Raw genomic sequence first — 144,179 nt, forward strand, 5'->3', positions numbered from 1 at the left:
GGGAGTTTTTGCAAGAAAAGGTTGTTTGGGGGGAAAAGGTATGAGAAAAAATTGGGGTGGAAGTAAGTTGCATATATAGTTTATTTTAGGGTGCATTTTGTAATTTTCCATATTTTCTATAGGACCTGGTTTTGGTGGACGCCCGTGCATTTTGTAATTTTCCATATTTTCTATAGGACCTGGTTTTGGTGGACGCCCGCATAGTAACAAGTGCCGGCTTGGATATGCCAAACAAGTTTCATTTTATGAATTGTACAGATACAAAATAAACCTAAACAAGGTTGTTGATATCTAACACCTTATCCTCTAAAAGAATACCCACAAGCACAAAAAGGAAAAATAAATCCACATAAATGGTGGTCAGATTTTAAAATAGTATAGAAGCCCCATTAGATCCTTATATTTCTTCTATGTAGGGACTTGCCTCAAATAGATTCAAATGACTATGATAATTTTGTAATTGCTAGTTTCATCACTGTCCAATCCATAGATTAGAAGGTAATGGGGAGTCTATAAATTGGATAGCAATGGAGAACTTGGGATGTATAATGGAGAAGCACCTACCATGATAACCCGACTGACCACATGTAACATAAGGAGAAAGATCATGTAAGCCAACCAGCTTAAGCTCAATGCCCTAGATGAAGGATATGAAATTAACAGAGATATTGTATTTTAATTTAGTTATTTTTTGAAAAAATAGGGATATGATGGATCCCAAAATATTCATATATGTGCCTGCATTTAGGAACTCCAAATAAAAACAATTAAGTTAAGCACAAAAAATGCCTAAAAATGTATTTGACATCATCTCCTCTCCTTTAATTTAGGTCATTCAATCTATGCTACAGTATAAGCCTTTTGGCTTATATGATATTTATCCTACTTTAGATAAAGGACGGACATGTGCCATAGTTCTGCTTGACTAGACTATGCAGTTTGTTCTGCACCTTTAAAACCTGGAATCTTTTTTATGTGAAGATTTTCAAATTACTTTTCATTCATTTTGGGAACCATTTCATAAAAGGAAAAAACAAGTTTGAGTTCTTAATACACTAGATCCAATAATCAAACAAACTTAACATTCAAGTCAGTCTTGTTTAGATTTTTTTATAATTTTCAAATTGATTTTTTTTCAATTCATAAGAAGACTAGTGCAAAATAATAAAAGTTGAGAACACATAGCATAATGTTCTCTATGACCTTAAATGATAAAACTATATCTTGAAGAAGAAGGAATTCATATTTATGAACTTAGCCATGGAAAGATAGCTCAGAAAATAAATAGAGTAGGAATTATGTTATGCAACCAAATGAAATAAGAAAAATAAATAAAGAACGAACAAGCTTTCTATAAAAAAGAATTAAGAGATTTTTGTTATCAATTTGGAATAGACACTAATCTATTTTATGATAAAAGATATAAAAAACATAAACAAAAAGATCATAAATCTAAAGATAGAAATAAATGAAACTAAAAAAGAAATTAGAGAATTAAATGAAAGAATTAAAAAATTAGAAGAAAGGGAAAATTACTTTTCAAATGTTCAAGAGCATTCAGATCTCGAAGAAGACTTCTTGAATCAAATTCAAGAATTTAAGGCTCAAAGATAGCATTCTCTGATAATACTAAAAATTAAATATTTTACATTTTTAAGCTATTGTATTAATAGATTCAGGTGCATATTTAAATTGTATTAGGGAAGAAGTCATTCCCCAAGATTCTTTGAAAACAGTGATTAAAGATTATATACTGCAAATTTTAATAAAATAAATATTAAGTATAAATTAACTGATGTTCATTGATGCAATGATGTATTAAAACCAATTTGGTTTAGGATCTTCAACAAATAATTTCAAAAATACCTTTGGGCACAAATTGATTTTTTAAAATCCATTTTTTTCACTAATTTTCAACTTCATTTGGATTTGTTTTGTTTAATCATGCTTCAAATATACTTTTCATATTTTATTAGATTTTTTTTGTATTTTTTATTTTTTTTAACATTTTTTGTATCATTCGGGACATGCCCACTTAGGCTGGTTCAACTAGTTACACTGAATTAGCTAGTGGCCGGTTAATTTTTCGAACACTAGTTTACTTCTAATTTTTAGACAAACAATGTGCAAGAATTCTGAGATGACTGCCCAGCCTCTAGTAAGTTGCAATCAACCAAAATTTCAGCCACATGGGTGGCCCAAGGGGAAGGATCTTATTTGGATGTGTACTAGGGCAACCATCTAGGTGCCCTAATGCTACTACACAGCCCTTGGCCAAGGGGAAAAAAAACAACCTCGACCAAGGACAATAATAGTCATTTTACCCTAGGCATGGGGAAAGGTTTTGTGGGGCATTTCTTGTGAAATTGAAAAGTACTCAATCCAAAACTTTTTGAAAGTTGAAATGAGGGTAAAGGAGGCCTTTCATCAACCATATATCATCAATTCAAGACAAGTTCTATTGGGTTTTGAGAAGTTATTATATTTCAATGTTTGATCAGAGTATATGTCAGCATTATTCAATTGTTATTAGTGGTTTATGCACTTTTTAAGTTTGGGTGATAATTGGTTGAGTAGGTGACAATGCTTCTTCTAGTTCAAGTAGTTTAGTTGATATGGGTAGGAAACACAAATTTTGTCCTAATCCGAATGACAAGAATAGGTTGGTGTGCAAGTATTATAAAAAGAAGTATATGGCAACATTTTAAAGAAACATTTGAGGGGATATAGTGCACTCAAGCACCTCTTGATGTTATGAGAGAGATATTGGATCATTGAATACGCGCTGCAAAGCTATATGCTATGTTGGAAGAAGTGGAACAGTTTGGATAAGGGTATAAAGCCCCTATACCTTATAAGCTCAATGGGAACTTATGGAGGAAGAGGTGGAGCTTAGAAATAAGTATCTTATAATGAAGAGGGATACATGGGGCCAGAGTAGGATCACCAAATATTGAAATATACTAACTTCTCAAAACTTAATCGAACCTGTCTCGAATTGGTGACATATGGTTGGTGAAAAACCTCATTTGCAACCACTTCAACTTTCAAAAAGTTTGGCTTGAGTACTTTTTGAATTCACAAGAAATGCCCCACAAAAGCCCACAAATCCTTCCCTCATCCCCAGGGTAAAGTGACTAGTATTACCCTTAGCTGAGGCTTTTTTTGGTTTTAGCCTTGGCCTAGGGCCGCCTAGTGGCTTTAGGGCACCTTGACCGTTGCCCTAGTACACATCCGAATAGGATCCCGACCCTTTGGCCCATCTAGGCAACTGAAATTTTCGTTGACTACAACGTACTAGAGGTTCGACAGTTATCTCACAATTCTTGCACATTGTTTGTCTAGATAATATGAGAGGAATGTCTGATTGTTTGTCTAGATAATATAAGAGGAATGTCAAAAAATCAAACCGGCATTGGAAACCAGCCACTGACCAATTCCGTGTAACCAGTTGAACCGGCATAATCGGGCATGCCCCGGTCGATACAAAAAGTGTTCAAAAATAAAAAAACACAAAACAAATCTAAACAAAGTAGTTTTGAAAATTTCAAAAAATATGAAAAGTATATTTCAGTGCCCATCACTAGTGGTGTTCAGCCTTACGAGATCTACTGAAGGAAAGCGTGCTATCTATTGGATGTCTAGCACCGCGTTCAATCGCTCTTTGAAGGCCGTTCGGCTTGCCTTGAATCGTAGAAAGCGTAATTAACGAGTCAAGGAAAAAGAGAGAAACTCGTTGTGTGGGTGATAAAGTGTACTATATCAAGAGCTGTCATTCTTTATCGAGAAATGGGGCCAAAGATACCTTGGTTCTTAAAATTCTACATACAAAATTCTCTGAAATTCGCCTAGTTATTTGTTTATAAAGTACTAGGATAATCTTCTATCCTTCCATGAATTCCTCTTTCATCTACTGAGAAAGGTTTTATCTTGGTCAAGAACGAAGTTTCTAAAATAATTTATTTGTTGAAGATCCTTAATTAATACAACATTGGTTTTAATACATAAACCATCATTGCATAAATGAACATCAGTCAATTTATACTTAATAGTCATTTTATTAAAATTTGCAGCATATAATCTTTGATCACTTTTTTCAAAGAACCTTGGGGGAATGACTTCTTCCCTGATACAATTTAAGTTGTACCCGAATCTATTAATGCGATGGCTAATTTTTAGTGTTATCAGATAATGCAATCTTTGAATGTTAAAATTCTTGAATTTAATTCAAGAAGTCTTCTTCTAGATCTGAATTCTCTTGAACATATGAAGAATAGGGTTTCTCTCTTCTTCTAATTTTTTAATTCTTTCTTTTAGTTCTCTAATTTCTTTTTAGTTTCATTTATTTCTTGTTTTAAATCATTTGTAGAGAGCTTACTTATTTTCTTTATTTTTTTACTTGCTTCTTATAATATATCATGAAAATTATAGAGTTATTTATTTTATTTAAGTTATGTTAAGATTTGTGAGAGAAAACCTGAGAATGGAAAATGGAGAGAAGAGAGAAAAAACATAATATTTATGTGGTTCAGACCGAAGCCTTACATCCACGGATCCAAAGCCTAATTAGCTAATATTTATTATTTTGGATAATGATTACACGAATATGTGTCTCTATATATAGAGGATAATCACAATGAATCTTGGAGATAGAGGTAAATAATAGGAGGCTTATCACCAATAACCAACGTGATGACCAAGTAATTTGACTTGGTCTCTTTTTATCTTCAACACTCCCCCTCAAGTTAGTACCCAATTTGACAAACTGAAATGGGAATTGAAGTCTTAAGACCAAAAGTTGCTAAAAAAAAAAAAAGTTGGACTGTCCTCACTGGCGTGCTTGAATAGTCTGCAAGAGCAAATAAATGTGATCCGGAACACGTGATCACCAAACTTGATCTAAAGGCCACTAAACATACTACAAAGGTACAACGAAGACGGCTCTGCGACAAATAATGTAGCAACGAACACTGAAGATTGGTGAGAACACTTCTCCTTGAAAAATCCGCTAATCATGAATATATACTCCCCCTAACAATATCACTACAACAATGATGTGACGAAGTCCTCCGCTACATGGCGAAACGCTAAGTGCAAATAATGCGAGAGACAACTGAAAAATGTGCGAATCACGGCAATAACTGATGTTCTTGTGCGCATAGCGGTTACATTAGAGATATTGACTTCATCTGTACTCATCTCATCTCCATATCTCCAACAAAAATTTAATTTTTAGAAATAATATTTTAATAAGTTTAATTTTTTACTTTCTTCAAATTTTTGTTTGTTCGTTTTATTAACTTTGTCTGTTCATTAATTAAAACATTTATATTAGGCAAACTACAAGAGCATATATTAGATTTTTGTTCTTCTTTTTCTTCTTCTGATTCTGAAGAACTTGTTTCAGACTCATCTTCCTCATCAGAAGGTTCTTCATCTAATTCATTAATAATGTTATTTTGTTTTCTTCTTCTTTAATTACATTTATTGGCATAGTGACATTCTTTTTTACAATTCAAGCATATTTTTAGTTCATTCTTTTTATATTTAAATCTTTTGTATTTAACATCCTTATTTATCTTTTTTCTTATGGATTTTTCTATCCTTAGATTTATGACCTTTTTTATGATATTTTTGTTTTTTGTGTCTTTTATCATACATTAGATTAGTGTCTATTCCAAACTGATAACAAAAATCTTCTAATTCTTTGTTATAAAAAGCTTGTTCTTTCTTTATGTGTTTTCGTATTTCATTTGGTTGCATATCATAATTCCTACTCTATTTATTTCTGAGCTATCTCTCCTTAGCTAAGTTGAGAAATATGAATTCCTTCTTTTTAAATGTAAAGTTTTATCTTTTCATAAAAGGATCTTGGTAATCTAGAAATAAATTTCTCTTTTCAGTCTACCGTTGCACAATCTACTAGTTGTAAAACTCTAATAGTATATACATCTTTATACCATCCATATTCATCTAAAGTTCTACATCTAAGAGTATGTAATAAATCTTTAATTTTAGCTTGTATTTCTTGTAATCTACCAACATAATTGTGTATTATTGTTATGATTAAAGTTGTAATTGCATCCTGAGTAGTAAAACCTTGTTCATTTAATATAGGCTTTACCAATATCTTCTATGGCTACATGAGTAGTTATGAAGTTTTTGTTTGTATTTGTTAAGTACTTATCCCACAATCTTTTTAATTGTTCAATAAATTCTGCTATACTAATTTTTACCATAGAATGGTCGTTATTTCCTCTAATTAAGTATGCATTAGAAAACATAATCATGTTTTGACAAATATCTATTACTTGATATTATGATAGACTATCAATACTCCTAAATAAGAGATAGTTGACATGTCACCCTTTTCTTCAAATTGAAGATTTAAAGTTGTTAATCTTCTGTAATAATTTTGAGTCTACTATAGGACATTAATATATGTTTCATTATCTTAATCATTTTCGAATCACTCTTCTTTATAAGATAGATATGAATTGGATTTAGATTCAGAGAAAGTCTCTTCATTATTTTTTGTTAAAGCATTAATTTGTTTCTCTTCATTATTTTTTGTTAAAGCATTAATTTGTTTCTCTTCATTATTTTTTGTTAAAGCATTAATTTGTTTCTTACTCTTGTCTTTTATAGATAGCTTAGATAATTGATTAGTTAGTAAATCTATGTTTTCTTTGATTTTTTAAAGAGTTTTTTCTAATTTTATTGAATTAGGTATAGAAGGGGTTGTAATAAAAGAGGTAGAAATATTAGTTTAATAAAATTTGTATTAGTTAGAGTGTTTGTCAAAAGAATTGTTTGAGTCAGAGATGTAATCAGGGCAAGAGCACGACGTGTATGGAAGTCTATTTTCTATTTCGTTACTACGTAGTTCCAATAAAATCATTTGTATAAATTTATGTAATTCATGTTATTTACTCTCGTTTTTTTTTTTACTTTTGCTTTACTTTATACTATTCATTTACTTTATATTATTCATGTCAGTAATACGTTGCTTATTTTATACTATTCATATCAGTAAGCGTTTAATTTCAATTTCTTAAACTTCACGTAAAAAGTTATAGTCTTGTTAGACTATATTTGATTGTTACATTATTCATCATAGAGGGACCAAGACATTGTGGTCTAAAGTACCAATAGATTATGGTCCAAAGGGACTGAAATAGGCAAATGTTATTTGGCGATACTCTGACTTGACTTGACGCGCTAAGGCAATCAAGGGTGTTATAGGTTTGATGAGGCTGAAGTCGCTTGGGTGTGTGAGTCAGGGACTGTGTGACCCTTGTTGTGATGGTTGGCCTTTAGAGACGAGAGCCAAAGCTTCATCACTGAACCATTACACGGTATGTACATATGAACCATTACACGGTATGCACCATAGAGCTGTGATTTCATCATGTCTGTGTGACTTTAGACTCGACTTTAGGGAAGAACCTGTAATCCATAGACTATGATTGTTTCTCCTTGTATGTTGTCTTACTTTGGTAGCCTAATGGTTTGTCAGTCATGGGAAATGCTATATCAGTTTGAGAAAACAAGCGTGAATCATGGTCCCTAGTAGAAGATGGAGTGTTTCAACGACATTATAATTCCTAGACCCAGTTCGATCAGATTCCCATTAAAATTATTTGGAATTAATTATTTTGATGATTAATAATTTTTAGATTGATTATATAGATTTTTATGTCTCTATATATTTATTTTTATAAAATAGATTTATAAATTAAGAAATATTGATTTAATTATTCAAATAAAATAATGTTTATTTCCCATATTCTAATAATCAATTTTACTTTTATAAATCATATATGATATGATGCCCCATAGGGCCCACCATAGAACCTTATGGGATGTGCGTGTGGGGCCCACTTGGAGCCTCTAGATGATCGTGTCACCTCTATTGGATATATTCTTTTGATCATCGTATCTTGTTGACTAAAATAATTAAATAAGATATGCATTATGGAATCTATAGATATATAAGAAGATTGGATATCTAAAAAAGATATGTATAAATAAAGATATTTATATAAAGACATATATTATTTGATATTTTCTATATTTTGGTATTTGATGGGATAAGATTTAGGAAGCTGAAAGATAAGATTATAGAACTTATCTTTTGAATCATGATGGTTGATCTAATGAATGGATAACTCAGATCTCATAACTCACAAGTTTCATATGATCAATGGTCTAAATTTAATCTCCATAAGGATGATTATTCTTAAAGAAACTCTAATCCCTAGAAACTCTATAAATAGAGGCTCTCCCATCTCTAAATTTTTACACTCTCTCTCTTCTCTCTCTCTTAGGGTGGCATACCATCCCGTTAAGGTTAATTCTCTCTATCTCTCATCCCTCTCTAGTTAGAAAGAGAAAAGAGGGCACACCTCAGACACACAAGGTATTGTAGTCTTGTAGTTTATGTGATATACCACGTTGCTGCGTTATTGTAGGAGGAAACCAAGTTTGGGGTGTATTAAGTGTAATTGAGGTAATCTTTCGACATCTTACTTCATAGTTTACAGTATTTTATTTTTTATGATTTCTTATTCTTATAAACATAGTGTTGCCTTTATTTATTGAATAAAAGAAAAGAAGTTGTAATTAGTAACAACAAGTGTGAACTACTTTTGGTTATCTATTTATTTATTTCAATTAAGTTTTATTGTACTTAGATCTTTGTAAGTGTTCTAGTTGGTGAGAAAAATATAAAATAAAAACTACATACACCGTACTAGATCACCTTGTCCAACTTTTAATCATGTGAATCGCATTGCACCAATTGATCATATTGGAATATTCATCCTTTAAAATGACTCTAACAAGCAGGTTTTTTCCTTTCAATTTCATGACATAAAAGATGAACCTAAGCTTAATTGGGAAGTTTAAATATATAAGGTTCTCGCATTCCCTTTGCATGCGAGTTGTTATTGATTCTCATGTGCTGACACTTCACACTAGTAATATTCAAGTGATTTTCTAGAAATGAGATGATATAAAGCCTCATTGATGTTAAAAATTATATTTTTGTATAATTGAGCCTTAAGCCCCCATGGAAGATGTAATATTGCGCTTATCAAATATGTGAACAAGAGCCCCAATTTATAGGGCTACAAAGTTATGTACTACTAAAGAAACTAACATATGTAATGAATCACATTCCTAATATGGATACACATAAAAGGAAAAAAATATTGTTTCAAAAAATAATTGCAAATTTCTATATTTCTACACTCCCCCTCAAACTCAAGATTGGTTAAGAGAGAGCAACTTGAGTTTGGATAACTGCAGGTTGGCATTGGAAACAAAGAATAGAAGAAGCTTGAGAAGCTGCAAATTAGCGATCATCATAAACTGATGCCTCAAAAAATAGCAATCCTCATAAATCGATGCCTCGAACAAAGCAATTGCATAGAACATCAAATAATCACGTCTCTAGAACAGACATGATCGAGTTTTTTCCTCGATCGTCATACAAGATGGTGTAACGAAAAATTCTATCATCCAATGGGATTGAGTAATGGAAAACTCAATCATTAAATACAGGCATCTTGAATAGACAGGATCAAGTAAACTCAATTATCACACAGGATAGAGTAACAGAAATCTCCATCATCCAATAGGATTGGGTAACAGAAAACTCAATCATTAAATATGATTAAGTAACGTAAAACTTGATCATTAACCAGGATCAAGAAATTCGATAATCAAACAGTAGGCACTTGGAAGAGCCAACAGAAATCAGCAGTAGATTGACAAACACAATTGGACTTTAGATTTGGAGGTGAGAACAGTGAGATCCAATATATATCAGAGAGTCAAAACACGATTCAGTAGTTGTTTTGTGGATGGTGCAAATCGGTTGTTTTTAGATGCTTGATCAACAAGCATAGAAATCAACGACGGAGCAGCGGTGGATCAACAAGCCTAAAAAACAGAAGGCAAAAATAGAGCGGAAAATCAGAGTTCAGTGATAAACAAAAAAATTCATATGTTCACCAGAGACACAAATAAAGTCGTCGAGACATCTGAGAAAACATAATGACATATGGAAGAGCCAACAAAGCCAACAGAACTCGGAGTGGATCCGATACAGATTCAACAACGCGCAGACTAAAATAGACATAACCGAGTAACATAAAACTCGGTTAAGATTATTTTCGGTGATAAATAGAAGATTACTTTGGAGAGGTATGTTTAGGACAAGTTTCAGAGGGGCAATGACAATATCAGCTCAGACAAGTCAAGTTTCAGGTGGACATGATGCAAACAAAAAGAAAACTTTTGTCAGATGGTGCAAGGAAGAAATGACTTTGCAGTTGGTTTTATGGAGGAGAGAGAGAGAGGGGCAAAGAGATAAAAAGACACCAGCGACCCTCAATATAATTTGCAAATCACGAGACAATAACCACTGGCAATCCAATTTGGAATATTCAATTGTAAATAATCAAAATGTCAATGAAATAAGGTAACACTTGCAAACTACAGTGAGCAATGAGTCACGACTTGCTCTGATACCATGTTAGAAATTGTATATCTATATAATTAGGCCTTAAGTTCTTATGGAAGATGTATTATTGACCTTATCAAATATGTAAACAAGAGCCTCAATTATAAGGTTACAAAGTTGTGTGCTACTAAAAAAACTAACATATGTAATAAATCACCTTTCTAATATGGATACACATAAAAAGAAATAAAATATTGTTTCGAAAACATAAGTGCGGGCTTCTATATTTCCACAATTGATTCATAATTTTGATTATTTTGAGTACATGTTTAAATAGTTAAGATATTTTTTGGAATTTGGGAGGATATGAAGATTTCATAGATTCATAATTTTGATTATGTTTAAGTATATAATTCTCAAAAAAAAGAAAGAAAATTAGGTTTGATTATGGATTTGGGTGTTTAGTTATAAGCCATCTAATGCATTGGAATTTGAGCTCTTTGATTTGTGACTAAGTGACTTGATCTGAAGCCAAGTTCTTTCCATTAGCTCTACAACTGTATAAGGATAAAAGAAATTAGGCCACAAACTCATAGATCCCAACCTATCTCCCCAAATGGTATATGTGTGACCCCATAACACACATCCCTCTTGGGTCCTTGAAAGGATACTTTTGGTGGTAGGTTTAGCTTTCCGCCTTCTCCAAAATCATTAGTTTGCCCAAAAGTGTGCTTAAGGAAACTTTAGGAAGAAAAGACTCCAAAAAGGAAACAAATCAAATAAAACACAAATGTGAAACCAAATTTACTCTTGATAATTACGAATTTCAAGTTTTTCTTTATTAAGGTTTAAGTTTGGGGAGTAGTTCCAAGCACTTAAAAAGACATATCTTTTCATTTACATCCAGGTTTTTATGTTTCGTTTTAGTATGTTTTGGTTATTATGTTCTGCTTATTTATTTAAAATAAGGGTGTAGTTTTCAAGCAACGATTTTTTACCAACTCCATTAGGGAGTTGTCCTGCTCATATCTTTTGTTGAATGGAATGAATCAATAATTTTCGATATTTTGATTGGCTTATGGCATAAGAAAATGGTGAATTGTAACCAACCAATACATTATTTATGAAATTATAAAAAGCTGAAATGAAAAAAGTTGGAATGTCTCAGTACTAAGATTTTGAGATGATCAGAACTACCAATGTACCTTTCATCAATGAGAATATGGCTACCCCTCGTACTGATGCACCATCAGTTCTGTGAAATGGTGTAAAGACTAGACATGTTGCAAATCCATATCAATGGGATAATGAAAAGGAAAAATATAGAATGTGACCATTTATCTTTGGTACAAGGTGGTCACATTAATTTTGACTATTGGATGTGAAATTGGGTCGTTGCAATTATTCCATTGACCAAGCTCAAACTTCAAAAAATTCGAACTTAAGGGGGAAGCATCTTCACAAAACTCAAGATGCTAGGGTTCTTAGGACCATGAATGATTATAGAGGATGCAAATAGGACAAATCATCAGAGGGTTTCAATGCATTCTCATTGTTTTTTATCATCAAATTATTACGCATGGTAAAGTTGCATTATGTTTGTTCAATAGCTACTAAATTCGAACTCTTGAGCTTATTATTTATACACAAATCTAGCAAAAAAATTATGATTATTTCCCTCTCAAATTTGTGTGCAAAGAGAGGAGAACCTTAACATTAAAAATCTTAAATAACTCTCTTAAAAATTCGGTCCATTCAACTTTCAATTCAAAGGGAATGAATTCTATGATCTCTCATTTGTGAGTGTCAGCGTGTTGGCTAGAACTCGCATAAAACCTTACAAGCTAACATTAAAATATTTTTGTATTTCTTTAATAAGAAACAAACATATAAGAAAACTAAAATAAACTAAATCACAAAATTAAATTAAATAAAAAAAAATAGTCTTTATCCAGGTGTGATTTTGTGTTGTCCAAATCTTGCAATGCGCTTTTATTTTCTTCTGAGGTCATGATGGTACACTTTTAAGGTGTTCAATGGAGCAATACTTGAGTCATTCGAAAGCTTATAGGAGTTCTCACGATCCAAAAATAGTCTAATTTAGATGAGTTTTTTATGGGTTAATGTATTTGGGCTCTAAATGAGGTATTAGATCGGCATTCGGGCTTTTTTTAAGGGAACTGGGCACAAATGGGTTTAGGTCCTAGGATAACTAATACAAGATAGTTCTTAGGTTTTGTTTTAGGTCATGGGTTTTACAGTTGTTAGAAAAACTGGGCAATCTAGTTGGTAACTGCTTGGTTAGAGCGATTTTGCTAGCACTGGGTTTTACACATCTATAGCACTCCACTAGAGCTGTGGCAGAGGTTGATGAAAGTTATAATAAGGCTTTTTCATCCACTACAAAATAATGATCACTGATGTTGCTGTAGTTCCTTGCCACCTTCGTCCCTTCTCGTCCGTATGGCTACAATCCTTGGTGTTCTGCTTCTCTTCTCTTGAATCCAATGGCTACAATTGTTGAAAACAATTCATTAGAACTGTTCTGTAAGCAGGCGACCAAACACTCTTTTTGACGATATCACAGAGCTCACAAATGAATTAGACAATCAAATTGTTACTAACAATCAAATCTATCAAATCCAATCCCCTACGCACACCAAATTGTCAGCTAAGGCATTTGCTTCACGATATATATGATTGAAGAACACTGCAAAAGAATTGCAGAGATCCATAGCCTCCAAACATGCAAGATCACTTCTTTTATGATGGCAAGATCACAAGACTTTGAATCTCATCAATTAATAAATGGGATCAACTCCACGGGCAAACAAAAGAAAATTTCAGAATCAACACATATAAAGCAGAGTGGAAAAGGAATGAATTAATCATGCGCCAATTATTTTCAAATGAAATTGTAGTAGGCTATTCTTGCGTCAAAATTCCTTGACAGAATAAATATATTCTTAACAATTAGAAAAAAGATAATTTGAAATAGAAATATAAAATTATGATATGTAAATGGTAATGTATCAATATCACAGCTTTTATCTTAGACTTAACGTAGTTTAAAATGTTTTTGTTGTGACAATGGTTGCATGATGTGGTACCTCAAAACTCATCAAAAAAACTAATTAAGGTACCCGAAACTCTGCAAGTCCATTATCTAATAGGGCTGGCGACGGCTGGGCGGCTTGGCCAGCTTTGCTCGACCCAGCCCTAAGACATTAGGGCCTAGGCCACAAACTGTGAACTAAGGGCTGGGATAGGGCCACTACATGTCAGGCCATACCCTTTTTTTCCTATTTGTTTCTTTTATTTTTTAGGGCAAGCTTTCTATCTTCCCCTACAGCATAAAACTTATATATTTCCCCTTATCCAACCGTCCATTCTGAATGGTGGGCTAAGATTTCCCCAAGGATAATGTCTATTCTGAATTGAGGGCTAAGATTTTTCTAATCACTATGTCATGTGTCTACGCTATTTTATTTTTAATTTTTTTCTATAAACTATTTTGACACCAAATTTTGGATGTCCATTCCTCTATTAAACTCGCACTAGCAAAAAATATATTAAATTTCAATAAAATAAAATAACCAAAATACCCTTGAAAGTTTTAAGGGATATTTTGATCATTAATTTTTTATCGAAAAATTATTGTTAATATTTTTCATAAGTGTGCTTCAATGAGAATATGGAATGTATTGAATTTCATATTCTGACAATTTGTATTAAAAAAACTAAAAATAAAATACTTTGAGACGTCGAATCTAAGATCAAATGATGGGTGGCTCTCTTGATCAAAATTGGATGGCTGGGATAGTAAGGGGAGGATAGAACTTCTATGCAGTAGGGGAAGTATAGAAACCTTTCTCTATTTTTTATTCATTTGTTTATTTGGCTGCACCAACCTAGCCCTAATAGGGCAAGGCCGTGCCTACGCCTTAGCTGACCCCATGGGGACAAGGACTAGGCTAGGGCCAAGGCTTGCCTAAACTCATCCTTGTTATATATGTCAATGATAGTGGGCCTTAGGGAGGAAAAACACTTTGGATCCCTTAAAATACTCTATCTTATATTACTTTGTTTTGATTTTTTTTTTTTTTTTTTTTTTTTTGCATTATCAAAATTTTTATAGATCGAAGAAACGCTCTAAGAGCTCCAAATTTACAATTATTGTCAAGAAGTGGACATGATAGCAATCAAGGGGTATTTTTAAGTACTGCCTCATATAACCACGGCCCCACCTTTAAACTCAGAACAATTACAAAAGACTGCAGGTCTCATTTCAACATGTTTATGGGGAGGCGAATGATATTACTGATGGACTTGCAAAGCGAGGAGTTGAAATACAATCCATTACAGTTTTGATGTACTTCGTTCTTGAGCTTTTGTATCTATTAATTGAGTAATAAAAATGAGTAATATTGTAATAATAATAATAATAATAATAATAGTAATAATAATTTAATAAATAAATAAATAAGCCTGATAACTCCTTGGTCCAAGCTTGTTTAGGTAAAGGGTGGATGGTTGGACAATCCAAAGACTGTTCTTAGACAATCCAGTCAATAATGAAAATTGTTTTTGAGGAATCTAGTCTAAAAAAGTGTTAACCAAAGGAGGCTGTAATGGAAAGAATTACAGTATCCAAGTCTCTAACCTAGCCCACTAATTTAGAAGGGAAACAAGTGAATGGAATGATGTGGCAGTAAGATGCACAGTATCCAAGTTTCAGGTACCTTAATAGTTTTTTGATGAGTTTTGAGGTGCCACATCATGCAACCATTGTCACACCAAAACCTCACCATTTTAAACTACATTAATTCTATATTTATAGCATAACAAAGTCTAATAAGAGTTGTGATATTGATACATTACCATTTACATATCATAATTTTATATTTCTATTTCAAATTATCATTTGTCTAATTGTCACACCAAAACCTCACCATTTTAAACTACATTAATTCTATATTTATACATTAATTCAGTCTCAGAAGCATCCCAAAGGTCTTCTGCAAAATTAGAATACCAATCTATTATGACGAAAAAGGAAATCGACTAGTACCAGAGGTCAAGAAATAGGTGGTTGAAGTCTGGTGATCTGAATACAGGCTTCTTCCATAGGATCGCCAACTGTCGCAGGAGGGAGAACACTATTTCCATCCATAGAGATGGGGACAACTACCTCACTGAACTTGCTAGCATAGAAATATTCTTAGATTATTTCCAAGCCTTTTACTCGGACCCCCAAATCCGTAGACCCCGTATATCAGATTTGGACTATTCCTGATCGATGAGGCGCTTTGGACGAAATCTCCAAAGCTGTCAAGGACCTACCCAAAGACAAATCTCCTGGTCCAGATGGCTTCCCGGTAGCTCCCTTCCAAAGATTCTGGGAATTGTTCTGCCTAGATTTCCTCAGTTTTTTTGAGGAATTTTTCCATAGAGGCATCCTGCATAAAGCCCTTAATGCCACCTTTATTGCCCTAGTACCTAATAAAGAAGGGGCAGAGGACATCTCAGAATTCCGACCTATTAGCCTTTAGGACAAACAATGGTGGAGATTTTATGCTGGAGGAATTTGATGTTTTCTTGAAAAAGAACGCGATCAAAGAGGTAGCTTACATTTGTTGGGGCGCCTCAACAAAACATGATTGCTAAGCGGAAGAATCAATGCACTGTGGAAGCTGCTCGTACAATCATGAATGGAAATAACTTGCTCAAAGTTTATTGTTTTGAGACAATGCTCACTGTAGTGTACATCAATCGGATGCCATTGAGATGGAATGAAGGTGTTGTATTGATCAGGCCCATAAAAAAAAACCAAAGATTCCTTGTATTCTTTTAACAATCCATACAATTATTGACTTTATTTTTTTTTGAGTGAAGTTAACGAACAATTATTGACTTTATTGTAACATAATATATTTTATTATATGTATAACATATAGTTCACGTCGTTTATGCTTACATGTGGTTCACTCAGAGGTATACCACATGAACATGGCAGGGGAGGTCTTGGGTTCAAACTGCAGCCGTGTTCTTTTATACTTTTTTAGTGTCCCCTGTGTCTGGAAGTTTAAACTCGTCCTGTAGCATGTGTTGACCAGTGAAATGGCAACAAGAATGGAGTTTCTGGGTAATGTAGCATCTATAAATGGTATATTGATTGAATTGCAAAGTAATCTGCGTGCTTCTTTCTTTCACTGTATTGAATGATCATGGAATGGTTGTGTTCCACTAATATCATGGAAAATGTAACATTTTCATGTGACATTGTATGTCTTTGTGGAAGTTTAGTTTGTTTAAACTAATTAAGTTTATTTTTAATTTTTCTGATAAGATGCAAGATTTCTGGTGCTACGGTGTCTATTGAAACATGAAATTCACGAGATTCCTTGTACCGCATCGTAGTTGATTTTGTGTTAAACATGTGCAACAGGTGACTGTTATTGAATGACGTTGTAGTAATTACTATTATCTATATGTCTGCCTCCCTTTGCTATTAAATCCTGTTTTATTCCCTTGAGAATATGCTTTAGATGGCTATAATGGAAGATTTATTTGTTTGCTTTGCTTTACTCTTAGTACTCAATTTTTGCATGGGTTTGGGACTTTAGAAAGTGTATTCAGCTCGTTGCTTCACCCTACCATTGTTCAAATTGATGGTGAGGAGGGCCCGCAATTTCTTGCGGGATTTGCTAAAAACATAGGTCTTGAGAAAACTTGTGCTGCAAGAATGGTTTGCGCTGCTGTTGCGGCATTCACTCGGTCCAAAGTTTTGCAGGCTTGGGGTATTATTATGTCTATGTTGTGAAATTTAGTGTTATACAAGCCACGAAGTAGGCCAATTGCCGGCTTTTGAGGTTTTCTCTATGATATAATTTGATGTTTGGCACTAATCCAGTTTTCCTGTTATTGCTCATTATTGGAATCTGTTTGTTTTGATGCATTAGCAAGGATTTATTGTTATTTATATTCAAAAGGACTTCGCAGTATTGAGGCATTTCATTAACATCAATTTATACAACTATAATCACATCCTTGCTTCACTGTTACCAAATTTGAAGGGAGATTGACATTTGGTAAATGGTTTAGTTGCTGGCTTTGGTCAAGAATACCTGTACATCCTCGAATTTTAATACAACCATCAGCATTCTCAGGGGAAAAAAAATTATTATTGTAAAGACTGAACCGGACTTCAAATTGGCCAGGTCTTGGCCCAAACCTGTCTGACCGGTGTCCTACTGGTAAGGCCAGTTTTAAATTAAAAGTAAAAAAATAAGAAAATTTGTGAAAAATTTATGAATTCTTATGTTCCCTAGTTCATTTGGTACAATAGGTTTTCTCCCAGTTTTGGCCATCTTCCCCATCCTTTTGGTTTCAGGATGAAACCTGTTTTGGGCCTGGTTCCGAGTCCAATCCATTTGGTTTGCACTATTCTTTATAAGACTTCATTAATTATCTATATAATTGTTATTAGCTTGCTTAGCTGCAAGGACTTTGGCCTCGATTTGCTCATGTTTTTCTAATAACTTAAAGAAGACAAAAAGGTATCCAGCCATATAATTTCTTGCATTGAAATTTTCGTTGAATGCATAGACTTTCTTATGTAGGAGTTCCACATCAAGGTCTTCTGGGCCTTAGAATTTGTTTCTGTACTTCTATTGAAATAGCTAAAGATGACCTTCTTCTTTGGTCGTAGGCATTGGAAATTCAAGGAAAAAGATCTGAGGCTTTAGAGGAACTATACCAAAGATTTGTATTGTTCATCAAATTTTCCCTCCAGAAGATGATTTTGTATGTTAGTCAGTTGCTTCACTTTTGTTTGTTAAAAGATTGAAATATTCTCTTCTTATTAAGTGATGCTTCTCTTGCAAACTGCATTTAGATTATTCTTAATCCATTCAATTTCCATGCATGAATGTTTTATTATCTTAGGTCCCGTTTGGATGTCCTGATAGCAATACCTGAGGCTTGCCTTTACCTGGCTTTAGGAGGCGGGCATGAAATAAGCCCCCACTTACTTACCTTTTGGGCATTAGTGGTAAAATAGGTTATGCTTTTCCCTTTAGCGCTATTGGTAAAATTTATTGGTTAAATTTGGTCGATACATCAGCGAATAGTAGTGTACCAAGCTGGCATGCTGCCTATTCTGGCCCAATTCTAGGCAGTTTTATTGTTACCTGGGAAAACAAGGCCATGCAAATGGGAGCGTCAATCTCTTTCTTTTTTTGAATTTCAAAATTTATTCGACAGCATAAAATATAACATGATGTTTTATGAATTCTAAGTTGGAGTCAGAACTCTTATCTGAATGTAGATATCAAAATACATGTTTTAGAGGGTAAAGAAGGTCCATGATGCAACCTTGGATGTTTTGCATTGACATCATTGTGAATTTATTATGTTCAGTCAGAAATGGAGATGTTATCTCAAGGCCTTGAGAAACATTTGACAGTGGAGCAAAGAGAAAGATTATTTAAATTATTCGTTAAAGTGTGTGGTTCTCAGAGCCAAACAATTGCAGGAGTTCTCCGCCTGGTAATCAGCCGTGTCTCTGTCTGTGTCATTGCATATACTGGCATGCATGTCTTTGTGCAGATTACATGCACTGGGGGAACTATGAGAAATTTAATTTTTACACATACAATTAATACAACAACAAAAAAACGTTACTTCTTATATTCCTCTAAAATTCCCTTCAGAAAAATAAAAAAAATTGCATGACACTTGCACCATGGTCCTACCTGGATGCATCAACAGATAACCTGTTGACATGTATCCACTTTTGTGTTTAAGTACTTCTCTTCTTGTCGTCATTCAGTGTTTTAAGGATGCGTTTTATAGTCATCATTGTCGAAAATAATCTAATTTCTTGATGAGAATATTTCTGAGGAGTTTCACATCTCAAAAGACATGCCATTTTTCTTTTGTTTTTGAGATTTGAAGTCACACAAGCCATTGGTTCACTTGTAAATAAAACCAGCCAAATTTTTGAGTTACTGCACATTTGGATGTGGCATCATGGGACTGGATCTTGTTTCCTATGCAGAAACCAAGTGGGCTCTCCTGTTGTGAGGATTCATAAAGGCTTTCCATGTGAGGATGTCTATTCTCAACAAGGTTCTTTGACAAACATGGGTTTTTGAGCAAGAGTACAAAATCAAAGATGGGAATCTGCCTTCAAGTTTAGAGCTCTACTTTTGGTGGTTCTCTCGCTCAGTTTTTGAGCAAGAGCACAAATCAAAGATGGGAATCCGCCTTCAAGTTTAGAGCTCTCCTTTTAGTGCTTCTCTCCGTCTCTCTCTCTCTCCAATCTGTTTGCAGATCCATCCTCACCATTGATAATTGAGGATCAGAATGAGGCTTTCGAATTGTTATTAGTTCTTTTATGGTATTCTTCTCCAATAAATTGTTCCTTGGAAAGTTTGTGATTGCACGAAATTCGGGGATATAACCTCATCAACCAAGTAAACGACTTCCAAACAAAGGATTTGAAGCACACCTGTGAGTGCCTTAAAAAAAACATCCTCATGAAATAGAGTCTGAAATTTGAACTGTTAATCGAAGTTTTTAAGAAATCAAAATGTAATTTTTATTTTCGGGAATTCTCATTTCAGAATCCTAATGTGGATCTTAGAATTCCACAAATGTTAAAAAAAATCCTCCTAAGTTATACCCAGGTGAGTAAATGTACAATATGCTCAAACGGGAGAAAACCGCCATATGAACTCATAAGTCCCATAATGCCCCACAAACCAAGAGAGGGCGGACCACTGTAGTGGCCTGCCCATTTAATTTTTCTCCGTCGTAGTTCTCTCTCTTTTGAATGGTAATAGAAAGGAAATGAGAGATCATTTACTTTTGGGTGTGGTTTCTATTAAGGTTGCAAACTTAAACAATCCAATTAAGGCGTAACTCCAAATTTTATCATAACATATAATTTTAGTGTAAAAAATTCTTAGGATTATCTAAAAATATATTTTTATATCTAATCATAAAATTTTAAACTCTAAAAACGGTTAAAATCAAGTAGATCTATAAACATATGAAATTCTTAAAAATGGATGGTATAGATAATGTGTTGCAAGATGAATTATTTCTGAGACTCAAAATCTTTCTTTTTTACATATTTATACATCTCGATGTCAAGATGATGGGTTTTTCAACATTAAAACTACATTTTACGATGGATTTTTGTGGTGCATCTTTAATTCTACATTTTAAGGTCCTTATATAAACTTTTTCTTTTACTTTTTATATATGGAGGTTACAATCATCAATGACTGTTGAATTTAAAATCGGGTGGTCAATGATATGCTATTGTTTGGGCACAAAATTTCAAATAAAATTTATCGAATGATGTGATCACTTTGATCTATTAGACTTCACATCCAATGATTAAAAATGATTGTGACCTCTTTGTAACAAAAATAAATAGTTTCATATTATACAATGTAAGAATAAATAGTTTCATATTATACAATGTAAATGCTGGGCATGATTACCCTCTTTTTCTCTCTTTTCCTCTCTCTCTCTTGATAGCTAATAGTAAATGCATGTGCCGCCAAACAAAGCATTGTGAATTGTGAAGAATGGGAAGTGAAGTACCCAAGCAATTGAATGGGGGACATTAGTATCTAATTTATCACTAGATAGTTTGCATTGTGATAAACAAAAAAGCAAAGTTGAATCCCCCCCCCCCCCCCCCTTTTTTTTTTTTTTCTTTTTGTTTTTGTTTTATTATTTCTAATTATGGTTAGAACAAATGGCTGGCTTATCCTAAAGTGCATCCATAGATTTGTTGTATGAATGTAATATAATGGTTATGACCCACTTGGTCAGAGTGCCAAGGACAACACACTGAGAAGTTTGGAATCCTATCAAATTCAAAAAAAAAAAAGAAAGAAAGAAAGAAAGAGAAAGTATATAGCAAAATCATTTACTTTCAGTATAAAGAGTTCAGGATTACTTTTGGTCATCAGATATAAAATTAAGCAGCAAGAATTGTGTCATTGATTGGGCTTTTAAAATAAATTTTCCAACAAAATTATAATTCTAGATATGATGATTATCCAGAATTACCCACATCAGGAAATCACATATCATGTGGGATTGGGATTGATATTTATAAGTATCCTAAAGAAAATAGATATCCAAAAAGATTAGGACTCTTGGTTTTGATATATATGTAACACCTATAGGAAGTTTCTTATCTGGTATGGATTTCTAACCTGATATATATATTATGAAAGTGCTGAGAATTTGTGTGCCATATTTTGGTCACCATATGGAAAAAGTGGCTTCTTCTAAAGAGAGAGGTAGAGCTTCCTCGACATTGCAAGTCTTTCCTTAGAGAGAAAAGAGCTTCATATGAAGAGCAACGCCATGGATATGCTTCCTATGGATTGAGATATTGGTTTTTCATCGAGAAGCGGTTTATATGAAGATTTTGGATGATTTCCCCTTTTAGTGAGAGAAAGTTTTGGTTGCTCTTAATATTCTCATCGTGGACAATGGTTTAGCAGTAGAATGGAGATGATCTCTTCTTGGATAGTGGTTTAGCTGTGGAATAAAGATGAGCGATCGGCGATGGTACCGATCGAGAGAGCAGGTCTAGAAGGGTTTACTCGACTGGGTTTTGTCAAGGGTTAAAGTAACTCTTGTCCCAAAATCTGTGATATAAATTTCATTGGTATAGTGGATTTCAGTTTGTTGTGCCTGTGAATATAGCCCTTCTAGGGTGAACCACATAACTCTTTGTGTTATTGTGATATGTGTGTTTCATGTTTTATTTATCGTTCTTGTTTTATGACTCGTACTCTCACCTATTTTGTTTCAAGCTGAAGAAGTATGCGATCTTGGTAGGATCCAACTTTTGAGATTCTTGTTTCCTCATATAAGAAGGTTCTTAAACCCTAACAATTAGTTACAGGGATTACATAATGACACCATTTATCTTTGTTACAAGTAGGTCACAATATTTCTAGTTATCAGATATTAAATTGGATGGTTCGGGACGTGCCATAAAGTTCGAGAATTTTCTTTTTGAACTTGGAGTTCAGTCAATGGCACTCTTATAACCACCCAGTTTGAAATATGACGAATAAAAGTAATTGTGGCATCCTTGCACCAAAAGAAAATGGTCACTTTATATACTTTTTCTTAGTTCCATTAAAAACCAATTTTACTATTATCAAACATTACTTTATGTTATTGTATACTATGAGACCATACAAGGAGGTTACAAATCTTTATAACTATCCAATATAAAATCTGACAACTTAAATGTATCACGGAGTTCAAAGAACTTTCTTTTGAACTTTGAGCTTGGGCAATAGAATAAATATAGCTATTTAATGTCACATTAGATGATCAAGATTAACTATGACATCTCTTATTGCTCCAAGCATTCAATACAATTATGGCCGGCAACAGGCCGGTCCAACCTTGGCGCCAGTTCCCAAAGGGCTGACCTGCCACTGACTAAGCCAAAAAGACCTTGGCCCAAGCCTGTCCATAGCCCTACCATGGCTATAGTGGGCTGGGCCAGGCCATACCAAATAAGACTAAAAAAATAAAAGAAAAAACACAAAGAAAAGGCATGTCGGGCCTTGGCCTCCTAGCCCTACCCTTAGGCCATGGTTGTCCAGCCCTAGCGCGGCCGACGGGCCACATTTTGTGTCCTGGCCCTTGTTTTTTAGGGCTGATAAAATCGGTCCGGGCCAGGCAGGCAACCCGTCCCATTGCCAACCAAACGTACAACGACTAATAGCTAGATGTGTCATCCCTCTTGTCAAAGTCCACCAAATCCATCTATTAATTCTTGCCATAGTATTGTGTTGAGCCCTCCCATGAAGCAACCAATAGTAAAGAGACAACATAATAAATGGGACACACATAATCTTGAAAGGGAAAGTGAAGAAAGTGAAGGATGAAAAGAAAAAGGAAGTTGATTTGAAGTAGAAACATGGAATTTTTACATACTGTAGCTAAATCTCTCATGTTTTCACATTGGAAAGGGGCTCACTTGTAGGTTTCATTACATAAAAAAGTGGACCTAACTTGGGTTGAACAGGAGAGAGATAACCTTTGCTTCACAAAATATCCTGATCCAAACCACCAAATATTCCTCTCTTTGTTTACTTAGTTTTGAAGTTTTATTAATCATCTCTCTCTCCGTTTTATTGCAAGATACGACTGACCATGAATCTATAAAAAATGTAAATTTTATATTCTAAAAATAAATTATTTCAAACTTTATTAAGCTTTGAGTCTTCTAAAATAATCTACTTTTAAGTTTTAAATTGTAATTATTTTCATATTTATGATCTCGGGGTCATCAATGAAATTATCTACTTATGAAGATTTTAGATCTAAAATCTATCTCTAAGATAGATCTTAATCACAAAATCACCAAAAATTTCTTAAAAAAAGTCACTTCAAGGGAAGCTTAAAAAGGAAAAACACGGTCAATACGTCACTTTGGCCAAGAAGAGGACGTCATGTTTGGTTATGTCATGAGATCAGAATTGATGGTGCTGCCCCACGCCCGTGTCTCTCATTTCTTCCCTCCCCCTAGACATAGGTGGGCTTTTTTTTTTCTTTTTCTTTTTTAATTTATATGTAAAGTACAATATATTCAATCAAAATAATCGAAAAAACCAATAGAGAGGGAGCATGACTCCTCCTTTGGTAAGAGCATCAGCATCTTCAGTTGCCCTTCTATAACAATAGTGGAGCTCAGGCTTGTTTCAAATTCGAAAAACTCGTTCGTACTTACACCTATCCATCCATCCATGATTTTTTTAATAAAAAATATAAATAATAAATGAAAATAAAGAAAAAGAGGGCCGGGCTAAACCGAATTGTAGCTAGCATGGCCTCGGACAGGTGCTAGCCTTGGGTTATGGTGGCCTGGCCCTGTTCTAGGGCTACATTTTGTTAATCAAGCCCTAAATTTTAGGGTCAAGCTGAACGGTCGGGCCTGACCATACGGCCCATTGCCACTCCTATCAAATTAAGAAGGGTGCAGTAGGCGTACGGATGCATCCATAGGTGTAGAGGTAAACTGCACCTTCAAATTTTATCATGGTATATAATTTTAATGTAAATTGTTCTTAAGATTATTTTAAAATCTATTTTTATATTTAATTATAAAATTTTAAATTTTAAAAATGGTTAAAATCAAATAGATCTATAAACATATGAAAATCTTGAAAATAGACGGTATACAAAATATGTTGTAAAATGTATTATTTCTCATACTTAAAATCTTTTTAGTTTTTTTAGTCAATACATCTCGATATCGAGATCATCAATCAAAAGGTTTTTCAACGTTAAAACTACTATTTTCGAAGGATTTTTGAGACGTAATTCTACATTATAAAGTTGAATCCGTATATAAATTTTTTCCTATTAAGAATGGCTCTCAATGTTTCAATCTTGTCAAATTTCTTTTAAAATCTCTTGAGGGAGGTTTTTTTTTCAAAATCTAGAGAGAGAGAGAGAGGAATCTACACGTAAACGAGAAAGAGGAGGAGGAAAGCAGCGGGATTGATTGTTCCTTTCCTCGTTTACTCTCTCCGCGTTCACACCGAAGTTGCCTTCCCCGTAAAGCCACGTGGGAACCGAGGTCCTTCCACGAAAGCCACGTGGGGCGAGTACATGTGATTAAATTTTGAGGCCCCAACTTTTTCGATAATAGCAAAATTAGGAAAACCTTAAAATCAATCAATTCGGCTCACCATGTGATGGTGAAAAAAATTTTAAATAGTGTATATTATAACATATTATCTAAAAAAAAAGTTTATATAAGTATGAGGCTCTAAATAATTAAATTAAGATGTATTTCTAAAATTTTATTAGAAAAAATTGTTTTGATGCCCAAATATCCTCAAATTGATCATCTCGACATCAAGATGCATAGACATGAGAAAAAAAAGGATTTCAAGTCTTGAAAATGGTATATTTTATAATACATTTTTGGACTATCAATTTTCAAGATTTTCAAGTTTTTATAAATATGTCTATCTACACTATTTTTTAAGCTTTAAACTTTATAAACAAAGATGAAAATATACATCAAAGATATCATAAATATTTTCAGTGTTGAAACCACATTACCCATATATATATATATATATATATATATATAAAAATCTAAAAAAATATAAATTTTTAAATCTTTAAAATAAATTATTTTAACCTTTATTTAAACTTCAGATCTTCTAACGTAATCTACTCTCCAATTTTAAAATGTATGTTTGTTCATATTCATGACCTCGGTCGTCATCAAAGTTATCTACTTATTAAAATTTTAGATCTAAAATCCATCTCTAAAATCGATCTTAATAATGAAATCACCAAAATTCGTTTAAAAAGACTCACCTCAAGGTAAGGTAAAAGGAAAACACTTGTCATGTTTGGTTAGGTCATGAGCTCGTATTTCATGGGTGCCGCCGCAAGCCCTGCCCCATTTCACACACCACATAGGCATGGGTGGTGCTTAGTCTTGTTTCAAATTCAAAAGACTAGTTGGTACCCACACCTATCTATCCATGACTTCTCTAATCTCCCCGAAAATTACGATGAGTTACTAAAAATAGAAGGAAAAAGTTTATATAAGGTGTCAACTTTATACTGTATGAGTAAGCTGCACTTAAAAAACCCACTAGAGGAAGTTATTCTTATGCTGGAAAACCCTCAAATCGATCATTTCAACCTCGAGATTCATAGACGAGATAAAAAAGGGATTTTTAGACCTAAAAATAGGTCATCTTCTAACGCATTATCTAGATCGTCCATTTTCAAATGTTTATGAATCTGCTTGATCATCACCATTTATGGAACTTGAAATTTCATAATTGGGGGCAACAATAGATTTTCATGTCATTGCAAGGCTTTGCGGTACCGAAATTACATTTTCAGCATAGTTTTGAGGTCCACCTTACTTTAATAGTATAAGGTTGATACCTTATACAAACCTCACCCAAAATAAAAATATACTCATTTGGAATAGATTCCAGGCAAAGGGCGATAGGTGCTACAATATGACATCTTGTATTTAATTCATGTCATGAGTAACGAAATTTATCCTTGATTTACCAAAAAAAAAGAAAAAAAGATAAATATAGCAAAAACTTGGATCGTCATCATTATCAAAGCCTCTTCTCAAGTAATTGGGATCGACTACACGAATCACGGTCCGTCATTTTGCTCTATTAAGGGTCATACCCTTAGTGAGGTCATTAGTCCCCATAATTTTTCTCACTACTTCTAACCATATCCTTTTGGACCTATCTTTTTTTAGCCTTCCACTTGAACTAACTCATACCTTCTAATAGGTGTTGTACTAGGTCTGCGTCATACATGACTAGCCCATCTAAATCTATTCTTTTTCATCTTATCGCTAATTTGTACCACACCTAAATTTTTTCAAATATACTCATTATAGCAAAAACTTGGATGCTATCCTTTTTTTCTGTTACACATAATACAATTAACACTATTAATCACCAATCACCATTTATGCGAGGGTTACTCGAGAAAGGGAAAATATATCATATTTGACTAAAAAAAGGAGAGCTCATAACTAAACAAACATCCATCGTCCATGTTTATCCAAAAGACACGAGGTGTTGATCAGCTGCTAGGACAATTATTTTGGCTAAAGCGATGGATGTTAGCTAAGAGTACCCAAATACTATATTCATATATGGTATTGGGTCCCAACATAAAAACAAACTTTCTTATTAAATATGTAGAGTACAAGTGATGGGTCTTCATGACTATGCTAACATTCAGTTTTCCTATAGGTTGGTAGCATTTGATCTACCCTTCAATGTGAAGCGGAACGGTTTGGATATCTAGTTTCGCAAACCAATAATGCCCACTCCTTCAACTTGTTCCAAAAAGATGGAATTACTTGTAATAAGTTTTTGATATTAAGCAACTTCTAATAAAAAATAATCATAGAAATCTCTCAAGGATGGACGGTTTTGGAAAAAGTCCTCGACCGGTGAATCAGACGGTCGGTCTGTGTCTTTCTATGACCCCCAAGACAAAGCAGGACGGATAGGCAGAGCAAGAGCTCTTTTACCCTACATAATAAGATTATATGAAGGAAGGGTAATTTATACCTAATACCTAACTACTTCGACGAGTTGCTCTTGATAGTTCACTCATGATAGTGCTAATTGATGAGAGTTACTTCAGTTAGTACTATCATGAGGGAACTATCATGAGTGAGCTATCATGAGAGCAATTTGTGCAAATTTTGGTCATTTTCTCAATTTCAATAGAATGCAACTGGATCTAGTATGAACGGGCGATCAAACGTATATGGATAGAACTTATAACAAGTTATCGAAAAACTAGTAATTTATGTTGGGAATGTATACTTTTTTTTAGGTTCACTAGTTCTTATTAGTTCTTATTAGATGGAACTTCCAATAAAAAAAAGGTAACGTTTACGTGTTTTTTTTGTTGTTGTTGTTGACAAATACATTAGGTGCCATCCCTATATTGCATAAATAAGGCACAACTCTCAATTTTGACTTGAGTTGAGATGTAGTTCTTGAATGAAAACTTTATAATGCTTAGGAATCTATTTTCATCCCTAGATATAAAATTTAAAAGTCTAAAAATGATGAAAAAATCAAGTAGATGTATAAATGCTAAAAAAATATTGAAAATAAGTAGTCATATATAACTTAAACACATTATTTTTTGAACTTGAAATTCTTTTTTTCTTCATACTCATACATTTGGATGATGTTCAGATGAATTCGAGGATTTCCAACATAAAAATTTTTATTTTTTAATAAAATATTGAAAATCTTTCTTCTAAGCGATTTTCGAGAGACACCTTACTTTTAGTGTTTTTTTTTTGGGTAAACACTAGAGTAGTAGTAGGCTGACACCTTATACAAACTTTCTCGAACTATAATAACTAATAATAATAATAACATTAAAAAAACTAATATATATATATATATTTTGAAGCGAAAAAAAAAAAATCCGATGTTGACATATCTCAGCCGTAGATTGCGCAAATAAGAGCACTAAGTCAACTAACTGTTGGAACTCACGTGTTAGCGAACATCTCTTTCCCACACAGTTTCCCGTTTCGTACCTCGTAAATCTTTTTCTAACATCTCAGAAAAAAAAAGAAGCCACATTTATGTCGTGAGCACTGTACTATGGTCATGTGGGAGCATACAATGCGTCTACTCCCCCGCGTAAAACACCTTTATTATTTTAGGGCACATATGTTCCACGTTAAAATATTTATCGTCCTTCACGTTGTTAAGTGTAAAAATATTTTCGCACAAATTGATCGTAGTGCATATTCACTCTAATTGGCAATTAATTGGTACGAAAATATTTCCACACTTATAACCAATCACACTAATGGGTCATTAATTGGTACGAAAATATTCCCACAATTAACCATATAAAAGATATTTTTCTTCGTAAAAATATTTTTCGAGAAATATTTCATGCAAACCAAACCTCCCCTTCGTTTAAAATTTAAGGAACCACAAACACAAGAACTACTAGGTGATTATTATTCAAATAAAAAAATTAAAATTTTAATTGTAAAATTTAGATCTAGCTCTTAAAAAATTAATTAGTCTCTATCCAATCTTGAAATACTAATTTTTCCAATATATAGAGAATTTATTTGGGAAGCTTTTTATTGAGACTAGCTTATGTGAGGTAGACATTGCATAAAGATATTCTTTTTTTTCCAGTAGATAGAGAGTTTATTTCGAAAACTTTCGATTGATATCAGCTCATGTGGTGTAGCTATTGCATCCCCTAAAATATGAGTAACTAAAAAGCAAGGATAACGAGGGTTATAGTCGAGGGAGGGAGTAAATGGATAGTATAGTAGTACAGGAATAGAGAGTAGTTTGGCTTATGTCATCACAAAGCGCGTTTATACGCTGGATGAGCATAATTCTAGAACCAACCCGGAAAACGGTCAAAGCCCATCCCATTCCCAAAGACAAAGACATGTCCAAACAACGCAACACAACACATCCCCCACCCCACGCGGTGCGGCGCTTACGCGCCCACCGCCCACTCTCTCTCTCTCTCTCTCCTTTGAAAAGCCCCGCTCTCTCAGTCTTCTTAACCCCCCCCCCCCCCCCCAATTCACACTCTGCAATCTCAATCATCCCTCTCTCTCTCTCTACCCTTCCAACTCTCTCTCTCTAAAAAGCTCCGCCTCCGCCTCCGCCTTTCCTTTCACAACATCATTTTCTCTTTCTCTCTCTACACCATCTCCCCTCCCCGTTCACACACTGTCTCTCTCTCTCTGTCTACTTCCATGATGCGCCCCACCTCAGTGGCAGCTCCCCTCCAAATGTCGGACCCCCCCTTCCCTCCTCCCCACTCGTCGAAGCGACCGCCTCCCTCCTCCTCCTCCTCCTCTCTAAAAGACCCCACAACGCTCGCCCACCTCCTCTCAGCTCTCATCTCCCTCGACCACTCCGTCTCTTCTTCGCCCCCTCTCCTTCCTCCTCCCAATTCCTCCTCTGCCTCCCTTTCGATGCTCAAGGAAATTGAGACGGAAGCCAATGAGGCTGAAGCGGAATTTTCCAGCTCCTCGAAGCGTTCTCGCCTCACTGCTGCTGCTGGTGCTGCCATCGCGGCCACCGCTGCCACTGCCCAAGGCACTGCACCGCGGCGTCTCTGGGTAAAAGCCCGGTCCCGTGCGTGGTGGGACGAGTGCAACAGCTTGGATTTCCCTGAAATGGACTTTAAAGCCGCATTCCGGATGGGGAGGGCGACCTTTGAGATGCTGTGCGGGGAGCTTAGTTCCGTGGTCGCAAAGGAGGACACGACGCTGCGCGCAGCGGTGCCTGTTCCCCAGCGTGTTGCCGTGTGTGTATGGCGGCTCGCGACGGGGGAGCCCCTCCGCCTTGTCTCGAAGAGGTTCGGACTGGGGATATCGACATGCCACAAGCTCGTGCTCGAGGTGTGCTCCGCCATATGGGAGGTGCTGCGCCCAAAATACATCTCCTGGCCCTCCGACCCCTCGCAGACCAAAAATGCATTCGAGTTGCTCTCCGGGATACCAGACGTCGTCGGGACCCTGTACACAACTCACGTTCCCATCATCGCCCCGAAGACGAATGTCGCCGCCTACTTCAACAAGCGGCACACCGAGCGCAACCAGAAGACGTCGTATTCGATCACATTACAAGGAGTCATCGACCCCAATGGCATCTTCACTGATGTCTGCATAGGGTGGCCTGGTTCGATGACCGACGGGGTGGTGCTCGAGAAGAGCGTTCTGTACCAGAGAGGAGAATCAGGGCAGTTGCAGAGGTCGTGGGTCATCGGCGGCACCAGCTATCCTCTCATGGACTGGCTCTTGGTGCCTTACTCTCAGCACCACCTGACATGGACGCAGCACGCCTTCAACGAGAAGGTCTCAGCGCTGCAAGAGGTGGCGAAGAAGGGGTTCGGAAGGCTGAAGGGGCGGTGGGCGTGCCTGCAGAAGAGGACCGAGGTGAAGTTGCAGGATTTGCCTATGGTCTTGGGAGCCTGTTGTGTCCTGCACAATCTGTGCGAGTCGACGGGGGAGGAGCTCGAGCCCCGGCTCGAGTTCGACGTAGTCGACGACGAGGTTTTGCCCGAGACTCACGTCAGGTCGGCTCAGGCGATGCAGGCCCGAGATGGGATTGCCCACAATCTGCTGCACCATGCTCATGCTGGTACTGCCTTCCTATGATCCCAACCCCAATACAGACCATGGCTGGATCTGTTTCTGCAAATTGTTGTTCATTTGGTGTAGAATCTTGCACATATATATGAACATCAATTGGGTTAATTTGATTTTTTGAGAAAGTGGGATTATATACGATTGGACTTTTGATCTGTTCTTATTGATGATTTGGAGGAGAATTGTACGTCTGTCAGAGGAACAAATTTCGATTGGTTCGAGAAATTGGAAATCGATCTGCAGAAAACCCAATTTGCTTGAAATTGGTTCGAGAATTGGAGATCTGTCTGCAGAAAACCCAATTCGGAGTTGCACCATTAGAGATGCAGCGAAACCGGTTCAATTTGTTTGCTGTCAAAGTATCAGAATTCTTCAACTACTTGTTTAATAAAATTGGGATATTGGGATTTGATCTATTTGGTTTGAAGGAGTATTGCAAACAAGAATTATCAGTAAAGACCAGGTGGGAATTGAATTGTTTGAGACATTGGGCTACGATTTGATCATTTCTAGAATTCGATTTCTCTCCGAGAAATTATGCGCACCTGATTTGGGCCACACTGTTCAAGAATTGGGAAAATGGGTCTCTGCCTTCTGCGAACCTTGATTGCTATGGGCAGTTGAAATCTATGGAGAAAGCCAACTAGGAATCTGAGATTTTTTAATGGCTCCGGGATTTGGGCTTCTCTCTGAAAAACCATTCAAGATTTATGAAAAAAATTGTAGCAAAGTTTTACGCCTCCTTACCTTACACAACCCTCCTCTTTTATTCGGGCTTGGGGCTTGCGATCAGTATGACCTGCGATGTCATGGTGGAGTTTTAAACTGGGTTGTTGTAATATCAAGCTCTTCAAATATCATATTTAGAAGAATTTGAACTTCTATTGCTTCTGTTTTATTCAACTAATGTTTGAGCTGCATATCATCATCGTCAGAATCTTTTCCATTGGAGTCGACTAGATTGAGCATGTATATGTGAAATTAAAATAGGAAACTAACTACTGTCCTTTCCACATTGAATCCATGAATCATCCGAAAAAGATCCTCAAACAAGCTAGATTGGACTTCTTTTTTTAAATGAAAAACCGAGTTGATAACAATAAAAAGACATTTAAATAGGAAGAAGCCAAGAGCCTAGCCATTTTGATTTCAGCCCTTCGAATGATGGGTTCGGGTTTCTTTAATTTCTTTTGGGGAAGAAAAGGTTCAGCTTAGCTTAATTATGTTTTTGCTCAAGAATTGGATTGGTTGAGATTCATCTGCACCAAATGGGTTTTCTAGTCCTTCACTTAGCGGTTTGGGCTCATCATTTGAACCATGTTTCGTTTATATTGATTCGACTGGGATATTGATTTATGATAACCATGATTCCTCTCCTTCACCTGAAACTTCTCTCAATGTCACACCCTTATAAGTGAAACTTCAATATATTTGAAATGGATTATATAACAACATAATCATTGGTTTTCATAAGTAAACCATTGAAGATACGGTGAGGTTTGTACAAGGTGCCTACCTTATATTATACAAGCAAGGCATACCTCTAAATTTTATCGGAAGATGTGGTTCCGGTATTAGAAATTCTTACATTGGCTTGAAAATCTATGTTTAACCCTAAATATGAAATTTAAAATTTCAAAAACAGTACAGATCGAATAAATTTATAAACACTTGAAAATCTTGAAAATACATGGTTCAAATAACTTGTTAAAAGATGCAGTAGTCATAAGATTTGAATTTTATTTTATTTTTTTCTTTATGTCCATACATCTTAAGGTTGAGATGATCAATTGAAAAGTTTTCCATCTTCAAGACACTCTCTTCGCTAGATTTTTTTAGGTGCCCTTACTTCTATAGTATCAGACTGCAACGTCATATAAACTTTTTCTTTGAAGAAAATACATGTGCCTCCTTTCCTTTTTTTTTTTTTTTTTATCAAAAGACAAACGAAAAAGAAGAGAAGCACAAATGCATGTGAAAGACCATGGGTACTCATTAACATTAATCTTTACTCCTTATGTTAATGAAGGTTTTTCTATTTTCAGAAAAGTATACAGTAAGTTTATTTATATTGGGTGTGGTTTGTACAAGGCATCAACCCTAAACAATCTAAAAGTAAGGCAGGCCTTTAAAATATGCCAGAAGATATAGTTCTAGTACCGGAAACTCGTGTGATGGCCTAAAATTTTGTTTCATCCCGGATCATAAAATCTCGAGCTCTAAAAATAATTTGAAATGAGTAGACATGTAAATATTTGAAAATCTGAACAATAGACAGTCCCAACAATGCATTACAATATACAATTTTCTTAGAACCTAAAATCAATTTTTTCTTATTTCCATACATATTGAAGTTGAAGTTGAGATGATCAAGTAGAGGATTTTGCAGCATCGAAACAATCTTTTTAGTGGGTTTTGCAATGCACCTTACTTCTACAGTACAAAACATCTTATATAAATATTTTCCGTTTACAATTGGTGTAAGATGATCACAATCACACTAAGCCTTTATATGTGAAATCTAGCATTACGAGTATGCTATTTCTTGAATTTTGAGATGCATCCCTTGCCGCCTAATTTTACGACTGAGTGCTAGGAAAGATCGTGACCTTAACTACCGAAAGTAAAGGTTCTCATAGTATATAATCCTTTATATGTTATTACTTGAAGTTGACACACTCATTCATGGTGACAAAAATTATTAAGGGCCTCTACAACTATAATAGTTCATACAGTAAGAAGCGTCATTTAAGATGTTCATAAATCTCATCTCTCTCTCTCTCTCTCTCCCTCTCTCTCTCTCTCTCTCTCTCTCTCTCTCTCTATGACACTCATATTTTCGAGATTTGCCAGAACAAGATTGTTTCTCATAAATGCCCAAGGTAGATCCTACTATCCATTCCCTTTAATATTCAAAAATGGCATTTATCCCACCTGACATACTTCATTTTAGAGAACACAACTGTAACAACAAGAGTGTTATATTAAATCTGAAGCTCAACTTATCAATTATCAAATTGGACCCAATATGTCAGTGTAATATAGTTGCTTCCATAATATTAAGAAGCAAAAAAATAGACATGGAAAAAAGCCCGAAAAGCTTGAATCTAGAATTTCACTATCCACAACTATTTAACTCATTCTCAGAGGGGTCACTGATAGACATCATCATCCGGGTTGCTTAAAATTACTTACATGGGTGGTTTTTAATTTCATAAAAAGGAGCTAACAGGTTGTTTTTTTTCTGTTTTTTGATGAGTACTGACCTGAATTACTCTGATGCTACTAAATTATACGTACCTGACACTAACTATAGAAGCCCTCCAAGATTGCTTTGATCCAAAAGGACCCACCTCTAAAATATGCATCAATCCTTTGCAAAATCTAGGGATGTGATTGTATGAGTCAAAACAGGAGCTCCTAGGGTATTGAATTAGTGACAATGCACACCTCATTTAGAATAAACTGGTTAGAGTTGCGGTTCAACCCGGTTAGCTGGGCGGAAAGGAAACCGTGCAAATTGAATCTGCAATACTGGTGAATCCGGTTTTCTATCATCAAACTTGTATCCTGCACAAGAACAATCAAACCGCTAGAACATAGTGCCTCTCTCTCTCTCTCTCTCTCTCTCTCTCTCTCTCTCTTTCACACACACACACACATGCATGCACATATGCATACACATACAGAGACGGGGTTAGTAACAAAGGCAGCTGAGTTTGCAATATCAATGTTCTACTAATGATGGCCGGATTTCAATGGAAGACACAGTTCTCTCTCTCTCTTACACATACAAGGTTAGTAACAAAGGAAGCCAAGTTTGTAATGTCAAGACTCTAATAATGAATGCCTGATGCCCCAGGTTTTGTGGAAGATGGGGTTGGAACTCTAGGGTTTCTCCTTCAAGTATCTAGTGTTTTTAAGGCTTTTACAGAAGCAATTATAACATAGTTATGTTTTCTTTCATAAGCAAATCTGCAATTTCACTACGAGATCACAAAGACAACAACTAGCTGTTCCAGTAAATGAGTCCGTTCCATTATCTATGACCCTAAGTCTTCCCATGAATGGTTCAGTTTAGCTCCAATTCACAGTTGACAAATTTTCAAGAGTTTCCTAGACATGGTATGGAGAATAGAAGCTAAAAGGAACCTTGGTTGGAGGCGAATTTCTAGAGGAAATCTGAGTTCTCTCTCTATGAAGCAGATTATGATGCTAGGGCTTTTCTCACTTAGGAAACAAAATTCCAGTGTAAATTTAATCACTGAACCAATTACAGCAGGTGTGACGCATTGCATCCTTAAGATTCAATCAAAAGATTCAGAATGGACAAATTCAAACTGTATGTAATCGCCAAGAATTAAATATTGCCACCACTTCTTATTTGGAAATGAAAACTACACGGATCACTAAGGGAATCCCAAATTAAATGTACATCATATAGATCATGACAAGACACATTCATGTGAGCATCAGATCATCAAAAGGCATTCATGTGTGCATAGGATGCCAAATTTGCAACTTCAAATACATTCCATAATCAAATACCTTGAAGGGCATCTAGAGCTGTTGCAGCATACTTTGCATCCATGAATTCCACAAAGCATAACACAAGAGCTTTATCTCCAGCCTACAATCAATTTCCAACATTCCAATGATGAAGCAAACCAATAAATAAATAACTCATATGTTCATGAACCATTAGTTCATACGTCTAGAACATGAAAATGTCGAAGGCTACATTGGAGAAGGGTAAAATTTAATGGTACAATAATGACCACTGGTGTCACATGTCAACACCCCATGACAAGGGTTAGAATAAAATTTCTTAAGACCTGAATTAGAGTTCTGGTCATCTTATAGCGAATCCAGATGCTCTACCACCTCGACAAGTGCTCAATGTACAGATAATGATATTTTTTATCATATATATTATATATATGAGCAACGGCCTTATACTGTAGTGTAAGCCACTTTGAAAAGTAGAGGTTCTCTGAAGCACAAATTTTGCACACATGTAGATCTATCAGAAGAACAAAACGCGCAAAGAAAGCGGGAAAATGAGTATGCTATTTTCAGTGTACGCAAGCCCTCCATTTGGTGGATAATAGATGAATGCCTTCAAGAATTCGAAAACAACTTTTCCCTAAAAACTTCGTTTCAAAGCACAGCCACATAATGTGTGCTATATGCAGGAAATTGTGATGGGCCTGCATATGCAGTGCATCACCCACATATGCAGGTGCGTAGCGTAATGAGCTATGTGCCTGCATAAGTGGCCCATGCTCATGGGTGAAAAAATAGCCCATAGGTAAGGGCAAAAATAACCTTTTCCCAAAACAAGGGGGGTGTGGGGGTTCAGGAACCCCCCAAAAAACTCCTTACAACCAACAACAAGGTTCGTTCTTAGGGGATAAAAAAACCAAGATGATTTTTCTTGAATCCAAACTTTCTGAGACAGAATAAGAAATTCTTTTGGCCACACCTTGACATCATTTGGGGCATTATTTTGAAGGTATTTGGCTGAAGATTCTCCAACTAATCAAGGGTTTCATGGGGCTGAGTAGAAATTGAAATTTCTTTCAATTGTTTTGGTAAGTTTTTATTTCCTAGTATGTTTTTTCAGGAAATGTCTTTTATCATCTTCATAAACTTTTAGTTGTTGCCTCTTGGGAGTTTAAAGCTTGGAATTTTGGATGCTTATATGAAGTTTGGAATTTTGGATATATTATATGAGATGGAATAGATTGCTTTGTTTAACAAGTTAATTGTATTAGATACTTAAACTACTCAAGATTATAAGTTAGAACAATAAACTCTATCACTCTTTATGAGGCTATCAGGGGACCTTAGAGTCTCAAACAGTCAATATATTAGAGATAATGAATAGATTCACATACCTACTACCACATAAATCACATTTATGTTTTTTTATGTATTGTTATACTTTTTTGTGTTTTTAAATTTTTTAAATTTATTGACCACATCGGAGGTGTTGCACCCCGCATCGAAACCACATTGAGCTGCATTGCCGCATCGGACCCTGAGCCAATAGGTTCTGCATCACGCATTCTAAAATGCTGTCTAAAAATATTTATTTTTCAAGTCAAAGGTGTTGCAGCAAATTTCAGCCCAAAAAAATCCCTCCAGCTATGTGTGTTAGGGCTCGGCTTAAAGTGTCGTTAGAAGCCTATTGCCTAATTGGATATTTTTCCTTCTATTATACTTTCAGAGTTGTTTATTATGTCATTTTAAACAATATTTTTATGGATGTGTCTCGCCGAGCCAACGTTCTATGCTTAAATACTAGATGCCTTAGACACATGCTCCACATAAACTGCCAACAACCCCATTAATTCCGAGATACAACCAGAAAGTATATATGAAACATAGTAAATAATGAAACATAATAGAGAACTCATCAGTAATGACTTGGATCTCATTATCACACGAGAGGGCAGCAGCATGTAAGTTCACGATGGAAAAAGATGGAATCTCATGGGAATAATGGGCTAGTATCAAGTGAGGATAAGGAGTCGCTTGAGAGGACGAAAGCTAAGTGGCAAGGACAAGGGCATCGAGAATTGTATTGGTTGAGGAATTAAACGATAGAAAGGTGGAAAATTTGCTCAAGGTAAATTTGTTTGGAAGAACTAGTAAGGTGAATGAAGGGAGAGGAGCTAAATGAAAGGGCATAGAGTCTTTTAAGAACCTTCTTGATTATGAAAGCAATAAGAGGTGGGCATGGATAGATAAGGCAAAATAGGGAAGCAATGCATGAATCAGGGCAAGCACACAAGGAGAAGGAAATGGGCGAAAATGGGCCTTCTTGTTTCCATTCAATCTGAGAAAGCTTTAGGTTTGCACCTCAGTGATGAGCTACGTCCCAAAGAAGGGATGTCCAAGACCAGACACAGGGCTTAGGATTCTACTTTCTCTTGAAGAGATTTTGGAGGTAAGATTGAAAGATGGATTAATGTGAACCACCCCAACCTCTCTGAAGGAAGTTTCCTGGGAAACAACTTTTAAATAGGAAGGAGCAGGGAAAACCCTCCCTTAAAGGAACAGAACCTGAGCAAACAAAGCTTAATTAAGTCCAATTGGAAATAGTGCCTCCAAGAGAATAGAAGACATTATAAGAAAGGCATATGATGTCTAAATTACAAAAACCATCCGAACAACCAGCTTGACTGCTTTGGACTGAACCAGCCATAATAGCCCAGGTTTTAAATCATGACTGGCTGTTTGGTTATCTTCTCTTTCTTTCTTTTTCTTTTCCCCCTAATGGAATTCGGGTGTTTCAACAGTGTTTAGGACGTTTTTTCTCAGTTTCACGCTCACCAACCTAATTTAATTGGTCAAACCCTGATGCACAAAAATCCGAATTGCCAATGTCTCTTCAAATCCAGTAGCAATGCTCTTTGGAGAAGGTTTCCACTATGCCTCTCAGGTTTCCTAAGCATGATAGCTCCATATCCAAATGCTTGCCAACCCATAAAGAACGTCAGAAGAAAACAGTTTTCTTTTACCAAATGTTTTTAATGATCATCAAATGGTTAAGTAACATTAGTGCTGACACTGAGCCCATGTTGGAAGCCAGAAATAATGAACTTAGTTCTACAATGAATCAATCAGTAACTTAAATAACATAAAAGATAAGTATTCAGTTGGCTAATATTTACCAAAATAAATCTGCAAGTCCAATATAATCTACATAAGTAAATGAGATATATCAGGCCATAATGCTCAGAAAGTCAAAAATGAAAATGGTAACATGTAACACAAATAGCAATAACAGCAACAACAATAACAAAGTAATTTACATAAAATTTATCAAAGAAAATTTAAAGTTCGGTCACAACTCACACGTCTAGGTTCCTTGTGGACCACTTTGATGTCTTTGAAACCAATGAAAGGGCGGAAAAGATCTTTAGCAATCAGTGAAGGATACAAAAATCTACCCAAAAAAAAAGGATACAAAAATGAACTGGTAAAATGCCATATGCATAGGTAACATGGATCAAAACCTCAACCAGCAACTGGAAAGGAAAAAGACTGCATATGGATACGAGACACTTCTCTTCTTGTACAATCAGTTGGAAGTCCATCGACAAATAACATTCTGGATTCATCTGCCAAAACACCATCAACATTTTTCAAACTACCACCCACACCTTCATCTGACCTTTGATTAATCGAAGTTGGATCTTCTAATGAAGTTGAAAGTGCTCCTACGCTTGTTCCAGTAGAAAATCCACTTGTTCCAGTGGTGAATCCACTAAGTCCTGGTGTATAATGAGTCCCAATTCCCCCAACATTATGAAGACCATAAACTCCAGGTCGATATTGTAAAATCTGCATGAGCCAATCAAGATGTAGTGTTTCTCTCACAAGACTAATCACATCATAGCATTGGAAGTAAGAAAACATGAAAGTTCAACACAGATTCTCAGTGAAATTTGGTAAAAAGAAGAAAACTATAATCCAATAAACTCGGTAAAAATGCAATCCACTCGATTGGACTGGTAATCTAGCTCTCTCCCCAACACAATCCACCATTTTTTATAGATGGTCTTGACCACAATGGACTATGGTTTCCAATAGTTTTTTGGGGTATAATGTGCTATTCTAATTTATAGTTACATCATTCTGTAGGAATTCTGAAGAAGCTCCACGTGAATCATTTGCACCCCACGAGGACCGACCTGACAAAGAAGAAATGTCAGAAAACAAATAACCACTAAACCCACCAGCTAGTTAGCCTAACACGATAAAATCAGTCGCCACTTCTCTGAAGAACATGTACAACCATTGACAAAGCCATGTATGACTAAATATGGTAAAACAAGACAAGCACAGGATAGATGCAATATCATGCATAAGTTATAGAGCATGGAGAGTACACCCTATATGTAGGATAGATAGATATGAACCTTTGCAGGACAAAATCATGCTACGATAAATAAATAGGAATAATGAGATCAAAGGCATGCAAAATAGCACAGAGTTCACAAATGCAGGGAAGACCTGATAGCCCATTCTCCAGTGTCCAAAACTCGCAATTTTATACCAGCAAGCAATTAACTCAAGCCAAAGGATATACAAGAAAAAAACTGAAATGTAGTGTTATGAAAGCCCTTAAGAAATAGATGCATATAATTAGAAATACAAGTAAGTGTATAAAGAAGGGAAGAAAAATATACTCTAAAGGAAAGGGATTCATGTAGAATTAGGTGCTTTAATCATTTCGAGCTAGGTTTCCTGAAAATCAAAGAAAACCAAGGATGTCTCTGGTTTCATCAAAACAATCCAGAAAGCATAGGGAAAAATGAAAAAAGGATGGACAACTACTAGTGGGTCTGATTGTTTCTCAAACATGAAAAAGGAACATTTAATTCTCTAAAAGGAGCCCACTTTTCATAGAAGCACCTTCGCCACATTTGTGCTTGGAGGTTTTGGAAGGAGACGGGGGAAAAAGTAAGATTTTACAAGGAAAAAAAAAATTCCTGCGGATATAGTTGGGGGTTTAAAAGCAATATGAGACTCCATATCAAAGAATTGTACAGTTGATAAACAAGAGAGTAAACTCCTTAAATTATGCCAAAATCTTCAAACAAGCACAGCAACTAAGTTTTGGCTTAGAAAGTCATTGATTACTGTTATATGTTCCTTTTTCTGTAGATTACTCTTATATAGTCCCTTTTTTTTTTTTTAGTTTCAGCAGAATTGTGATTTTCTGAAATATGGCAACTAAATGCAACCCAAGAAACTCATAGATAAACATTACTTGTATTTCTTTTGTAGCTTCATAATTTCATCAGCATTGAGTAGCGGAACTAAATGCAGCTGAAGATCCTCATAGATTATACCATTGCCTGGCCTATCCCTTTTAGTAGTATAATCAGAACTGAGATAGCAGAACCACATTTAACCCAAGAAACTCAAGATTTGCCCCCCCTTTCACCCTTCAGAATAGATATTTGGATCCAGATTTAGACCTACGAAGTTTACCTCAAAAAAATATTAGACCTACTAAGTCATAGTACTAATTTATTTCATTTTTTTTTTGGGGGGTAGGTTCATCAGTACTGGGATGATAGAAGTGAAACTAGCAGAATGAAAGAACAGAAAATTATTACTTCTCTCTTCTAGATTACAATAAATTTAAACATTTTTCCACAATTTTATCATGGATGGGACTTTGGGAATACACTGAAAGTCCAAAAATGCAAAACGAAGTGAACGAATTCACAGCATGCAATGCCAAAGTCGAATTGATTCGATTAGAAGCCTTCACAGGGGATTACAAATACTTGTTTTGGGAAAATGGAGACAGAGAGAGAGAAAGAGAGAGTCTTGGCGCAAATAGAAGCAAGTGTTAGAGAGAGAGAGACCTGTTTCAGCCGAGTATCTCCAGTAGGGGTCGGCCATTCCCGTCCTGTTTACGCAGCTCTCTCTCTCTCTTCTCTCTTCTCTCTCACTACCAAGCGCAAAAAACAGTGCGCTTGGTAGGAGGGAGCTCTGTGCTCTTTGTACGCGCTTTTCGTTCTCTCCTGGTCTCACTGCCGAGGTCTAAACAATCGAATTACGCCCCTCAAAATTTGCACTCCACGTGGTTGCTTTGATGCCTCAATATCTTTAAATCCTATTTCTCAACGTCATACATGGATATAAGAAAAAAAATGAATTTCCAAGTTTTGAAGATAATACATTTTATAACACATATTTTTGACAGTTAATTTTTTAGATTTTCAAGTTTTTATAAATATATTTAATCTACACTATTTTAAAAATTTTAAATTTTTATATTTAGAGATGAAAATATATTTTAAAGCTATCAAAAAGAATTTGAGTATTAAAACTATATTTTTTTGATACTATTTGAAGGTGCTTTTTATTTTGATTGTTTAGAGCCTTGGCTAAAATGCGCTTTATTTTGATTGTTTAGAGCGTCGGCTATGTACAAACTGCACCCCGACGTAAAGGAGCCAAATCTCTCCGTGGAGCTTTTTGTTTTCTTCTCTCTCGTTCAATATTTAAAAATATGGCAATATGAACTCCAGATAATCGATGGGGTTGGTCTGGTTCCTCCAAAATATTATAAGTCCGTTGATTGTTTTTTTTTTCCTTTTTTTTTTTTTTCTTTTTTAAAAAAATAATAATTATTGGCCGATTTGCTCATCCAGATCATTGATCCAATGAACTATACTAGTTTACTAAATGAATAATCCAGGTCATCGATCTGTTTTTTTTTTTTAACTTTACTCGGAAACATTGTTGTTGAGAGATAGGTTCTCAAAGTCCTCGATGTGGAGTCCGACCGGTCAATCAAGCAAGTCGTGAGAAGAAAAAAATGGATTTCAAATTTTGAAAATAGTACATTTTGTAATGCATTTTTAGATTGTCAAATTTAAAGATTTTTAAGTTTTTTTAGATTTGCTAGATCTAAACTATTTTTGAAGCTTAAAATTTTATTAGAGATGAAAATTTATTATAAGGTTATCACAAAGATTTTTTAATATTGAAACCACATTTCTTGACTCTATTTGAAAGTATGTTTTACTTTGATTGTTTAAAGCCTCGGTTTTTTATGAACCGCACCCATAGTTAAATCATTAGAAACAAAAAATAATCCTTCGCACAATAAGCCGATATTAAACAGTAATCAAAAAATAAAATATAAATTAAAAAAAAAAAACTAATCTTTATACACAATAATGCATATAAGCTACCAATTAAAGAAAAGCCGACAACATCAAACTCATTGAAACAAAAGCAATCACCAAAGGAAAATGTTTTTATAACGTTGCAATTAAAATGTAGAACTACGGATGCAGCTCAAAAATCCATTGGAAAATATTATTTGAATGTTGAAAAACCCTCTAATTGAGCATCTCAACATCGAAATATATGATTATGAAAGAAAAAAGGATTTTGAGTCCTAAAAATAGTACGTCTTACAACACATTATCTAAACCATCCATTTTTTAAACTTTCATATGTTTATATATTTACTTGATTTTAACCATTTTTGGAATTTAAAATTTTATAATTAAATATAAAAATAGATTTTAAGATAATCCTAACGATTTTTTACATCAAAATTATATGTTATGATCAAATTTGAAGGTGCGCCTTAATTGGATTATTTAAGGTCGCAACCTTATGAAAACCACACCCATCATTAAAATCAATATAGAAAACAATCTATTGCATTGTTTTTTAAGATAATAAAAATTATTTTTTGTAAAACCCCTAAAATATTGAATTTTTCTCTTTTATCCAAATATAAAATAAAAATAACAATAACGCAATAAACTTACTTGTGACTTGTAACAGGATGGATTGATGGCTGGAGTCCTTTATAAAAGGAGTGGGGTTTGCATAGAGCCGACGCTCTAAACAATCAAAGTAAAACACACCTTCAAGTAGTGTCGAAAAATGTGGTTTCAAAATTAGGAATCTTTGTAATAGCCTTAAGATATATAAAATTTAAAGCTTAAAAAATAGTGTAGATCCAATCTATTTATGAAACCTTGAAAATCTGAAAATTGACGATCGAAAAATGCTTTGTAAGATGTACTATTTAAAAACTTAAAATCCATTTTTTTCTCATATCCATGCATCTTGATGTCGAGATGATCAATTTGAGGATGTTTGAGCATCAAAACAACCTTTTCTAGGGAAATTTTTGAGGTAGGCTCTATTTTGATTGTTTATAGCCTCGGTTCTATATAAACGTTTTCCTTATAAAAATCGCGAGGTTTTTAAGTAAAAAATGGGTATCACATTTGTTTTATGTGAGTTAAAGAAATGAAATAATACCATACACATCTGTTTTATATGGGGTATTATCATACACATCCTTGATCCAAGAGCATGGCCGTCCTTCTCAATCACTAATGGTGGAAGATGAATTGCAAAAGACATGACCCTTAGCTTTAATGACCCATCTGTACCATCCATCTTGTGATGATTCAAGATATTGTGTTCTACGAGTGGTTTAAAAAGTGGATCGGCAATCCGGATCGGGCATCCAAAAATCGATCTGGATCAACGAATCGGGGATCCGAATCGAGAATTGGGCCGAATCGCTCAGATTAAACCTTAAAAAATTCAAACAAATTATTAATAATTTATTATAAATGTTGTTGTTTAGAAATCCAATAAGAAATGGGGGTACTACATTATTAACTTTCATTGTTTTCATCAATTTATGATTATTGAGATGTTCTTTCCCTATATGAACTTATGTTGACTATTAAATTTACATCACACAAAAGAAATCATAGATTTATCATGGATTAATTATATAATCATATATGGACTACAATAAAGAGTTGACTAAATCGATGAAAATTTGGCCACTAAAATCTCGAATTGACGGAAAACCCTAATCTGCTAGAAAAATCCAAATTATTACAACCTAACTAATTATAATATTATATACCAACAATATTTTATAATTATATTATTATATAAATAATAACAAAGCCAAAATATTTTATAATATCATCTAATTTAAAATGTATTATTGACAACTGTAAGAAAAATAGTATACTACATGATTTATAATACAAAAATTAATAAATAAAATAAAAAATTTGGTTATCAATATAGAAATTATTAGAATGTGTACCAATTTTCTTTAATTTTTTAGGTTTCTACAATAAATTAGTAGAAAAGATTGTTAGCAGAAAGAGAGATTTCAAATGGCCTCATTGTATGATTCCTATCTTTAAATTAATATTACTAAATTTATGTTAAAGACCATCATGTTATAAAAATAAAAAATATAATTAGACCATTTATTCTTAGGTTGTATTAAGAAATACCTTTTATTTTTTTGACAAGAAATACTTATTGTGTTATCTTTTATTTTTTTTTACAAGAAAAATATGATACTTGTTGATTATCTTCTTCTTCTTTTTTGACAAAAGAAGAATACGTTGTACTACTTTTTTTTTTGCTTGTTGTATTACTTTTTATCTTTTTTTACAAGAAAAAAAAAAAATCTGATGCTGCCAAAGTACATTTTATGTTTTTATGCCTTTTGTTTTATTTTTTTACAAGAAATACTTGTTATATTACCTTGTATTTTTTTTACAAGAAAAATAAAAAAATGTTGTATTATATTTTTTATCTTTATCTTGAAAAGCCTTTTATTTTTTATTTTTTCTAATTTTTTACAACAATATTTTCTGCCTTTGTTTATTTTTGTTGTCAAAATTTTTTTTATGCCTTTTGTTTGATTTTTTTTGCAAGAAATACTTTTTATATTACCTTGTATTTTTTTTAAAAGAAAAATAAAAAAATGTTGTACTATATTTTTTATCTTTATCTTGAAAAGCTTTTTATTTTTTAAGTTTTTTAACTTTTTTTTACAACAAGAAAAGCTTTTTATTTTTTCTATTTTATTTCAAGTTTTTTATTTATTATCTTGAAAAGCTTTTTATTTTTTATCTTTATCTTATGAAGAACAAAGATCGGGATTCGAACTCAAGACACCCGCTCAAAAATTCAAGGTTGTCAACCAACACCACCACATCTCTTGATGTGTTTCATTAGCAACTATAATATAATACATATTGAATCATCATGCTTGAATGGCTTTTTGTGGGAATTATCCCACATCAAAGGATGAGAGACCATTTGTTCTCTATAAAGTACTGTGTACTAGTCATTCAAGCACGCATGTAGAAAAGCGAAAGGGTCATACGAGCGAGGTGAATTGCCTCTCATGAGGGGGCCACGTGTGAGCCTAAAATTTTTCAATGAGACTCTTGATTTACTATTGGGAATAAAAATTTTCGATGAGACTCTTGATTTACTATTGGGAATAAAAAAAAAATCGGTGAAACTCGCGATTTATGACTCCCGATTTACTATTGGGAATCAAAAATTTTTGGTGAGACTCGCGATTTACTATTGGGAACCGTAAAAATTTTCGATGAGACTCGCGATTTACTATTAGGAATCGCCCGGTTCTCTCTAGACACGGGCGATTCCCAATTTTTTCGTGGAACCGGCTCGGTAGATGACGATTCTCTAGTCGAATCGGGTGAGTCCGGCTTAACTCATAGAATCGGCTCGGTAGACGACGATTCCCAAGTCGAACCGGGCGAGTCCGGCTTAACTCGGTGGGTTTTCAAACACTGGTTCTACCATGCACAACATGAATATGCTCCACATATTCTAGAACGATGCAAATTAGAACATTCTCAGTTTTAAAAGTACCTTTTGAAAACCTACCAAAACTCCGAAAAATCGCGTGGTTCAAAATCTAACCGCACGATTAGATCGGAACTGATTATTGGCGTGGCGGTTCAAAATCTAACCGCACGATTAGATCAGAACTGATTATTGGCGTGTTTTGATTTCAGCCAGTTTTGGTGAACTGATAGGTATTATTAAAAAAATTAAAAAATTATATAAAATGTCAAAAAATGAGGGTAAGGGATTTTGCTAGTAATAAATTTTTTAAACATTTTTCATCATTTTGATAAAAATCAGAAATTGCTTTGGCTATTAATATTTTTTTTTATAATTTTTTTTCAAAAAATTTAAAAAATATCTCCAAACACAAATCTATTTTTTCTATTAATTTTCAACTACATTTACATTTAGATAGCTTTTTTTAAATATATTTTTCATATTTTATTAAACTTGTTTTTTATTTTTTTAACTCCCTTGTCTAGTTAGATCGTTGAACCGAACAATTCACCGGTTAGACCGATTGAACTCCTTTCGGCCCATGCCCCGTTCAATTTTTTCCTATAGCGAAAACAAATATTCTTTCTCGAGCAAGCTTTCTATGTTTTCCTTACAACATAAAACTTATATACTTCCTCTTATCCAACCATCCATTTTGAATGGAGGGCTAAGATTGCCCCAATCATGATGTCATGTTTCTATACTATTTTATTTTTAATTTTTTTTCTACAAATTATTTTAACACCAAATTTTATACATCCAATCCTCTATTAAACAACTCGCTATAAAAACAATATTTTTAATAAAATAAAATGATTAAAATACCTCAAAAATTTCAAGAGTTATTATATTTTATCAAAAATTTATTTTTAATATTTTTTACAAGTGCTCCCTAATGAGAATATAGCACGTATCAAATATTATATTCATATAATTTATATAAAAAAATAAAAAATAAAATATTTTGAGACGTCGAATCTAAAATCAAACGGTGGGTGAGTGGCTCCCTTGATTAAAATTAGAGCGGTGGATGGTAGGATCTTCTATGCTATGCTGTAGGGGTAGAAACCTTCCCCTTTTTTCTCTACGGACAATAATCAACGTGCTCTCCCTTCTCTCAAATCAATAATCAACGTGCTGTCTCTCTCTCTCTCTCTCTCTCACGAGTCAACTCATGTTCTCTCTCTAAAATCAAAGATGGCCCCTGCGCCTGCAACCCTCTGCCAAAAAATAGCCCCCAAAACCCGTCACTTTTCTCATTCCTATTCTTTCATATCCGATCTCAAAACAAGTCCCAACAATACAAATTCATCAGAACTCATCTTTCCTATTTACCCAACACTTTCTCTCTCTTCCTCTTCTCTGCAGCAACTCCACAAATTCATCAAACTCCACCTAAAACCCCAATTCAAATCAGAAGATCTTCTCCATTTTCTGAAAAAAAAGCTCCATTACCACATCAAATTCACCTATTTGGACCTCCATGTATTTAATTGGGCCTCAACCTATGAATGGTTCAATCATGACCATGCAACTTATGAATGGATGGCGAAAACCCTAGCCATCAACTCTCGATTCTCAGAACTTCAAACTGTTCTGAATTCCATGGTCTCTAACCCTTGTCCATGCTCACAAGGTATTTTTTCATGCCCAAAAATCGAACCTATATTCAGTTTTTGCATCAGTTCTTACTGTAAATTCGGTCGAATCGATGACGCTTTAGTGGCTTTTGATAAGATGAAGAGAGTAATTGATGGAAGACCATCAATTCTTTCCTATAATGTTATGCTTAACGGTTTGGTGAAATCGAATAGGCACAAAGACGCCATTGAATTCTACTCCAAGATGAAGAGAGAGAAAGCAAAACCAGATGTTTATACTTTTAACATATTGATTAGTAGTTATTGTAGGAATCTGCGAACTGGGTCTGCTGTGGAGTTGTTTAGAGAGATGAGAGAGAGTGGGTGCAGCCCAAATGTGGTTAGTTTCAATACTTTAATTAGTGGGTTTTGTAGAGAGGGGAAAATCAGAGAGGGAATTGGGGTTGCCTATGAAATGCTCGATTTGGGTTTCGAGCTTTCGATTGCTACATTTCATGTCCTCTTCAATGGGTTATGCAGAGGTGGTCTAGTAAATGATGGATGTAATTTGCTCATTGATTTATTGAGAAAACGAGCAATTCCAAAGAGTCTAGATTGCTTAGAACTTGTTGAGGCTCTATGTAAAGAAGCCAAAGTTTGGAAAGCTTTAGAAATTATGGATAGATTATGGATTAAAGGCCATTTCCCTACTGTTGTTTCTTGTACTACTGTTCTTGAAGGATTGAGAAAAAGAGGAGATTTGGATAATGGGTATCTATTGATGGAGAGAATGTTTAAAGATGGGATTCTTCCTGATATTATAACTTATAATTGCATTTTGCAAGCTTTATGTGAAATTGGTAGGACCTTGGATGCTAATAAAATTAGAGTTTTAGCATCGAAAAAAGGTCTAAAACCAGATGCTGATACATTTTACATACTGGTTTATGGGTTTTCTAGAGAAGGCAATGCCAAAGAAGGAGAAAGTATTATTGATGAGATGTTGGATATGGATTTTATACCTGATATTGCTACATATAATAGATTGAAAGAAGATCTCTGGAAAGGGGAAAGGGAATAAACTGCAAAATCATCAAAAAATTTCTTTTGTTTCACCGTGAAGTTGTATATGTTTCAAGATGGAATGGAGATTGATGTGAATCCATATAACGCTCATTTCAAGATGAGGAGCTATGATATCAAATTTTGTAGGACATTGTTTCTCCTGTTTTTAATATATGCATAATTGTAATGTTACAAGAGGAAGATAGAGATTCATGTGTAACTCTTGCAATGCAATTTTTGGCCCTGCAATAATATAAATTTCAAGTTTAGCATGTATAGGCCCTGCAAATTCCCAATCTCTTTTGGTATTTCTCCTTCTAAGTGGTTTTCGGATAAATCTAGTTTAGTATTGTAGGAGTGGACTGTGGAAAACAGGAGTTCTGAGCCTTTGCTCACCATTTCTAGTTCAAAGCTGAGATACATTAACTCTATTATGTAACCAAGAAGATAACCTTTAATTTGCTTCTGAAGAAGAGCTGGAAAGCCACTTAGTTGCAGAGGAATGGAACCCACAATCTGGTTCTGCGATAAATCCATGAACTGGAGGTTCTTCAACTGGGTTATCGTTTTGGGGATGCTTCCATTAAAATAATTGGACTTGAGAACAAGAATATGATGCTTAGAGAGATTCCCAACAACCTCTAGGATCTTTCCTTCCATTTTGTTGCTACCCAGATTCAGAAACTCTAATTCTTTGAGGCCTTCTATGAAATCAGGGAAGAAACCTTCAAATTGGTTGTCGTTTAATTGCAGAGAGCCCAGGTTGATTGCTTCCCATAGGGTGTCTGGTAAAACACCCATGAAACGATTCACTCCAAGGTTTAGAGAGAGAAGCGATTTACAATTTCCAAATTGGGCAGGAATGGTTCCTGAAAGGGTGTTGTTTGATAGGTCCAGATTCATCATAGGGTTATTCTCTTGGCACAAAGAAGTTGGAATTGGACCTGTGAGTTTGTTTCCCGAAAAGGAAACATATTTAGCATTGGACAACCTTTCTCCCATTTGGGTCGGGATTGAACCAGGTGAATTGGTTTTGGGACAAATCCAATTCTTCAATGGTGTTTGGGGGAAGAGGAAGGGGGGCCATGTAGATTGTTATTAGCAAGCCTTAACCATGTAGTTGTGCAATAGGTATTCAGTTTCAAAGAAGGTGGTAAAGTTCCTTGGAGATGGTTATGAGAGAGGTCCAAATAGGAGAGTTGGCAATTTCCATAGCCATGGAGGTATCGTTCCTGTCAAGCTGTTATTTCCAAGATCAAGCATTGCTATTTTGGTTAGGTTAGAGATGAAATTTGGGATCGTCCCTCGTAGATTGCAGAAGCGTAGTAAGAGCATCTCTCGTTGAAAGTTTGGGATAAATGGGTCTGAGTTTGTTTCAACAGTTAACCCACTTGAGCTTAAATCAATTGTATATGGTTTGGCTTTTGGGAACATGAAAATTAGAGATGGAACTGTATCATTGAGGTTACTGTAGCTGACTGCAAAAAATTGCAATCCTGGGAGTTGATTGACACAATGAGAAAGTCTCCCATTGAGATTGTTTCCTGCGAGGTACAAAGCTTCAATACGGGACATTTGACAGATCCAATTGGGGATTTGGCCATTTAAACTGTTCTGATAAAGGCAGAGGAATTTGAAATTTTTAAGGTTAGACAGCGAAACAGGACTTCACCAATTACGTTATTTAAAGAGTGGTCCGAGTGCTGTAACTTGGTAGGGGTTCCCATGGAGAGAGGTAGGGAACCTTCTATAGAGTTATTAGACATCTGGAGTGTGACTAGAGAGGAGAGGTTCAAGATGGAATTCGGGATCTCCCCATAAGCATTGCATGAATATGGAAGTTTAAATAGGTAAGGAACATTGATATGAGAGCCTTTGTTAGCCCGCAGTTGATATTCTTGCAGTTTGTGGAAGGTAAAGGAGGGGTCCTTCTTAGTGGTCACAAAATCGAACCGGAACGGTTAACTAGATGTGGGTCCGAAGAGGTTTAACCGGCCTTACCTATAAACCGGCCGATTCAACTATTTTAACTGGCCAAGTCCCGGGCAGCCAAAAAATTGTTTGAGAAAATAAAAAAGATGCAAAAAAAAAAAAACTAAAATATGAAAAACATAAAAATAATGATTAAAACAAAACGCATTCAAATAAAGTTGAAAATTAATGGAAAAAATGGATTTTAAAAGTGAGTATTAATGACCAAAATTTTTAATATTTACCATAATTTCAAAAATATTAAAAAAAAATGTATTACAAGTCAAATTCTTTATCTTTTGGATGTTATATTCAAATACCGGCCGATCACCAAAACCACCCGAAACAACAACCGGCAAGGGGCCGATTCCATTCTAACTAGGCGGTTACGGGTTAGATCACGCGGTTTTTCTAACAATGGTCTTTCTAACTGATTACTGCTAAGATCAAGGGAATAGAGAGAGCTGAGCTGAAATTGACTAGCTGAGTAGGCATATGAGAAACAAAAGAAGAGAGCTGAGCTGAAATTGACTAACTGAGGAGGCATGTGAGAAACAAACGAATTGAATCCCAGTACCAGGGAAGAGAGAAGTGAGACTCAGAAGTGAATTTACAGGGATTACGCCTGAAATCTTGTAGTCTATGAGAGAAAGTAGCCTGAGATTGTTTCATGATGAAATGGATTTTGCCCAATTGGGAAGTTTTGCAGAGGAAACATCAGAAAGATCAACACCATCCAATCTAAGATCTGTCATATCAGTCAAACTTTCCAACCAAGATGGTGAGATTCATTCCCTCTATATCATCATTCATTCTATGTTGCGATGGTTATGATTTTAATGGATTATAGTAATACTTCTCCAAAAGTTTAAACCCAATATTTAAGGATGGGAAAAGTTGGAAGAGAAGCACATCAATCTCCATTCACCATCTTGAAATGAGCGGATTCACAGCAATCTCCATTCACCATCTTGAAATACATACAACTTCACGGTGAAATAAAATAAAATCTTTGATGATGTACAGTTTATTCCCTTTACTGTGATATTCTTTCAATTTATTATAAGTAGCAATATCATATATAAATTTTATATCTAGCATCTCATCAATAACACTTTTTCTTTCTTTGGCATTGCCTTATCTAGGAAACTCATAACTAATATATCAAATGTATCAGCATATGATTTCAGACCTTTCTTCGATGTTAAAATTCTAATTTTATTAGCATTCAAGGTTCTACCAATTTCACATAAAGCTTGAAAAATGCAATTATAAGTTATAGAATAATGATCCTATAGGACCCTGCCACATCTCAAAGGCATAGGATTTCTATGGATCACTGTTAGATCTGATTCTCAATCTCAAGATTGGGATGATAGTTGCCCAACAACTTTTATGAAAAAAAAACAATGTCAACTGTCACCCCTATGTACTTCCCAACGGAGACCCTCTTTCTCTCTCTCTCTCGCTCCTGGCTGAACCAGGGAGACCCACACACCCACAACCGTCCTGTTCTCTCATCCAAACTAGAGAAAATAAACTATCATCAATTCTATTATATCGGAAATTCGAACGGACCACACAATACACTTATTCCTTCGTATAAATTGAATATTCTTAAATTTGTATATAAAAATGTCTTTTATTAAGGAGATTAAGTTTACAATGTGGTCCGTCAATGTTGCATTAGAATAGCTACCTTAAACATGTGAAAATTTTGGTTTGAAACTCCAAATTTCTAGCCAATCCCAGTTTGGAACTTGACAGGGCATTAAAAGAACAATGAAGGCCCCAATTTGGAACTTGACAGGGTATTTTAAGAGGGAAAAAGTATACGTAGAGCCGAGGCTCTAAACAATCAAATTAGAGCCCACTTCAAAAAATTTCCTAAAAGGTGTTTTTTTTTTGACAAATATTTCTTAAATCTACTCAAAATAAATTACATCATAAGAAATAACGAGAGCAGACAATGAAACCCCTCTTTTAACAAGAGAGTGAGCTAAAGAATTTGCCTCATGATAAACATGACAAAACGAAACTGAGAGTGAACACCATATCCATAATTTGCAGCCAACTAGATATCAGTTTCCAAAGAGGACGTAGCTCCTTCTTAAACTGCATATTGTAGAAATACAGTCCAACGCACAAGAAACAATTGTTTTTAAGGAAATTATCACGAAATAACTGTAGATGGGCATTCATCTCATCAGGAACTGCTATTAATGGATAAGAATAAACAACAACACAACTATAATGAACCGAAGATACCCAAAAAAAAAAAAAAAGGGCAAAGATTACCGAGCATAAATGTGCATGACGACATTTATGACGAAAGTGTTCATGTCTCATCAAAATCCTCTGGTTAAAGGTTTATTCTCTTCCAAAGCGAGTACTCCATACAAAACACACAGAGATGATCCAAGGTGGCAACCCGGTGGGGTCGGCAAGTCAACCTGAGTCAGGTCTAGGTCCATGTCCATATTTTGGACCCGGCAGTCAAGTCTGGGCCTGGGTCCATGTAAAGCCTAGTCAGGACGAGTCCGAGTCCAGCTCGACCCAACCCCAACCCAACCTTTTGCCACCACTAATGATCCCCGCATGTTTTTAGATGATTGACAAAAGTTTATTTCTCCGTTCAAACCAAATGTAGTGTAAATCACACAATGCAATAAACCTTTTAATGTGTATGTGAATGTCACTCTTACGATTCAGTTCCATGCTTCTCAATTTTTTTCCATATTGGAACAAACGTACCAAAATTTCAAATATCAGTTACACAACGAATTCAAACATAAGATCAATAGGTTCCATCAACACCATTTCCCCAACTCCTCCCAACCAACTTCCCCCAAAAAAAGGAACGGAAAAAAGGACAAAAGGCACCAACAAACATTCATGCTCGAAAAAGCAGTCAAAGGAAAATAATAATGAAAAAAGAAAAAAACAACATCTACACCTTCAAGGCTAAGCATCGAAATACAAGCCTTCATGGAACATGAATAGAAATCCCGACCTACATGTGATCCCTTAGTACCTTATGAAACAATAACACTCCGATGAGTGGAATGAAATTGCCCGAGAGTTACGGTAGACCCTATTGAATGACAAAGGATAGACTGGACCACATTTACCAATGAATCAAGAGATTTAGATCGATGTATCTCCAGAAGATATAGCATAGGTATATGTTTTTCTTTCGAAAGAAGGAAAGATTTGATATTGACCATAGGAGAATTCTATCAATAGGTAAATTCTCTGACCTCCCACCGTTCACGACATCCCTTGCTTCTCGTTGCGAACGGCTCCTCGGTGGAAGAGTAGAAGCTTTGTTTGTCACACAAACAAACTGCTCATAAATCTGCAAAGTCCATTTTGCTTCATACATGATTTTCAAACGTAGAAACATCCCATTAGTTTAACTTCCCCATTTCCAAAAGCCACCCTGCACCTTCTGCTCAGACCACCTCCTGCATAAATCGGCTTCATGATAAGTTTTGACGTTTATGCAATCAGAACATTGTTCCTTGCATATGCCTAGAGCATTATGCATTGTACACACATGGACATAGAAGAAATCATGCATGCAACCATCCACATGGTGTACATCCCTATATGTATGCGGGAAGAGAGAGAGAGCTAAGGATTCATAGTTTGTAAAGTTTAAAGCATGTATGCCCCAAAATGGTGTTGAACCAAGCTATGAGAAACTTGGAGATAGATTGAAACCAAAGGATAAGAAAATGAAACAAGTGTCAATCACACGAAAATAAAAAACATAACCCAAGTTGTCTATCAAAAACAGGCAATGTGGATTAATGCTTCCAAGGCTATGCAAAAGAGCTCAAAAGAGCTCCAAGAAGACTCTTGGGAAAATTAAGCATCTTTTACCCACCCTTGCATCCCCGACTCCCTGCATTTCTTTCGGAGAAGAAAGAACACAGCAACGCAGAAAAAATCAAGAAAATGAATAAATAAGACTGAAATCACAAAGATCAAGGGGAAGCAAGGCAAATTTTTGAGTATTAGAGATATTCCCTTGGTGGAAAATCGCCAAAAGCTTATTCTTTTATACTCTGAAAGATGTTGCTGTGTGTTTGCCCTAGTGACAACAACTGCTGCCATGTAGGACTCCACTCTAACTTTGGACAAGTTAAACTATGGGGAACACCACAAAAGTTGTAGTAACTTTGTATCTTCCATTGAAAAAAAAAAAGCAAAGCCTTAACCAAAACATATCTAGTAGGAATAGGTTGTACCTGACAACCTACAATAAAACATAGAATTTTAACTTGTAGTCACACGAGGAGAGAATAAAACACACCTTTGATGCTTTCTGCGACGCTCGAGAAATTCTTTCGCAACATCACAACCTTGATATGTTTGAAGAACAGTCCTTATATCAGCTGGTTTATGGCTCCCAACATCTTCAATGAACAAACATATATACATTACAAGACTATGACATTAATAATGTTCACATGCACATTAGGGAAAACACATAAAGGTTGAACTTACATTCAAGAAAAGGTATAAGATCCAAAAGTTGTGTATCATCTGATTCAAGCTTCCATGGCTTGATAGGCACGCAATTTTCAGGTTGCAGACTGTTCTCCAATGCATGCCCACTAACATATAGCACTCGTGAAGGATCTCTATTCAACTTACAAAAGTCCTAAAAGTATCAAATAGAACAAAAAAAACATAATTTTTCCACAAATACTTTAAATGCACATGAAAACAGAACGGTCACGAACAAATCCAATAATGAACTTCTAATGCAAAATTGTGGTGGTGCTATCACCAAAGTCAAAAATCACAGGATCTCATGTGAATTACAACTCATAAGTTGTCGAGGATTGCATCATCGTTGAACACAGAAAAATACCAGGACAGTTCTATAGATTACCTGCATGTGAAATGTCACGAAAGTACCACAATACCTCAATTTCCTTTTAAAGTGACCATTTTACCCAGTCCCCGAGTTTACATACCATATATGGCAAGGGTAATTTAGTACAAAGTTGCACCTAAGGTTATTATTTGCTGCAAACTGAAAATGGTTTATCAGATAGATCATGACATACTCTGTAATGCTTTCCATCGACATATTTGGTCTCTGCTCTTGAAAGCCTGTATCTTATAAGACCCTTTTGATCAAGCCTCGAAATGATAGGGTCAACATACTGCAAGACGGAGAGAAATATAAAATTAGAATACACAACAGATAATAATAGAACAACTCAAATCATGAAAACCATAAAGATTTTGGGAGCGACATAGGAAAAATAAATGGTCGTTAGTACATTACCACACTTTGCTGATCAGAATACACAACTATCTCATAGTACGGAGCAAGGTGCTCTAAGAAATCATCTACTCCAGGTCTTTTAAATGTCCTCCAGCCCCTTTCACGCTATAAAACAAGGATTCAATACTTTTGTTTGTAGCGGAACATATAATTAGGTCCTAAGTAACCCATACTATGGAAATAATAAGAACTGCAATTTAGTGAATATACAGTAGATCAAATTGCAATAGATTTCATATGTTTAAGAGCCATGGGATTTGAAGTTCATATAAAAATTATGCTCACCTTCCAATCAGAGTATACTAATGTCTCATTAAGGTCCAATACCAAAGTGAACTTATGTTGATCAATAGGTAATATATCTGGAAGTAACTTCTCTGATGATGGTTCAGTAAATCCCTATTGCAGAACACCTACTTGCAGTCAGATGATATGCACACAATTTTCTGCATGTACATAAAAGCAAAAACATAAACGAAGAAAAACAGAACAGAAAAACCAGTACTGCTAACCTTAACATGGTCTTCAATGGACTTCCTGAGATCCAAGTACAGTTGTATAGATTTGGCAGGCACTGTAAAGCAAACCATGTAGAAGAGAAAGTAAAGTTACTGGAAATGATACAGATAAAGAGTGTATTATAGCGAAAAACAAAATCAAATTGATATTCACCTGTCACAACTGCATTGTACAAGGACGCCTGCATTTTCTGTTCAAAGGAAGTGCAAACTCTTCATATGCTCACTTCCATCTATGTTGTTAAAAGTAAAATATGATATATGAAGAAAAAACAAAAAAACAATGTAATGAAAATTGATAAAAAGTTGACGAGGGTTAAATATCAAAAAAGTGAAATTGATAAAACCAGGGTTTAAAAAAACGCCGAGTTGAGCCGGACTCTCCCGGTTCAACTCGGGAATCGCCACAGAACAAGCCGGTTCCACACATAAAACGGGAACCGCCCGTGTCTAGAGAGAACCGGGGGGTTTTAAACAGTAAACCGCCCGATGACATCATCAACCGGAGGTTCTGACGTCACCACTCCGACACAGACACGCGAACACGTGCGACAAACGGACACGTGCGACAAGCGGACACGTGCCACATACCACGTGTGAAGTTGCCCTATATTCCGCACGTATACCTTACTTCATATTACATAGGTATTTATAAAGCAAAGTTGAATACCCATCCTTCGATGTGGGATAATTCCCAAAACATCATAAAATGTAAAAAGAATGTAAATATATTCCATTAATCAGCAACTAATAATCACATCCAGTGAGACGGCGTGATGTTATGACTTCTGTTTTTGGCTTTGATGTCCCAAGGTCGAATCCCCTTGGGCGTTACAGTTTGTAGTTTTTGTTGTATATATGTTGTATAGTAGTTTTTGTTGTATATTTTGTAGTTTTTGTTGTATGTATGTTGTATAGTAGTTTTTGTTGTATATAGTGGTATAAATATTTTTGTAAATAATATAAAAGGCATAAAAAAATGAAAAAAAAAAGCGTTAATTTTTTGTATAGCAGTTAATTTTTGTTGTATATAGTGGTATAATTATTTTTGTAAATAGTATGAAAGGCATAAAAATAAAAAATAAGAAGTTTATTCTATTTGAAATCTCCCTCTTTCTACTAATAATCTCTTTCACTAAATTTATTATAGAAACCTAAAAAATTAAATTTTTGAAAAATTGAAGTGTTATTTCCAAAATTTGTATGCGTTTTATTAATTTTTACATTGATAACCAAATCTTTTATTTTATTTATTAATTTTTACATTATAAATCATGTAATGTACTATTTTTTTTACAGTTTTCAATAATACATTTTAAATTAGATAATATTATAAAATATTTTTAATTTGTTATTATTTGTCCAATAAAATAATTATAAAATGTAAACTAATAATTATAATTTCAGTATATAATATTATAATTAGTTAAGTTGTAATAATTTTGGATTATAGTTAGTTTGGTTGTAATAATTTGGGTTTTTTTAGCGGATTAGGGTTGTATAATTATATTTTATCCATGACAATTCTATGATTTTTTTTTTATGTGATACAAATTTAATACTTAAGTTTATACAGGAAAAGAGCATCTCAATATTCACAAATTGATGAAAAAAATGAAAGTTAATAATGTAGTACCCTCATTTTTTATTGGATTCCTAAAAACAACATTTATAATGAATTTTAATAATTTTTTCGGATTTTTTTGAAGCTTTAATCCAACCGATTCCCGATCCGGATCGTCGATTCGTGGATCCGGATCGGTTTTTGAGGTGTCCAATCTGGGTCACCGATCCGCTTTTTAAACAATTGGGTAAAACAATTAACATTGTCGCATATGTTTTACTAAAGGAAGATGAAACACATTCAATCATTCTCAACTATAAACAAGATAATATGATAATGACATTATATAAGTATTTAACATATTCTGGCGAACAGGCCATTCCTTTAAAGAATTGAGGGAGAATCCATAAGCATCCTTATGCAATCATGCATTTATTGTATTACCAACTTCATACAGTTTGAAAAAGATAACAAATAATTGAAATTGTACAATAATAAGGTAAGTTCCAAAGCTGCGTTCAAAACAAAAATCATCATCATCATCATCAAAGCCTTTAACCAACTAATTGGAGTTGGCTACACGAAGCAATCAAAACAAAAATAAAGAAAAAAAATGGACAAAAAAAGGTGATTAGAAATGACATGCTACAACAGTTGTTTAAGTAGACCGATGATCTTCAAATATTTAAATGAAACTTCTGTTCTTTCAAAAGTAAAACCAGAACATCTCAAATATTCAAATCAGCAACACAACTAATTGTTCAAAAAAAGTACCCCAACAAGGTAGTAATCATCATGTGCACAAGCACTAAAAAGCAGATTTCACAAATCGAAGAGTTAGTACTGACCTATATATATATATATAATGGTTGATAAAGTCAGTTTTTGCATACGATCCCCAATGATCTTTTTCCATATTTTAACCATAAATGCTCCACCAGATACAAACCAGAATTTATTAGGGGAGGTCCAAGAAACTAAAATGCCGGGACTCGGAAAATTCCAAGATACAATTTAGTGCCAACAAGCTGACTCCCAGGACACAACCGCCCCGACTAAAATGAATCGAATGAACTTTTAGCTGAACTCTTCAATATCTTTAAAATCACAGTTGTTTACTGGTCTTATTGTCAAATTGATTTTGCGGTCAATAGACCTCAATTTGACACTACACATGTCAAAAGAGAATTTTCAGATCTTAGAGATCGATTCCTTGAAGTCCTTGTTTCCTACTAGTAAGGCTTAAAGAAATTTCAAGGAGAAGAAATCATTTTTTTTAACTTTTTTATTATCATAAATAGGTGATGTGTGAAAGGAGGCCTTTATATATAAAATAAATTATTTAATTATCATAATTAGGTGATGTGTGAAAAGAGGCCATGAAATGTGCAGGTTAAGGGACACATTAAATACTAGAAGGCCACATAAATGTGATGTGTCACCAAGACCTTCTCTAAGGAGAAAGGAGGCTCCAAAATACAAAGAGAAGAAATCATTTATTTAACTTTTTCTTTCCTCATACTCACTCCTTTATATATAAATTTTTATTTTAGTTTTTTGAGAAATCTTTAAAATAAATTATGTAATTATCATAATTAGTTGATGTGTGAAAAGAGGACATGAAATGTGCAGGTTAAAGGACACATTAAATACTAGAAGACCACATAAATGTGACGTGTCACCAAGCCCTTCTTTGAGGAGAAATGAGGCTCCAAAACAATATAAAAATATAAAAGCGAAGAGAATAGTTAAAGACAAACAAAATACTATGTATGAAAGTGGCTAGGCCACATGAGCAAAAGAAAAGTAAGCTCATAGTTGCAAAATTTTGCGGTGAGCTTGTTCACTGTGGTGAAAAAATCATTTACGGTGAAGACTTGTCCACCGCGATGAGAAGGTCTACCACGGTGAAAAAGTCTACCGCTGTGAAAAGTTTGCTTGTGAACCCATAAAATCCGTTTAAAGACTCACGGTGATCAACCACCCATATACATTATCTTTATTTTTCTTTAAATTTTATATAAAGTATATAAACTTCATTGATGTTTCAAACACAAATAACTTAGTAAAATAACACCACCAATCTTTCTTCTTTTTCAAGCTTAACATCACCATCTTATGATCTTGATTTCAAAGCACAGGCTCATATATGTAGTGGGTTATACTAACTCACATTCCATGACTTATGAGCACAATCGGTGATGCCAAAGATGAGTTAAGACCTGTGAGGGATTAGACTAGCCTGATCAGAGTCAGCTTCAATAGATAATATGAAAGTTGGACAGGGTGAACCAGCACTGTATATGCGGTTTTTAATTTTTGTCTATTCTACCAGCTAGAATAGTTACAGAGGTCCAAATACAATAAAATAAACTCAAAATAAATAACAAAGAATGACAAAAGAGGCTCTCACTTGTTGCCACTAATAAAAACTCTTTTATTCAAAAATAAAAAATAACATAAGACTCTTGGGAACAAGATAACAAAAAGACTACAAAGCATAAAGTAAACTGCCAGAAGATTACCTGAACTGGACTTTGCATACCCCACTCCAATTCTTCTCCCCCAATGGCGCCCGGGATCGAGGTCTATCTCAGATCTTCAAAGTATGGGAAACCTTAGGCTATCAACCCTTTTCAAATTTGATAACAATGGTGGAACTAGTTCAAGACTAGGTGTCCATGCTTAAGCTTGGGGATTGCCCCTTTCTTAAACTCCTAGGATTTGGGGCGTGGCCCTCTTTTCTCTTTTAAAATATTATTTTCTATCTTTGGAGGTTAGAGAGAGAGGGTGGCATGCCACCTTGTGAGGGAGAGAGAAATAGATGTAATGTGTAGAGAAAAGGGTTCCCCATTGAGGCTATTTATAGACTTTCTCTAGGGTTAAGGTTTCTAAGGGTTAGTCATCCTTATGAAGAATAGATCCAGAACATTGATCGAAGGATACATGTGGGGTGAGAAATTTTAGCCTTACAATCCTTAGATCAGTCATCATGATTAAAAGAAAAGTGCTAGAACCTTACCCTTCAACTTCCTTAACCTAATCCCGTCAAATAAAATTAATACGGAAAACATATTACTCTTTCTTATCTCTTCCATAAATCTCTTACACGTGCTTTCTTTGAAAATCAAATCTCCTTAATTTTCAAAACCTTCTTATTTTGCTTCAACTTGATTGAGTGCCTCGATGGCCTCAACACAAAATAGGAAACAAATTGCACTGAGGCATGCCACTTTTGGGGTCCATATGTGGGCCCCGCGCAAATTCCCACATGCATATTATGGTGTGCCCCATAGCTCATGATGGGCCCCTGTATATTTTATTATTTATAAAACACATAAAATGATTTTTAGAAAAAGGTAATTAGTTTATTTTTCTCTCTGAATATTTAATATACTAAAAGTTCAGTTTTCACTATTTATAATCCATTTTGAGAAAATAAAATATCCAAAGACTTCTAAAAATTTATTTTATTAATCCAAAAATCATTTAAGATTAAATTAATTAATTCTAAATTAATTTGATGGGATTTGAATCCAACTATGGTAAGGAATATTAATTTTGTTGAAGCACTCCATCTTCTACTATGGATTATAATCCACACTCACTTTCTCAAATTGACCCAGCAGTTCCCACAGTCCATCACAGGGGTTCAGGATTGAACTACAAAAGTCAGTCAATAAGTGAGTGGTCATAATTCTAGTCTATGGATTACAGGTTCTGCCTTAGGGACAAGTTCAAGGTAAAAGACTTGGTGCACACGCAACTCTATGATGCATACGGGGGTCATCTCTTGCACATGTACACGTATCACCCTCGATAGTGATTTGCTTTCCTGATATAGCTATCATATGTGACGGTTCAAAATGAGGCTTTGGCCCTCATCCCTACAGGCCTACCATCACAAACAAGGGTCACGCAGTCCCTCAGTTCACTACCCTGAGCAACTTCAACCTCATCAAGGGATAACTCTATTGACCCTCATCGATTGTACTCTATGGCCAGGTATTTAGGGTTTTGTAATTCGACTGACTTAACTTGTTAAGCCTAGTCAGAATCTCGGCAAACATCATTTGCCAATCTTGGTCCTACCGAACCGTATTCCCACTGGAGTTGTTTGTTCCACGATATCAATATATTGATTACATTCTCTTATAAGGCCTTTAATGGCCACAATTACCCTAGATAATGGGCTTGACTCAATTGAGTCCCAACGGCAAGTCAATTTGAATAAGTCTCCAGATGTTTGGCCAAGTCTAAAATTATGGAGACACATCTAATCTGAATGGCATTCAATGAAATTCCACTTAAAGAGGCAGAAATTAACATAATTGTGATCCCAGGGGACAACAAAAGAAGCGTATAAATACTGGAAAGAGTACCAACCATTGAGGCCAAAAATAGAAGGCTACTCCTAGAAAGGGCTGGGGGAACTGTGGAGAGCCCTGCTCTTATATATTTAATAGTGATAGCAAAAGGAGTTTAGCTGCATTGACCAATTCACTGGATGACCAGATCCTTTTGGTCTTCTAGGATTCTTAAGGGTAACTAGTATTTAAGAAGATAGGGTAGGACATAGGTTGGACTCTTTATTGGGGACTAGTCTATCGGAGGAAGCCAAACCACATGGTCATCATAAGGAAGCTACGAAAATCAAACAAAAGAGAGTCATGAGTGGCACCCTCTATCAGGTTTATCTAAATTTTAAATAAGTTACTCCATCAAAATTTCCTATGAAAGACTACCTACTCCTTACAAGAAATTTACGCCCTCTGAGAATGCAAAAGTCTATTGGTTTGGTATAGCATGGGAAAGGATATGAGCAACAAGGGACCTTGTAGTGTTTTAAGGAGAACCAATCATCCCCTAAGGGAGAAGAAATAAAGGAGAGGAAGTAATTGAAAGTGCGGATTTTTCAGATGGTTAGGATCAGTACTCAAAAACCCCAAGGCAGGAACGGCTCAGTCCCCCACTGTACCAAGTCAGATCAGTGTTCCAATCTGGCTTGGGAGAGTTGGCTTCATTCGGCAAAAAAAAAAGTTAAATTCATTCGGCAAAAAAAAAAGTTAAAAAAAAAACAGATTTTAAAGCTTCCATGCTTAGAACGATTGTTCGATATTTAAATAATTGCTTAAATCAGATTTAAACAATTTTTCATCTGATACTGAAGAATCATATTTACATGAATCCCAAACAAGATTGTTTAAATAAGAAAAGAGATCAATTTAATTAAGATTTAAATCGAATTAATTAGAGTTAAGTCAGATTGAAGAAAACTCAAGAAAAAACAAATTGAAAATTCATAATTCAAATCCCTGATAGTTTAAATTTAATTTTGTTCTTCAGACGGTTTAATCAGATCTAAATTAGAATTATTTGAATAAGTTTGAATGTCCTTTTGAATCAAAACATATTTAAAACATTTGATTTTGGAACAGATTCCAATCAAATACATCGGAATCTGTTTTCTGTTTTTGAAATATGCCAAAAAATCAGCCAAAGAAGAGGTAGATTTCAAATCTGCCCAAAAGTTTCACCAAAATGTCACCTTTGACAAAGAAGGTGTTCTTCTTCCCCTCTCTTCTGATTCATTTGATTTCAAAATCAAAAATCAAGACTTTGACCCAAAATAAATAAAAAAAGGGGTGTACAAAAAGGCAAAGAACTCCCATATGCTGATCGTTTGATTTCAGTGATTTGGGGGTTTTGATCCAAAACTTTTTTATAATAATCCTATAGAGCAATGAGAAATAATCAAAATGCACCAAATTTGGAGATAAAACAAATGAAATATAAGAGAGTATAGGTAAGTTGGCGATAGGGGCTCAAAAGGGGGAAAAATCCCCAATAACTGAATTTCAAGGAATTGCAAGATCCTTGCGGATCAAGTGTTTCCCAACCTTTATATAAAAAATAAGGTAATTCAGTATAAAGAATCACCCTTTTTTAAAAAAATCAGGCCAATCGATTCAGGTGATTTTAAATAAGGAGCTAAATGATGTGGGGACATGGCTCATTTGGGTAACAGTGAAAATGTGGATTATACTGACATTTCTTGCTGGTTTTTATGCGAGTATGAATGATTTTTATTTGGTGTCTTTTTCTTCGGGTAGTGGGTGGGGGGATGAAAGTTTTGTTACCGAGCATAGAGCTTTATAAAACATGTACATATACCTAATTGATCATTTTTCAGTGAAGTTTTCAGGCCATATAGATAACATTTCTGTGTTAGATGGGCAGATTCGGATGACAAATGTATATTATGTGGAACAAAATGTCATCATCATCATCATCCAAGCCTTATCCCAACTATTTGGGATCAGCTACATGAATCTAGTTCATCAAAACTCTTCTCTACCAACAGCCATAGCATCAGTAACATTAAAGATTCATTATAAAATGTAGCAAAGTTTACTGTTGGCTGCGTACCTAATACAACCCTCTTTTACCCAAACTTGAGACGGGTTAAGGGAAAGTTTACAGTCCTCACCCTTATCAAATGCATCAAATGTATATTATGTGGAACCAAATGTCGTCATCATCATCATTCAAGCATTATCCCAATTATTTTGGGTCAACTACATGAATCCAGTTCCTCAAAACTCTTATCTACCAATGGTCATATCATCAGTAAGATTCAAGATTCATGATAAAATGTGGCAAAGTTTAATGTTGGCTGCCTACCTAATGCAACCTTCCTTTACCCAAGCTTAGGACAAGTTAAAGGAAAGTTTACAATCCTCACCCTTATTTTGAGTCAATCTAATTTTCATATATTGCTTCTCTCGATGATAAACACCAACCAAAAAATTATCAAGGCATGCCAATCACTTCCATAACATCCCCATACCAACATTTTGCCCTGGCTACAAATCAAGGCTAAATTGTCCTCTCATGCCCTATTTCAAAGAACGACCTCTCCCTTCTCCACTCTCATATAGTTATGTTCTTCTCATCCCCAACCTAGTAGCATGAGATGAATGAAAAACATGAAATGTCAGACAAGCACCTAGAATGAAAAAACTCCTTACAAGTTGTGTACAATTATGCACATCTGTGCACACATATTAGTGCATGTTTATAAAAGCATCCATGCCCACACTTGTGTTGTTTTGTGTGTGGGTGTGGGTGTGGGTGTGGGTGTGTGAGTGAGAGAGAGAGAGAGAGTGAGAGAGATCCTCATATGAAATTTGAGCAGTCATAAAAAGATCTTTCCCAAATCCGCAACACCTTTAATGGGTGCAAAAGAACATATTCGCTTGCAAATCAGAATGTTATTCACCAGTTGCATTTTGGCACAAAATGTAGAAACCCCAAAATTTGGATGAAGGAATGCAAGCTAACATACATTGAACCAAAGCGACACAAGCTAATTATGTGATGAAATCCATGTTTTTATTGATCCATGTAAGTGATGCAAGTTAAGTTCACCTTCTTTTACTTATCAAAAGGGAATTTAGGTTAACAAGCTGCTTATCTTTTTTTCTTTTTTTTTTTTGATAATGTTAACATTGTATTACTATAACAAGCTGTTTATCTTCATATCAAAATATAATAATTAGGTAAGGTTAATCTTCATCTAGAAATCACACCCTACATGGAGAATTATATCCCGCAAGGGCATGCCAAGACAAGAATGCAAACAATGTACTCTGCAAAAAAGCAGAAGCATAAACTAGCTTTTATTTCAATTCAAGCAGAAAAATAGTTTTAATTCTAATTAAAGAAATATTTTTCCACAAATAACAACAACTTTCATTCCACTCACATCGAAGATCGAACCATCACCATCGACAGTGTAATTTGTTGGATTCCGTAGCGCAGCTGTCTTTTGCTCCACTTCCTCCAGAGAATATGCTGTGATTGTAAATAAATTTTTTTAGTACATAGACAACTGAACCAAAGTCGCATGCGAAAAGAAAAAGTATAAACTTATCAAATAAATTGAAAGGGTGCCATAACCAACTAAGAAATGTTTCTTTTTCCTTTTATTATTGTTACAAGAGGAAGCTGCTAAATCAAAGCTGCCCAGGGGCATACAAACTGAGATGTATACAGTTAGGGAAAGAAAACCAAAACACCAATGCATCATGAAGGATCTGGGAGGCACGGTCCTACAAAGAGGGTACTCCTATCGTGGGATATGCTGAAAAGTACCTAGCTTATTTTGAAAATATCCATGTACTTCATCCATGATGTTGGATAATCTCCATGGGGGTTCACCTCCCTCTCAGCCCATCGAATAATGTTAAAAGAATCTCCTAGCACATGAAGAGGATCTGTGAAAGATCTGAAAAAGATGTTGCACCCAGGTGAGGCCCAATGCTCAGCCCATTGGACCTCTATATTCATTGCAACTAAACATGGTCTATAATAACTCCCCAAAGAGCTGATGGACCTGGATTACAGATGGAGCTCCCATAAAATTAAGCTTGAGCATTTCTAATGGTGGCTTACTCCATAAGATATGGACAGGGTTTTCTAGCACCCATCACCACCTTCGATCTTCTTACCAGATCCACTACTTGTAAACCCCAAATTCTTTACTAGCCAATACATTATCACACCCTGTAATCTCGTAACCGTAGATCTAGCTTTGGATACTTTTCCTCATGGATTCACTTGTTTCATTCAGATCAAATACACAAAGGATAGCAGGAAAAGTAAGCTTCCAGAAAATAATGGCCTTCTATCGGGATGTCAACTGAAGAACAAACCCCAAATTGATTTAGGACGGACCCCGAGGTATCCCAAAGAGATTTCTCTTTAGCATGTTTGGTCAGATCATCCTAGCAAAAGGGCAATGCAAGAACAAGTGGTCTACCCTTTCTTCTGCAGCATGGCACATTAGAAAAACATTAGGTAATTGTGCACTCTATGTTGTAAGTGGTACAGGGTTGGAGCTTTGTCTAACACATCTAGCCAGCATTAGGCCATATCATAACAATCTAGGGTTACTAGGGGTATCCCAAACCATATAACCCCTAGATTGGGACTATAGTTGTTGGAAATGCCTGTGATTCCGATTCACTTCAGGAATCCGAATCGTGTGTGCCAAATGATTCCTAATCTCGAAATCGCCACAATACAATGAAAATTATCGAAGGTATGATTCTCAATAATTGGAATTGCAATCCAATAAAATACGAATCAAGATTCCTAGATGTAGGAATCGATATTTCATCATGTAGGAATTGAGTTTCCTTCCTTTCAGGAATCGCACATGACCCCACACCATTTAATGGCTTCTCGAATAGCAATCCGATGAAATAGGAATCGTAATTTCTACATTACTAGAATCATTGCCCCAACGACTTGGATTCAAAATTCCCATAATTCAAGAATCACGCGCCAAATAATTAAGGAATCACACGCCAATCCCCTCCGGTAAACGAGAGAAGTATTTTGCGAGGAAAGATTTAAATTTTTACATTTTTTACAAGCTTGAAATCTAAGACAATTACCAAGGGCAACCATATTATGTGGATCGATATTTTTGTCACCACTGCCAAGCAATGGACTCAAGCTACCAAGAGCCCTTTAACATATCTCTCCACGCAACAAGGTCGAGCTCCCTTTATATCCTTTCTTGGAGTTTATAACAGCAATAAAGCGAAATAAAAATTCTCAATCTCTATTAAATGTAGCTTTTAAAAGTAGTAATTTGATTTTAATTGAATTTCTCCAATTTAAGGATGAATTTGACCCAAAACAGCCCATAGGATATCTTAGTACCATCATTATCAAACATTATTAAGTTTGAAGTAACAATTCTTTTAATGAGCATCAATAATAAGCATTTGGTTATTGCAAGCATCCAATAAGAACGTCTTACCATGAGGTGGGGCTGCCACCGACCACATGATTTATAGATTGATAAATCTATTGGGTAACTTGGCAGAGATTACTGTACATGGATTCATCTCAAAAGTTTATTAAGGTTTTTTGGCTCTCACAACATCATAGTCCCGAAACCTAGATAATGGGTAACAACCTTGTATAAAAATGTAATATAATACGCAAGGGTTCCTGGAACTCCTCTGGTAACATAGAATGGGCTCTTGGAGCTCCTCCGGCAACATGCAATTTATGAACGTATTTCATTCAACATTTGAGATTGAATCTTGATTTTGTGTCATTAAAACTTGATTTGATGTTGATCGAAACAATGTTTGGTGCATTTACAAACTGCGTCTAGTGACGATATAGATCTAGCTTCCAAAGAACATAGATTCGGGATTCCTAAAAAATTGGAATCAATTTCTCGCACACACTAAATCACATTGTTGTGCAACTATGAATCGCAAATTCTGCAGGATGGAATCTTGATTCCAAGCTTCCTAGAATAGAGATTCTAATAATAACCTCAAATGCGTTTCAAGGAACTTGAAAACATGATTCCTCTCTTCCAAAATCGCGTTTCATCCTGGGAACCACGGAATCCCGACCTCAGTACACGATTCGGGTGATTGTAATTGGAACCAAATCCCCAAAATAACATTTGGTACATGATTTCACTGAGAAAGCACCCCTCCAAGCAGCGTGTACAAGTTTGTCAAGGTCAGTTCGATGGATACATAAAGCAATGATTAAAAAAGCAGCCCGCTTAGTGCCTAGGTGGTCGCCTAGGAGGACAAAGGGGTCCTAGGCACATCACCAGGCCTAGGCGGGCTCCCTGGGCAGCCGCCTAGGCCCATGGGTGCCTACCGCTGACACCCAACCCTTAGAAGCTGCCCAAGGCCTGTGCTCTACCCAGCAGCGAAAAATTCCCCTCATGGAGCGGCATTTTGGGATTTGTTTTTTAATTTTTAGGTTGTAGATAGGGGGATTCAGGTTCATATGCAACCTAAACCCCATCCAAAAAAGAAAAATTCAAAAAGTTGAGATTCTGTAATTTCTATAAGGACGAAGGATTTCTCAAAGTTTTAATAAATTGATCCAAAAATCTCCCTTTGAGTTTGGATTTACAGTTTAGATTCAAAAACATCTCAAAGGTGGAAATTTGAAGATCGAGCAATCAAGGTTAGTGAAAATTTTTGTTTTTAAGATTGCCTAGGTTAATTTGAGATGTCCTCTTCATGTTCTAATAAAAGTGTTGATCCACATTGGAAATAAGGCTAAACCTGAATCCTTTAGATAAAAATTGCATAAGATGCAATTATTGTAAGAAGGATACAAATAGGGGTATAAACCAGTTCAAGAAACATCTCGCTGGTATCAGGGGGGGTGTTGCCCCATGAAAAAAAGTTCATGATGTGATTAGGTATATTAATATAATAAACAAGAAAAAAGAGGAAACAGAGACATGCATTACAAAGCTAAGGCCTAGGGTTCTTGTTAATTATGATGATGATAGTGATGCGAAAGGGTATGATGAGGTGGAGAAGCTTACTATGTCCCAGATGGGGAAAGGAAAGGGAGCTGCAATTGATTCTGGGAATGAGGGGCCTAAGAGGCCTAGAGGGCCTAAGGATTCCCTTTTGCTCTGGCCTGACCCTAAGGTTGTAGTTTTGAGAAATAAAGAAGCAAACAACCATTTGAAAACAAAATCAAGAAGCAAGAGAGACTCAGGACATCGATCGGTGGTTTATGAGGCGAGCATTCCTTTCAATGCTGCTTGCCTAAGCAGCTTCTACACCGTTGCAGTGGCAATTGGCCAAATTGGGCCTGGGTTGAAGCCCCCAACCCCATATCAGCTTCCAGAGCCTCTTTTAACAAAAGAGGTGAATGTCACAAGGGAGATTGTGGAGTCACAGAAGGATGCATGGGCTCAATGTGAGGTTTTTGTTATGGCTAATACTTGGAGTGACAAAAAAAGGAGAAGTCGAATGAGTTTATTAGTGAATTGGCCTTTACGGCTTCTTTTTCTTGTTTTTTAGGTCTATTGATGCCTCTGATGATAGTCATGATGCCTGTTACATATTTAATGTGGCATGTTATATAGGTTGTTACAGATAATGTTGATCCTAATGTTATTGCTGCTAATTTGGTGTACATAGCCTACCCTTATATCTTTTGGACACCATGTGCAGCACACTGTATAGACCTCATGCTTGAGGCTATTGGAGGTTTGAGATAGATTGTAGGTGCAGTTAAGAAGGCTAAGTCAGTTACAGCTTTCATTTATAGTCACACCCTCACCTTCAGCATGATGTGCAGATCAAGAGATTTGCGTCTTGGTACCTATATCTACATAGCATACATTGGAGGAGAGTCCAGTTGAGGCAGCTGTTCACCTCTGATGATTGGAGAGCATGCAAAGTGGGCAGGGATCAGAAAGGGAAGAAGGTGAGAGATATTGTGGGCACCCACCCACCTAGGTGGGTTCCGTACAACCTAAGCGGGGTGCAAGCCCTAGGCGGCCGCCCTGGGCTGGGCGCTAGGCACCCGCCTAGGCGAGTTCCGTACCACCTAGGCAGCCACCCGGGGACTGCCACCCAGATTGGCCGCCTAGGCATGGGCGATGCTCTCAAGACTTCTAGACCGCCTAGGCGCTGGGGGTACACTTTTTGAATCATTGTGAGCTAATAAGTTATAAGCGCACATTGAAGTCTTTTAGGAGTCCAATGGCAGTGAGACAAAGGACCAAAATTCATCCAGGCAACAATATACTTAACCCAATCTTCAGGTTCAAGTTTCATGTTTGTTATTTGTTTTTTATATTTTATATATATCATAATTTATAATCAATTTGCAGCCAATTGGTGGTGCCAACATGGGTGTAATGCACCAAACTTACAAAAGTTGGCCATTCGAATCAAGAGCCTAACCACTACCTTGTCCGACTGTGAGTGAATTGAAGTACTTTTGAGATGGTAATTTAATTATTAGTTTACATTTTACTAATTTGTATTAGTAATTACTAATTAGTGATTTCTTTGTCAATTATAAATTTGTAATATTAATTAGTTTCATTTGAGTTTCTAGATTCATACAAAGAAAAGAAACAAGCTTGAATCAAAGAGGCTCAAGGATCTAGTTTATATAGTTTATATGAAGTTCAATCAATACTCGAAGGAGAGTTTGCTAAGAGAGATTGAGAGACCCCTCTCAGATCAAAAAACATGGATAATGCCATGGAGTGGTTGGTTGATGATGATGAGGTCAAAGGGCATGAAGGATTGACATGGGATATAGTCATCAAGGCTCAGGGATAGCAGTCGACCCCCTTAGGGCCACTAGATCTTCTTCACAAAGGACGAGGGTGACGGAGGAAGAGGAGGAAGCAGAGGCAGATTCAAAAGAGACAGAGGAGGACGGCCATTATGCTTAGGAGGGAGATGATTTCAATGATGATGGGCTCAACTCCGATGAATATGATGCAGCTGACCCTACCTTTTTTTATGATGATTGATTAGTGATGACTGAAAACTTCTTAGAGTCTTTTCTTCCATTTTTCTCTACGTCCTCTTATGTGTATGTAGGGACTATGGATATGGAGTATGGAGGAGTGTACATGGATTGTGGATTATGGACATTTGATATGTCCTATGTGCTATTTCTTTCCTCTTCTTGATGATGAATTGATGTCTAGATTTGAAAATTTTGTATATTTGATTATATTTTCCTATTTCTATTGTGTCTATGGAGTCTATTTAGTATAGACAATGGTATGGAGTATGGACTAATAGTCTGAAATGTATGGATTATGGAGTAATCAACCATAGATGGACTATATGTTATGTATTTTTAATGTGTTATATGTCTCAATATGTTTTAGTTGTTACACATAATCTGGCCCTAAAACAGTTGGATATAACACCCTCCTATGCTTCATAATCTACCTACGCGGCTTAGACCCCCCAACTGCCAAGGTGCCACCCAGTGTTTTATGTTTCCTTTCGATCATTTAACTTGTTGCAAGAGATTGGATACCATATCAATCCATCCTAACGTCTTTAATATACTATCTAAATTTTGCATCCCGCACAAGTATGATTCCAAATGTACTAAGGAAGGAGTGTCTCTACACACCACATATCTTCCCAATTTGATTTTCAGTGTCCTCTCCAAACTCTAATTAGGAACCCTTCCCAAAATGTTGTGCCCATAAAAATGATACCCATCCAAGGTCAAATATCCTAGGTTCTCTGCTAGGAGAGCAGATTCTCCATCCCTTGCGCTCATTCCCATATTTAGAAATGATAATCATATTTCTTTGCGATTTGTCCTAGTAGTAAAGCACCAATGCCATTTCCCAATCAAAACTTCACTAATTATATTGGATTTTAGGCGCTTAACCCTAAGCCCCTAAACTTGTTTAGGCATGCATACTCCTCCCACTTCACCAAGTCGTCAGAGTATCTCTACCATAAAAATTCCACAGCATGGCACTGGGTACTTGGAAAAGAGCCATGCAATAATAGATCGTATGGAACTCAATGTTGTATTAATCAATGTGACCCTTCCATTATAGAGAGAAACATTTCTTTCCATGGCCCAAAAAATTTTACTAGCCTTTCAATCACTGGATCCCAAATATTTTTGTTGTTCCTACCTAGACATAGTTAGAAACCTAAAAATATATTTAGGAGCTTTAGAGCAAAATAATGACAGCACAAGGACGAACTGATGATAGATAAAACAGAAAAAACAAAAAAAAATGAAACAAAGCTCAATGCAAAACAATTAGCTAATTAATGAAATAAAGGTACTGGATGAGTTGAAACGGGTTTACATAGCTTATCACTGGATCACTACAGTAAGATAACATTTACTGTATACTACCAACACAAAATTTGCCACATGAACCTTCTTGACAAGAAAAGGAGTAAGTTCATCAATATGAACAGCACCATGACAATTAAAACAACTCAACAAACCACGCCCCAAACGTTTTAGCAAGACTTCAAAGAAACCAAGAGTTCCTTTAAATTGCAGCAAATATATCTCATTTTTGCACTTTATACTACCAACATAAAGTTCTCCACATGATCCTTTTTGACAAGAAAGGAGCAAGTTCAATACTATGAACAGCACCATAACAATTTAAACAACTCAACAAATCACACCCCTAACATCAAAGAAACCAAGATTGCCTTTAAATGACAGATGTATCTCATTTCTGCACCAAAAGAAAGCAACGAAGTGAAATAATAAAATACATGTGATGGAAAAACCAATAGAATAAACACCATAACCCTAGCATACCAATCAAAATATTCAAAAAAGATAATGCATAAAGACAGATTAGTAAATGTGATAAGAAAAATTCACGGCTTATAATGTCCAATCAGGAGACTTATGCATGCTAAAACTTAAAATCAAGCACCAACATGGCAGATTTCACTTGTAGTTCAATAAAAACCTGCAGAGATGGAGTTGAGTTGACAAAGGATTCGTGGATTCCATATAGTTCCTACCTCTTTTTAAGTTACGTGTGGCAATAGCAGAGGAAGTGAAAATTTGTAACAATCTGAGGTTGAAATTAAACCTTCTTCATATCAAAGCAAAAGGCAATAGCAAACTCAAGCAAGAAGCATAAACCCACTTTTGATATTCATTGAACTTACTATTGTGGAAGCTGAGTCCATGCACACTCAGTTTCTATTGTACGTCCAAACATGGACCTTCCAAGTTAGGTTAATGGGCAAATAAAAGAGAGTCAGCATGTTTAAAACACTGGCTCAAATCAACATTGTGCTAATTTTCTACAAAACAAAACTGAGGAAAACAATAGAACAATTGAATAAGAAGATAAATCAAAAGAACTAAATCATCATATGTGGTTAAAATCATAATTTTCCAAAAATCTCCATCATATTCAATAGGGATCACAAAACCCACTTCAGCCACGCAGGCAGAAAAATAAATAAATACAAAAGAAAACCTTCTTAAACCACAATTTAATCAAATTGACGCCAACATAAAGCTCTCATAACATGGACAAATCAATCACTTGGGGGACAACAGCACTAAGGAACTCCACAGACCCGCAGAAATAAAAACAGTAAAACAATGAAGGAGAAAAACTAACTGCATATAATCAGCTTAATCACAACTATGCTTGAATATCAGTAATGACTCCCACATCAGCGAGAAATATTGATTATGTCATAGTTTTAGGTTAAAATGAAACTAGAAAACAAAATGGGTTTGTATACCATATAACCATTTACCTTTGGTACAAGGAGGCCACAATCCCCTACAACAAAGAGATATGAAATCTAACAGCTTGGGTACATCGCAAAATTCCAAAAAAAAAAAGTTCTTTGGAACTTTGAGCCTGGTCAACGGAATAAAGGCAGCCGCCCAATTTCACGTCTACTGGTCAAGATTAATTGTGACCTCTATGTCCCAAAACAATATTACCATCCAAGAAAGGATGATCCCAAGCGATAGAAGAATTCAGCATAAACCTTCAATAAATCACGTTATAATAAAAAAAAGAATAAAATAGAACAAAAACTAACAAAACACTGCAATAATTCAAAGAGGAATGGGGAAACAGGAAATAGAATTATGGCCATATGTTCTTCATCAATTATCACATTCAATCCAACTTATAATAGCAAACATAACAATGATTTACAGGAAAAACAGAAAATAATTCATCCATAAAGTGTCACGGTAATTGATAATACAAAAGATAAATAATTCAAAGAAACAGGAACATGATATGGAACTGAAAAAATCCATATTATACTTTGAAAAAAATAAACTATTAGACTGTGACAAAACTATATCAACTTACCATACGTAGCATACGAACCAGCAGCCACACCACCAGTTAGGGCACTGAAAACACAGAACTTTAGAAAGCTCCAACCCTTCTTCGTACCATTTGGGGTGGAGGACTCTATTACTTGCTCCTTTGAAGCCTGATCCATTACTTGTTCAGTTTGATAAGCATTAAGCCGCTCGTCATGAAAATTGCGTTCTTTTAGAGTAGAGTAAATCGCCATTAAAGGCACCTTTGAAACGTCATGAGGAGCAGAGAAACCCCAAGTAAAAATCCTAACCCTAGAATAGGAAAGAAGCCCGGATTGCAATAACCTTGACGGAGAAGCAACCATTTTTTAGCAGAGAAAGGTCTTCGGAGTTTTTCCAGGGTTCCTAATTTAAAATGGCCATTTATTTATTGCTTTAGGCAATTCGTCCCTGAAAACTAAAGGGTGCGGTTTGTATAGAGCCGAGGCTCTAAACAATCAAAGTAGAGCGTACCGTCGAATAGTGTCGAGAAATGTGGTTTCATCTCTAATCATAAAATTTAAAGTTTGGAAAATAATGTAGATTAAACAATTCTATGAAAATTAGATAATCTTAAAAATTGATTATCCGAAAATGCAATATCATATACACTATTTTCAAAACTTGAAATCTATTTTTTTCTCACGTCTATGAATATTGATAATAAGATGATCAATTTGAAGATAATTGAGCATCAAAACAACATCTTGTGGTGAAATTTTTTAGGTGGGCCTCAATTTGATTATTTAGAGCCTCAACTCTATATAAACTTTTGAGAAAAATACCTCTATATCTCCTATTTTTAGGTTTTCTTTCACGATAAATTCAAGGTTTTAACCGACATCTTGGAGCATAAAAATTGTAGATTTTATTTTTTCTAACCCTAAGCTACTTTAAATCTGTTTTATTTAGGTCAAACAAATTTAAAAAGACATATCTTTTCTAAAAGTTATCCTCTCAAGCTTCTTTCTCTCTCCTCGTGTCTTTTTTTCTCCTCATCTTTTCCATCTCTAACCCCTCACACTCTCTCCTGTTGCTCTCTCTTCATATTTCCCATCTCTCTCCCCTTACTCTCTCTCCTCCAAATACACATTAAATATATAGAGAGAAAAAGAGAACGCAAGCTTGAATCCCTCTCTCTCCTGCCTTTTTTCTTACTAAACCATTTCCCTTCCTTCTAAACCTCCTCTACTTTCCATCCATGTCTTTGGTTTTATGTCTAAATCCCCTTGAATCTCTCGCTCCCCCTATCTATCGACAAAGATTTGGTTTCTGAAAAACCTACCAAACAAAAACCTACCAGTTTTAGAGAGAGAAACTCCAACAAAGACAATATTGACGGTGTTCCATGGCCCATACGAGGACCAATAAAACGAGGCACCCCTTCTAAAATCAACGGAAAATTCCCATAACTTCAATGAAGCTTCAGTTTTCAGGCGCCATTTTCAATCTCTCAACAAGTGCAATCAGTGTTGCAATCATGCTCATTCTTGTAATTCTGAAGGTCTAGGGTGTGAGTCCTACAATTTTTTTGGCGATTTTCATTACGATTTTGAATAAATTTTCAAAGCAATTTATGTTGAAATTTATGAGTGCGGTATTTCTACAACTTGTAATGGATTAATGGGGGACCATTTGAAAATATTGGATTAGTTCTTTTACAAAATGGTATGATAATCAGTAATTTGATGGTTGAGATGGTCTATACGATCATCGTAGATACTTGGTTTTCATAAGTTTGATGGTCAAATATGGGGGGCCTCTCGCTAGCTGTTGCCTCTCTCCCCATTCTCTCTCTAAGTGTGAGTCGATAAGAACTTCAGTTTCTTCTCGAACTTTTGACATACCCAAATGGTTTACAACTGACACCATTTGAATCCATCTCATCATCATCTTCTGCTTACCATTTGTGCAGCTCTTCCGATTTTTACATTTGGTCTCATATTGCAAGTCATGTTAACAGCATTTGGATCTCTCTCAAGCTGACACCATTTGGATCTCTCCCTTTCTTTCATCATTTGCTTACTATTTGTATAGGTCCTTTGTTTTTTACTTCTATTCTCATATTCGATAAACACAATAAGAGATAGAGATGTATTTGGATAAACACGGGAGGAGAGATTGAAAGACACATAATAAGAGAGAAACAGATAAGTTTGGGGTATATAAATGAAAATAGAGAAAAGATTGGGTTTAAAAGGAGCATGTCTTTATCACATTTGTTTAGGTTAAAAACTATGCTTAAAGTGGTCAGGAAGCTCAAAGCTATTTTTTGAAACCTTGGGTTTATTAAAAAATAAAATTTAAAAATAAGGGATATGGAGATATTTTTCCTGAACTTTTTCCAAAAGTAATACTACCATTTATTTTGAAAAAAGTGGTCAGAATCATTATTTGTCATTAGATGTAAATCCGGTTGTTGGGAGTCTCCCATTAATTGGGCTCAAATAGATAATATTAGGGCTTGTTTGAATTAGAGTAAATTAGGAATCTTGGATATTTGAAATCCAATCAAATCTATAGATTTTTAGTGTCAATACAAAATTCATAGATTCCTTACCATCATTTCCAAGTCCATTATTTGATAACTAAATTTGATACATATTATCTCTCTAAAACTTTAATATGTTTTATCTATTTGAAACTCAAAATTTTGGATAGCTTATCTCTAAAAAATTTGAGATAGTTTCTCTATCTAAAATTTGATATGGTTTATTCATAAAACTTTAATATACTTTCTTTTCAAAACACAAAATTTAAAATTGTTTCTCTTAAAATTTTGTGATAGTTTTTTCAAGTGATTTCTTACTAAAAAAAAAATCAGATGCTTTCTCGCTCTAAAATTTAATGTAGTTTCTCTATTTAAAATTCTAAGATACTCTCTCTCTCTCTCTCTCTCTAAACCTTAAAATTTGAGATAGTTTCCCTCTCTAATAATTTTGAGATAGTTTTTCTCTCTAAAAATGTTTAGGTAGTTTCCCTCTCTAAAATATAATATAGCTCTCTCTAAAATTTTAGATACTTTCTCGCTCTAAAACTTAAAGTTTGAGATAATTTATCTCTAAAATTGTTGAGATAGTTTATCTCTCTATAATTTTTTATATACTTTCTTTCTCGAAAATTTAATATAGTTAATAAGCCTTACATTTTTAAGATTCTTTCTCGATGTAAAAATTAAAATTGGAGACAATTTCTCTCTCCAAAAAATTTGAGAGAGAAACTATCTAAAAATTTCAAGTACTTTCTCTATGTAAATTTTGATACAGTTTCTCTCTCTAAAATTTTAGGATAATTTATCTCTCTAAATGCAAAATATATGATAGTTTTTCTCTCTCTAAAAATTTTGAGATAGTTTATCTCTCCAACATTTGGATTTGATGCGACTTCTATCTCTAAAATTTTAATATATTTTCTCTCTCAAAAACTTAAAATTTGAAATAATTTCTCTCTCTAAAAAACTTCAAGTATTTTCTCTTTCTAAAACTTGATATAGTTTTTCTCTCTAAAACTTAAAATTTGAGATATTTTCTCTCTTTAAATATTTTGAGATAGTTTATCTCTCTGAAAAAATTAGGTACTTTTTTTCTATAAAATTTCATACAGTTTCTCTCTAAAATTTTAACATATTTTTTCTACCTAAAAGTTAAAATTTTAGACTCTTTCTCTAAAAAATGTTGAGAAAAATCCTCTCTTTAATAATGTTTAGCTACTTTCTTTTGCTGAAAATTTCATACTTACCATATGTGTCCTATGTTTCAGGTTGAGGGGGCCAATGAGTGAAATCCATGAAGCTTGGAAATTAAAAAAAAAACAAGTTCTGGCGTGGAAATGAAATTGTAAAAAAGTTAAATGATTTCTAAGATTTTTAATTTTCATGAAATTCTAATATCTTGGCCATTGAGCAAATCAAACGATGGATTTCAGTAATATCCAAGATATTCAAAATCCATGCCCCCCAACTCCACGTGCCCATACGAGTTATTTGAAATTGAATGTTTGGAAACTATTTACTTTTTGTACAATAAAGTCACAATCATTATTAGTTATTGGATGTGATATTTAATGGATTGATGTATGTTACACTACTCCATTATTTTTTTTAAAAAAAGTTGGGCCTAGTCATTCACACATTTCCAACCACCTGGTTTTACATCTAATGATCAATAATAGATGTGACCTCTTTGTACCAAAAATAAATGATCCCATTATGTACATTTCCATATCATTTTTCTAATATCTATTGTATATTAAGAAATTTAACCTAATAATATTTTTATTTATTGAGTTAATACGTTTTCTATATGATATAAAATGAAGAAGTCTATTGTTGGGCTTGAATAATTTTTGGCATTGATCTTTTATTTGAAAAAATGGGCTCACTTTTTTTTAGATGGCATTGATATTTGGGTAAAATGTGGCCAATAATCGACAAAGAAGTCAATTTTTTCTTTTTACATGTAGATTTGTTAACAATTTTAGATCTCTATATAGGGTATTAGATTTACAATAAAAAGTCAGGGTTTCACTTTAAATTATTATTATAAAAAATTGAGGGTTTTTCTTTTATTTGTTATGATATTTATGTTTTTTTATCAGTGTCTATTTAATAATTTATTACTAAATAATCGCATAGCATTATCAATTCATTATTAATATTTTACTTAAATATTGCTTATCATATAGTGATAAACATCAAATTTTATTGATAAATAATGAAACTTTTATATTTTATATCAATTAATTGTATTTGTCAAACATGAATATAATTAATCATTCTAATTCTATTAAAAACAACTCAATAATCGAATGATGTCTTTTAGAAATTGTTATTCCAATAATGAAAATCTATTACATTAGTAAAAATCTTATTAAAATTAGTAAATGCAAAAATAAAAAAGAAAACTCCTTATCCTTTTTCTTTATTCATTTCTATTTTTTTCTTTTTCTATTTATACATTTTCTTTCTTTACTTTTTTGTAATTCCTAATACAAAACCTAAATTAAAAAAAAATAAAAAAAAATATTTCCTAGCATGGAAGAAAGGAAAATAAATAATACCAATACTATTAGCAATTTTAATTACAAATAGATATTATGTAATTAAGGTTTATTTATTATGTGTATCATTGATAATATTTTTATATATTTTAAATGTAACAAATGAAAATAGTTATTTCTCCATTTTCTTTCAAGTCTCATTTTTGTAAATTCACATGTAAGCAGTTGTTATTTATGTATTTTATTCAATTTCACTCATCAAATTATGAATTCGATAGTTATTTTTGCTTTCATTTATTTATGGTGGAATTTTTTTATATGTGACATAATCTCAATTATGTGTATTACTATTGAAATTGTTATCTATAACATGTGTGTTTCTTTTTTTTGGGACAGATTTTTTTGTCACTATCATATATGTGCAAAGTATGTATTCCTACATATAATTCACTATGCGGCAAAGTTATAACTTCTGGGTGAGTGTGGCGATTAAAAGCATTATGAGTGCTTGTAAAATAAAATGATATAGTGGAACATGAATACAGTGGGAGTATGGTCCCTCGTGGACCATATTAAGCAAACGATGTTTGCTGATACCAGACTGTGCTTGACGGTATAGGTCAGTCAGTTAGGAAAAACCCATGTTACGTGTGTATATAATATACATTGTTAAGGGTTCTAATGGGTCATCCCTTGATGATGTCGGAGTATGCCCGGATGAATGAGCCGTGGGGCTGTATGACTCTTGTGTGTGATTGTGGCCTTCATATATGAGGGCCAAATCCTCATTCATGTACCATCACACGGCATGCATATTGATAAACAATTTCGAAAAAACAAGCCACTTTTCAGGGTGAAACGTATGCATGTGCGAGAGATACCCCTATGTGCTATAAGAATTGTGATCACATTAGGTCTAAGTGACCTTGACCTGTCTTTAGGGGAGAACTTGAAAACCACATATTGGGATTGCGACCCTTTGGCTCATCGACCAGACTTTGGTGACCCACTAATGAGCCCCTATATGGACTATGAGTCATGGGAAACATTGAGTTGGTTTGATAAAGCAAGTGTGGTCTCTATAGTCCACAGTTGAAGGTGGAGTGCCCCAATGTTTGATTGATGTAATTCCTAGACCATATGGATCATGTTCCCATCTAATAAACTTAATTATATTTGTTTTATGATATATATAATTTTGAAATTATTATTTGAATTTTTATAGATCTCTAAACATTTTATTTATCAAATTTAGATTTATAAAATCAGAGATATTGATTTTACATTAATTTAAATATTGAAATAAATTTTAAAATTATTTTATTGAGTTTTAAAAATATTTAAAATTACATGGGGGTCCATTGTGTACATGGGCCCACCATAGCCTAAATGGTGAGGCCCATGAGATCTTCTCATGGGTGGCACCCCCCACCCAGTTAGGAGCTTTATATTTTTGTGATAAGTGATTTTGGCTTGGAGGCCAAGTTGCTATGTGTTTTAGAAAGGTATTGGCTTGAGGAAGTTTTGAATGAATTTTTGAAAAACATGAGAAGGCTTGTGCATTATTTTGATAAGCATAATATTATATTTGAAATTATTTTATTTAATTTATATTGATGGGAAAATGATTTAGGAAAAAGGGACAAAGGTCTAACACCTTCCATAATGTTGATAGCTCATCTATATAATGAATGACTTAAATCTCTTGCCCCACAAGTCACCCAATATCAATGATTCATATTCAATATCACAAGAAGAGGCAAGTCAAATAAAAACCCTAAAAAACCCTAATCTTGTTCAAAGCATCTAAAAAATAGATTGTCTCTACCCCAAATCTATACACTTTATATTTATATCTCTCTCCTAATAAGGATTATCTCTTTCATGAGAGCCAAAGCGGGTACCCCCCACTCTCTCATATTTGATATCTCTCTCCCACATTGTGAAAGAATATAAGGGTTTGGGCTATGGAGTTATTCCATCTCTCATCTCTCAACTATGGATTTATGGCTAAGGGTTTTAGGGTATAGCAAAACGAGGATCAGTCTCTTTCAAACTAGGTTGATAAGGGAATTCATATAGGGTTTGAGTTTGTGATCAAACAGGTTCATGTTCTATTAGTGTGGCTTGACCTAAACTCGCTTTTCCAATTGAGATTGAAGGTTGATCATTGATCCCGCGTTATTGGATGGTGATGACTCGGTATGGGGTGTAATAAGCCTGGTTGATGTAACCTCCAATACTCTTTTTTTGTTTATTGCAATATTTAATTATACTGGTTTTATATTCCCAAGCATATTGGTTTAATGACATCAAGATTTTTAAAATATTGGATTTGTTAATTTAATTTTATTTGAAGCAATAGTTATTGTAATAAGACAACTTGTAAGAATATTTGTCAAAAAAAAAAAAGGGTGAAAAAAAAAAAAATATTGTCCGACAAGATCACATTAGTCTATCTTTCAATAACATAAGCAAATAATATAAACTATTGTTAATAAATGTTAATAATCTAATTATGATAAGGTATTTGGTATCATAATTGTACTTTGTTTATGATAACTATTAAAATGACATCTTATTCTAATTTATTATAATTATATTATATACATAAATTAATTGAGTTCATTGTCAAAAAAAATAAATTAATTGAGTTGTATCACTCGTCAACAATAATGGATAATATAATTATTAGATATTATTGTATATTTAATAATTTATTATTTAATAATTACATAATATTATAATTAATTATCAATATTATAGTTAAATATTACTTATTATATTATGATCATATATATAGTGATAAATATATAAAATTATTGATAAATAACAAAACTTTTTTTAAACAGTAAAAAAAAAAAAACAAAACTCACTGATTCATAGTTTCAAACTCTTCAAGCTTTGTGATAATGGTGATGGCGCGAGGGCTGCTGTGGGCATCTTTCTCCTTCATCAACCTCGGTTTTTCATGGGCTTCCTGCGCTTTCTCTTCTTCAAGAGGAGTTGTTGTGGCTTTAGATAGAAGGGGAACACAAGTTTTTTATTCCCCAACTTTCACTAAAAGCTGCCGCTCACCTTCCCTTAGTGCTGCAAGTTTGTTCAAGTGAATACTGGAAATGAGAAAACGAAGCGCTCCAACTTTCCCTCATCTCAAGGTCATCAAACGGCTGAAATGAGCAGTATGGTGCAAGTACACGCTACTTTCACCCCTTTTACACATTTTTCAAACGCTACCTAAAAGCGCCCCAAAAGATATTTATAAGTTATATTTTACTTGATTCAAAGTTTAGAATGTAGTACAAAGAAAAAGAGTATGATTAATCCTAGGGAAGGTTTACCAAATGCCTACACTTTTGTTATAAGAAGCCACAATTCACCTAAAAGTTGTCTTGAGTGCATTATTGATTGAGCTCAAAATAAATAAAATTATTATTGTGTTTTCTAAAGAGAAATGACACACACTTGGCCACCCAATTTCATATTTAATGGCGATGAGTGAATGGGCATAACCATGATAAAGATACTTAGTATTCCTGTAATTATTTGTGTTTAATTATTTAAATTTTATGTTTAGTTTTTTGAATTTTACATATGATTTTCCTTCACCTATTTGTTGCACAAAAAGTATACATTAAACCCTATTTATTTTTATCACAAATTTTTTTTTACTTTTGGGTAAATCGGTAGGGATTTGGACTCCTACCCCCTTTCTATTAATAATAATAATAAAATGTTGTTTTAATGTTAAAAAAAAAAGAAAAAGAAAAAAGAAAAAAAAGAGACCGTTTATGTTGCATTTATCAAAAGTTCAAATTTTTAATGATTCTTGCACTAGAATAACTGACTGACGTACCAAGTGTACCCCATTACTCTGTTTACATGCATGTTACTCTGTTTACATGCATGTTATTTAATTTTGATGCCCAAGTATCATCAAATTGATCATCTTGACATCAAGATGTATGGACATGAGAAAAAAGTGGATTTCAAGTTTTGAAAATAGTATATTTTGTAACGCATTTTTTTACTGTCAATTTTCAAGATTTTCAAGTTTTCATAGATATGTCGATCTACACTATTTTTTAAGCTTTAAACTTTATAAATAACGATGAAAATATATTTTAAGACTATGACAAATATTTTCAATATTGAAACCATATTTCTCGATACTATTTAGATGTAGGCTCTAATTTGATTGTTTAGAGCCTAGGCTCTATACAAACGGCACCCCTTTAAGTTTTCACTTTAAAGCAGTTTGAACGAAGTGAAAAATGACGTTATGATTAAGGCAAATTGGGTAGGTGTGGGGTCCACTGGTGGTATGGTTGGCATGTCAAATGGGACCTACACGGTGCAAAACATGTGTGGGTCACACGAGTTCAACACCCAGACACACGTGCGAGCAACACGGATCCCATGCTGTTGTGGGCTTGTAGGCACAAGGCAAGTAAAGAGAGATCTCAGCTTTTTTTTTATATTTTTTTTGTTTGCTTTAGAGATTGTGCCGTTTGAGAATGTCCAAAAGCCATTTGAACACTCGCGTGTACACTATTCTCCTGAGTACAATAACTGTATCCGGCAAAATAGCTACTTAGATATATTTTTTGAGTTCAATGACTAAACTGCCCAAAGACAAATGATCCATGATCTTCTTTTTTTCTTTTATTTTTTAATACGTTAAATGCTCCATGATCCCTTTTGATAATGAGACCGTCACCGAAGTGCTCCTTTAAAAACCATACTTGCAAGTTTCAATACGTAATGAATAAGGATTCACATTTCTTATATTTATAATCCATATTAATAAAACCGATCCCAATTAATTGAGAAAAGACCATGATGGTGATGATTATTTATAATAAAGAGTGTAAGTCATATGAGTTAAGGATAGAGACTGTTATTATAAATAATAAAAAGCAACATATCAAAGTTAAAAAAAAAAAGAAAAAAAAAGAAAAAGAAGAGATATATAGAATTAATGAATATTTTAATACCTTACTCATATTTTTTATTTAGTTTCAAATCATCTATAAAAAAAAACATGATCTTGAGTTGGAATAGTTACAAATATATAAAATGTTAAATGGTTTATCTAGGTATTTTGATAAAATTCTCAAAAAAAAGAGATATTTTTTTAAAAAAATTCCCTCGAGTTCTATCAATTATGAGAATAACTTTTGTACATCCTCGCACAAATTTTTGCAATAATGGTGTGTGAACTGATGCACTTGTTCCCATGTTATCTCTCCTTTAAAATTATCTTAGAGATGAATTTGTGAGTGACTTTTTAATGTTTTTCAAGTGATTTTGAATGTGTTTCGTATCCTGTGCACACTAAATTTCCCTGAATAAATTAACAGCCTAAACAGGTTTTAGCTGCATCGCATGCAACCCCACCCCTTCTCTCAAACACTAGACTTACATTACTGCTACATATACAAGAACTAAGCGAATTACATGCATCCAAGATGGGGCAACAGGTTTGATAAAAAAACTGGTCGGTGTATGACTGGTTTCAATCGAAAAGTTCAATTTTGACTGATTCTACTAACCAATTAACATCGATAAACTTTTTTGAACATATTTTACATTTAAAACTATTATTGTTATATTTTTAAAAATTTGGTCAAATGGGTTTGACTCGGAGTTAAACTTATTTTGATTAGATTAGATCCTACACCTAAGTTTCATCTAAGTCAGTAAGGATTTGGGCCTCACTTTTTGATGAGAATAGAGTCCGACACCTCACCATAAGATTCAAAAGTACTACCACCAAAGCCCTCAAGCCATTTTTAAAAAGGGTTTGTACAGGTTTTTTAACATAAGGTCTTGGTCTTCAGGGGTTAGGGGAAAATGGTTGTTCTTAAACTTAAGAAGACCGTATTTATCATTTTCATTATGATTTTAAGGAGAAATGTTATCTAAAAAGCAGCCTTGTTGTCATTATTTAATGCTAGAATGCTATTTTTAAGCAAACAGGCCTTAATCAAGAAAGTTATAAAAAACAGGGGTACATTTCCTCAAAAGGCCAAAAAAAGAAGGAAAATAAATACGCCATCAATTCAAAATGCTGATAAAGAGAAAAGTTGGACTCTAGGGCTGGGAGGCCCACCCCGGTTGTCATGTCCTAAGAAAGTATAGCCTAGGCCACTGTGGCTCGGGTGCTGGGCTAGGGATAGTGCTAGCCTAGTTTGGCCGGCCTAACCCTATTTTTCTTTTTGTTTTTTTTTTATTCATTTTTCATTTGTTTTTGGCCCCGCCCGATCTGCCCGAGCCCAATGGGGACAAGGACTGAACCAAGACTGGACTAGCTTAGGCTTGGCCCCTTGCCACCCCTCGGACTCAACAGAACTTCATTACCTGAGTCCATTCTCTTTTCTACCATCAATTATTTTAATACACGGTGATAGGTCCAAAGATTACAAACATTATCTAGTCTTCGTTTTTCATAATCACACCGTAAGGGCTGTAACCTGGTGCTTCTTTAAGGGCTGTAACCTGTAACCTGGTGCTTCTTTAAGGGTTGTAACCTTTGTAAGGCCCTCATGTTGGTCCTGCCTAAGCAAAGGCTCGGGGGGGAGAGGGGTGAGTTGGAAACGGTCTTCAATTTTTTGGCTTATACACAAAGTAAAAGTAATCACTATTAAGATTCAAATTAACGCTTGCACTGATTACTCGAGTTTTTTACCGTCACACCAACAATTACCCCCAACAAAGTACCTTCTTAGATATAGAAAATAAATATAAAGGAATATAAGGGTATTATAGTCATTTTTCATCCTGACAAATTCTTTCTGAGAATTCAAGACCCAAGGAAGACGTTACCCGCCCCAACTCTTCAACCGTCGTACTTCCTTCACGCTTCAACTCTCCCTCTCTCTCTCTCTCTCTCTCTGCCGGCGCCTTCTCTCTATACGGACGACTTTCTGGCTTTCCGGCGAGTCTTCTGACTTCTCCGGCGTTTTTTGCTTATTGTCCCTGCGGTTTTGGTGTCTAATTTGGCTGGAACCGCCTGCACCCTGTCTCTCTTGCTATTTCTCTCATGTTTTTTTTCCAACGAGAAGGCGGGGTTTTTCCGTGATGCCGGTTTCTCCGTCTCTCCCCATGGGTTTTCCCGGAAAAATGTCATTTTTCCGACCATGAACCCAGTTACTAGGACGATTCTCCTGGTTTCTCCGGCAAAAATGGTGTTTTTTCCTGCAAAACTGGAGGTTTTCCGGCCATGAAAGCAGAGGGTCTCTGCTACGCGGCTGGGGCTGCCCTAGCCCATAGCTGCATCGACCTTTCGAGAAAATGGGCAGCCAATAACTTCAACCCCATCGAGCTCCTTGCCCTAGTCGCTCTTCTCGACTCTGTTCTCCTTTGTGCCCTAGCTTCCTCTTCATGGCCTTCTCTTCCACCTCTTCTTTCAAACCCAGATCGCCATTTTCTGAGAATCCTTGTTCTGAGTTCTGGTCTTAAAGTAATGGCGGGTTACATGTATCAAAAATCCCTACAAATATCACCCATTTCAGTTACAGTGCCCTACCTTGCTTTCACCCCTGTAATGCTTTTGCTCACTGGTTTTCTTCTTATGGGTGAGGTTCCAAGCCATGCTGGTATGGTGGGTGTTGGTGTTGTTACAATTGGTGGGTATTTGTTGGCTTTGGAGAAGCATGGGGAGCCTTCAGATTCGAAGAGAGCTAGAGGAGAGGGTTTGCCTGAGCTCATGTCTAATGGAGATGTTACTTCATCGCTTAACAAGAAGGTATTTTCGAGGTAATTAGGTGCCCTAGAAATTCTTTCTTTCATGCACAATTGGTCAGCATTTTTCCTTTCTTGAATTTGGTGTGATCGTTAACATGTGTAATTGGTCATATCTTTTCTATTTTTTTTGCATTTAGGTCTTATGATGCCTTTATTGTAAAACTCATAAAATGGATCATGAGTTTATCATTTGGTTTTCTTAAGTTATTTTTATTGTGGGAATCCTTTTTCATGGTGGTGGTTGTAACTCTCAAGCACTACCTTGTTTTTATTTAATGAGTTTTGCTAAGGAATTGTGTTTCTTTTGAAATCTAAGTTAGCTTTTTTAACTCTCGGAGATTTCTGTAGAGCCCATTCCCTTGCATTGTGATTTTATGTTTGCAAATTTTAGCATTTCAGATTTAGTGTAAATGTGGGCCTATTGCGTGATAGGATCGTTGGCATAGGAATTCTGATTTGTCTTCTGGACCTTTTTTTTCTCCCTCCTTATACTCTAATTTTGAATCTATCAACGGATTCCTCAGTATGTTCTCATGATTATCAAAGGAGTTAGGGAACTTCAGTTTAGAATTAGGCTGATATTGCAGTATTTCTTATGGTGACTCTTGTCATTTAACTTTTATATTTGTAATCTTCTACTTTTTGGTTTCTTTTGGTTTTATTATTTATTTTTGGATTAATGTTGGTTCTTAAGTTTCATTTCTTTGATAAATTTCCTATTATTGGTTTCTATTGATATATATATATATATATATATATATAAGATAATACAAGAGTAATGATAGTGTTCACCTTTTGGTTTTTTACTTTATATGGGTTTGTAGTTTTCAGTGGAATTTTGTCATTTGAACTTTATACAATAGGTATGGAATATCTTGTTATAGAATGTTCTTATAGTTTTTCAATACGATATTCTGCATTCTAATCATATATTTGTTTCATATTTTCTATTTTTCTGATAAATTGTTTTTTTTCCAGAGTTATGGGTTTTTTCATTTTCTCTTTGGATAATATTGTGGTTGCTTACTAGGTTATTATGTTTCTGATGGTTTGGATTGTTAGCTTGAGGACCAATTGTAGAAAGAGGTTGAATCACTTATCTAAGAACTATTTTGTAGGTTTGCTTCAAGTCCATTATTTCAGCCATTCCTTGCCCTTAGAAAGGAAGAAGGAAGCCTCTTGATGCTCGGTGTGGCTGGATTGCTTAGCATTAGTAACAGGTTTGTGAGTTCTGCACTCTCATTTGGTTGCGTTGTTATTGTTATCGATAGTCTCTGATCTCTAAGATGCAAAGGCCTTTTTATTTTCATCTTTCTTATTTAAAAATGTAATATGTGTGTTTGCCTGCTTTCTTGTATGATGTATCTATGTATTTACATGTAGGAAGAGTGTCTGTATCTTTTTCACAGTTCTATCCTTCGTAAAGTTCAAGTACTTAAGTTTAAATTACTTATAATTGCATAGTTTTTGGGACCTTAATTCAGCATGCTTGATAAACTTTTCCCATGTACAAGTGGGTTTTTTGGAGTTCATCAGATTTCCTTGATATAATGTTTAGTAACTCAGAGAGGCCTGATGCTTATGCTTGTAATGGAGACATTCTCAACTCGCATAAATTTACCTTTGACAAGTGGCTGATGCATGCGCTTTCCTTTTCAGCATGATCACGTAGTTTTTACTAATTAAAAAATTAGGATTTACATCATGATTGATGGGTATAATTATTCAAAGTCTTGTTCCGCAAACTTTTCAAAGGGAATCTTAAATCTGCAATAGTAAAAAGAGAATTTTAAATTCAATTCTCTCAAAATCACATTTAATGAAGGTAATGGCAGGTCCAACTTTTGTCATAAATGGTCAAGGGATTTTGACTCATCACCTTTTCATAAGATTTGTATTTCCATCTCTCTCTATCTTTTTTCTCTATATTTCTTTATTTAATTGATCTTGCTACCTCATACTCTTTTTTTAAAATTTATTTAAATTGAAATGTGGGGGTTATGTGAAGAAATGTTATCATGTACATTGTAAAATGAAATAAATGTCTCTGTTATATTATTCATTTCCTGGAAAAATATCTTTAGTATATTATTTATTACTCTCAAATTTTGTTCGAGTAAATTTATTTGTAAGTAGAACAAATACATTTTTAATATATTAAAAATTATGAGATTCACAAACTAATAACAGGATATGGTCTCCTAGAATGACTGTTCTAATTTCTTAGCTACTTGATCAATCATAGGATCCAATTACCATTTTATAGGTGGCCCAACAGAAAGAGGCAGACCTATATATTTTACAAGGAGATTTACAGTATCTCCCCAGTGTGGCCACATACTTGACACCACTATCTTTTATTTTAATGCCCAAATCTTGTCTCAGAACTGTAGTAGGAATTAGTAATGGGGGGAAGTGATATGTGTAGACAAGAATTAGGCATGTATATATAAAACATGGGTCAAGAATGTTGCGCCTTGAATGCAGTCTTTAGTGGAAGTACAATTACACATAAACTGAAGCTTCTTCTTGTGGGAGAGAGATTGTGTACTAAACGAATAGCTAGACAATCCATGTCACAAAATGGACAATTTGGTTCAAGCTCTGCTTTGTATATAGCAAAAAGAATAAAAAATGTTGACAAATTTGCTATGCTCAAATAGTTCTTAGCATTTACCTAATGCCACCAAACTCAGACCCAACCTTCAAGGAAAAAAGACATATATCACCCTCTTTGTAATTATAATTCAAATAAACCCTCAGGTCCATGGAAAGCTCATGGACCCCCTCCTAGTTATAATAAAAGGCGTTTTAACCCCCTCTGCACCATTTTCATTGTCCAAATTACAACATTTATACTTTTAAGTTTTTTAATGACCCCATCTTTCAAGCCCTAGAAAAGCTTCCCCTCTCTCTCTTTCTTCCTAACCTGTGAACCCTTTCCTATCTCCCTCTCTCCCAACCTCCCATGAACGCTTAGCTCTCTTTCTCATCTTGTGACCCTTACAAGTTAGTTAAAAGAGGCATCTCAAATTCCATTTATATGATTGGTTGCTAGAAAAAAGGAAAATGGTAAATGTTGTAATTTGGACAACGAAAAAGGTAAGGAGACCTTAGGGTTATTTGGGATTTTAATTATAGAGAGGGGGTATACGTCTTTTTCCTATAAAATTTTTCTACTCGTTGCTGCATTTTGTTTGGTGCAATCTATACTCCACACTTGGTAAATCGATTGATTTGTAAAGATCATTATGGAAACTGTTGTGAGGAGAGAAAAATATTTTGAGCCCAATATTGGTCAACTTACCTTGATAATTGTGAATAAACCCATTAAAAGAAAAACAATTAGTCATCAATTTCTGACATAACCATAGTGCATTTGTTCCTATCTTTTCCTGTTATGTTTGTATAAATCTAACTCCTAACATCTGATCCTCTTAGTTTTTTTCTCAATTAATGTTTATTTTGTCTGAAACATTTTAATTTAATGATTTTATTTGATAACCTTTTCCCCAAAAGTGAAATCCTAACTATCTTGAGCATTTGGTTTGTTTTTTTTCTTGCATATAATTAAATTTAGTAATAGATATATTCTTATATTTACTTCTAGATATTTTATTCTCTCTTTTGTTTCTTGTTTATGTCCTTTTTCAATTTCCTTCCTATTCTCTTGTATGGTTTTCTTTAGCTGTCATGGAACCTCTCAAACAAAAGAAAATCTTTTCATTTCCGGTCTCCTCTTGATGCAGGAAAGTTTTGAGGGTACAATAAAATCAGTAAGAAACAAAGCCAAACAAAAGCATAATTCAAATAAATCTGGGGTTGCTTCTCCATACCCTACTCTAGGATTCTAAAAGCCTAAGCTTTTCTCTCTTTCAATTAAAAAATCATGTGGAATTGCCTCCTCAAGGTCCTACACACCTGATATATATTATAATTTAATGTTTCAAGTACAAAAAGTATCCAAACAAATAATACATTGGCGCATATATCCTAACTTAAACTTAAATTTCACAATAACAGTTTTACCACTGTGAACAGTATCAGTACTCATGAATAGTCATTCAATTACTATTCATTAAGTAAATAAAATAAAAATAAAAATCCTAGAATCCCTAAAAAAGTAAAAACCCTAGAAGTAAATTCTAAAACTAAAACTATAATATACATCATTCGAAATTGAATAAAAATGCAAAATATGAATAATTTTGCCCGTTTTTATTCGCCTCTGATTGGAGAAAACTTGTACTTGAGTTTTGAAGTGTGCTACGATGAATTCAGTGTCAAAACCACCTTTTTCAATCGTCCGTTTCTTAAGTATTATTCATGATAAAAAGAATTTATTAAGAAACGGATCCTCATATATAGATATTGAGGAGATGTAAATTTATCAAATTCTGCTATTATTGACTCTCATTAAAAACCATGTTAGATACTCTTAACTTCAATTTTTTGGTATTTAGAGGCTTTCTTGACATTTAGTTCATTACTGTTTGAATACATGGCCACAATTTGCAGATTCTGAGTCGACCATGCTTCCACTGCACTACTCTGATATCGATGCCCTAAATCTTTTAAATGTTCCACCTCTTTAATATTAATGAGATCTTTAAAGGCCATGATTTGGATCAGTACTCCTCCTGTCTTCTCCCCATATTCTTCACCCTCTTCCAAAATCTCTTAATAAGCATCTTGATCCTTATCATAGATCGGAGCAATCTTGTAGTTCATCTGAGTATATATCAAAAATTGGTGGTGAATCTCAATCTACAACTTGCTGATTTTCGATGTAATCTATGTCAAAATCAAGAATCTTTTCCTTCAAATTGAAAACCTTAGATGTTTCCAACGTTTAGGTCTTTTGTCACTATCTTTGACACTCGACTCCACACATGGAGCATGAAAGTGAAAGGTTTGTACTCGAGATCCTCTTGGGCTTAGAGATTACCGTCTTGCCCATTATTGAGGCTTGCGAACAGCTGCATCAGTTGCTGAACTTGTCTTTCATGTTCTACAATTCTCTTATCTCTTGGATCATAGAGCGGATCTACGAAATCCCCCTTGCACGACCCCTTCTTTCCACCATGGGATCGCCAAAATCACAAATCCTAGGCAGATGATCAACAAAAGCCTGTTGAAATCAACAAGATCTAGGCTTTGTTGTTGATCTAGGGCACAAAAATTGACTTTACAGTACTATCTGCATGGATCGTGGGCTCTGATACCAATTTGATATAGGAAAAATTTAAGAGAATAGTAAAATTAACAAGAAACAAAGCCAAACACAAGCATAATTGAAAGAAACCTAGGGTCTCTTCTCCATACTTGAAGCTAGGGTTCCAAAAGCCTAAGTTTTTCTCTCTTTTAATTTTTAAAAATCATGTGGAATCCCCCCCCCCCTCAAGGTCCCACACGCCTCTTATATAGTATAATTTGATGTTCCAAGTACAAAAAGTGTCCAAACAAATAATGCATTGACCAATATATCCTAACTTAAACTTGAAATTTTTGTAATGCCAAAGGTTCAAATTTTTTTTTGTAATGATAGTTTTACTCTTGGGAAAAATACTCATTAATAGTAATTGTGAAAAGTACTCATAAAAATAAAATAAAATAATAAAAATCCTAGAATCTCTAAAAAACTAAAAAACCCTAGAAATAAACTCTAAAACTAAAATTATAATAGCTATCCTTCAAAATTGAATAAAAATTAAAAATTAGAAATGAGAATAATTTTGCCCTCCATCACCTCTGGATATATGCTCATCTTACAATATTGTCCTCTTGACTATGTTCCACATAACACAATTTTACACTATGATTTCGTTCATTTACTCAAAAAAAAGAAATAGAAAAAAAGCTATAATTTATTTCAATGAAAGATACATGAAATGGAAATAGTATGAATTTTTCCATATACTTTACAAATGAAATACATGCATATAATCCTACTTAATCCTATTAATACATGCATTTAATCCTTCTTTTTTTTGGGTAACTTAATCCTTCTTAATCCCACCATTCTTGACACGTATGATTCGAGATGATCTCATAATTCACCGAGATTACTATAATTTTCTGGAGTGAAAGTTCAGTGGCTTTGATCTTTCACTAGTTATGATAAGTGAATGATGTGTTGACTTGGTATTTCATTTTCCATTGTGTAACTTGCATTCCTCAAATTAGTTTGCTTCCGACGTACTTTATCAGCCAATAGTTTGCATATTCATCTGATATTTTGCTTTCGTGCTCATGTATTTACGTGGTTATCCTCATTGTAACATGCATTCGTCTTAATTAATTAGTTTGTTGCGTCCTGTTAATTTTAAGTTATGAACAGTACGGAAACATTGTTTTAAATGGAGTTTAAATGAGGAAAACCCTTGTGTATGAGAGTTCTGTATGCTCTACATGTTCTAATTGTGTCAAAGAAGAGCTCATGGTGAGGGAGAATATATCAAAATTAAAAATGTGGGGCATTTTGTTATTAAGAAAGTATAGCGTAATCCAAACGGGTCAGCACTGTGTTGAAGAGAGTGGGACTCACCAGTGGGATCATGGTTTCTTATGATGGCTCCTACTCTCTCTATCACTATCTGGCATTTCATGGGATAGTTGATCTAATGGAGTATGATTTTGCATTGGATTGTGGTATACTTTCCCTCTATTGTTGCTGGTCTGTTTGTCTGTTGAATGAATGAATGAATTAATGGCATGCCTCTTTTGTTACCTGCATTTCTAGTACTTAGAAGCTTGTTTTCCTCTTGTCTGCTTCAGTTTAGACAAAATGGGAGCCCATTTGTCAGAGTCAGCTGTTTTATTTGCGGCAATCCAAAGAGTAATCATGGCATTACCTGTAATGATTCATTTACTTCTGTACAGGTCAGTTAAGTCTATCTGATTTTTTTTTAAATCAATAATAATCAGAATTCTTATTTATCGTAGCTGCATTAGCATCACTATTTGCTAACAATGATACTCATTATATGAAGACGTGTTCATAGCAAGCCAAAACCTTGCGAAAAGAATGCTTTAATTGATTGGAAGGTCAGAACTTCCCAAGTTAGTATCGCAAATGTGCATATTTTAATAGAACCCTCCATTTCTTTGTTTCTCTTTGTTTGTTCATATAAGAGGGACAATAGGATACTAAGTTTGTGAATTATGAAAACTAGCAAAAATGCCCGTGTGTTGCACGTGTATTTTAGAAGCAAAATACATTATTATTATTCGAGTATAAAATATAAATTATTAATTTCAAAGACATACCCCATACCAAAAAACTCTAATTTAGGAGAAAAGCCTATGTCTGAAAATCCTATTCCATAGTTAAGGGAACCTTGTGGTTAGGGTGACAGTCCCGCTTCGGAACCTCGATCTCACCATTCATGCAAGAAGCCTATGTCTGAAAATTCTATTCCATAGTTAAGGGAACCTTGTGGGTAGGGTGACAGTCCCGCTTCGAAACCTCGATCCCACCATTCATGCAAGGATCTTGTAGGGATCTCGTTTTTTCGATTTTGGGATCTCTCTCCTAAAAAAAGGGACCATGTTCCATCCATCAGTGGAATCCAGTTCCATTTTGAAATAGATCCCTGCTCCCATGAACCATGGTCCAAGGTATTGGTATATTAAAATCCTGGGTTCCATGTTTGTGGGTTCTACTTTCATTAGCGAATGATACCAAGTTAGAGATTGCTATTGTCCAAAGTTCCCATTATTTAGGAATCATAAGTCCCATGATGTTAAAATGCAATCCCTTTTGCGCATAGCACAAAGTTCGATTATTTTTTGTTCTTAATTTGAACTAGGCATAGTCTAGATTGATTCATTTTTTTATTAAGTCCCTATTGTGGAAGCCATCCCTCTTAGTTGTGAAAATATATATTTCATTTAAAATCTTATATTTATGATGTCCTATTGTTTTAGAGTCTTAAATTTGATTACAGTTGTGAAATGAGAATATTTGCTTTCATTTCAAGCTTTAAAAAGCTTCTTTTACATCAGTCAGAGAGAGAGAGAGAGAGAGAGAGAGAGAGAGTAGTTCATCTTGTTCTCTTGCTCTTTCGGAGAGCCAGCCTTTAAGAAACAATGGAAGCAGCGGAGACTACATTCGAAGAAGATGATTCTTGAATGGTTGGATTTTGGGTTGCCGGGACCTCAAAGGGAATGGTGCATACCAAACTGGTGTCATAGCCTGAAGATGTAGTGGTTATAAGAAAGACTGACTTATAGAGCTACATAATTAATCCATTGTTATTCACACAAAAATAAATAAATCCATTATTAAGGGTAGGGGGCACTTGATAAGGGATCCTTGGTAAATGGCAGTTGTGGATCTCGTGGCCAATCAACTGAGGACCTTGATTCTTATACTTTAAGAATCTTGATATTACAACATGAGGAACCATGTTATATGACATACTTAAACCTCAATTCCTTGACCAAGGGAACTCGTACTAGCTCTACTTACAACCTCATTTTTTTGTATAGTGGAGCTTAGATTCCTGCTAGTCAAAATATTGAACCCATTGACATCGGATGTCGCTCCCATACACCTAAGGATCTTGCTCCTTGTCTTATTCATTGTACAGACACCGATCCTAACCCCAGGGAGCTTCCACTATAGGGTGGTTTGGCGAATCCTGAACCGATCCTACTCTTATCTCTCATAAACTGTAATTTTTGCAAGATTATGATGTTGATTGAAAGCTTTAGTAAGGCCTCTATCTCATAAAAAAACCTTAAATTGAACACCCTATTAATTTGACGATTATGTTCATTTAAAAGGTCATTCTGAATTTGGTGATTATCTTCCAAAGCATTATTTCAATCCTTTGGAGAAAATCCACATTAGATAGCACAATAAGCAATATCTGAAAATGAAATTACGAATCGAAAAGTAAAACCTATCAATTTCAACATATCTATTATATATAAAACGCCACATGGCTTGGATGCCATGTGGCATGCAACAAATGCGTTAACAGTTTCAGGGTTTGGATAATAGTCATAAATTCCTCAAAAATGTAATGTATATTATATAGTATTTATTATTATTACCATGTGTGTAACAAGTTTACGGAAACACTTCCTCAGGTACATGCTAAAACATTATGCAATAGATATTAAAGACTACAATTTTGAAGTCCCAACCTTCCAAGCTTAGCATCAACCTCCAGAAAATAGAGATTTGTTAGTTTTAAATTAAAAATGACTTAACAAGTCTTTTATCTCAACTCTCAAGGTATAAATATACAATATGATCCCTCGGGACCATATTAAGAAAGCAAGCTTTACTTTCTCACTTGAATGGGGGAATTAAATAGGCATGATGTCACCAAAAATCATCCCACTATAATGTTTTATTCAACTAACCCATATCATCATCATCATAATTTTAGCTTTTTTCCAATTAGTTGGGGTCGGCTACATGAATCCTGGTTCTCCATTCTGCTCTATTAAAGGCCATATCCTCAGTGAGGCTATAAGTCCCCATATCTTTTCGAACTACTTCCAACCACGTCCTTTTGGGCCTACCCTTTACCCTTTTCGGTCCTTCCAATTGAACTAGCACACATGGCCAGCCCACCTAAGTCTACTCTCTCTCATTTTATCGCCTATTGGTGTCATGCCTAAATTCTCTCGAATAGATTCATTGCAAATTCTATCCCTTCTTTTCTTGCCACTCATATATCTAAACATCCTCATTTCCGTTACACTCATTCTATGAGTATATTGTTTTTTGTCCTCCCAACATTTTGCCCCATAGAGTATATTGTTTTTTGTCATCAAATTAATTGGGTGTTCAATTTAAGGTTTTTATATGAGATAGAGGCTTTAGTAAAGCTTTTAAACTACGTCATAATCTTGGCAAAATTACAGCTTATGAGAGATTTACAATATTTAGGCTTATATTTGAATTTAGCACTTATTTTGGAATATAATTTTTGAATTAGGCTTTTCTTTTAAATTAGAGTTCTTGGTTTAGGGTATGTCTTTGAAATTGACAATTTTTTTTCCAGAAATTATAGTTCTTGGCTTTTCTCTCTCTCTCTCACTCTCACTGACTCTCTCTATGAATGTTTTATGCATACATGTTGAAATTAATAGGTTTTACTTTTGGATTTTGGAATATGATTTTTTGAAATAGGCTTTTCCCCTATATTAGAGTCCTTGGTTTAGGACATGCCTTTGAAATTGACAAATGTTTTTTCAGAAATTATGGTTATTGGCTTCTCTCTCTCTCTCTATGAATGTTTTATGTATATATGTTGAAATTAGTAGGTTTTACTTTTCGATTCTCAATTTCATTTTGAGTTAGTGCTTATTGTGCTATCTGATGTGGATTTTCTTTGAAGGTTTGAAAGAATGCTTTGGAAGATAATCGCCAAATTAAGAATGAGTTTTTTAATGGAAGATAGTCAAATTATTAGGGTGTTCAATTTAAGGTTTTTTTTTAATGAGATGGAGGCTTCAATAAAGCTTTTAAATGCCATCATAATCTTGCAAAAATTGCAGTTTATGAGAGATTTAAAATATTTAGGTTTATCTTTGAACTTCAAGTAGGCTTTTCTCTTAAATTAGAGTTTTTATGTTTGGAGTATGTCTTTGAAACTAATAATTTTAATTATTATACTATACGAATAATAATGTATTTTGCTTCTACAATTGTACAACCCATAGTAGCAATTCGACGACTAATCGTTAAATTTTTCAAAAAATCGACGAATTTTTGGAAAATGTTTTAAATGCCTTTTTTTGAAAAGTTTGTCAAAAAAACATGTTTTTTTCATAATACCGTTAAAAATGCGTTTTTTATGAGGAATGAAAATAAGGGACCAAAAAAATGTGCTTTTTTTTTTACTTGTAATTTTTTTTAGAAAGAGAAACAACTTTTTTCCTAGTTTGTGTAATTTCTAAAAGAACATATTATTTCCGTAAAAAAAAAATCTGACAATGGAAATTTTTATCCGCAATAGATTTATGTATTGTTAGGATTTAGGGTTTATTATCTTAGGGTTTGTGCTATGTTTTTCTTCTTCACATCCACATTTTCAGATTGAAGGTATGATTTTTTTGTTCTTTTTCTTTTTAACTTCAACACAATGCATATTTCAGTAGTTATTGTGCAAAGAAAATACTGTTTACATGCAAATCATTGTGTAAAGGAAATCATATAGATGCAAAAACTCGATTTCTGTGGGCAGATGTTCTTATGGAAGCCATTGGATAACTAAGCTGCCTCATTTGAGATGCATGAGTAACCGGAGCCTCCAAATTTTGTTGTTGAGTGTTCCTATTTACATGCGAGCGATTTCTTCTTCCCTTTCAAATTTTTTTGTTGAGTGTTTCTTCTGCCTTGCAAAAACCTTGTGCAGCATGATTTCAATGCTTCCACTGCCTCATCCTCAACGGCCATCATGGTGTGAACTGAGTGAAGAGAGAGTGAGAGAGAGAATATCTACTCAATGAAAGCTATAAGCAGTGAATGGAAGGGTTGGAACCATAGTTAGCAAGTCGGGGGGACTTTGAATAAATCGGGAAAAAATCGTTTTTGTTTTAAAAACTCGATGAAAAAATCGGATAAAAAATATGAATCGGCAAAAATACTTCATGTAAAGATATCTCCAATATATTGGACTAGGCTCAAAAAATCGGATAAGTTAAAATGTTAGAAATTTTGAAATTCTAAAATATAAAAATTATGTTAAAGCCATCAATAACTAATCCATCCATAAAAACTTTACTAGACTAATATAATTAAGTCAATTAATTTAGATGACTTATGACTCTCATCCAATCATCCAATATTTAATTTAGATGCTATGTTATTTTGAGCCAATTTAACCCTAAAAGTCAATTTTCCATCATTCCCGACTCTAGACTAATATAATTAAGTCAATTAATTTAGATGACTCTTGACTCTCACCCAGTCATCCAATATTTAATTTAGATGCTCTGTTATTTTGAGCCAATTTAACCCTAAAAGTCAATTTTCCGTTATTCCCAACTCTCTCTCTCTAAAACCTATTTTATGCATTTGCAGATGTCCCATTTGTTCATTGTTGGATCTCCTTTCTCTCTTTCTCTCTCCTGCATGTTCACAAATTCAAACAGAGGCAAAACCAGATTCAGTGTAGTTCCAACCCTTCCATTCACTGCTTATAGTTTTCATTGGGTAGATATTCTCTCTCTTACTCTCTCTTCACTCAGCTCACACAATGACGGCCGTTGAGGATGAGGCAACGGAAGCATTGAAATCATGCTGCACAAAGGTTTTGCAGGGTAGAAGAAAGGGCAGAAGAAACACTCAACAACAAAATTTGAAAAGGCAGAAGAAATCGCTCGCCTGTAAATAGAGGAACACTCAACAACAAAATTTGGAGGCTCCAGTTACTCATGCATCTCAACTGAGGCAGCCTACTTATCCAATGACTTCCATAAGAAAATCTGCTCACAAAAATCTAGTTTTTGCATTTATATGATTTTCTTTACACAATAATTTCCTTTAAACAATGATTTACATGTAAACAGTATTTTTTTTGCACAAGAACTACTAAAATATCATCATGTTGAAGTTAAAAAGAAAAAGAAAAGAAAAATCATTACTACAATATGAAAATGTGGCTGTGAAGAAGAAGAAGAAGAACATAGCATAAACCCTAAGATAATAAACCCAAAATCCTAATAATACATAAATCTATTGGGGATAAAAATTTTCGTTTGGATTTTTTTTGGTGGAAAATATTATGTTCTTTTAGAAATTACACAAAATAGGAAAAAAGGTGTTTCTCTTTCTAAAAAAAATTACAAGTAAAAAAAAAAAAACGTTTTTTGGTCCCTTTTTTTTTTTCCGTTCCTCATAAAAAACGCGTTTTTAACGGTATTATGAAGAAACGCGTTTTTTTGATGAACTTTTAAAAAACAAACGGCATTTAAAAAGTTTTCCAAAAATTCGATGATTTTTGAAAGATTCGGCGATTAGTCGCCGAATTGCTAACTATGGTTGGAACCACAGTAAATCAGGTTTTGCCTCTATTTGAATTTGTGTAGCACATGTAGGAGAGAGAAAGGAAATTCAACAATGAACAAATGGGGCATCTGCAAATGCATAAAATAGGTTTTAGAGAGAGAGAGTTGGGAATGACGAAAAATTGACTTTTAGGTTTAAATTGGCTCAAAATAATAGAGCATCTAAATTAAATATTAGATGATTGGATGAAAGTCATGAGTTATCTAAATTAATTGGCTTAATTATATTAGTCTAGTAAAGTTTTTATGATGGATTAGTATTGATGGCTTTGACATAATTTTTATTTTTTAGAATTTCAAAATTTCTATCATTTTAACTTATTCGATTTTTTTACTCCGATTTTTTGAGCCTAGTACGATATATTGGCGATATCTTGACATGAAGTATTTTTTCCAATCCGTATTTTTTATCTGATTTTTTTAGCCGACTTTTTAAAATAAAAACGAGTGCGCCAATTTATTCAATGTCCCCGACTTGCTAACTTTGGTGCAACCCATGTGCATTTTGTTAGTATGCATAAAAAGTGCAAGTGAGAGCGAGAAAAGCCAAAAACCATAATTTTTGAAAAACACTGCTAATTTCAAAGTCATATCCTAAAGCAAAAACTTTAAATTAAGAGAAACGGCTACTAAAAACAAGTATACTCCAAAAAAAATACTAAATTCAAATATAAACCTAATTTATCATAAGCTGTATTTTCGTTAGATTATGATGTAGTTTAAGAGCTTTCCTAAAGCCTCTATCTCATAGAAAAACCCTAAATTGAATATCCTATTAATTTGACGATTATATTTCATTAAAAAACTACTTATAATAAAATAAAAGTCTGTAAGTGAGAGAAACAAAAATCTCGATAATCACAAAAAGACTGCATCTAACAAAATACTTTCTATCTTTGAAATCCCTCATTAAAAGACAAACCCTAAGTTGTCATTCTTCCATAAAAGTACATCAATAAATATTTGAAAATACCTAATTGTCTAAGTTTTCTCTTTCCAATTTCCTTCAATTTGATTGATCTTTTTTATTCTTCTAATTTTTATGAGCTGTGTCATTGGATTTTTCTAATGAACCTCTTTTGCTTTAGACTCTCTCTTCACCCCCTTTCTCTCTTTGTTTTGCTTCTTTCTTCTCCTTTTTATGCTCACAGGCTGTCTCTCTCTCTCTTTGTTGGGTATTTATCTTAAAAAAAATACGTATTCTCTCTCATGCAATCTCTCTCTCTCTCTCTCTCTCTCTCTCTCTCTTTATTTGAAAAAAGACGGACGTAATATCTCTCACGCTCATTGATGCATTTAAAAGATATGTAATCTCTCTTCAGTGCATTCAAGAGGCACACACTCTCTCTCTTCTAAATGATTTCTCTCTGTCTCTCTCTCTTATGCATTTAAGACGTATGGTCTCTCTCTTGGATATTTATCTTTAAAAAAACGTAATCTATTTCTTGTACTTGCAATTTTGAAGCAATTAAGAAAGGGATTTATACATAAAATTGGAAAAATTTAAGGACATTAATTAAATAGTGCTAAAATAAAAGGATATTAACATTAGTTTCCTATGATTTTAATTATTTAATTAAATAATTTGCTCTATGACAAATTTTAACTTATAATTAATGATAAACTAAATTAGATTTATCAATTACCATTAATTGAATTAGATTTATCATTTAAACATTTAAGAAGTTGATATTTTAAAATTGTCCTCATAAAATGGAATTATTCTAATTATGATTTTTTCAAAAATATAGTCTTTTATATGACTATCAAACCTTCAAAATAGATTTGATGTTTCACGGTCCAATTCAAATTTATATTCTATAAAGTGCTTCTTTTAAAGTAATTTTAAAATTAATGGAATATTTTATTAATGATATGGATTTTATAGGGTCAAAGCGTTATATGGTCATTTAGTTTAAATACATAGGTGAGTTGGATAAAACATTATAGTGGGATGACATTTGGTCATATCTTTCCTATTTAATGCTTCTGTTCAAGTGAGAAAGGGTAAAGTTTGCTTTCTTAATATGGTCCCGAGGGATCATATTGTATATTTTACGTCTTGAGGTAAAAGACTTGTTAAGTAATATTTTTAATTTAAAATTGACAAATCTTTATTTTCTAGAGGTTGATGCTAAGTTGAAAAGGTTAGATCCACAAAATTGTAGTTCATTACTATATCTTGCATAGTATTTTACCCTAAATAGCATGTACCTGTGAGAGCGTTTCCATTAACTTGTTACGCATGTGGTACTAATAATAATAATTATATAATGTACATAACATTTTGTGGAAATTTATTACTATTACCCGAACCTATATGGCATTTTATATATAATAGATTGCTGACCCCCATCTTGTAGCTTGTTATTCAATAAAGAGTGTACCGATCAAAGTTCAAAGGTTTATATATAAGGTCTTCATTAGAAGAGAGGAGAAAAGTTGTAGTTGGGCTGAAACCCAGAAGCATGAAGTGGGAAAGTGGTAGAGTAGAAGCAGAGAGACTTGCAGTGAGTTTGAGAGCAAAAGAGAAGAAAAACAAGAGGGGAAAAGAAGAAGAGAGAAACACAGAAAAGAAGAAAAAGACCTAGCTAGAAAGTGAACATAATCAGAGTAAAGTGAAAATAAAACATAACAAAATATGTTATTAGATTTCTGATTCTGCTTTTGGGGGTTAACTGTTGAGCTGTTCATGTTCCTCCTGTTTCACAAGCTTGTCTCTCAGGGCTGGGTACCTGCCGTGCGTGTGTTCTTCACTGGCCATTAGTGTCCTGGCCTCTCTATTGGTGAATGTTTGTTCATTATGGGGAACACAGGTCTCCTTCCTCTATGGGGTTTATTCCTTGTGTAGCTTTTCCAAAAGCTGAAAGTTTTTTGTGCTACAGGACTCTGGTCAAAAGGGGGAGAAAAACATACAAGAATGGAAGAAATGGGGGAGGGGGGGGGGGGGGAGTTGGAAAGCTTCTTAAAAATAGGAGCAGAAAACAAGAAACAATTGTGGAGAAAATAGAAGAACTTCTGAAGCATCATTAGGCTGTTAAGTGCAATGTCATGGCTTACATATGTTGGAGACCGCTCATGGGGACTAGCTAGGAGCAACGATATCATCTTCCCTTCTCTTCCATTAAAGAGGCTGAAGAATTTAACTTCTTTACTTGAAAGATTTAAAAGGGCATCAGCCCTTTTCGGGCCCTTTTATCGTTGTTTGAATCCATCATGACTTCTGGCCAGTCAAGTCAGACATTCTTTTTGTTTTTGTGGTTTCTGGCCATGGATGGAAAAGCTTAGGGCAAAAATTAGTCCCTAAGGCATTCATTTAAAAAAGAAGAAGAAAGAGTCAGTCTCGAAGTTAACACTTATATTAATGATGGGTGAAGATTGAGGTCAGTCTCGAAGTTAATACTTATATTAATGATGGGTGAAGATTGAGGTCAGTCCCAAAGTTAGTACTTATATTAATGATGGGTGAAGATTGAGGTTCTGATCACCATCGCAAGGGTAGAAGACACTGGTTTAACAAAAAAAAGGGCTGGGATGGTACCGTCCTTGCTAAGATGATGTCAAGACTGTTATCTTGTGCCGATTATCATCAACCACGCTATCATCTAATTATTTGGAGAGTTATCCACCGGACATAATAGGTTTGATATATACCAATTTCTCAATGACACAAGATGGCCTTTCCAGTTCTGGAAGATTGATGAGCTCATGAGAATAAATGAGGCTCAGAAAGCCACTTTGCCACAGGCAGTGGACCAGCTGATGCAGAAGCAGCCACAGCGATGGAAGTGGGATGGGAGTAGCTGCTGCAGGCTTTAGAAATCCAATAGATGGTCACTAAAATGTTGTTTATATGGTCTCGAAAGAATTGTAGTCTTTTAATTGCACACGGAGGAATGGTCCTCCAAATTGGGACCAAATTTCAGAATAGATGTTTTTTATATGAACAAAAAGATAATAAATCAAGTAAAATGAGATAATTTTTCGAGAAAAAATATTACCTTCCATGTATCTCAAACGAATACGTGGAAGTGGAGAGACATAACAGGTGGGAAAATTTAATGACAAAGATTAGGAGGGCAGTGGGACTCCTCTCCTGCAAGGCAGTTTCTGCATAATTAACTATTGCTTATAGAAATGCAGTAATAAAATTGATTTTCTTGAGGCAGCTTTGTCCATAGCAACTTGTACAAAGAACATTTGCCGCAAAGGTTATCTGACCATAGGACAGCATAAGAGAAAATCCCCATTTTGATTGATTGGGAAGACAACTTCATAAGCTTGGTGGTGTAGATATCTTGCGCTAGCAAGGGGTGCTGGATTTCACATAATTTGGAAAGTTGATGGTTGTATGGAAAACATCAGTCTCCAATGATTTTCATTTTACCTATTTGTTAACCTTGTTTTTGTTAGGCGTGCTTATTAACTAATCACCTCTTTTTACTATTATAAACATTAATTTAGAGGCCTGTTTGTATCTTGCTATAACTTTATAGACCGATGTTCAAAACCCAAAAAGTTGGCCAATTCTGTCATTGTCAAGTATAAGAACTGCTGTGCTAAACACTTATTTCCCAAAAACTTGGGCAAGTTTTTCAAAACTTGTACACCATTAGGGGAAAAAAGCATCTATAGTGGAATTCATACCTAGTTGGTCACTGAGTCAAACTTTATGGCTACCTCTTGACTCAATTCATATGACAAAGCAGGCATACATGCACATACACAGACATGCACAACAACTGGGGTACAGCCAGGTTTCTCAGTTTTAAAACTCGGCAACTGGCCAAGTCCAGTTGACTTGATGAGTTTTGTTTCGAAAGTGAATTTTTTACTGCTAGTTGGCTATGAACGTCTTGTAGTATTAACTTACAGTAGAACTGTTGACAGAGAATCCAACTGTACCCAAAAATGATTTATCTTCTTTCTTAACTGCGAGTAATGTAATAATATCAGCCTTTATTTGATGAGTTCTGCATTGAAATGGAAAAATTTCTGTTTTCTAGCCTCTTTAATCTAAAGAACAAGGGAATCTAATGCGTATTATAGTCTGGCTTATTCTCAAACTTGCAAGTGTCGGTAGTTTCATATACCTATCAAATGAGAAATGGAAATGCATTGTGCATGTAATGGTGTTCATATGTTTGTCATTTGTTGCCTCTTTACTTATATGTGGGTTGATATCATCATATCTTCATTGTTTTGGCAAGAACTAATCGTGACACAAATCTTGCAGCCCTAAATCATTCAAACATCTGGTGAATGATTTCCCAGCATTTGCTTTGATCTCTGTGTTTGAGGTAGCAGCATTTATTTGCTTCCTCAAGAGTTTAGAGTCTCTGCTGGTGTCATATGCAGTGGCTGTAAGTAGTGTACTTTCCTCAACCACAATTAAGAGTGACAGATGGAGAAAGTTTTCTCATAATCCAATTAAACATTCACAATTTACTCTTTGAAATTACACTTATTTGGAGTCACTGTTTCAGGCCAAGCGAAGCAATGTGATCCTGTCAGTTATTGTTGGCAAGGTTGTATTCAAGGTGAATAGCCCTTCTTTGAAACTTCGAAAGGCAAATTTGCTTCACATAAGAGAGAGAGCGAGTGAGCTGAAAAATCGTTTAATTATATTGGAATCGCCTGATTTGACTCAGGACCAAGTGGTCACTGGTTCTTGATATCTTTGAACCACTGATTTGCCCTGGTTTGCATGAAATTGCCCTGTTTTCTGCAGTGAATCACACGTTTTTATCCCAAATTTCTTTTGCATATTCTGTCGTTTAGTCCATCCTGAACTCATTTTGAGCCATTTCACTCTAGAAAAAAAACTTGAATCCAGTCATTTTCATGGGTCTACAATATTTATTCCTCTGTTTATTGAATTCAAGCACTATTTTTGGGAAATCGAAAGTCTTGTAAAAATTGGGGTTTTCTCTCTGATGGCAAGTCTGATCATTGCAAACAGATTCAAAACTAATTCAAATAGTGTTTTGAATCAAACTGATTCAAGAAAATTGTCAAAAATAATTCAATTCAGTGTCTGAATCCAAATATATTAATGATGATTTTTTGGGACTGAAATGGCTCAAGAAGAGCTATTTTGGATTGAAATTTGTAATTTGAAACTTTGAAATGCGTTTTTTTGGGACTGAAATGAGATCTGGCATTTGGATTCAGTAAAACAGACCCAAAAGATCATCAAATAATCTTCAAATCATGTTTTAGTATGTTTTCGGGTATATTTTGATCTAAAATTTTGAGTTCAGTGCTTGAATCAGTGATCAAACTTTTCTTTTCCAATTTTGAATGATTCAGAAAAAAAGATTTTGATGAGTTTTATAAACAGTTTTATTTAAACACCGATTCAATGATTTTGAAAAATTTTGGACATTTTTTATTTTCCATCCTTTTTGGGCTGGATTACCCCAAAGTTGGTGATGACTTGGATTTCCAGTTGATCATGACCGCCAATTCCATTATTTATTTATTCAATGCCATTAGTATTGCCTGATGTTGTTACTTGTTTATGTGTTATTTCATCAAGCACTGTGATTAGCCATATGTTTTTACATGGATTTTCCCATTTCTTTCGAGTCTTTAACTTTGGCAACTTGAAGTGCTCTCCTCTGGTAAATTTGGTGTTCATGCTGAATCTATTACACTATTTAATGTTCACAGGAAAAGATTTGGAGAAAACTTCCATATATTGTTATGATGGTTTCCGGGATGGCTCTGATTATACTGGCATGACATCAGTTGATGTAATTTTGTCACTCAGTTTTGCACAGGTACTTTTTTCTCCTGCCTTCTTGGGATGTTAAAGTTCTTTTGTTATTATGAACTTCGATAATTACCCAATAATTATTTATTTTCATGTAAATTTTTTTCTTTCCCTTGTCAGGACTGATGTTTGCACAACGTTCTGTTTTTTAAAGTTAGATCTTAGCATAATGTCAACCCATTCTTTAGGGAGCGTTTACCCTTGGAACTAATGACAATTACCCCGACCTAAAAATGATGGATTTTGAATCCAAAAAGTCAAGAGTACATTAGCGTGCTTCCTGCTAAGGAAGAAATAAGGACTAACTAACTGATACATGGATGTGGAATGTTCCGATCGGGTGCCCACCCACCATCTTATGATGCAACAGTGCCTAGCCACCATTGGATTGTTGGGCCAGATCATCTGCATGTATCTGTGTGTGTGTGTGTGAGCGTGTGGGTATGTAGCGTGTCTGTATTCATTTATGTTCATATGGTTCTCTCTGTGCATTAATATATGAGTGCGTGTGTGTGTGTCTGTTTGTATATATATATATACTAGCAAAATGCACACGCTATGTTTGTGTGTTGCTGAAGCAAAATGCAGTATGGAAAATCGTATAGTCTGGTGCGTTTATTTGCCAAAATAAAAGCATGGGTTGAGAGAAAATAAAGATTATCTTACCTTATAGTAAACCTTTCTTGTTGATTTACTATGAATCTAGATTCACCAGTTGACTCCTCTTCTAATTCTACCATTGGCTTCTCTTTTTAGCAGACTCCTCTATACTGGTTTAGCCTGTTTAATTATCTTTCATCTCTCTATTCTTACTCACCATAAACTTCTTGGTGGTGAAAATCTTTCCTCTACCCCTTCCGCATTTCTCCATTCTCTCTCTCTCCCCCTTATATATATACAAATACATTAACTCTTCCTCTCTCTCGCTCTCATAGTTCTGCACCTCTCTCCCCCCCTCAACTCTCTCTCTCTCTTCCTCCCCCCCAATATGTATCCAAATACATACACTCTTCCTCTACGTCATCTTCTCAACTCTCTCTCTCTCAATTTTCTCTTCCCCTCTCTGTACCTCTCACGTTTCTTCATTCTCTCTCTCTCTCTCGCCCCCCCCTTCCCTATTTATGCAGATACATTAATTCTTCCTCTCTCTCACCCTCCCATGTTTCTCCTCTTTCTCTGTCTCTTTCTCTCTCCATTTTTTTAATATAAATATACTTTAAAAGTATATTTGTACCTATTTTTTCCTTATAAACTATACCTATTTTGCATTATAAACTATACATATTTTGCATTATAATTAGGAAAAAGTTTATTTAAGTGCGAGGCTCTAAACAATCAAATTAGAGCGCACCTCAAAATTTCACTAGAAGAGGTTGTTTTGATGCCCAAATATCCTCAAATTAATCGTCTCGACCTCAAGATGCATGGACATGAGAAAAAATGGATTTCAAGTTTTGGAAGTAATGATCTTGTAATGCATTTTTGGACCATCAATTTTGAAGATTTCTAAGTTTTCATAGATCTGCTCAATCTACACTATTTTTTAAGCTTAAAATTTATAATTAGTGATGAAAATATATTTTAAGGCTATCACAAAGATTTCCAGTATTGAAACTACATTTCTCGACACTATTTGAAGGTGCGATTTACTTTGATCGTTTAGAACCTCTGCCTTATGCAAACCGCTTCTTTATAATTATAGGTTAGAAATATCAAAATAAGTATATTCCAAAATAGTATAAAAATTTTACCTATTTTGAATTATAGTTATAAGACATGATTATCAATTTAAATATCATTTATATTTATTAATAATTTTTTAATTTTGATTTTTTAAAACTATAAGAGGACAAATTCATTCTAAATATGATTTATATTTTAAGAGAAATTTTACCTTTTGTATGTATTTGTATGTGTTACCTTTGGTGCCAAAAATTAGAACTTTTATTTCCTGAAAACTCAATATCTGTATTTCATTTGAAATAGGACATACTCGAGAGAATACAAACTCAATTGATAGTTGGTTCTGTATTTCATTCAAAATAGGATATACTCGAGGGAATACAAACTCACTTGATAGTTGTATGTGTACTTGTTATATACTTTTGCCACCTCACATAGTAATAAATGCTGTAGTTTTTTTTCTTTGGAAATTTTTATAACATGTTCCTCTCAGGGCCATACTATACTACTACTCTCTCAGAAATCGATGAGTATTTTTGAGATCTAATATTTAGAAATCTGCTTGTAATCACAAATGGAACTTTTAGTACAAGAAAATTTTAAATTTTTTATTTTCTGAAATTCTATATATATTTTCAATTAAAATAGGATATACCCTAGGTAACACAACTCATTTGATAGTTGTATGTATACTTATTATATGGTATGATACTTTATGATACATATTATTTTTCTGAACCAATATCCAAACCAATTTCTTGATTGCCACATGTCCAAACCAATTGGTGTTTTACAGCGTGTGAGTGGGCGAGCATGTCTTAGGCATGGAATGTAGATGGTTAGGTAGGTGGGTAAATGTGATGTACTAACATGTAATCCTGAGCTTGAAATTGTTAAACATTCACAAAAAATGTTGAACAAGTAATGCTCCTGCTTCATTGACATTTGGGTGGGGCATTTTCTATCTTCTCTCAAGGGAACTAGAAATCTGGTAACGATCTTTGGGCTGTTTTTAGTCTTTAATGACTGTTTATTGATTACTGACATGGGTGATGGTAGTACAGTAATTGTCCTGCCTCTGATACTCGAACTACTAGCAACTTTCTCCCTTTACCAATAATTTATGTTTTATCTTTTCCATTATTCACTTGAAAGATTATTTGTTATTGGGATGTTAACTATTGAAAGGACCAAGAGCAATATAGAAGTGCTTTTTAATTTCTGTGAACTCTTTTATTATTCTGATATTTGATATTGATAATTGTGCAATCCTTTGTAATGATATATTGTTTTCAATGTTTGAGAGTTAATTGTGATTGTCCATTATTGTTAAATATTTCCTTAGAACTTTTAACCCCCGTCCCAGAAAGGAGTTATTGATATGCTTCAAGCTGAATTTAGTTTATCAACGAATTTTATATGATAAAACAAAACCTTTTATTGTTGTATGCTTTTAGGTGCTGGCTGTTAGAAGTACTACACTTATGACTGCTCTTTTACTGCAGTAACACATTTGTTCCTTTGTAATATCCTGTAGGAATTCTGACATAGAAGCATTTCTTTCTACAGAAAAGCTGAACTAAAAGATTATATGACCTTCTTCACCTGCTGCCCGCGACCTACTGTTCATCGGAGTATTGTTACCTTTCACTGGAGAGATATCAGAGGATCATAGTTTATGAATTTCTTATCCCACAATTTTTTTAAAAAAACTTTGCGGGTATGTATGGCATCTATTATATCTTAACAATATCACTTCAATATGGTGGCATTACCTTTTTTTTTTTTTTGATGGTGGAGCTCTCTCTCACTCACTCTCTCCCACACACATACACATACACACACCATGTGTTTCACCAGCTTCCATGCATCAGAGAGATGGGAAGGGTGGCAAAGTTTTGTAGTCATTGTCTGCTTTAGAGACTGCTGAGCCTTTTATTTTCTTTTCTTGTTTTTTTCTTTTTCCAATGTTAACGTGGAGTCTCATAAGCCATGGTACCACACCTAAATGAGGGTGCGCTTATGGAAAAGAAAAGCCATATATGAGGTATGAGGGTTCACAAACTTACGATGGATTCTAGAGGGAAAATGAGTTTTTGAATTTTAATCATCTCCAATGTTTTAAAAACTGGACTTATTGGTTGAACTGGCCACTAGTTGTATCGCTCTGGATCTGCCAGATTGGTAATCTAGATTGGTGAGAATCATGCCAAGAAATATGGTGTGAATTGGGCAATTCCAAGGTTTAGAGACCCAGATTGCCCATCCACCTATTTTGGGTTGAACAGCACAAGTGATTAAGCATATTTAGAAGGCCAAGCTTTTTATGTTTCCCCTACAACATATAATTTATGTACTTCCCCTTATCCAACCGTCCATTCTGAATGGATGATTGAGATGGCCCATTAAAATATCACATCTCTACAATTTTATTTTAAAATTTTTTCTATGAAATATTTTGACACCAAATTTTGGGCATCGCTCCTCTCATACTCACATTTCTAAAAAAATAAAAAAATATTCTCAATAAAATAAAATGATCAAAATACCTTTGAAAGTTTCAATGGGTATTTTGATCATTATATTTTATCGAAAAATTATTTTTAATGTTTTTTAGGTGCGTCCCATTGAGAAGATTACTCGTACCAAATTTCATATTCATACAATTTGTAGAAAAAAAAAATTTCATATGCATATAATTTGTAGAAAAAACAAAGTAAAGATAAAATATTGAGGCTTCGGATCTAGATCAAATGGTGAGTGGTTCACTTGATTTAAATTGAACGGTTGGACGGGAAAAAGTATGCATCTTCTATGCTGAAGGGTAAGTATAGTAATCTTTACCTATCCAGAAACACCTGTTGGTGCCAAATCTATGTGGAGCTGGGTTGGAGGCTTAGTGATAATTTATCGTTGCGGGTGTGGTATGGGATGCGTATTTATCATAATATTATTGTCTTATTAAATACATCTCTTTTATTAGGAATTGTTTGTTAATTTATCATAAATTTGTTATAAATAAAGGAAAGTTTGTCAAAAAGGCACTCAATAGATGAATTATTTAGTAACTCATATTTTTTACTTAATGTAGTATCTTGCTCAAGACAAATGATAGATTTTTGAGGTGCACCTTAATTCTAACCTTATATACTCTTTGTTGAAAAGCCTATCGGAATTGGTGTTTTACGTATGTTTTGAAAAAGGGAAATTATAAAAAATATCCTTATTTTTTCAAAAAATCAGAAAAGAAAACTTTTTTTTTTTCGAAATCTCATTCGTACCCATTACTTTTTATTTTTTATTCTGGTTACCTAAATACTTAACCATGGAGGTCATCATGGTCTTATCATGACCGTGATGCTCGTGAATCCCTCAACTTAATGGGAACGAAACATCAGGTCTTTAAGTTAGATTTCAAGCTCCCAAAAGACTTTCTACTCCTGTGGGAGAATGCTATTCATTTACTTCCTTGGTCAAAACTTAGACTAGGAATATCTTTTAAGATCCCAAAATTTGGGGATGTGATCTCTAAAACCCGGTAACCAGCCTCAAAGAAAAAAAAAATTAACTCACTTTTTATGTGCCTAAAAAAAATGGCATCCCAAGATTGCCCCATGCAATTTTTGAGGGAAAGGTTAGATTTTCAAAAGTTCAAAATCGAACTTCTTTTCTAGATGGATCCAAAAATTTTAATTAAAAAAATCACAAATAAGTGTTTTGCCTGAAGTAGTAAATATATAGTATGCTCCCAAGGGAGCATACTATACGATCTTGTTTTTCATTGGTATCTGAGCGAACTCATGTAAATGTCCACCATTTGTTATATAGAATGGGCAGTGGATGTCCTGTGGTTGTGATAGCCTCAATACAACAATAGTGTATGCTATACTTGTGCTGAATATGGTATCATTCTCTTAACAGGATTGTATAGCATACTACTATGGGCAATTTATCAAAATACTTATTAGATCAAGTAGTTAACATTCTGCCCATTTGCCACTATTCTAAAACAAGACCATGTGTTTTTCCATAAGTAATTTGAAAACAAATAAAAAAATATGGGGACATAGTTAAATTGTTTATTTCTCATGGGTAAATTTGATAAACATAAAACTTCATAGGGATGCCTTTGAATCTAAAGATTTTCCAATTTATCAGACCAAGACAGAATATACGAAATACGATTTTAGTAATAATATAAGTAAGAACAGAGAATTAGTTAAGATTGATGGCTAAAAAGTACTTAAAAATAATATTTCCCATATATTGGGTCGCTAATCCATGAGAATAGATAAATTAGGAAAGATGTTGTGCATAAATTTAAATATGGGTAGACAACTGGAGATGTGCTTCTGGAGTCTTATATGCTCGTCGCAAACTAATGAAATTGAAGGGGAAGTTATATATGACGATTGTAAGACCAACCATGCTTTATATGACATAATGTTGTACTGTAATGGAACAACATACTGATAGAATGAGTGTACTTGAGTTGTAGATGTTGAGAGGGATGAGTGGCATGAGAAAAATTTATAAAATTCATATTAAATACATCTGGGAAGCTTAGGGGTAACTCCAATAGGCTGTAAGATGATGGAAAATAGACTTAGATGGTATGGCCATGTAAAGCATCGACCTAAAACAATATCGATTATTAGGAGCTATTTGATTTAAGTTGAAGGTTCAAAAAGGGCAAAAACAAAGACCAAAATGACATGGATAGAAGTAGTGAAAATAATGGTGACTTACAGTCTGACAGAGGATATGGCTTTTGATAGAGCGGAATGGCATAATAAGACTTGCATAGCTAGTTGGGATAAAATTTCGATGATGAATTTGATATATTAATATAGTACTAATAGTATAAGGACTTCATAATATCTTTAATCAGAAGTGAAATCTCACAACTTGGGATGTGTCATATTGTATTTCAATTTTATTTTGTTTTTAATAAATAAATGGGGAAATGGTCCTTACTCTTTTTGGACTTTGAACCCAAACAACTTCAAACCTCGAGCCACTTGATGGTCAAGGTGGTTGTGACCTCGTTGTGCTAAAAAGTAAAGGATGAGATTTATATAAGGTGTCGACCTTGTAGTATTGAAGTAAAGCGTGTTGAAATCTTTAAAGGAAGAGATGGACCCACTCCCATGATTAAGGGCAGTGTCGCGAGGCTATCGATCGCAGAGATCAGGCTTTTACCAGAACTGTGAGAATTCTGTAAATTTCTCTGTACCTCTCCATGGCTATGAAACCCTTCTTAAAGAGGGATAGAGGAGGCCGTTTTCTAACGTTCGGCTTTTGCTTGAAATCTCTAAGAAAACGTGGCCCTGTAATCCTAGGACGTGGTTGGTTACTTTCTAGACGTTAGATAACGACACTTTCTCTCTTTAAGAAGCCTCACTTTTTTAGTGATAAGCATTAAATTATAAGAGAGAAATATTGCACGTTTAAAGGCCCCATGGCCACACACACGTACCAACATCTCCCACTTAGCCATGAGGGCCAAATATATTGAAATATCATAAATTCTTTACCACTTAATGAATTTACATTTATGTGCATATTTTTGTCATGAGGCTTTCACGCAAGTGCGGATATACATCTCATAACAAAAAATATCCAAAGTCATGTTATGGTTTTTCACGCGAATGCGATTTTTCTTTTCATGACCAAGACATCAAAAAAATATCTCATTTGAGAGTTCCTGACTTAAATATTTTTAAGTCTCATCAAAGCTACATGCTTTGATAATATTTCTGCACTCAATCCCTTTGTTAAAGGGTCTGCAATCATATGTGAAGATGGAAAATAACTTACAATTATTTCATTCTTTCCAATAATATCATAAATATAACAATAACCAATTTCAATGTGCTTACCTTTGATACTATAAGCTCTATTTCTAATTGATGAAATAGCAGCCTGATTATCACAAAAAAATTTAACAAGTTCGTCGGCTATATTCAGCTTCCAATCATTTATGAAGCGTTTAATCCAGATGGCATAAGTTGTAGCAATGCTACAAGCAATATACTTGGCTTCCATAGTATACTGAGCTACTCAACCTTGTTTTTTACTAGACCAAGAGACACATCTACCTCCAAAAAGGAATACAATTCTTGAGGTTGATTTTCTATCATTTGGGTCTCCTGTAAAATCTATATCAGAGTACCCAATAACCTTTAAGTTGTCAACTTGGAAGCACAGCTTGTAATTTTAGTTTTTTGAATATATTTGAGTATCATTTTTACAGCTTGCCAATGAGGCATCTCAAGATTGCTCTGAAATCCATTTACAAGACCATATGCATGACTCAAATCAAGTCTTGTACACAACATGACATAATTTATGCTTCCTACAGCTTAAGGATATGGAATTCTTTCCATTGTAGCTTTGTCACTATCATTTAATGGACACATTTTCTTTGATAATTTCAAGCCTTTACAAAGAAGTGTATCTATGAGATTGCAATTTTCCATCTTAAATCTATTTAAAACACTTTCTAAATAATTTTATTGAGATAAACATAGAAGTCTTGAACTTCTATGTCTTGTTATCTTAATGCCCAATACATATGAGGCTTCTCCCATATCTTTCATCTTAAAATGGGAACTTAGCTATGCTTTGGTATAGTTAATCATGCCAATATCATTACCGGCTATCAAAATATCATCCACATATAGTGACAATATAACAAAATTGCTCCCACTATTTTAGACATATACACAATGGTTTAACCTATTGGCTATATAACCAATTTCAGTGATTGCATTATGAAAAGTAAAGTACCATTGCCTAAAAGACTGTTTTAGACCATATAAAGATTTCTTAAGTTTATATATTTTGTCTTCTTGGCCTTTAATTATATATCCTTCTGGTTGTTTAATGTATATATCTTCTTTGAATTATCCATTTAAGAAAGCTGTTTTGACATCCATTTGAAATAATTTTAGATCATAATATGCAACTAATTCAAGGATGATCCTAATACATGAAAATTTGACTACTGGAGAATAAGTTTCTACATAATCTATGTTATCCCTTTGGGTAAATCCTTTAGCTACCAACGTAGCTTTATATTTATTAATGGATCCATTTGCATTAAGTTTTTTCTTTAGAACTCATTTGCAACCGATGACTTTTCTATCTTTAGGGAGGTCAACCAACTCTCAAACTTGATTTCTTTTAATAGAATCAAGTTCATCATCCATGGCTTGAGTCCAGTTAGCTGAGTCATGTGAGTTAATAACTTCACTGTAGGTTCGAGGTTCATCTATTGTAACCTCACTCATTGAAGAGTAATTATCTTCATTCATGAATACATAAAATTTTTCTAAAGTCGTAGGTGGGGTTCTCGTCTTTTAGGCTTATTTGGTATACTTGATTCAATTGAATCATTCTCACCAAATGTAGAGGGAGTCTGAGAAACAGGGTCTTCTAGACCCTTATATTTATCAATTTCATGTAAGTCAAAAGGCTTATTTAAAATATTTTCTTCGGCTATATTTTCTAAGAAATGAGCATCATGACTCTCTACTAATGATCTAGTATTATGGTTATAGAATCTATACCCTTTAAAATTTTCAGAATAGCCTATAAAAGAGCATTTTATAGTTTTACTTTGTAATTTATCTCTATTTTGTGGTGGTATAAGCACATGTGCCCAAGAACCCAAACTTTAAAGATAGTAAGGTCAGGTTTCCTACCTGTTCATAATTCATATGGGATCAAGTCTATAGATTTAGTTGGAATACGATTAATGATATATATTGCAGTGTTGAGAGCTTCACCCCAAAAATGAGGTGATAAATTTGAATGGCTCACATGGACCTAACCATATCCATTAGAGTTCTATTTCTCCTTTCAGCTACACCATTTTGTTGTGGTGTATATGGCATAGTTGTTTGGTAAATTATACCATACTCCTTACAAAATTCAAAAAATAAGGCGGAGCAATTTTCACCTCCCCTATCTGTTCGAAGAATTTTAATATGCCTACTTAACTGATTTTCTACCTCAGCTTTATATTCTTAAATGTTTCTAATGCATCTGATTTCTTACTAATTAGGTATACATATCCATAACGTGAATAATCGTCTATAAATGTTATGAAATATTTCATACCTCTATGTGTTTTCACATTTAATGGGCCACATATATCAGAGTGAACAATACTAAGTAATTCACGAGACCTTTGCCATTTAGGGAAAGACTTTTTAGTTAATTTACCAGAAATATGTGGCTCGCATATTTTGAAAACAATTTCTCCTAAATTGGGGAGCAAGCCTCTTTTAACCATTTGATTCATTTGTCTTTATTTATAAGTCATATTCTTAAGTGCCATAAGTATGGATCATCCATACACATAAAAGCATCAAAAGAAGCATCAATATAAATGATGAAGTTTCATTAATATTCAGTCGGTACAAATTGTCAACTTCAATACCGTACGCCAAAGCTCTAGAATGCTTCCCAATTGTAACCCGACCAAACCTGAACCTTATTTCATTACCCTTGTCGTCTAGCCTTGGGACAGAAATCAAATTGCGCCTCATATTGGGCGCATACAATGTATCAGTCAATAAGAGATTTGTTCTTCTTGGTAAACACAACTTGAAAGTACCAACACTTAGTACATCGCAGTAGGTGTCATTTCTCATATAAATCCGCTGGTTATCGGCTGCAATCTCTTTCAATTCTGTGAATCCATCCTTAATCCTCGAGACATGTTGAGTGGAAGCTGAGTTGACCCACCAATTTCTCATGTCATGATCGGCAACTATTGATTCTAGGACTACGCAGATCAAGTCTTTTCTTTTATTTTGATTATTTCGAACCAGGTTGTTATTTTGGTTCCTATTTTTATTTTTTCAGCTTAGGACAGTTAAACTTGATGTACCCAATTTCTTTACAATAAAAACAAATCGTCTCAACCTTATTATTTTTATTTTTAAAATTTCTCCTCATTCCTTTATACCTATTAGTTTTTTGATAATTAAAAAGTTTCTTGCGGATCTGAAAAGGTGAACTTTTGGCAAAATGAAGCTCATTTGACTTCTTCCTCATTCTTCTCTCAGCTTCAATACTAAGATGCATGGGAAGATTTAACATGGTTATCTTTTGTGCATAATGGTTCAATGCAATTACAATAGACTCCCAAGATGGAGGGAAACTGTTAAGAACAATGGACACTTTCATGTAATCGGGGACTGGATTCCCAGCTGTAGCAAGGTTCTTTGTGAGCACTGTCATTTTATTGACATGCTCGGTCACTTAGTCCGTTTTTTCATTCTGTAAAAATTGTATTTTTCTAACAACAATTGTACATGGGTCTTAGAAGTGGTCTCATACTTTTCAGATAGGGCGCCTATCATACTTTGAGCTGTGGTGTAATCCTCAAAGACTCGAATTAAATCATTCCATAAAGCTCAACATAGTAATCCTAGCTACTTTGTCATCTTTTAACCATTGTTCAAGTCGCTTTCTGGCTTGACCATTGGTATTAGGCTCTAAAACTGGTGGTTCTGTTTCTAGGACATAATCTACCCTATCTTGAAAAAAAATATATCAAATTTTTCTTTTCTACATAGAAAAATTGGTCCCATTCAGTTTTTCAAGTTTGGATAATTCTGACATGACTAGCCTAGATGCCATTTTAAATTTTTAAATAATGCCAAAAAGTTCAAAAAAAAAAAAAAAAAATTTAATTGTGTTTAAGAAAGGGTTGTCTGCTAGTTAACTCAATAGGTTTGTTGACTCTCAGTGAGCAGCAACTTCAAAGAAAATTTTTCTCAAACAGTTTATGTTCGCACTGCTGTGATGCAACAAAAAATCAATAAAGTAAGGCAACACCTATTTTTATGTCAAATCTTGCATAAGAATAATTTTCATTAAATATGTGAATATGTCTTAGCACAAGTTAGAGAGTCTACAATGATATTTGATATTTTTCAGCAACAAAAAAAATATGGCATTGCATAATCACACACAAAAAAAAAAATCACAAAATCAACATCATGAAATTTTCTAACTTAAAGAGACCAAAGCATCGAATAATTATGCAATGCAGTGACAATTATTATGCAAATAAAATATGTCGAAAATCCCTAAATTATAGGTCACAAAAAATAAAATAAAATAAATAAATACATGCAATTGATATGTAGGCCTTTACTCCAATAGAATTGGTGCGTGCATAATAAGATTCAATAAAAAAAAAATATGCACTAATTTTCAGCAACAAAAAGATAGAAGAAAGAAAGAAGATGCCAACCGCCTGATTTTCAGCAGTCCATGGTCAATAAAAAACTATATAACAATACTCAAATTTAGATGCTCAGCTATCTTGCATAGAGTGGAAGGAAATTTTTGGATAGTCTTTATAAATTACTATTATTAATTTTATTAGAAAATAAAGAGAAGAATTATTTGCCTTATTTTCTGTTACTTAACCGTGAGCTCAAGTATGTACTGTATCAGCAACTTGATCTTATAGAAAGAGAAAATAACACACAACTTGTTCCTACTCTAGAGAGAGAGACTAATATTGAGGCATAGAGAGAACCTAATATTGAGGCGTATGCTAAGTCAAGATAACTCTTCTGCAACAACATTAAACTTTTTTTCTCTCTCTTCCTATTATTTTGATGATTCTTCTAACGTCTCTATCTCTTTAACTTTTCTCTATAAAAGATTAAATAGAGGGCTTATCCGAGTAAGCTATAATCACGTAAGCCCAACGCAATCTAGAGAGAGAAAATATGGTAAAAGAATTTACGGAGAGAAAATATTCCAAAACAGACAATACTAGTAAAATAAACACTGAATCGCAAATAAGGAGCAGTAAATTAGGAGAGAGAAATTCATAAAAAAATAAATAAATAAATTCGAACTATTAAATTTAAGGTTAGAAAAACTTTATAGCAAGATATATGTGAATGACAAAGCACAATATCAAAGTTACTGTAAATTAAACTCAGGAAAAAAATAAGATATAAAATACCAAAAAAAATTGGGACATGTAGGTTATGAGCCCACTACGCTTCTACAACCTGCTCTAATACCAATGTTGAAATCTTTAAGGGAAGAGATGGACCCATTCCCAGGATTAAGGGCAGTGTCGTTAGACTATCGATTGTAGAGCTCAAGCTTTTACCAGAACTGTGAGAACTCTGTAAATTTCTGTGTACCTCTCCATGGCCATAAAACCCTTCTTAAAGAGGGATGGAGGAGGCCGTTCTCCAACGTTCGGCTTCTTCCTGAAATCTTTGAGAAACGTGGCCCTGTAATCCTGAGAAGTAGGTAGTTACTTTCTAGTCGTTAGATAACGACACTTACTTTCTTTAAGAATCCTCCTTTTCTAGTGATAAACATTAAATTATAAGATAGAGAAATATTGTACATTTAAAGGCCCCATGGCCACACACACTACCAACAAAGCGAACCTCAAATCTATATTGGAAGATGTACTTTCAGTACTGAAAATCCTTGCGATGGCATGAAAATCTATTGTTACCCCTAATTATAAAAATGGTACAGAAGAACAAATCTATAAATAGCTTAAAAAGGTTGAAAATGGATGATGCAAATAATGTGTCACAAGATATACTATGTTCACGATTGGAAAGTTTTTTGGCCCCTTCATATCTATTGTATCTGGAGATTCATATATCAATTTGAAAGTTTTAAAGCATCAGAATGACATTTTTTGATGAGTTTTTTGAGGTGCTCTTTACTTCAATAGTATAAAGTTGACACCTTATATAATTTTTTTTCAAAAATAAATAGTATTATTATGTACTGTTTTAAAACATATTATAATGAGATCATTTGAAAATGTAACGTCAAGTGTTATCACCCTTGAATGGATGGACATTGATAGAGACAATCGATGGACAATGATGGAGATGTGTGGAACCTTTGGGTCATGTAGTCGCTCTTTTTCTCTCAACACCCATCAATTTTGGTTTTTGAGTAATTCAGTAGGGATATGGTTCCCTATATATGGTAGACATGGTTCTTAAGACATCATGTTGTGACACCCTATCACCATGAGCACCTATCCTTGAGCCCATTCCTAAAACTAATTGGCTGCAACACCGATCAATTGGCTACTAGGAAAACCAGTTGAAAGTTATAAATTTAAAAGATTTGTGGAGAAGAGGAGAAATGAAGGGAAAAAAAAAAAACTAAAAAACTCCTCTTCCATTTTTTATCTTAGAAAGCTTTATTTCTCTCTCCTAATATAAGTGATCGAAACTCGATGGAGTCCACTCAGACTCAGCTGAGTTACTAGGTAAAGGTTTGTGGAGCCGAGTACTCGGATAAAACTTCGGTAATTTAAAATAAAAATCTATAAATATTATATTAAAATTTGAAATTAATATATGAAATATTTTATATGTAATTTGGAGATGGTTTGTGAGCATTCATTGTCTTACAACTTCTTTTCTTTTTCTTTTTTTTTTCAAATTTTTTGAAATGTCTCATAGTCATTTTTTTTTGTAAATTCACGTTTTTGTAATTTTTCCCATCTTAGTTGGGCTTTGTATGTTGTTTTTAGTTTATTTTTATTTTTATTTTATTTTTTGAAATATTTTTTTTTTAGAGCTTTCTTTTATCGTGTACAGTATTCGAGTGAGCCCACTTAGACTCAGTCCCCTGCGGAGCTGAATACTTGGGTAAAAGTAAAAAATAAAGAAAAATCATAAAATTATATTAAAGTGTGAAATTAATGTAAACTTTATATGTAATTTGGATAGTTTTTGAGTTGTTCTTATTATATAACCTATTTTTATAGGACCCCGTTTCTATGCGGCCAAGCCCACATATGTAGAAATGCGTGCTTCTTAATAAATCTATTTTTTAGATGGATTTTAAGACTTAATTTTCAATGACATGTAATTTCTAACATAGAAGATCATGAATCTGAATAAATAAATAAATTTTAAAACTAGAAATAATAATTCTAGTAAGAAAACATTTGGACCCTTAGCTTACATTGTTTTTAGATGGAACACGTACTTGCATTCATCTTTAAGATGGATGCATTACACTTTCTGGACCGCATATGTAGAAATGCAGTCCAACCTGCATGAAACAATTTTTCATTTTTATATTTTTATCTTTTTTTTAGATTTTCTAAAATGTCTTAAACTATAAATGAATTTTTTGAAATCCATGTTTTATAATTTTTATTTCATCTTGGCCCTTTTATGTTTCTATTTTTATTTTATTTTTAAGATTTTTTTTTTTTTTTTTTTGGGGCTTCGTTTGGTCCCATGCAGTACTTGGGCGAGTCAAATCACTCAATACCTTGCTGAGTCGAGTACACGGTTAAAACTTGAAGTAATAGAAGAAATTAACGAAAAATTATCTAAGTTGTGAAATCAATGAATAAATATGATATACGTAATTTGGACCCTTTTTTAGGATGATTTGTACATATTTATTTGGATTATCTAAAATGTTTCCAACGGCAAATCAATTTTCTCTAAATCCATGTTACACACACACACATCAGTGTTTCAAGACCCATATTGGTGGGGCTGATTGTTCATCCATGAATGCATGTTGGTTCGTTTGGTAAGCAAGCTGGATCGATCAGAATTGGTGATCAAAAAAATATTAAAAATAAATAAAATTAAAATAGAGGTTTATAAGGTGGGAATTTAATAAAAAAGGTTTTGGGAGGAGCTAGACCGGGACCCATATGTCCCCAGAACCAGTTCGGTCTACAGGATTCCCATTTATGGATGGGTGATCATGATCACAAATCGCCAAATTTTAAAGCATTGATATATTATTCATCTTAGATGTTCAGTTTAGTTTTTACGCAGACATGTCCACTCGAACTCTTTCGAGTTACTTGGTTGAGAGCCCGAGCCCGAGCCCCAGCCCCAGCCAAGCTTGTGAAACTTGCGGAATATAAATATTAGACTGAGGTTAGGAAGCTCATATCAAATTTGTTATGGGGCACAAGACTCATTTCCCTAGAATTTAACTTCTTTCCTTACAATCTATGTAAAATTTGGGGTATAGATCATATTTATTGCTCTATTTACCAACGAAAGAGGGAGAAAGCAGCAGGATATCATTGATAAACAACAATTTGGTCTAGAAATAGGTTTTGTTATTCCTTTTATTCATTTTTTCAAGGGTTGATATTGTGACCCCATGTTGTGGATAATTAAAAGGTGCTTGTGCACTTTTTAATGGTTTAGATTGTACCTAACCTCATATTAGGGCCAAAAATCAATTTTATTTTCATATTTAAAAATATGTTTATCTAAAACTTGGGTTTTATGAGAATAAATTAAAATGATAAAAAAATTTATTTTGAACAAAAAGAGTTGACCAAAATCTATTTTTGGGTATTTTAGTCTTATTTATTTATTTACTCTCTTTTTTTAGTTCTCTTTATGAAATTGAACTTACATCACAGATTTCAGAAAAATACAATATAAATATAAGATAAAACCCTTCCTTGTTTTTAAACAAACCCTTCCTTTTCCTTATTGGTTTACTTTCTTGATCCATTATGTTCTTATGATCATAATAATGATACGTAAAAAATTATGCCACATTGGTGCCTGTCCTATAAGTCACAAGAATTAGGGCCTATCGAATTCATAGTTGGCCAAATGCAAAATATTTTTGCCCTTATCACACATGAGACTAATTCAATGTGCATAAATTATTCTAAGTTGGGCACTATAATATGCTCATGTGGGAGCACACTATGCATCCACTCCCTCGTACAAAACACCTATTTATAAATATTATTTTTAGTCTAAAATTTTGGGAGCCACATAAGAACTACTGGATGATTATTTTCAAAAGTAAAAATTTTGAATTTTGAATTTTGAGTTTTATGAGACTTAGATCTAGCTCTTCAGAAATTGGACAGTCTCTATTCAAACTTAAGGCATTATTTTTTTAGTACATAGAGAGTCTATTTTGGATTTTTATTTTATTTTTTTGAGAACAATTTATGGGTTGTAGACATCACATCTCCAAAATTTGAAATCTAAAAGGTATTTCCTAGCATCTGTTATACCGAGGGAGTAAATAAATAGTACACTCCAGTAAAATACCCTTTTAGCAAACCCTACCAAGTTGTCGGTGTTTTATTTAAGATGATCGGTACCACATGGAAATGAAATAAATTTAAAAAATGACTTTGCAATGCCAGGAACCATAAGATATGTAAATAGATAACAAAAGGGAAAGAACCTTGTGATGCAACATATCAAATAAACATTTACAACCCACAGAATAATTTCAACCAAAAAAAAATTCCCAAATAAAGTCTATACGTACTAAAAAGAACTCGTAGTTCAAGATTGAATAGAGATTATCCAATTTTGGAAGGGCTAGATCTAAGTGTCACAAAACTTAAAATTCAAATATTTTCTTTTAAAAATAAGCATCTAGTGATTATTATGTGTTTGTGTAAATTTTATACTAAAAAAATATCCTAAGTTCTTGTTTTAAGCTAGGGAGGAGATACACAGAATGCTCCCACAGGAGCATAGTACATTCACTCTACGATCTACACCAGGGTTTGAAAACTCGTCGAGTCGAGCTGGACTCGCCCGGTTCGACTCGGGAATCGTCTGCAATCTGTGGGAGCATAGTACATTCGCTCTACAATCTACACCAGGGTTGAAAACTCACCAAGTCGAGCCGGACTCGCCCGGTTCGACTCGGGAATCGTCTGCAACCGAGCCGGTTCTATGAAAAAACTAGGAATCGCCCGTATCCAAAGAGAAACAGGCGATTCCCAATAGTGAATCACGAGTCTTACATGTGGCCGAGGGCGATTCATTGTTGGAATCGCGAGTCTTACATGTGGCTACCTCACAGGTGCAGCTGCCTCACAGGAGCAACAGATGGCACCTAAAAAACCTCCACATGTGGTCACTCACCTCACATGTCGGCGCCATCGCTTTCTACACACGCAATGTAATATCTATTACACATGAATATATAGAGAACAAAGCAACGCTCATCCTTCGATATGGGATAATTCCTACAAAAAATTATTAAAGCAAGACGATTGAATATATATTATTATAGAAGCTAATATATTCACATTAGGCGACGTGGCAGTGTTGGCGGGAGTTTGAACCCCTTAGCGCGGGAGTCCTCGTTTTTTGTTGTCAAAAAATTTTTACTGTCTAAAAAATAAACAAAGGCAGAAAATACTGTTATTAAAAAGAAAAAAAATAAAAAATAAAAGGCTTTTCAAGATAAAGATAAAAAAGATAATACAACATTTTTTTATTTTTTTTGTAAAAAAAATACAAAGTAATATAACTAGTATTTCTTGCAAAAAAATAAAACAAAAGGCATAAAAAAAATAAAATATACTTTGGCAGCATCATTTTTTTATTTTTCTTGTAAAAAAAAATAAAAAGTAATACAACAAGCAAAAAAAAATGTAGTACAACATCTTCTTCTTTTGTCACAAAAAAAAAGAAGATAATCAACAAGTATCATATTTTTCTTGTAAAAAAAAATAAAAGATAACACATTAAGTATTTATTGTCAAAAAAATAAAAGGTATTTCTTAATACAACCTAGGAATAAATGGTCTGATTATATTTTTTATTTTTATAACATGATGGTCTTTAACATAAATTTAGTAATATTAATTTAAAGATATGATTCATACAATGAGGCCATTTGAAATCTCTCTCTTTTTACTAAGTAGTACTAACAATTTCTTCCACTAATTTATTCTAGAAAGCTAAAAAATTAAAGAAAATTGGTACTCATTCTAATCATTTCTACATTGATAACCAAATCTTTTATTTTATTTATTAATTTTTGTATTATAAATCATGTACTGTACTATTTTTATTACAGTTGTCAATAATACATTTTAAATTAGATGATATTATAAATTTTTTTGAATTTGTTATTATTTATATAATAAAATAATTATAAAATATTGTTGGTATTATAGTTAGTTAGGTTGTAATAATTTAGGTTTTTTTAGCGAATTAGGGTTTTCCGCCAATTCGAGATTTTAGTGGCCAATTTTTCATCGATTTAGTTAACTCTTTATTGTAGTCCATATATGATTATATACTTAATCCATGATAATTCTATGATTTCTTTTGTGTAATGTAAATTTAATGGTCAGCATAAGTTCATACAGGGAAAGAACATCTCAATATTTATAAATTGATGACAGCAATGAAAGTTAATAATGTAGTACCCCCATTTCTTATTGAATTCATAAAATACAACATTTATAATGAATTTTAATAATTTTTTTGAATTTTTTTAAGGCTTAATCCTAGCGATTCGGCCCGATTCCTGATCGGAATCGCTGATTCGCCGATCCGAATTTGTTTTTTGGATGTTCGATCCGGGTCACCGATCCGTTTTTTAAACCCCTGAGTGTAATGCATGTTGTATGGACCGATCCTCAGCATGATGTCTGAGGGTTTGTTCATCTCAACAATCCACTGCTAAAGATGGATGGTTGAGGTGACTGATTCCAAACATGCATACTTTTCGTACAAAGTACAAATCCAACGCAAAAATATCACATCCTATGAATAAAAACAAAACTTATTGTTTATGCTAGGATTTGCGACGATCTTTAAGGGCAATCAACTCAAATCTTATGTGGAATGAGTCAAATTTTATAAATCAATAGAGATAGTGAGGTCGCTCAAATTATGGGTTTAGGAGCATCGTAGACTTGATTCTCCTCTAAACCTACTGGCAAAGCTAGCTCCAGAATCCATTTATAAGACTTTGAAAGCTGTCTGATCTAACAATATGAAGAAATAACTAGAAAATAATGATAATAAGGAATAATAAAAGAAAGAGAAAGATCACATACCTAGGAACCTGGAATTGGGACCCGTATAAGGATCACATGTTGATTTATACCTTTTGATGTCTTCTCTTGCTTTCTTGAAGCATGGCTTTAAGGTTTTTGTTGGGATTTACGAGAACTTGCTCTTATGATTTTGATTTTTGGATGAATTTTGAGAGGATCTGTGCTTAGGGCCTCTAGCATAATATTTTCTAGGGATTTTTCTTATGTTTCTAAAAGGTTTTTCCAAATTTTCTATGGGTTTTAGGATTTTTCCTAGTTTTCTAGGTATTTTAGATTAATTTCCGAATTTTATAGAATTTTTCTATTTTTCTAGAGGGTTTTTCTAATTTATCTGGATTTTTATGGAGATTTCCAAATTCTCTGAGAATTTTCCTAAAGGAATTCATAACTATTTTTTGGGCTATTTTTCATGTGTTTTTCCTTAAAATTGAAGGGGGTATTTGTAGGTTTAGACTAGGGTTAGGCTCGAAATTAATTAATCTAATTTCGTAGTCCCAATTGGATTAGGAATTAGACTATTTTTTGATTTTTTTTGAAATATTCCGAACAAAAACTGACTTAAAATTCTAATTGGAAGAGGACTTGGGCCCACCGGGCTACTCAACGTGTGACCTATGGCACACCACGACACGCCCAAGCGTCTTTCAGTAAATTTTCATGACAACTTCCACAACCTATATCTTTTGAACGGTAGGTCGGATATTGGTGATCTTTGGACCATTGAAAAGCTATGTGGGTCTACTACGGCTAAAAATAGGTTTAGAAGGTTTTGGGATAATTAAACTGGGTTTAAGTTAACTATAGTTTACTAGAGTTATTGTAGTCCTTAGGACTCAGGATCAGCGTTTCTAGAAATTCCCTTAGGCATAATTTCGAGGGCGCTGTCCACACTTATAATTAAGTTGTTTAGGCCTACTACATTCCGATATGATGTGTTAATGGCATCCATTGTTTTAAAACCCGTATTGGTGGGGCAGATCATTCACCTATAGATCTATGGGATCGGTGATCGGAATCAAGCTTGGATCGATCAGAATTGGTGACAAAAAATTAAAAAAATAAAATAAAAAAGAAATTAAAATAAAGGTTTATGGGGTAGGGATTTAGATAACCTAAAAAACATTAGATAAGAATTTCAAAAGTAAAAAATATATAGGGGAGAGGTTATAAGGAGGAATTGGGACCCATACAAAGATATCATCTCGAAACTGGTTCGGTTCCAAACAATGTGAGCTAACAATCTGGATTAGAAATTGCCGGATTTTAAAACATTGATGGCATCCTTTAAACCTTCTTGTCATTTGCACTCATTTTCCAAGAGAAGCATAAAAATAGACATATTATTTGCCATCACGGTGATTATCAATGGACTTGTACCTGCTTTCCTTTGTTACACGTCTATGCTCACATCAACTCACTGTTTTAAGAAATGGATCAGAGGGTTGGATCATCCACCCATCAGTCTCGATCCGGATGGAGCACATTGGCCATCCAAAGCTTACATCAGTATTCGTAAAATTGAATCGGAATAGTTAACTGGACATAACCCGAAAGAGGTTTAACCGGCATAATCGGTAAACCGCCCGATTCAACCGTTCTAACTGGGCAAGTCCCGGGTGGTCAAAAAAGTGTTGAAAAAATAAAAAAGATACAAAAAAAAAACTATTAAAATATGAAAAATATATAAAGAATAATTAAAATAAAACACATTCAAATGAAGTTGAAAATTAATGGAAAAAAATAGATTTTAACAAATCGATTTGTACTTAGAGGTATTTTTAAAATTTTATTAAAAAGATGGGAAAAATATAAAAGTGATTATTAATTACCAAAATAATTTTTAATCTTTACCATAATGTAAAGAATATTAAAAAATACATTACAAACTAAATTCTTTATTTCTGAAAATTTATATACATTTTTTTAAAAAATATTGATCGATCACCAAAACCACCGAAAATCGAAACCGATTAATGGCTAGTTCCGATCTAACTGACCGGTTAGTGGTTAGATCACCCGATTTTTCCAACAATGCCCTTGACATAGGGTTTTGTGACCAGCTTGTCTAACCAACGCACAACTTAAGGTATGTCTTACAAAAAGTACATTTATATAGTAAAAAATATTCTAATGTGAAACAAGCATATGCTCGGGGACCATTTTCGATCGGGATCGTGGTGATTTTTTAAACATTTCATTAACTTAATTTAATTAATTAATCAATTGTAATTATAATTAATTGGTTTCTTGCAAAATTGATGCGCTATTAATAACTAAGATTTGGGCTCTAGTTTTGTAGGTTAGTAGCACAACGACCGAGGTGGAGAAGCCCTTAAAAGAAGTAAATTAATGTACTTAGTGTCGATAAGATATGTGGTTATTGCAAACTATAGAGTTCCACAATGTTCTCTCAGATAATCCTATCCAATGTGTTTACTTATTGGGTGCAGTTAGTATAGAGCCGAGGCTCTAAACAATCACAGTACAACACACCTTCAAATAGTGTCGAGAAATGTGGTTCAATACTAAAATCTTTGTGATAGCCTTAACATATATTTTCATATCTAATTATAAAATTTAAAGTTTAAAAAATAGTGTAGATTGAGCAAATCTATAAAAATTTGGAAATCTTGAAAATTGACGGTCCAACAATGCGTTACAATATGCACTGTTTCTAAAGCTTGAAATCTATTGTTTTTTCTCATGTCCATGCATCTTGATGTCGAGATGATCCATTTGAAGATATTTTGGCATCAAAACAACCTTGTCCAGCGAAATTTTTGAGGTGGGGTGTAATTTGATTTTTTAGAGCTTAGGATCTATATAAACTTTTTCCTTATTTATTTGTTTTATTTATGGAAAAGTCCTTCATGGACGTTGTAAAAAATTCACAAGAATTATATGGTGTATATTTATTTTTTTTCCCAAAATCACATTTTAAAATAAGAAGTTTTAATTTTTTTTCATGTTCATCTTAAGAAATGAGGTTTAAGAGGGGCCCACATATGTATAGTATGAGTTGGCTGACTCATAGATTCCTCGTTCTTTATTTATTGTATTGGAGCTCACTATATTCTAGGTTATTTGAGGTCACAAATCCCAATAAGTTGTTTACATAGGATCCTTTGGGGATGGTTTTTTTTTTGTAGGGCACATATCCCTTGCACAATGTGTCTCAAGAATTAGAATTCCACTATTTATATGCTAACCTTGTAATTGACAAAGGTATCCGGCATCATAATGGGAGGGGATATCTCTCTTTCTCTCTCTAAAATGGAAGGGGATCTCTCTCTTTCTCTCTCCAAAATGGAAGGGGATTTCTCTCTCTAGCCTCAAACTGCGAGGGCGTTCAGCCTCTTTTTCACTCTCTTGTGAGTTTTATGAGTGTCAAGTTGTCATCTCTCTCTAGAATACTCTGCATGAATGATTCGAAAATCGGAGTCGGGCTTCAAATTGTGAAGGGTTGAGATTTGCTGGATTTGATTCAAATGATTATGGAGTCTGATCAACAATGTATAAAAAATATAATAAAAATAATTAAAGAGAAAAATTCGGAGAGTATGGGGTTCCTCAAACCAAATTGCAATCCCCCTTTTTTGATCTCACTCAAGTGATTAAGAGTTTACTTGAGGTTCTTAAATCATTGTTTTTTATATAAAAAAGTATGCAAAAAAGATCATTTATTTTTAGTACATGAAGGTCACAATCAATCTTGTTTGACACATTATAAATAAGATGGTTGTAAGTAAGTTACCGACTAGAGTCAAATTTTTTTTTTTAATTCTCGTACATCGTGACACACCTCAAAACCATCTAATTTGACATCTAAAGGCTAAAGGCTAAGAGTGATAGTGAACATTATAATAATGGTAAATAGTCATATAGTATACAATCCCTTTAACACGAGATATTTAAATGACTAGCTTTATATATAGATGGATAATCGGAGAGAGAGAGGGGGGGCTATTAAAGAAGAGTGTTGTAAGTGGGCTTTATGATTTTAAATCTTTGGTTAAATGTCCAAGACTTCAACTATAAAGAGAGAGAGAGCTAATGAAGAAGGGTGTTGGAAGTGGGCCTAATGATTTAAAATCTTTGGATGGATGTCCTAGACTTGACCTGTAAAATAGAATGCCAAGGAAGTTTTGGGGGATATCCAAAAGAGAGAGAGAGAGAGAGAGGGGACAGACATAAAATATAGTTGGTTTGGTTGGCACACAGCTAGATTTAGGTCAGACTTTGGAAGAAAGGAATGGCATGCTTGGCTCTTTATGTAGGTAGGGAATAAAAGATTGACATGCTTAAACTATGGGCCCATGCATTGTAACATGATATTATATTACTATGAGAGAGAGAGAGAGAGCCATTTTCCATTTGTGAGAGAGGGCCATTAGCTTAGAGAGAGAGAGAGAGAGAGAAAGAGCCATTATCATTTTGTGAGAGAGGGCCATTTTCTTTGAGAGAGAGAGAAAGAGAGGGCCATTTTCTTTGAGAGAGAGAGAAAGAGAGAGCCATTTTCATTTGTGTAAGAGAATCTCATTTTCTTTGAGAGAGAGAGAGGGCCATTTTCTTAGAGAGAGAGAGATTGAGATTGAGATTAAGATTGAGATTGCTGCTTATGTACTCTTGTAGTCCTTTCTATGTTAGAGCAACAGCTACTATCACCTTCCTCTTTTTTGTGCTATTTATTGAAGGAATTCCATCCTAATGAAAACAACCTTTTCTTCACATTATTGCATGAGTTTCAAAAATATAGTCTTTGGTAAATGATTTTAAGGTGAGAGGGAAAACACAACCACTCCAAGATATCATGCATGAAAGATCAGGAATTCCTTAAGAACACTGCCACGCCAAGATCCGGCCGTCCAATAAACGCAATACGGAAATCCAGACCGTCCAATCCACAATCGGAGGAATAGTAGTGGCATCTGGTCGGGTTGGGTCCGGTTCCGGCAAGGCCTGGAAAAAATTTATGGGACTTGGGCCCGAAGTTATCGGACCCAAACTCGGATCCGATTGGACTCGAACCAAAAAAATAAAAATAAAAACATATATATACATATATACACTACGCAATGCCTATGGGTGAAAGTGAACAGTATTTTCGCCTATAAGCTCGGCGCAGTCCTATTTTTTGAGACGGCGTGGATTCAAAGACCGCCATGGACATAGCATGTCCATAGCCGGGCGAAACACTATTCAATTTCGTCTATAGGCATTTTTAATTGTTTCCCTCTCTCATCTATATATATATATATATATATATATATATATATATTATTAAATATATACATGTATTATTTAAAAGGTATGGTTTGTATAGAGTCGAGGCTCTAAACAATCAAAATAAGGCGCAACTTCAAATAGTGTCAAGAAATGTGGTTTCAATACTAGAAATCTTTGTGATAGCCTGAAAATATATTTTCATTTTTAATTATAAAATTTAAAGTTTAAAAAATACTGCAGATCGCGCAAATCCATGAAAACTTGAAAATCTTGAAAATTGACGGTAAAAAAACGTGCTACAGATGCACTATTTTCAAAACTTGAAATCCATTATTTTCTCATGTCCATGCATCTTGGCGTCGAGATGATCAATTTGAGGATATTTTGGCATCAAATCAACCTTTTCTAGTGAAAATTTTAAGGTGGCTTCTAATTTGATTGTTTAGAGCTTCAGCTTTATATAAACTTTTCTATATTTAAATATTATAACTAAAATATATAGTTATATTTATTTAAATATTATTAAAATATTAATATTAAATATTATTTAAATACTAACTATTTGGGTCGGGTCTACATGGACCCAGACTCAAATAGTGTTCGGGTCCACGATTTGAATTGGGACCTGAACCACAGGGTCCAATTTTTGGACCCATGACCGGGTCGGGTCCGGGTCTGGGTCCATTCCCACCCCTAAAGAGGAACCCACTTACAGTGTTTACACGCATGTAGATCTATGCACGTGCGAATGATGAAGGCTATTTTGGTCCTGTCAAATGTCTGGACAGTTTTTGCAAATTAAGGGTATTGCATAGGCATTTTTGTAGAGATTCCTAGCATTTCTATTATTGGGGCTATTTTTATTTTTAGGTAGTTCAGGGATAGAAATCATACTAGAGATGTAGCATTCTCAACCACAACAATTAACCACTCAAACCCAAGCCCGATTTCTAATAATGGGTTGGTTTGGCTTTCTCTTTTTAATAATCCACTAAAATATTTTGATTTTCCAAAATAAAAATTTGTTTCATGTGGGCTGGACCATATGCGGTCCAAAATATATAAAGCAACTGTCTTAAAGATGGATGTAAGCAGGTATTCCATATAAAAACAATGGAAACTAACTGTCTAAATGTTTTCTTACTAAAATTATTATTTTTAATTTTTAAAATTTATTTATTTTTTCATGATCTCCATGTTAGAGATTACACATCCTTAAAATTTAAGTCTTAAAATCCATCTCTAAAATGGATTTATTAAGATACCTACATATGCAATCTTGGCCACATAGAAACCGGGGTCCATCCAAAACATAGCTCAAGTTTTATTATGGTTTCACCACATTTTTTATTGGGAAAAGTTTATATAGAGCCGAGGTTCTAACCAATCAACCTACCTAAAAAATGTCACTAGAAGAGGTTGTTTTGATGCTCAAATATCCTCAAATCGATTATCCCGACATGAAGATTCATAGACATGAGAAAAAAATGGATTTCACGTTTTGAAAACATTGTATTTTGTAACGCATTTTTGGACCGTCAATTTTCAAAATTTTCAAGTTCTCATAGATCTGTTGATCTATACTATTTTTGAAGCTTTAAACTTTATAAATAATGATAAAAATAAATTTTAAGGCTATCACAAAGATTTATAGTATTGAAACCATATTTCTCGACGCTCTTTGAGCCTAGGCATTGTACAAACTACACCTTTTTTTATTTTCTCCGCATGTTATTGTAAAGAAAAAAGGTTGATGTCAACCTTATACTATAAAAACGAAGTGCACTTCAAAAATTTACCTGAAAAGGTTATTCTTGAAAACCCTCCAATTGTTCATCCCCATATTGAGATATATGAATTGAAAGTAAAAAGGATTTTAAGTAATATATATTGCATCATTTTATTTGGATCATTTATTTTTTAAAATTTTAAATATTTATAAATTTGCTCGATCGATACCATTTTTGACGCTTTAAAGTTCATAATTAGGGCTGCAAATAAATTTTTGCACCCTCCAAAATATGCCTTTGAACTTTGATTGTTTAGTATAAAATGCAATACTACTCATTGGGTGGCATTAGTAAGTCCTCCATAATATAACTCGGTTTTGCATGTGATTTTCTTACTAAATGGGTGGCATTTGTAAGCCGACCAAAATACTAGAGCCAAGGCTTTAAAGGATCAAATTAGAGCCTACCTCTATGCAAGATACCCAAAAGTTTTTTTCACTTTTTTCCCCAAAATACACATTTCTCGCAAATACCCCCAAGTAAAAATAGGTACATTTTGTGACGAAAATGCCTTTTTTAGTACATAAAAATTTAATTTTGGCCGGACATTCATGTGAGCTTACAAGGACTGCTGGATCACTCTTTGACATTGTCGGACCTCGTTAAACTAAAAAAGTACCGGACTACTCTTTGACATTGCCGGGCCACACTTTGTGCCTGTTGTTGAATCGCATGGGCCTGTTGCTGGACCGCATGGGCCTGTTGCTGGACTGGATAAGCCTGATGTCGCATGGGCCTGCTGCTGGACCGCATAATCCTATTGCCGGACCGCTCTTTGGCGGTACCGAATTGCATGGGCCTATTACTGGACCGCATAGGCCTGTTGTTGGACCGATCATTGGTAGTACCGAACTGCATGGGCTTATTGCTGGACCGCATAGGCCTGTTGTCAGACCTCTCATTGGCAGTGCCGAACCGCATGGCCTATTGCCAGACCATTATTTGTAAGTGCCAGACCGCCACTTGTATTGCCGGACAACCACTGTTATTTACCAAACTGATATTACACTGTCAGACTGCCCTAAGAATACCTCAAACTGCCTTTTCGTGGGAAAAGGAAAGAGAAGCATGGGTAAAAATAAGGGAGGGTAGTTTAGATCTTTTTTTAGGTTGGGGGGTATTTGCTAAGAGAATGTATTTTGGATTAAAAAGTGATAAAAAAAGTTTGGTTGGGGGCAACTTTCAAAGAAAGACTAAAATTGGGGGTTATTTATAATGTTCCCTTGTTTTGATGCCAAATATCCTCAAATCCATCATCTTAACATCAAGATGCATGAACATGAGAGAAAAATGGATTTCAAGTTTTGAACATCAAGATGCATGAACATGAGAAAAAAATGGATTTCAAGTTTCGAAAATAGTGTATCTTGTAATGCATTTTTGGACCGTCAATTTTCAAATTTCATAAATTGATTGATCTACACTGTTGTTGAAGCTTTATATTTTACAATTAAAGATGAAAATATATTTTAAGGTTATCACAAAGATTTTGAGTATTGAAACCACATTTCTGGATACTATTTGAAGGTGCACTCTAGATTGTTTAGAGGGAAAGCTTTTCTATATTCCCCCTACAACATAGAAGTGCTATCCTCCCCCTTATCCAACCGTCTATTTTTTAATGGAGGGTTAAGATTGCCCCAATCACAATGTCACGTCTCTACACTATTTTATTTTAAATTTTTTTCTATAAACTATTTCGACACCAAATTGTGGACATCCATTCCTCTATTAAACTCGCACTAACGAAAAATATAACAAAAATGTTTTCAAAAAATAAAATGACCAAAATACCCCTAAAAGTTTCAAGGAGTATTTTGATTATTATTTTTTATCAAAAAAATATTGTTAATATTTTTTATAGGTGCGCTTCAATGAGAAGATGACACGTATCAAATTTCATATTCAAAAAATTTATATTAAAAAAACTAAAAATAAAATACTTTAAGACATCGGACCTATGATGAAACGATGAGTGGTTCTTTTGATAAAAAAAAATGGACCACTGGATGGATGAGGGAGGATAGAACTTTTGTTGTTCGGGGGAACATAGAAAGCTTTGCCTTGTTTGGGGCTCTATACGGACTACACCCAATTATAAATTACTTTTTTCTTGTTAATTTTGCATCTGTTTTCGGCATTTATTTATTTTCCGAGGTGAAGAGAGATTTAATATCAAAAGTGGGGGTATTTTTAAGGTCCGTTCATCCTCTCATCTGTCATCTGTTGTTGTCACCTGCGCGACTGACGACTTGGTTTTCTGTAGCGCTCTCTCTCTCTTTCTCTCTCACTTATTATGGTGGTCATTGGTCAAGCCATTGCTGCCTGGTGAGAGAAACGCAAGAAATAGAGAGAGCAGGGGGCGAGATTCACTGGTATAAGAGGAGAGAGAGAGGGGGAGAGACAGAGTTTGATTTAGCTGAAGAAAAAAGAAGAGAAAAGGGGTTGATTCAGAGAGAGAGGTAGAGAGGGATGGCAGAGAATGGGGAACAGGAGGAGGCTCTGGGTTCGAGTCTGACCATGGAGAAGGTGGCGGCAGCGAAGCAGTTTATCGAGAACCATTACAGGGCCCAGATGAAGAATATTCAGGAACGCAAGGAAAGGTGAAGATTTTGGAACTCAATATCCCCTTTTCTCTATCCATTTTTGTCTCTCCATTTTTGGCATACGTAACATCTGGTTATGCTCACTCTGTTGGCCCTTTTGCGAGCTGGAATTGGGCGGCTTTATTTGTTTCTATATGATTTGAAAATGTTTATTGGTTGGTTTGTTTTGATGTGGGTTATTGAGATAATTGCTGTTCTGGTGGAAATGGAGAGGTGAGGTAATTCTCTTTTGTAATTGGTGATGTGGGTTTATCTCTGTTTGGATGAATTCATGGGTTTACTGTGGAAAATTAGTGAAATTTTGAGCTGAAAGGGTTGAGATCGATGCATTTTGTGAGTGGACTCGGGAACTGTGTTGCTCACTGTTCTGAACACATGAAAATAATTCTTAGTAGATTGTTTGATTCATATTCTTCTTTTTATTTGTTTCGATTTTCATTTTGCTTCCTTGAATATGATCAAATTGGATCAAGTGATGAATGCCATTGTTCAAATCCTTGGATTGAGACCACATGGGCGCTGCCCAACCAAATTGAAAGGTGAACATTTGGCCCCTAATGATCCGTAGACACCTCTTATTGGCTCTGACATACCCAAAAATCACATTTATTCTAATCATGTCCAAAATCTTGTAAGAGAGTTGCCCATCACTAGAAGGAACTCATATATCTTCCTGGGCCCCTTGATTAGAATTGAGCAATCCTTGGCCTTGAACTTTGTTTTGAAAGAGCTATAGGAAAGGAGTTAATCAAAGGAAGCAAGTTTTATACTTGTGATAATTAGAGAAGTACAAGCAATATGGGTTGGGTTAGAGTCGACTTTGGGAGATTTGATGTGTTTAGAGGATTGTTGGGGAGCTTTTTAAACTTTTTCTGTGATCTACATAGGCACTTGCTTATGTGTAAGTGCTCCTAAGAGATAGCTGTGGGAGGAATTTAGAAATTCTCGGTTGTAAAATGATGATCTTGGATTTGGCAGTTTGATTTCCTGATTCGGAGAGTCTTTGGCTAATTAGCCTTTGATAAACAAATGTTAAAGTTGTGTTTTGACCATAGTTAGCAAGTTGGGGAATGACATTTTACCAGTTCATAAGAAATTGGTATTAAATCAGTTTGGGTCCAAAAAGTCGAATGCAAAAAGTTGGGTAAAAAATATGGATTGGCAAAACTAATGTAAATAACCATATCGTGAATATTTCAGATTGGGCTAAAAAAGATGGAGTGAAAAAAATCTGATCTTTTTTGTATAAATGCTATAAAAGTAAACAATTCGCAATAGCCATGAACAAAAATCAGATTTTGAAACACTGATTTAGTTGGAGAAACAATTCGTTTATAGGGAATATGTTTTTGCTGGGAATGTGTTTTTGCTAGGAATATGTGGTGGAATTAATTTTTCTAAAGCACCTTTTTTCGGAACACTTTTCTTCTTATCGAATCAATTGATTTTTCCAAGTAAATGATTACTTTATCTATATTTATCTTGATTTAATTTGGTAAGTCATCTTATTAATGAATTTTAAATATGTCAAATGGATAAAAATATAGAAAGTTCCAACAAATTTGAATTTGGGTAAAGGAATAGAAAAACAAAACGCTTCATGCATTTGAGACTTTGAGTTACTTTCTTGGTTCTTGATGACAAGTCACAAAGAGTGCCTTTTTCATATTATTTGTCCTTGTTGTGAATGAGATCAACAAAGTATGAATTTTTTTTTTTTAAAAAGAAAGGGAGAGGCATTGCCTTGTTGTGGCCCATCAAGGGGATTTTATTGAGGTTTTGCAACAGAGACGAGCTGATGGGGAGATGGAATGGGGGAAGTAAAGCATTATATTCTTCTTCCTATTTGGTGAGGCTAGTGTGATCTGGTTTTAGCGATGGGGAGGCTTTTTTAGTATGTTTGCTCTGAAAGTCAAATCTCCTATTCTGACCTGGTCTAGAACAAACTGAACTTCTGGGCAAGTCCTATTGTTTTATTTTAAAGAAAAAATTAAAATAAATGAACATTAACGAAACAAAAACATTTCTAACCATTTTATGTTTTCTATAGTTTTTTTTTCAAGTACTGCAACTGCTTTTTGTCATTATAATATGAAATTTCATTGACGAATAGTAGAACCATACGCCTTTAGCTCAACTTTTCAAATTTCTAATTACCTGAGGATTGAGGATGGGAAAGAATCAAGATTTTGAACCACGTATGGTTTGGGCATATTAGTTCTTCAGGATTGCTTCCCAAGCTTGTCATCCCAGTTGGACTGTATCGAGGAGAGGCAAGTTTTTTGTATTATCATTTTGTGAGGGATTTGAAGGATATCTAGATTATGTTTGTATCTTGCAAGGTTCTTCCTATACGCTATTCTGAGTTGGGCAGTGTAGGTTGGGCCCTTTGGAGGTGGGACAGGTTACATTGAAAGCCGCTTCTAACATGTTGCTTTGGAGGTGTGGTGACACTGGTTGGTTCTTGACCTGATCCTTTATTAGGCCCTCCCACAGTCCCACCATGGCAGTGGAGTGAAATTCCTAGTATCTGTAATTGATTATTGACTAGTCAACCTAGATCAGTTCCATTTGGGTAGCTAAATATTGTTTATGAGGCCTTTGAGGTTCACAATATTAATTATTGGATGATCCAATTCCTGAACATATTCTCTTTGTATCAAAAAGACGAGAGGTCGACTTTTCTTGCATGGTGCTTCTTCCTCAAGTTGTTCAGTATCCATCTACAATCATCATTCGAATGGGTTGGTACTGAACTATGATGTGTCTTTTGCTATATGTGGAATATTTGGACGTAAAAACTGTCAAAGTTGTGGGGATCCTACAGTGAATTACAACTCCTTCACACTCTTTTGCTGTCTTGGGAGAATGCAAGATGGCTAGTCTTCTTGGGCTCTGTCTCTCAATAGTGCAAAGAAATTGTAATTGCCGATCTTTGCTAGTATTTGCTCACAATGACTGGTAGCATATTCTAGAGAGCTAACGGACTAGTCCCACTTTGGGGTGTCCTCAAAGGGTCTTGGAAGTTAAATGTAGATGGAAATTTTGTTGGGAATCTAAGGGTAGGTCGTATCTTGAGGAACGACACTGAGACATTGTGAAGGACCTTCTTCCAACTTGTGGGGTTGTGTGATTCTATTGAGGCTCACAACTAAGGTGGCTTGACTTGGCTTGGGACCAGGTCTAAGTCCTAAGCGTGAGTCTGTGTTCTTAACTGTGGCTGTAAAATGCAGAGGTAGGTGTATTTCTTGTCAAACTGTTCGGAGCACAGCATTCTCAGTAGTGGTCAGTTAGTAACAATTCTAAAGTCCAAAACTTATTCAAATCAATTTTCTGATTCTGAAATAATCATTATGTGCCGATTCAACTGATGGTGATTTTATTGTAATTATTTCCAGAATCTTTTAGATTCATTTCTACCGAGTAATGACTTTAATGTCAGTAGTTGTTGCTAAAAGAATTTGTCTGGCCTTTTTACAGGCGGTGGGTTCTGGAGAGAAAGTTAGCTTCTTCAGATGTGTCTGAGGAAGAGCAGATCAATCTTATCAAGGATTTGGAAAGAAAGGAAACTGAATATATGCGTCTTAAACGGCATAAGATATGTGTGGATGATTTTGAGCTATTGACAATCATTGGTAGAGGTGCTTTTGGCGAGGTTTGATCTATACGTTATTATTGCTTGCCCTTTGTTCTTTACTTTGCTTGATAACCTGAATTAATTTCTATGTGCCTAATGAGGTTTGAGGGGGGTTTAGATGAACCTGCTCAAAGTTCGCAAAGAGAAGAATACATTTGATATCTGTACAATCATTGAAAACTAAAATGGTCAAACGCTGTTTGTTTCTCATAGCAATAATGCATAGGATTTTCTCTAAATAAGATCATTCTCCTTTTCGAACATGTTGTGCAATATGTCCATTTTTTATTCAGTTTTTGTTCCTTTTTATTTTTATTTTTATTTTATTATTTTATTATTTTTTGACAATTTTATATATCAAAGAAAACTTTGCTTCACTTTATTTTTATATTAACCAAAACTATTTATGAATTATGATCACTTTCATTTCTAAAGGAGCTAGGGAACTTATTTACCATAAATCCCATGGAAGTGGATTCTTACTCTTCTAGGACAGTGGTAATTCTCTCGCAGGACAATGTTCGATGGTTCTCTATGCCTAGGAGCCTTTAATCATTTTGAATGAGTTTCTCTTCTGATCTGTGGGTTTCTCATACAGTTTGTGATTTCATGTGTCGGGTATGGATGATGAGATAGTATACAATAACCCAAGGGGCTGTGGAAGAACTCCACATCCTATTGTGAAAGTAGACTTAGTTTCACACATTCGACTGCTGATGGACACTAAATTTCACAATTTTTCTCTGAAGTATTGGTTCTCTATGTGTATATTATCTTTTACCAACTTGTCTGCCCTTTTTATATGTACTTCACTAGAAGCGGAAAACGTCTTTGAAGTAGGGGTTTTGTTAATCAAATTGAAGATGTGAATACCTAGCCCCTTTGATCCTAATGTTTGCACGCGTCTCGCCACTGGGAATCAGTTTCACAGTTGAAATTGCAGAATGGACAGCAAAGCCATGTGTTAGCTTCCCTCTCCTTAGCAGTCGAATGCTAAATCTCCTCCACTAGAAAAGATAGTACAAACAGAAAAGTAGGTGAACTAGTTTCCCTATTAAACATTTCCAACTTTCAAGTAATACATTAAGCCTCCCAGTGCAGCATAAATATTATTTGGTGAAAATTATGTCTTCAAAATATGGAGCATATAAGTAATTCATCATGCCTTGCCTGTGCTATACTTCCGTGAAATTCTGGTTTCTTGCAAAAGGCACAAGAGCTGTTCAATATGGCTACCTATAAGAGAAGCAAGCCTTTTTAGCCTATTGTCCTTGTTCGTTCTTATTTACATGATATTTATTTTATGTAGTTGACAATTGCTTCTCTCAGTGCATTTTTATGCCACACCAAGCAATTTCTTTGGCCTCAAACCTCCCACAACATGAATTATGCTCCTGTATGGAGTTGGTTTTTATCCTTTGTAGTTGGGCCTTATGGGCTTCATGGGTTTCTTACAGTTGGTTGCCATACAGGTCAGACTTTGCCGAGAGAAGTCCACTGGAAATATATTTGCCATGAAAAAATTGAAGAAATCTGAGATGCTTAGCAGAGGACAGGTGTGATTTGATTTTCCCTTAGTTTTTATGAATAACCCTGTAGGCATGCATGTTTTTAAGGTCTATTTTCTTTTATGTTCTTATGGAAAGCTTTGATACAATGAACGTAAGGCATGGGTAAGATGCTATTGTAGCAAAAGTTATAGGTGTATGGCACCGTTAATGATAAGCAACGGTTTTTTCATCCATCCTTTTATACCTAGATGTGCACATGCATGCAGTGCAGACACTAACACATTGAGCCTTGTCATGGACAAAGAAACACCAGAATAGACATATAAATATAAAAACAAAATAGAAAGTATAGATATATGAGATGTGGGAATTGTCCACACTATATTGAAAGAGTACCATAAATAATCATAAGAAAAATACAGGTACATGGAGTAAAATTGCTGTAATGTAAAGAAAATGATTAAAAAGGAGAATTTGAAACAGATATTGGAAAATTCCAAAGAACTTGTAATAAAATAAACACCAAAGAAAAGGAAATAAAAATAGAAGAAGAAAAGGAATAGACATTCAAGACAATAATATGCTTATTGCTGGACTATTAATCATAATATGCTTATTTCTTATTATTATGGTTATTGTTTATTGCTGAGAAGTCTCTAACGAAGACGATAATATGCTTATTGCTGGACTATTAATCATAATATACTTATTTATTATTATTATGGTTACTGTTTATTGCTGAGAAGTGCTTTAGAGACTTTTTGGAGTTTACAGCGTTTGGAGTGTTTCTGATTCAAGGACTTTTTTTTTTTTTTTTTGGGGGGGCGGGGGGGGGGGGGGACATCTGTGAGTGGGTGTGCACACGCGGGCCTCTCATCAAATACTTAAAATTCAATTCAACTACTTTTTTCTAATCTTATATATAGAGTGTGTGTGAGACAGTATGAGTTTGTGAGAGAGGGGGCCCTCACAACGAACACTTGGATGTCATCTTCTTCTTTTATTTCCTATTATATGTAGAGAAAACATATGGGTCTTTGTGTGTGCATGAGAAGGAGGCCTTGTGTCAAACACTTGGAGTCCATCGTCTTTTTATATGAAGAGATAGAGTACATGAGCCTGTAAGCGAGAGAGAAAGGGCCTTCACTATTTTTTATGCTTTTAAGGGGATTTATATTTTACTTTTTTTTTTTTTAAAAAAAAAAATATGGGGGATGGCACTAGGCATATATGGTTTTGGGGGGTTTCAATGCCCCCAAAGCCCTTTTCCCCCATTTTTGGGTTTGGGAAAACGGGGGGGCGGGGTTACTTTTTTGACCTTTGCCCACGGCTTTTTTCATCCCTCGGCTAAGTTGCATCTAGGTGGTGCCTACGAGCGCCTGTCTAGGGCACACGTAGGTGGCCAGGTGGCTGAATTTTTCAACATTCGGCACATTGAACAGTTTCCGTAGGTATGAAGTACAAAACTGCACTATGGTCCTACCCCAGTCCAGAAGGGATGAAGTCTAGGGGTTTGGGCCTTCAAGAGGCTCTGTATTGCTTCGTAGATGTTGAGAATATGGTGGAAAATCAAAACACAATCTCACCAAATGCAATGCGTAGAGTTGACTAGTCAAACAAATCCCTGGCTTGTACCCGCTGGAAACCCAACAAAATCCCCAGAACTCAGTACAATCGGCCAATACAATCTCAGACAAGCCCAAATTTTGGTGATCCTCATAATATGACCAGAAATTTTATTTGAAGGCAGCTTTCCTTGAAAGAGCTTATGTTCAAAATTTGGGCTCATTCTGATAACGGGAAGTATCATTTTCGAAGGGATCTTTGAGGACACACCAACGGATCACCCCACCTTTCAAAGAGAAAAGACCATATTGTGGTCATGGTCCATGGTGGAAAAGGACAAATCACCAATGTGACGGGATGACTTCCTCTCCAAGTTTTAATCATATCTCCCAAACCTCATTCAAATGAGCTGAAACATTGATTTGTTGTTCTTGACTCAGAGATCTTTCTGTCAAGGTATATATCATCGGGGTTTTCTGCATGGATCAATACCAGATTGAAGCGAAAAGTAAGGGATCAAAACGGTGTACAAGAGTTGCAGTCCGCTTGAGTTAGATCCACTTTTTGGTCAACTTCTCACAATCTATGGGGAGTTTTAAGTTGAAT

At 34.4% G+C, this 144,179-nt stretch overlaps 6 protein-coding genes and 2 long non-coding RNA genes across 21 annotated transcripts in view; 5 read left to right on the plus strand and 3 right to left on the minus strand.

Annotated features, from left to right (window-relative positions):
- Positions 1-12,130: 12,130 nt before the first annotated feature.
- On the minus strand, positions 12,131-16,291 carry LOC148782085 (uncharacterized). Its single transcript, XR_016056250.1, has 2 exons — positions 15,543-16,291; positions 12,131-12,982 (listed from the first exon to the last, which is right to left on the minus strand). It is a non-coding gene; the product is annotated as an uncharacterized LOC148782085 (long non-coding RNA).
- LOC148782086 (uncharacterized) lies at positions 15,409-19,906 on the plus strand. 2 transcript variants are annotated; one of them, XR_016056248.1, is made up of 3 exons: positions 15,564-16,269; positions 18,893-19,021; positions 19,533-19,906. It is a non-coding gene; the product is annotated as an uncharacterized LOC148782086 (long non-coding RNA). The 2 variants fall into 2 exon arrangements; XR_016056249.1 differs by lacking the exon at positions 18,893-19,021 and having other exon boundaries at positions 15,409-16,269.
- A 9,326-nt stretch (positions 19,907-29,232) lies between these two features.
- On the plus strand, positions 29,233-32,102 carry LOC18433029 (protein ALP1-like). The gene has a single exon (XM_006843125.4). The coding sequence runs from the start codon at positions 29,820-29,822 to the stop codon at positions 31,227-31,229; it is 1,410 nt and encodes a 469-aa protein (XP_006843188.2). The 5' UTR covers positions 29,233-29,819; the 3' UTR covers positions 31,230-32,102.
- A 2,081-nt stretch (positions 32,103-34,183) lies between these two features.
- Positions 34,184-41,765, minus strand: LOC18433030 (uncharacterized). 2 transcript variants are annotated; one of them, XM_088867862.1, is made up of 7 exons: positions 41,615-41,765; positions 39,864-39,925; positions 39,456-39,575; positions 39,290-39,352; positions 39,087-39,148; positions 35,769-35,850; positions 34,184-34,790 (listed from the first exon to the last, which is right to left on the minus strand). In XM_088867862.1, exons 1-6 carry the CDS (start codon positions 41,649-41,651, stop codon positions 35,781-35,783), a joined length of 414 nt encoding a protein of 137 aa, XP_088723988.1. In that variant the 5' UTR covers positions 41,652-41,765; the 3' UTR covers positions 34,184-34,790; positions 35,769-35,780. The 2 variants fall into 2 exon arrangements, with proteins under 2 accessions (XP_088723988.1, XP_088723987.1); XM_088867861.1 differs by having other exon boundaries at positions 39,290-39,575.
- Positions 41,766-47,498: 5,733 nt separating this feature from the next.
- On the plus strand, positions 47,499-49,350 carry LOC18433031 (uncharacterized). Its single transcript, XM_006843127.4, has one exon. It carries the CDS (start codon positions 47,631-47,633, stop codon positions 49,092-49,094), a length of 1,464 nt encoding a protein of 487 aa, XP_006843190.1. The 5' UTR covers positions 47,499-47,630; the 3' UTR covers positions 49,095-49,350.
- A 4,595-nt stretch (positions 49,351-53,945) lies between these two features.
- LOC18433033 (mitochondrial import inner membrane translocase subunit TIM50) lies at positions 53,946-75,610 on the minus strand. 4 transcript variants are annotated; one of them, XR_016056251.1, is made up of 10 exons: positions 75,133-75,610; positions 66,208-66,296; positions 57,030-57,066; positions 56,870-56,931; positions 56,643-56,770; positions 56,358-56,462; positions 56,134-56,232; positions 55,565-55,721; positions 55,371-55,473; positions 53,946-54,516 (listed from the first exon to the last, which is right to left on the minus strand). XR_016056251.1 is itself a non-coding variant. In XM_006843129.4 (10 exons), the coding sequence occupies exons 1-10, from the start codon at positions 75,452-75,454 to the stop codon at positions 54,465-54,467; spliced, it is 1,140 nt and encodes a 379-aa protein (XP_006843192.1). In that variant the 5' UTR covers positions 75,455-75,610; the 3' UTR covers positions 53,946-54,464. The 4 variants fall into 4 exon arrangements, 3 of the variants coding, with proteins under 3 accessions (XP_006843192.1, XP_088723989.1, XP_088723990.1); XM_006843129.4 differs by having other exon boundaries at positions 56,643-56,756; XM_088867863.1 differs by having other exon boundaries at positions 56,643-56,756; positions 57,030-57,108; positions 75,133-75,547.
- An 11,366-nt stretch (positions 75,611-86,976) lies between these two features.
- LOC18433034 (uncharacterized) lies at positions 86,977-111,132 on the plus strand. 8 transcript variants are annotated; one of them, XM_088867865.1, is made up of 7 exons: positions 86,977-87,887; positions 88,994-89,095; positions 94,653-94,757; positions 106,147-106,273; positions 106,397-106,450; positions 107,586-107,695; positions 110,909-111,132. In XM_088867865.1, the coding sequence occupies exons 1-6, from the start codon at positions 87,352-87,354 to the stop codon at positions 107,655-107,657; spliced, it is 996 nt and encodes a 331-aa protein (XP_088723991.1). In that variant the 5' UTR covers positions 86,977-87,351; the 3' UTR covers positions 107,658-107,695; positions 110,909-111,132. The 8 variants fall into 8 exon arrangements, 5 of the variants coding, with proteins under 5 accessions (XP_088723991.1, XP_011622910.1, XP_088723993.1 ...); XM_011624608.3 differs by having other exon boundaries at positions 110,941-111,132; XM_088867867.1 differs by having other exon boundaries at positions 86,977-87,876; positions 110,941-111,132.
- Positions 111,133-136,549: 25,417 nt separating this feature from the next.
- Positions 136,550-144,179, plus strand: part of LOC18433035 (AGC (cAMP-dependent, cGMP-dependent and protein kinase C) kinase family protein) — a 22,321-nt gene continuing 14,691 nt past the window's right edge. Inside the window, exons 1-3 of one of the 2 annotated variants that reach the window (XM_006843131.4) lie at positions 136,550-136,856; positions 140,340-140,514; positions 141,969-142,052. In XM_006843131.4, the coding sequence (XP_006843194.2) occupies positions 136,726-136,856; positions 140,340-140,514; positions 141,969-142,052 (390 nt within the window). In that variant the 5' untranslated portion in view covers positions 136,550-136,725. The remainder of the gene's footprint in view (positions 136,857-140,339; positions 140,515-141,968; positions 142,053-144,179) is intronic. The other variant, XM_011624609.3, reaches the window with a different exon arrangement.

Source organism: Amborella trichopoda, chromosome 5 (genome assembly GCF_054954075.1).
Source record: "Amborella trichopoda isolate Santa Cruz 75 chromosome 5, AtrichopodaSantaCruz75HAP2 v2.0, whole genome shotgun sequence".
Classification (NCBI taxonomy): Eukaryota; Viridiplantae; Streptophyta; class Magnoliopsida; order Amborellales; family Amborellaceae; genus Amborella; species Amborella trichopoda.

Coding starts and splice junctions, on each gene's coding strand:
- LOC18433033 (XM_006843129.4), bottom strand. CDS start 75,454: ATGGTTGCTTCTCCGTCAAGGTTATTGCAATCCGGGCTTCTTTCCTAT. Junction 56,463..56,642: donor TAGTATACTCTGATTGGAAG/GTGAGCATAATT, acceptor CTTGTTTTATAG/CGTGAAAGGGGCTGGAGGAC. Junction 55,722..56,133: donor TCGATGGAAAGCATTACAGA/GTATGTCATGAT, acceptor TGATACTTTTAG/GACTTTTGTAAGTTGAATAG.
- LOC18433029 (XM_006843125.4), top strand. CDS start 29,820: ATGATGCGCCCCACCTCAGTGGCAGCTCCCCTCCAAATGTCGGACCCC.
- LOC18433030 (XM_088867861.1), bottom strand. CDS start 41,651: ATGGCCGACCCCTACTGGAGATACTCGGCTGAAACAG. Junction 39,926..41,614: donor GAGATACTCGGCTGAAACAG/GTCTCTCTCTCT, acceptor CTTCTTTGTCAG/GTCGGTCCTCGTGGGGTGCA. Junction 39,576..39,863: donor CAGAATTCCTACAGAATGAT/GTAACTATAAAT, acceptor TGGCTCATGCAG/ATTTTACAATATCGACCTGG.
- LOC18433031 (XM_006843127.4), top strand. CDS start 47,631: ATGGCCCCTGCGCCTGCAACCCTCTGCCAAAAAATAGCCCCCAAAACC.
- LOC18433034 (XM_088867865.1), top strand. CDS start 87,352: ATGAAAGCAGAGGGTCTCTGCTACGCGGCTGGGGCTGCCCTAGCCCAT. Junction 87,888..88,993: donor AACAAGAAGGTATTTTCGAG/GTAATTAGGTGC, acceptor ACTATTTTGTAG/GTTTGCTTCAAGTCCATTAT. Junction 89,096..94,652: donor TTGCTTAGCATTAGTAACAG/GTTTGTGAGTTC, acceptor TGTCTGCTTCAG/TTTAGACAAAATGGGAGCCC.